Genomic DNA, 144,179 nt, shown 5'->3' with positions numbered 1-144,179 from the left:
CCCATTCCCGTATGGTAAATAGTTCAAAAGCTATTAAGCATGCCTAGTTTATTCCTTGAAATGGGTCAGTGGTCCCTTTTATGGAGAGGGGTCCCAAAATGAGGAAGTAAATGAAGTCTTACTCGTTCTGACCTTTGTACCTTTTCAATGCAAATATGACAAATGAACCCTTGGTAGAACTCCCATTCCTTGTCTTCAGTTGGTTTCAAAACAGAGGAGCCTGCAATTGTCTTATGTTCCTAAAAGCTATTTATCAGTTTCTATATTCTTCATTATAAACCCAGCTAACCAAACATTGTGCTGACAAGCAATCAATTATTAGTTAACTACTAACTCTTAACTTCATCAAGGCCTGTCACAGACAACTTTTATGAAAAATCCTTTCCTTAGAATTTTTCCTCCTGAGAAGCTGAGGGGCCTCAAGAACAAAATGTAAACAATGGTTATCTGCTGCTGTAGAATGCAGCAGGTGCATCTGTGATTTGGTGTCATAGAGTTGTTTCTAGTTAATGGCCAATCACAGTCAACTAGCTTAAACTCTGTCTGAGACAAGCTTTTGGTATCATTCCTTTCTATTCTTAGCTAGCCTTCTGATGAGAACCTTTTCTTCTGTTCTTTTATTATTCCAGTTATTCTTCTAGTTTTAATGTAATGTATATCATAAAATAATAAATCAAGCCTTCTGAAACATGGAGTCAGATGTTCGCCTCTTCCCCACTCCAAGAACCCCTGTGAACACCGTCACAAAGGCCTACCCATTTATTTTAATTAACCCCTATAAAGCTTATCTCTAATTAAAATCTTAGCTCCTCTAAAACCTCTAAATTCCTTAAACTTTATGTCTGACAGTGTCATCTTCTCTCCATGGGGTTGCAGGTCCTGCCAGGACCCTGCTCCAGGGCAGGCTCTCCACAAGCTGCAACTTCTTCTCGGCCACATCCACTTGCTCTGCCATGGAGTCCTTAGGCAGCATGGGCTTCTGCTCCACTTCCACTCCTCCATGGGCTGCCCTAGGGGCACAGCTGCCTCACCAGGGGCTTCTCCAGGGGCTGCAGGGAAATCTCTGCTGTAGAGTCTGGAGCACCTCCTGCCCCTTCTCCTGCATTGATCTGGATGTCTGCGGGGCTGCTTCTCTCACTTGTTTAGTCCTCCCTCTCACAGCTGCTGCACAATGTGTATTCCTTTTTCTCAAATGCATTCCCCAGAGGTGCCACCATCTTGGCTGCAGGGCTCAGCTGTGTTGTGTGGTGGGTCTGTTGGAGTCCTCTGGCATGGGCTGGAACTGGTCATGTCCAACACAGGACAGCCCTGACCTCTCCCCACAGAGGCTGCCCTATAGCCCTCTCTGCCAGCACCTCTGCACAACCACCAGGTACACAGAACCCAGTCCTCAGCTGGGGTTCACAACAGGTAATGACATTTAATGAATGGGTAGAACACTTTGATGGTGCTATTGAACTGCCAGGAGCTCCTTCACAGTGTCCCCTAAGCATCAACAGCTGGAGGGCACTTCTCCAGCCTCAGCTCTGCCCTCCTCCTTAGGAGGAGCAGGAATCAGAGTCCACTGAAGGGGCCTGGGGCTCCCTGACACTGCTGGAGGGCTTTAGCTTCTGGCTAGGCTGGGTCAGAGCTGCTAAATGCTTCTCCCAATGTGGTTGAGTTTGGGAGAGCCCTGGCAGGTCATGTGGTGGAGACAAAACCATAGTGTGCATTTTTGCAGTCAGAGATAATAAAGCCTTTTATGTGAGCAAGCACAGACCTTTCCACAGTTCTGTGGGAAAAAAAAAAACCCAACCTCTAGCCAACCTATTCACACAGACCTAGACTTGCTTAATGCAAAATATTTTCTCTATAATCATCCCCTTATATCCCCCATTTCCAGATTTTAAAGAAAGAAAACTAGCAATACTCCATGGAAAATCTGAGTCAGCCGTACCTGTCTAAGGCATTTTCTCTCTCAGGAAAATAAAAAAATAAAATCATTTCAGCATTGCTTGAAGGGGTAAACGTCTGCTGCTGGAGACAAGCCAAGGATTTTAGCTTTGCACAGGGCTGCCAAGCTACAAGTCTCTTCATCCACAGCTACTAATACAACTTGCTCAGTCATTGCTCCCCTGCTTTGGGAGCGGTGAGGTTTTAGGAAGCAGTTAACTGTGTGCTACTTAAGACACGTTAAAGGGATGGCAAGAAAGAAAATAAACAGGAAACTGTTCATATTGCCTCATTTCTTCCCTTCCCCTCTGCCCAATTCTGCAAAATGAAACCCAGGAACAACCCCAATTTTATTGTTTACTAGTAAATACTAGATAAAAGAAATAAAAACATTTCTAAAAATCCTTAATTATCCTCTTATTAGAACTGTGAGATTTTCTTATGGAAAACAGTGCAAGATTCACTTGGTGTCTAATAGGTTAAATGCATTTTTTTGAGGGTGGAAAAATTATTTCAGCTGAGAGGATAGTTCCAAGCTATGCTTTTGTAACTTCCCTGCAAATAAGAACAATTAAAAAAAAAAGTTTTAAAAGGCATACCAGTGATTTCTCAAATAAGCACTTAAGTTCAAAGACTTTGTTGGAAACTTAGATGGATTTTGGAAAGGAGCTTAAAGAGTTGGAAGAGAACAGGAGAGTTGAGCTGATTTGCTCAGTTATTTCAGCTCCATGATGGAGCTAGGGGGAATATAGCAAGAACATGATGAATTACCAGAAAAAGTGAAAGGTTTACAGATGTTCAGAAATTCTGCCTTAAAACCAAAGGCAGCACATTGGCCCAGCTGTAGATTTCCTGAATCAGCTCTAGCTTAAACTGAAATGCTACCAAGAGGAAAACATATCACCCTGAGCCAAGATAACTCCAGCAGACTTAGAAACTTCACGTTTTCAGGAGCAACATGGGAAGAGAAGTGGGAGAGTAAAATCTCTCTGAAGAGTACAAGGAACCTTTGGCCACATTTCAACATACCAATGCCCCCAGACACACTGACCCAAGGGAGAGAAAATGTGGTGCCAGCACATGGAGTGGGCTGCCCACGTGTTGTGGCCTGTTGTTAACAGGGATAACTAGCCTCACCTCAGCCTCCACCAGCATAGCACCTACAGGTAACTGTAGGTTAAAATCTCAAGGATATGCATTTTGATGTTTGACAACTTCCCTTGTTAACTAAAAATGTAGCATCTACCCCTACCATACTGGAACATTGGGCATACAGGATGCACAATGAGGGGTAAAATTAGACTGCATTGACTTTGCAATGTTTGACCTTCATTTGGCACAGACAGGTCTCTCTGTGCCTTCATTAGTTATCTGTCTCTGATGTTTTTTGGTGTCAACGCCCTACTTGAGAAAAAATGCATTTCTGAAGTGTTCAGAGAGAGCAGTACTGTAGCTGAAGTCACAGGACTTCTGACCTAAAACCCCCCACAATTATCCCTAAGTGGAGATGGAGATTATCCAAGCAGTGCTTTTGTTTTGTATTTCTGAACAGTCTGACCTGACATTCAGCAAAATTAAGGCTTTTGAGAAGCAATAGGGAATGTTGTAGGCAGCAAGCTGTCATATTTGAAAAGTAACATATTGCACTTCAAAGTTATAAAGTTATTGTGAACTGTCTTGATTTGTCTGAAATGCACGTATTGATATAAGAACCATAAATACCACCAAATCAGAAAAAGTCTGAAGGAAAATCACCACAATTTGCCCTTGGCTAACATAAAATCATATATTAAAAAATTAAAAATGCCTTCCAGTTTACTGAAGTATCACTTTTGCAACTGCCTTGCAAGGAAGGAAATGCATCTGGGGATCTCAGGTCTGTGCATTAAAGGAATTCCACAAGACTGTGGAGAAGGCCAATGCCCTTGACTTCCTTGGTTAGAGAACCAGGCACTACCACCCCGCTTGGCATGCATTATTTTTAGTAAATCTGGAGCTCCTTGATGACTGACAATTCAAGCAAGAAGAATTTCTCATGAGCCTTTGGGAGAACTGCTAGCTTAGCCAATATCTATTACATGCACAATCACATGGATGTTCTTGCCAGCTATATTTCTTTGAAGATGTGCCAGTACAGGCAGTACTAAATGGGCACATCAGGTTTTTAGTCTTTTAAGACTGTTAAGTCTTGCTAGCTCTGTTAATATTTTCCATGAAAATTGTTAGTCCTCATTTGTAAATCTGTGAGTCATTAGGCAAGTACATCACATTTACATCAAAATTTTGCATGCCCACCTGCTGTGTGGATGTCAATGGGAGCTGTAGCCAGCTGTATTGATTGTGTGTACTGCAGGTAGGATTGACTTTAGCATTTAAGTATGGCACTGAAAAAGGAAACAGAAAACCACAACTTCTGTCTAATTTAGGAATACTGCTGTTTTTCCAAATCTCTGTAGGGTCTGTGGCACTCACTCATGTACAGTGCATTTACACCACCCTTTGTTCAACTCTTATTCAATAATGAAATGCACACAACTGAGCGCTATCTCTTCTGTTCTGTGAGGGACCCTCTGCAATCCTGCAGATTCACCTTCAGACCTGAAAAATCAATATCTGAAGTGCTGTGGAAGTGTTGTGGAAGTCCAGAAAGTGGTCAAGCTGACCCTAACAGAGCAGTTCATATGGAAGAACCAGGTCCCTGAAAGAGCAGATGGCTTTGGTTCAAGATTGAGATGCAGATTTCCTTGCTGAGGCCCACATGTGCATATGGATGTAAAAGTGAGAAAGCAGTATCAGGATTCCTTCTCTCCGACGGCATCAATTTTGAACAATTTAATTTCCCATCTTGCAGACTGTTTGATGTGAGAATTTTTGGTAGCCTGTAAGGATTGTAGGTGGGAAGTGGGTTGTGTCAATGTCCTCTCATAACTTTTAAATTAGTTGGATGATATCAACAATTCCAAACTAAAAACACCCAACCACTTATCTTAAATAAAATTCTGAGTGCTGTCACTTTCCCATCTATGTCCCTATCTCTTGCACTCCCTGTGGTATGACAGAAGGAAAGCAAATTAGATAAAAGCTAAACATGAGCCAACTCTCTGAGTCAGCCACTGAACCACATGTTGTAAGGATTCAGAGGAAGAATTCTCTGTTGTACCAAAAAAAGAGAGGCTTTATTAGTTTCTACAGTTTTCCAAAAATGAGACAGCTTGATCTGGAACTGATCTGAAACTCATGCAAGGGCCTCAGCAAAATTACAGAAACAACCAGAAAAACAATTTAGAAAACTTGCTTTCCTAAAACTGCAGATTTATAGAAAATCACTTTCCATGCCTTTCACCAGAAATATTATTAGCTAGTGAAACTTTCAGAGCACCAGTAATTATGAGTACTGTTTGGTGAATCCAGCCATCTGGTTACAGGATAAATAAGCCATTGCAGAAATAAGATTTCTGTGGTCAAGACAACCCTAAAACAAACCTGGTTAAACAGAGGTTCATTGAATATTTCCTAATGATTCCTCTCTTTCTTAGTTTAGCTTCATTTTCCGCTGTTTCTCAAAGGTCTCATGAACAAAGAATTTCATTATAAAATTACCCAGGATCATGGCAAAACATCAGTTAAAGCCCAAATGAAGACCAAACTAAGTAAATATTATAGTTAGCCTCATAAGCACTGAGTGGCTGCCTGCCTGGGTGGTGAAATCCCATAGACATAGTAAATCTCTTGTTTATCTTACAGAAATGAAATGTAGGAGGAATAGAAGGCCCTTTGGAATTACATGCTATAAAACCCAGAAAAAATTCATTGGAATACAAATTTTTATTGGTTGCTATGTTTACATACACTAGAGGCCAGAAGAGGACAAATGCCTTCGCAATACAAATGTAGTCTGGTCTCTTGTTTTTCATACAATACTACAAAGACAACACATCACTCACTCTTCTTGAAAATAGCCCTTTTGCCTCCAAAGGTCTACTCTGAAAGCGAGAAGTTCTTCTTCCCTAGTTTTACTTCAAGTAAATGGCATACAACTACTGAATGGCCGATACAGAATGGAAGCTCTTTCTTCTGGGGTATTTCTCCCCTTGTGCTGTGACATCAAGGTTTACAATTCCCTCAAAGGTGGTAACTTCAGCATGTTCCAGAATTGGTGGGAAGGAGCAGGGTGAATCATCCTTTCAGGATTTTCCTCAGAATGGTCATGTTTAAGGAGCCATTATACCCCAACTGAAATAAGACAATTTCCCTTTCTTCTTACCAGAACAGAGCCTGATAATTCCTACTCCACTATGGAAAACTATAAATCTCCCTACTTAACTCCTTCAACACTCTAAGGAGCAGTTTAATTGTGAAATAGTAGTGTGTGGGGGGGGATTGAGTACAAGAGAGATTTTGAAAGAATAATTAGAGACATTATCTTAAAATAAGTTTGTGAATTAGTGAATAAGGGGTGAAAAAAAAAGTAATTGTCTGGTAGTATAAACTGAAATTATCATAATAGGTGAATAAAAAGTGGGAGATGATTTCTTCATACCAAATAGGAGGAAATAGAAAAGTCAGAGTTTGGAAACAAGAAGAAGCAATCACCAGTGCAGTAATCACAAAGAAAAGCCAGTTCCAGTTCAGCCTTCAAAGAGTGAAAAAAACCCTTGGGTCTGAAGGGGTAAAAATGTATTTCTGAAGCCCTGGCAAAAAAAACTTGTGCCACTCACATTCTGTTGGTTTAGTCATTTCCACAACAGCCTGGCTGCTCCTCCCAGAGGCAGTGGCAGCCTGGGCTCCAGGGGGGCTGGCACAGGCACACAGAGGTCCCCAAAGCAGTGAGCATCCTCCCGTGGGGGTCAGGACTGGAAACACATGCTGTGTGTGCCAGATCACACTGTTCAGACAGCTGAACTCACAATTATTTCTGCACATGGACACCCAGGTTTCCCAGTCACATACTGGATCACTCTAATTAACCACTCTGTGTTCTCCTAACAGAGTATCTGGTATAAAGCTCCTCACATTGCACTGTGTTCTTACCAGTGAGTGCCATCCTGGCCAGCAGTTACCCTGCCTGCTCCTCTGGGCTGCTCTTCCCCAGCTGGTCTCCAAGAGTTTTTACCAGACCCTGCATATAGTTTTGCTCTCTGGGAACTCTGGGCTGTTTCCTTGTAGTCTTCATCATGCTGAACCCTATGGGATACAGGAAGCAAAATTCTTAGGGACGTTTTAGAGTGGGCATAGTCAGACTAAGTAACTCTAGCAATATTCACCATACTGAACATCATTTATCAACATACCACTTTGAGGCTTCCTATTTAGCCTTAACTGAAGAGCCTCTCATCATGACACCTTTGGCCTAAAGGCTTAATTAATCTTAAAACCACAAACTAGGAAGTTGTTCAACACTCAAATAGAAAATAAAATAGGCATGATTTGTTATTTGTGATCAGGTTAGTGTCTGTCATTAAGTTAATTCAAAATGCCACATACAGTATGGCTTCAACTTTGTAATTATTATTTTAATTAATCCTAATATTTCTCTATAGTTGGAAATGTAACTGACTGAAGTATTGTCTTTCTAGTAATCAGACATGTGGAAGAGAATAAAAGTGATACAGCTTCAAAGGAGAGGTTGATTTTTCAAGCATGAAATGCAATTTAGAAAAGATGTCTCAGGAAGAAATGTCGCATCTGTAACAGGCAACTAGCACTATAGCTTGTCAGGATTTATGAAGAAAACAACTTTATTTGATATGTCTGAATTTTGAGCCATGCTGCTGTTGGCTTTCCTCTGAAGGACTTTAAATCAGAAAAGCAGGGGAAGGAGAGAATTTGCTACATCCTACCAGCCTTTTGCTTGAGAAGCGCTGTGAAAATCCCTCCACCCTTCATTTCTGGCATGAACCTTAGGAGACAGCAAGAAACAGCAGAGCCATTGGGACCCAGGAGCACTCAGTGTTATTTTTGCTCTCTTGTGCTGGCATGCAGCTGTGCCCACAAGAGCAATGTCACTGCTTGCTCTACAGCAACTGTATAAACTTTATTTGCTGTTTAATGTATAACTGTGTTCACTGTGTAAGCCTGTTCAAACAATATAAAAACAGCACAAAAAGCAATAAAGGTCAGATGAATGTGATGGGGTCCTTCTGAAAGTGCCATGGATACCATTAGGTTTTAGCAGCTAAGGACATTAAACTCACATTAGTGATCTGCGTCATAGATTAACTCACTCATTTAATTAATTCATGCCCAGCTGAAGCTCATTAGGGCAATGACAATCTACTCTGTACAAAGAAGCTCTTCTTTATCCAGCTAAGAAGGCAGATGACATTTTCACTACCATGAAGATGATTTTTAAGTTAAACTTTTAAAGAAAGCAATAAAGCAAATATGGATCACTGAGCACAAATTGTAGAAAGATATAGTATTTTTGGGAAGGTCTAATTCCCATCATTAGTAGATAACTAGGGTATTTACTTCTTTGGTACCCAAATGGCTTCCACAGACTTCAGCTGGTCAGAACAGAGGCATTCATGTAGCATGAAAAAGATCCAGGAAGTCTCATATCAGAAAACCTGAAGGGAGAATCAGGAAACTCAAAAGCAAATCTGCAGCTTCCAATGAATGGGCATCCTACCTCTGGCTGGTTTGGGGTCAGAGTGCAGGGGTCTGAGGTGCATGAAAGAATTTCTGCCAATGTGGAAAATTATGATAAGGGCCTTTTCTGTGAAGGTGACTGAGAAGTGGGGAGGAAAAGGAGGGGTGGAGGGAAGATGGAAATGTTTAAGGGATAAAGATGCTTTGCCACCTCTGGGCCCATTTAACCGTTCCCAGGTCTTCCCAGGAAGACCATCTGACACTACAGGGGCAGCTCAGGTAAGGGAGAAGAGAGTTTCTTCCCCTGGGACATCTTCCTAAGGTTTCTGCTGCAGCTAGACTCCTGCCACAGTGCAGCTTTCACCCTCTGCCTATCTGCCCAAAGTCACACACATAGATGATCCCACTGCTCTTCTTTTTAATTCCTTTTCAATTGGGTTCAGATCCACCAGCTAAATCAATCTTCCTTCTGACCACATCTCCCAGCTCCCTTCTTATACCCAGCTCAGAAGTGTCCATCCTAAAGCCCCATCCTCTTCAAGATGAAAAAGAAAAGCTGCTTAGCAATAATTGCATTTTTCTGGAAGAATGATGTACACAAATATCCACTTTCCACTCTCAATTTCTTTCATCATATATCATCTGAATTTCAGATCACAAGCTGAGAAGAATTGAAAGCATATGGCATTCCTGGCTTTATATAAACTCATGATGCATACAGGGCACTACCAAGACAAAATAGTGTTTGTAGTCAGTGGAATCTGACAAAATCAGATTCCATGATTATTGCATGGGGACACTACTGGTAGCTGCTTCCTCTACTGCTGCTATCTGAACACCTGTAGGTAGCTTCCCATTTTGTGCAACTCCACAAAACCCTTCTCCTGCAGGAATAGCTATCTGCATTTGACCCAGAGTCCTTTACAATCACCTTTGCCTAAAGAAGCTCCTATTCCCAACACCTGTGGAGTAGTGTGCTGACTGGTCAAAACATGGAATATCTAGGTAGCTGATCTGCAAATATTAAAGAAAAGAGAGGAAATAGAAAAGAACAGAGGGAACCCTCACTGGCGTCACAACAAGCCAGAACAAACACATGGAAATTCCTGATGGAGTTCAAGGTGAAAAGGTTGACTTTGTGGTATCCTCAGTACTTGCAAATAATGCTAGAATGTTGCACTTTGCAATTATTCCTTACATCTTGTGATTCTGGTGGGGAATAGAGTCCAGGTGAGCAAACAACACCTACAGGAGAAAGAGGGGTTTGTAGCTGACAGGTCAGAAGGTTGCCAGGTAAGAAGGCTCAAGGGGTCCCACATGTTTTTACTACACTGGCAAGGCAGCACTGCATGAATTACAGTTCCACTGGTCCTTCCCTTTCTCTTTGCTCACAACCAACTGTAGGACCACTACCAGCTCGTTATTGCCAGGGAGGAGAGGGAACTATAAAAAAGTGTTATGTTTCATGTCTAAGGGTAGCAAAGGATATAAATTATGTGCTTTAGATACCTACAGGTTCTACACTGCAGTCCATCGTCTTACAGGCTATCTCTGGTTTCTTGATGGCTTTCTCCCATTTCAGTTTTACTGGAAATTTCACTTCTTGATCCTAACCAGAAACACAGGCTTCTTCCTGCACTGTTTTTTTCCAAATGTGAATTTAATTTATTGAGCAAACAACTGCACATTTCACATTAGTAGATCACCTGCCTCTGCAGGTGGATAATGGAAAAAACCCAAAATGCAAATGGGTTTCATAAGAACACTACTAAAAATCTTTCATAGCAATTGATTACTACAATATTGCATGCATCAGTTGTGTCAACTATTCCTTGTACTTCCATGGCATTCAGGAGTTTCAGTCCCCAGAAGCAGGACTCAGCTCTGCTGAAGTGAGTGTGCGTGGGATGGGAGCCTTTCCCCTTGGAGGCAGGCTGGTGCCTGTACACAGTCCTCCACACCCTTCCCTAATTCCCACTGGTCTCATCCCCAGATCTGCTCCTGAGAGAATGAAACACCATGCCAGAGCAGTTCTAACAACTAGTTTCAGATTTGCCCTTTGGATGAAAAATATTGTCAGAAAACCACTTTTCATTTTGTGAGCTGAAAGTTTCTCCAAGAGATCAGCAGGTTTTGTCTGACCCCAGCTGAAAAGCAGCAAATTACTGAGCTGAGGGAGGTATTGTAAGAGTCAGACAACATTTTAAAGAAGCTTCTAAAATACTGTTCCAGTTCAGAAACTATCAAAATTAAATGCTTTAGTTTTCATCTAAAAAGTATTTGGGAAGAAACTATTCAGCAGATTCAGCAAAAGCTTCAGAAGTTGCTCTGGGCAGCCTGACACAACATGTCTGGATGAAGATGAGTTTTGACAGGAGTATTTCACCCTGTCAGAGCCTCTTCCCTCTTCACCATGCAGCTGACCTTCCTCCAACTAGAAATTCTCTCGGATTTTGTGAAAAAAGAAACACAGGCAATATCTGCATTATTTGCTGTTCCTCAGGAATGATTACCTGTCCCTGATCTGGTTAATGTTTATGATAGAGTCTGGGTTTATAACACTGTTCAACAGCTGAAAGAATATGAAGACAGGACACACTCTGTGCTTTGGAGATAATTGACTAGAGCAGGAATAAATATCTCCAAAAACCAGCCATATTTTGAAACAGTTACTGAGCATCAGATCTTTCACAAACTAAAAATTCAGAGCCCCAAACCCTGGCTTCTCCTTTTAGCTTGCCATCTCCAGCCACCTCCATGACCACCATCTCCCAAAAGCCATGTTAGTTTCTGAGGAGGAATAAAGAAGGTAGAAGTAAAAATAAAACCATACAAGTCTTCTCATTATAAGCAAAACAAGACTAGCAATGAAACTTGGCATGAAAATGCATTTTTACTGTGTAAGAGCTATTTCAAGTCATTTTTCTTCATCAAAAGACACAGGGTAACTCCTGTCTGCTAATATCAGTGCACTATTTGGCCAGATTGGGTTGGATGTATCTGGGTATGCCCAGGTTACTTGTGGTGATGGTCAAGAATTGCTGGGTGTGTTTGCCACATGTCCATGATCACCATCATGTAAATTGCAAAGTATACTCAATGTCAGCTAAAAACTGAGCTAAATCAGTGCTGAATTTGCACAGCTGTCTGTTTAAGTGTTAGGAAATGCAGAAATTCATGTGGCACTGCAAATGCATCTCAAGATGCTCTGCACAGATATCTTTATATTTTCCTTTGGGAAAAGCCTTTTTTGTTGAAAAAAACGCTGAATATTGCTTCTTTCAAGTATATGAATATCTGTGCTTGGAAGTAACACCGAGGCCTCAGAGTTTTACCTCTGGAGAAATATCATGCCAAATCACTGTCAGTGGAGCAGGACTCCACCAGTCCCATCCTTCACCAAAAAGCACAGCACTGCCATCTTCATCCTGGCATTTCCTAACAGCAGGAGTTTGCAGTTAATGTGTCCCCCTGAGGGGTCTGGCATGTGACAGCCCTTTCAAGAGTTCCAGGTTTTATCACCTGCAGTGTCCCATTTCTGAGGTGTCTAAGTGCCTAATAATCACTAGATATGGAAGATGTACATGTACAGAAGTTGATAACCCCTGAGCAGCTTCCAGAGTTTAAATCTCTTACAGACCACATCTCACAGCTCAGGGCATGAGGTGTGCAGACATTTTAAACCTGCAGAAGCCCAGGACCTTCCTTTGGTGAAAGAAGCAACCATTACTAAAATAAAGATCTAACACTAAGTATGTTCAGACCACATAATTTTAGAACATAGAAACAACAGGATCACTGAATCTTCCTCTTTCCTGTGGTTCTCCATAGGGAGCAATTGCAAACAGACACAGAGGGGAAGGAGATTTGTCCCCGTGAAAGGTAAAGAACTGTCAACAATTGTTCTCAAACCCACTCACATATATTTTCTATTCATTGCTCAAGAAAGAACATAAATCTACTCAATAATAAATGTATATGTGCAAGACAAACGAGTGTGTACTTGAACATTTTCCAAACCATGTTCTCCTGCGCTAAAGGATTTTATCAGAGATAGCTCTCCCCACTGCAATCACACAACTTCATCTTGGGAGATGCTTTAGCTTGTCCTAAGAGAAGACAGCAAACAATCAGACTTGTTGAGACACTTGCAGTTAAGCTTTTTGCACCCTTAGAAAGTAAATGGAATTAAATCCCAACTTCTTGAGCCCCGCCACTAAGAACACATCTGAAAACTTACCATCTTAACAGACATATGTGAAAGAAAATGGCCATATCAAATATTTCTTTCATATCAACTTTTTAAAGTAGCCCATTCAAGCTCACCTGCTCCAAGGCTCACCAGTTTCCATCTGTCCACTTCGTAGGCTACAGAAAGTGTATCATTAGCAGGCTTGAAATACAGGCAGGACTAGGGAAATCAAGGCAGCTACATGGATTCCTACTGAGATTCAGTCAGTACTGGGAAGTGTCAAGGTCTCTGAGGAGAAGAGCACAGTCCTGTGCAGTGCTGCAAGTCTGAGCACAGGCAGCACCATGGAGGGGTGTGAGCCACCTGCCATGGCTGTGGCGTGCTGGAGCACGGCAGATGGCCCAGCAGATTTGTTTGTTCTCAGTGTGCATTTTGTGTGCTGAGCTCTGGCAGAGCCTGTGTCTGGGCAGCCAGGAGGGAGCCTGCCTGCTTCCCTTGTGCTGGCTCTGCTGGGGCATGCCTGAGGACCAGGGAGATGACACCTTCCCAGGAGCTGAGTGTTTCAGGGAAAAGCCTCTGGACTCGTGGTGAGAAGCAGAGAGGAGTTTCCCTGCAGGATGAAATGAAAACCTGAAGTGTATGTGGAGACAGGGACTCCTGAGATCATGGCTTCAGAGTAATTTCTTGTTAGAAAAGTAGAATGATTTATGTTGGAAGGTATCTCCAATGTTGGAAGGTCATCCAATCCCACCACCTGCTCACAGCAGCACCAGCCTGGAATCTAGCTCAGGTTGCTCAGGGCCATGTCCAGCAGGTTTTGGATGTCTTCAAGGACAGCAGTTTCATGGCCTCACACAGAGATGTGTCCTTGTATTTCACCTCCCTGTAAACACTCCTTTTCATAGATCTCATTGGTGTTTCGCTTGCTACAGCCTGCATCCCACAACTTGCTTCTACCACTGAGCACCTCTGGCTCCATCTGCTCTCTAGCATAGTCCATTATGTAGGAGAGGACAGCAAGTGCAGTCTCTCCCTTAGCCTTCTCTTCTCCAGGCTGGAAAAGATCTGTTCCTCCAGCCTCTCCCCACTTGTCCTGGGCTCCCAGAGACCATCAGCCATCCTGGAGAGATGGCATGGATGCAGGGGGATGACACATCTCTGGCAGCAGCATCCTGTACTTTGGTCAGGGTAGAGCAACTGTGCACCCCAGCCTAAGAGAAGGAATCAGACTCCAAGCTGGATTTTGGAAGTGATAGAACATAACTCTCCTCAGGACCCAGAATGTCTTGACTGCATTGCAGAAAGGAACTGATGCTGGACTGGCAATAAGGGAAGGGACTCACTGCAGGGGCTCAGGGGACAGTACCACATGTGCCTTCCCTCATTGGAGCTGGAATTCTTGTCTGAGCAAGACATTCCCCCTTGGAGTGAGCCCAGACCTACTCTGCGGGGCTGGCAGGGGGCAAGACCAATGCCCAACATGAAAGCAAAGAAGAAGGAATTTGAAGGTGAAGGTCTGCTGTATTCTCACTTGGAAGCACTGGAGAAGGCACTTGGCACAATTGCACCTGATCTGTATTAGCACCTGCTCCAGCAGGTCACTACTGACCTGTTTCATGTAACCACTCAGATTGCCTTTCCTCCTGAAACACAGAGCTCCACAAATTAAATCTAGCCTGGAAGGGGAGAGTGGGATGCAGCTTTCACCAGCTCCACGCTGACATTTACTCTCAGAACTCTCGTAGGAGGGACTCTGTGCTCTCTGTACTCCAGAGGGCATCAGCAGAACAGCAACAACCCATTGTGTTTTAAAATAGCTTTTAGGGAAATTAGTCAAATATTTTAAAAATATGAAAGTGTTTCTCTACTAGAGAAGCAAGCATACAGTTCTTCTAATTTACATAATTAATTCTTTTTGGACTACAGTCAACCTGATTTCAAGGGAATTCATACTGGATGACTCCTGTTAATGTTGTTAATTCACTAAAAAATGATACAGTATTATTAAGATCTTTCAATAATAATAATACTTTAAAAACTCCAGAGTAACTTAGGGTTCAAAGTAATGACACCTAATATTGCAGACCAAGAGGACCAAACTGAAGGATTGCTGTCTTTCAGAATGCCACAGCAGTGCCTATCTAATCCTACTGCCTGCATAAAAAGAGAGCTACAAGTTCCTATGCAACATATTCTGATATAAAATATTGAAAAAGAGTCTCAGCAGATTTCAGGATGGCTTACATGATTGGATGAAACTGTTATATAGATGAGGAAAAAGAAAATAGCTATCACATTGGATATAACATTGGGGATTGATATAGATTAGATTTTATTTACTTCATTTTCCCTCTTGCACTCCCACACAAATTTCAGCAGGTGAATGGTACTTCCAATTGCAAGAATAAATTGCTCTTAAATAAAGTCATATTAAGTTGATTTGGTTTTCCTCCATTTTTTTTTTTTTTTTCCCTTTGGTAGCTTTACTCATAGCTGAACTTTTGTTACTCATCTTCAGTCTGAATATGTTTTAGGTAGCTTCTGTAAGCTGAGAAGCTATTGTTCATTTGTTTACAGAAAAACGGGCTGCATGTGCCTTGCTGCTTTTTTCAGTCTGTAAACAATTCAAACATTTGCTAGCAGTCTGGATCAAAACTTCTACTGAACTATTGTGCTTACCTTTGCACAGGTAAGAGGCAGAAGCCACGAGGGAAAGGATTTGCAGAAGCTCCAACAGCCCTAAATGCACAGAACCTTCCATGCTGTACCTACTGGTAGTTTCACATGTGCAGGCATACAGGCTGGAAAAGAGAGGAGAAGAAATGCTTCCATCCATTGCTAACCCCTGAGGAATGGCCCAGAGAAAAATTCTTCCAAAACATTTATCCTGTAATTGTAAAGCTTTTCTTTCTGAAAGATTCCTTCTTTAACATGCACTACAAGAAAATGCATTTTCTTTACAAGAAGGACATTGAGGTGCTTCAGCGTGTCCAGAGAAAGGCAACAGAGCTGGTGAAGGGTCTGGAGCACAAGTTTTAGGAGGAGCAGCTGGAGGAGTTAGGGTTGTTTATGCTGGGGAAAAGGAGGCTCAGGGAAGACCTAATCACTCTCCAGAACTACCTGAAAGGAAGTTGCATCAAGGTGGGTGTTGGTCTCTTCTCTCAAGTAACAAGTGACAGAAAAAGAGGAAATGGCCTCAAGTTGTGCTAGGACACATTCAGATTGGATATTCAAAAAAATTTCTTCACCAAAAGGATTATGAACACTGGAACAGGCTGCCCAGGGAAGTGGTGGCATTACCATCCTTGGAGGTATTTAACAGATGTGTAGATCTGGTCCTTAACTACAAGGTTTAGTATGGAGTTCTCAGTGCTGGATTAATGGTTGGACTGGATGGTGTTGGATTTATTTACCAACCTAAATGATTCTATGATGTATAGCATCTTTCCTCCTTGAATCCCCTGCCTCCTAAGGGGATGATCCTCCAGGATGGAAGGTGTTCACTGGGGCCTGTGAGTTTTCCAGGCCCTCAGTCATACCCACATTAGCACAGCCCCTGTGGCTGCTGCAGGGGCACACCCTCACAGGGGGTCATGTATAACACAGGTGGCCTGGCCATAGGGTCCAGCTCTGTGTGAGAGCAGGCTCTGGTGTGCTGCCTGCCCTTCCCTGTCTGCCTTTTGGCAGTGCTTGCACTTTGTGCCAGCCCACACTGTGAGTACAACAGTTTGTCCTTCAATCCATTGCTGCATGAGGCATCCAGTGACACCACTCTGGCTGAGGTGTGCTGAGTGCCACGGGGTCCTGGATGCACATCTCATCCCTACAGCAACCCCCAGCCACTACAAACAACAGTGCTGCAGCCTTAACTTTAAAGGGATGTCCCCAGAAATTGGCCCCTATTAATGGCAATGTAGGTAATTAAGTAATAGTGTATCATTTAAAACAAATATGCCAAATAAAAACTATTAAAAGTCCAGTATAGAGGAAGCAAAATACCTCACTGAAAAATACTAAATTGAGATCTGGCAGCAGCATGCATCCACAGCTGTCTTTTCCTTAGGTTCATGTCTAGTATTATGTATATGTTTCATTTCACTCACTTCAGTTACTTCTTCTGTATGAACTCATGCAGTTTACAGAAGTTAATGATGCACATGAAGCATTTCCCAGAGTGAGTAGCTAGATTCCCATTAGGAGGATGTGTAGAAATGCAGGCAACTCTTAGGACTGTTGTAAGAAAAGGCCAGGTCTGGCCATGCATATACAGCAAAAATCAAGTGCCTGCCCAGAAAAATTGTCTTCACTGTTTACTCTGCACCATTCCTAAAGTAATAACACTTGTCTGTCCTGGTTAATGTTTTCTAGAGGACGTTTTGCTTTCATAATGCTATTCAACTGTATAAATAAGGGAGGGAGCTGCAGAGTAGTCCTGGTGAAGAAAGCAGGATCCTAGGGAGCTGCTGTAAGTAGTGATTTTTTTGCTTCCTATAGAGACTTTAAAAGTGTCTCCTCTTGTTGAAGGCAATCAATTTTAAATCTGTTCTAGGGTTGTATCTTATACTGACATCTGTCCTATATAATGAGGTTTTTATTGTGGCACCTGGATATAAAGGACATAGGCATCACAACCGAGGGAATGAGTTGCCCACACATTGTCAGGTCACTGGAGGAAGGATTGAGAATCTAAAAGCAGAGCAAAGTGTCTTGTCAGAAAGCAAGCAATTCCTGGAGCCAAGGAATCCTAAAAGGGGGACTTTCCTTGATGTACCTCCTGCTAGAAATAGGCCCTGATTCATTAAAAGTCTGAAGATGGGTGCTTAGAACTTTTTTAAATATATTGATGCTTATTTTTAAGTAATTCTGGTGATTTTTATACTGAAGGTCTACAAGAAATACCATTGCTTAGGGAATGGTGCATCTATTGTCTACTTCTGTTTTAGATGAGACATCATTGAGGTAATCATCAGGCCCATTGAGAGGGAAGTGGAGAAACTGGTGATTTTTCACATGTTCAGAAGATCACAGGGAGGTCAACATTTTTAATGAGCCAGAAACCAGTCTGTGGTTAGGTGTACACTGGAATGTAGAAACTGAGAACCTGGTCTGATCTGTTCTTGCAGAGAGAAGAAAATCCCCTCTATCCTAACCACTGCACTTTTTTGTCTACTTTTTTATTCTCTTGGAGTCAGTGATGCTTCATCCCTGAGTGTGTGCAGTGACTCTGGTTCAACAGCAAACACTCATGGTGGCCTGGTAGAAGAGTGAGAGCTTATGTTCACCTGTTTCCAGGTAAAAGGAGTCTTGGAGGTGAGTGATGCCACTTTCTGGGTGAGTTCTCCAATGCTAAGCTGGCTCACAGAAGATAGAAAAAACACAAAACAGCCCAGGGAATGAACAGTCACATGCATTTCTAAAGGATAATGTAAACTAGGCAACTAGGTTTCCACATTTCTGCTGCAAAAGGAATTACTTTTAATGAAATATTCACAGTGGTTGGATTCTTTGAACAGTGCAATAGCCTTGGCTTGTGTTTGCAATCTCCTCAGGGGCTCAGGCATAGAGGTATCAAAACTCTGAATGACAAGAGAAGTGATTGTCTAGATGATCATTTGGAACAGGCCCTGAACCTGTTCAGGTGCATATGATTAAATAAGCAGAGCTTTCTGGCCAGCCAGGAAGGCACAGGTGAGTTTGTGGTGCTCCTTTGAATAGGTGGCCCTGGACCTATAAAGCCTGGACCTATGAAGCTTCATCACCTCAAAAGCCTAGCCAGGCTTCTGAGGTCATGGTCTCAGACCCAGGTATGGCTAGTCAAGTCTTTCTTTTGTGATTTTTGTGTGCTTAGGTGATTCTTTTTACAAGTCTCTAAATAGCTGATATTTAGTTCAGCAGACACCACTGGTGGTTGTGGTGCTGTAACTTGATGTGCCTGGTGCCCCCACAGTGCTTTCAGGAAACAAATTTCTCAGATTTCCTTCTTCAGAAACAATCAGGAGGGAAGCAGCACCATCTGGTGAGCAAACAGCTTTTCTAGTTATGCCTTCATATGTTTTTGAGTAGTGCAAATTTTCATGTTGCCTAAAATGAGATTATCAGTGAGGACCCCCTATGGGAGTAGTATGGGATGAATATTCATTTCCTGGAATATTACATGGGACTCTAAAGGCAGAAAGTTGTCTCCAGAATCTCTTCAATCATAGAGAAAGAAATCAGCCCTAAAATGGACAAAATACCTATATCCATAAAGAAGCAAGTTCTGTCAGTCAGAAAACTGAGTCCAGCCCACTCCCAGGTTTTCTGGTAGAATTATTCTAAGGCAACTTTAGCTATTCCCAGTGTTCTCCGTTTTCTTTCTGAGTTGCACAGTAGGGCATATTGTGCTAGGGAAGAGGTAATATATTCAGCAAATGTTATCACCAAGTCTATTACAGATAAATTGCTGCAAACACTGTCTTCCAAGTGCTGGCATGCTCTTGTATCATTGTCTGGTTTGATTGAAAGCTCTTCTTTGAAGACACCTATTCTTGAACACCACAAATAAACTGTCCTTGTGTAACACACACAAAGAAAAGAGGCAGAAGTTAATGTGTTTCCTTCCAGGCTATTCAACAAGTCAGACTAGATTTGGAACTAGAATTGAAGTGCTTTTCACTCCTACTGCCATGTTGATGGATAAACTGTTTTGTGGTTTGTTTTTTTTTTTTTTGGAAATTATAGAAGTAAAGGTCTTAAAGAGCTTTCTGCAAACTTAACTCCTCCTGTCTGGAAATTTCCTAAAGGCTTTACCGCACAGGTTCTCAGCCCTTTGCTTTTTAATAAATCATTAGCAACTATGCTCCATAGGAAAATCCATCAGTCTTTAAGACCATATGAGAATCTGCATCTTCAGTTTCCTCCTGAAATGGTGTCTGTTGTCAATTTGTCAGTGGTTGATCACTTGCTAACCCAGAAGCCACAATAACATGCAATGAAATAGTAAGTATCAAATATGAAATAACAAGCCACAATCATATTCTGAAGGTTGAGAAAGTGCAAATCTTATTATAAAAGTACCTTTAGGTTTCAAAACAGGGACTAATGAAGAGGACCATTTGTATCTTGAAAGCTTAAACAACAAAACAAGACCTCTACAAATCACAGCTGCTAAGTCTTTTATAATCTTATGCCTTTAAAACTAACCATTATCAAGATTTTTGTGAGGTCTGACTCATGAGTCTTGACTGTTTGTGATTGGCCAGTACTGAGTAACAGATGGATGATTCAGATTGTATTTAATTATCTGTGAATTCAGAACTGTAATAAAATGAAATTAATTCCATGAAAGTACATAAATTAACTACAAAATGTGAACATGTTGTAACTACATAGAGAAAAATATATCAGGATAAGGAAAATTGCCTTCAGAAACTGTAATTAATATTTTACAGAATCCTTACAGCAAAACTATTATGTATCCTTTCACCATAATTTTGAGGTCAAGCCAGTTAAAATCCCTTTCTGCTTTGCATTCCAAATAAATAGAATTGGCATTTTGAGGCAAATAGAAAAGCCAAACTATCAGGTGTCATATTTTGTAATAAATATTAAATGTGATGAGATAGAGAACAGGTGGCAACTTATGTTTAAAATGAAATGTTTCTCTTTTTTGGTATTCATGTTCTTCTTAACAAATTATGACTGCAGCTGAGTAAATAGTACATAGTAAATAATTTATCCACAGGCAGCTTCTGAATCAGCCTGCTGGGTATGTGGAAATAGATTAGGCTTAGTTCTGATGCTTTTGTTTGGGAGTTGATTTGTCTTCACAGTCTGACTAATACACTGGCTCACTGATAATAGTTCTTAAAACTCAGAACTGGAGCTCTTGTGTTGAGTTACAAGTATCTAGATACATCAAGAATTATTTCAATGTCAAAATCAGAAGAGACCAAACTATAACTTAAAACTACTGTGTACAGTAATTGAAAATGTTGCTACCAAGAACCCAACCATTACAGTTCTTACACTTGTCAGTAATGCTGTTATTGCAAATAGGCCTTCTTTTTAAAATTACTTATAACAAACATATAAATGTTTGATTATAGCTTGAAAATGTTTTGTTTTTCTCATGAGTCTATCTGTAAGTGGATATTCAACTACTAATACAAATTGCACCCTCTGATGATGTAGAGAAAGCAGGACCATAAGCATAGCACTTTTTGACGAGGCTCTCAAGTTGAGTCATGCCAGAGATGAAAGGTGCAATTGGTGTAATATGTCTCTCTGTGCACAATTTTAGCAAATCTGGCTCATTATCTCCTCAAACCCTGTGCAACTCTTGCACCATTTCTTTGCCCTAGATTCCTCCTCAGAAATGAGGCCTATTGGGACATTCATACCCCATTTCCAAGGTCTCTTTTTAAGAGCTTATGGAGTACAGAGTGTCAGCTCTGCAATGAAACGTGGCTACCACAGCCAAGTGTAACACATTGATAATCCCTTCACCCTTTCACCAGTGGAACAGCTGATAAAAATAAAGCCTTGTTCTTTGTAAATGGCATTGATTACTTCTGCTGTGCTGAAAATGAACCCACTCCAACAGTTTTGTGTAAGAGACAGCATGTTATTTCAGGTTCTTATTTAAAACATTACATTATTTCTATTCAGAAAAAAACCCACCTATTCCTTAGAGAGGTAGGTGCTTATATCTGGTTTGCTACTGAAGAACAGCCCCCATTATTTGTCCTTTTTTTAAATAGGACACCTTATCAGCCTGACCAAAAGTTTATTTAAAGATCTCCTGCCTGCCTGTTTGCTCAGATTCTGTTTCCAGGTAGCTACTGATTGCTGCTCACTTGCATGAATTTCCTCTTTCTCCCCTAACTCACAAGACACCAGACCTCTTCTAAGATGAAATTTTAATAAATTATTCAGACCATTAATGTCAAAAGCAGAGTTGCACCACAGCCTTTCAGCAATTAGCCAAGAGGTGTTTTGTGATGGGATATGCTCCATTCTCCAGCCTGCTGAGGGTGCTGTGTATTCAACTAATCCATGCTGAATTTTGTCTTTGCAGGTATTTAGGGTGGGGGTGGCAGAAAGAGTTGGCAGAGACTTGCCAGGAGGCCTGGGAAAATTTTAAAAAAAAAAATCTGGCAAGAATTGGAGATCATGGAAACTGAGGACAAAAGAAAGAGATAAGACTTTTTGATTCAGTGGTAATGAGAGAATAACTCTTTCTACTTAATTAATTACTTACCTCAGTAACATCATGTCCTTTTTTTTTTTTTCTGTAGGATTTTAATACAAGAACATGAAGACCACATTCTACCTAAGTTTGCTGCTGGCTGGGTTTCACACTGCTGCCCACAGTCAGCTCCCACCCAGTGACCACAATGGACATGACCCAAATGACCCTAAACACCACATACATCATGGAGGTGAAGCGATGGCTTGCCTCAGACTTGTGCCAAACAATGCTGACTTTGCATTCCAGTTTTTTAGGGAGGTTGCACAGGAGGCACCAAATAAGAACATTTTCTTCTCTCCTGTGAGCATCTCCACTGCATTTGCAATGCTGGCCCTTGGGGCTAGATCAGCCACAAAGTCTCAGATCCTGGAAGGACTCGCCTTCAACCTTACAGAGATTCAGGAGAAGGAGATACATGAAGGCTTCCACAACCTAATCCACATGCTGAACCATCCTGAGGGTGGAGTCCAGCTCAACATGGGGAATGCCATCTTTGTAACAGAGAAGCTGAAACTCCTAAAAAAGTTTTCAGATGATGCCAAGGCTCTGTATCAGCTGGATGCCTTTACAACTGACTTTACCAAACCCACAGAAGCTGAAAAGCAGATCAATGATTATATAGAGAAGAAAACACATGGGAAAATTGCTAATTTGGTCAAGGACATGGACCCACAAACTGTAATGCTTCTGGCTAGCTTTGTTTTCTTTAAAGGTAAGTCTCCTCTAGGGTTCACATTCTCCCTATTCATTCTTATCAACAACCCTAATGTCGCCTACCTCAACTAAAAACTGGTCTGGGGAAAATTTCCAATGCTCCTTGCTGAAGGCCAGAAGATCCCCTAATGGCACAGTGGAGGTGGTGGAGGGGTAACAGGAGGCAGGTAATGGGCAGGCAACTGGAGGCCACACAGTCTTGTTTCTCTCTGTGACAGCTCCAGGAGCTCTGTTCCAAGCCACAGCCTTCCAAGCTGGGTTTAACTGTAACTCCAATTGTCCCATATTCTTCTCATTTTCAGTGAAGGCACTGAGACTTATATAGGACCTCATGCCTCTTTTTAAATTATGCATGATTCAATAGCCTAATTTACTACATACTCCTTTTTTTCTCCCTATCAGAGTCCTTTATACAGGCACATTAACATTTATATATGGGAGAAGCTAGTGACGAATAGGGGGGAACATTTTAAGGAACAAAGCAGAAACAATGTGCATTTCTGATGTGGGTTAGATGTGCCCTTAAGCCCAACATAACACCAGTCAGATATGAGATCCTACAATATTTTATCTACAAATATGATTAAAGTCAGTAGAAATTATTGCATGCAGTATATGAGTACACAGATGATATTTACAGAAAGCCCACAAAGATCTCCTGAACAGAAAAGCTGTGGTAGGTACAAAAAACCCCATCTAATTATTTCATTACTGGCATCTGAATTATAAATTGAAAGTGGAATACAATGCACTTTTTTGAACAGGTAAAAGATCCTTGCATTACTGTGATACACATTCTAAAGTGTCACATTTGAAAATTCAGTATTTAATGCATGGAGAAACAGGTAAATATTACTAGCTATAAAAAACTTAGACTATGATGAGATAAAACATTGGATATTCAGTTAAATTCTCCTTCTCTGTATCAGGCAGCTGGGAAAAGCCTTTCAAACCAGAGCATACTGAAGAAAGGGAGTTCTTTGTGGATGCTGAAACAACTGTGAAAGTCCCCATGATGAACCAGATGGGCAGATTTGACTTCTACTTTGATGAGGAGCTGTCATGCACTGTGGTACGGCTGCATTATAATGGCAGTGCTACTGCATTTCTGGTTCTGCCTGCAAAAGGGGAAATGAAGAGTTTAGAGCAAACTCTGGACAAGGAAACCATCCAGAAATGGTCAGACCATCTCTTCCAGAGGTAATCTTCTGCCAGTCAGCTGCAGTGGCACCTAATTTGTAGTATTTCTTCTTTTTGGGGAATGCAAACACTGTGATTGTGGTGATTCTGGGAACTGAGTGGGTTATTTTTGGCTCATATGCCCTAGTTGTAAAAATCTTCCATCTGGTTGGTATTTAACTATTCTTTTGTCGGTGGATGAGTGACTTGCTGCTCTCCCAACCAAAGCAGAGACCATCCTATTCCTACCTAAGGAATAGCAAGCCTAGACTAGTGTTTCTAAAATACTCCATGGACTGAAAGGAATGGTTGCAATTTTAAGTCAAATCTTCTATACTGAGATTTCAGCTAGTGTGTTTTTCCTCTCTTATGTCACTGATACACTGTGACTCAGGCATAAGTATGAACCTTAAATAAACCATAACTTACACAGTTTGTAGTAGTGCTTACAGGCATGATATGTCCTATACAATTATCTTGCAGCATTCAGTTGTTGTTAGAACAGGCAAGTGATTAATTGTGGATGTCCTGATTTTCTGGCATTTTGTTTTGAAACTATAAATATCTAATGAGTTTCTGTTAGCTTCAACCATTGACACCAACATCAGCTAATGCATTTTACAGCCTTGTTTGTCTGGGAGAGATCTTAGCAACAGTAGATGAGTAATATCAAGTTAATATATGCTTAATTTACCAAGCTCTGCCCTAATTCACAATTAATAAGGCTGTGCAGTTCACACCCATCTATCTCAGTGCATCATCACAGAAATACCAGCAGTTAGTAAAAACATAATGGATAGCAAACTGAATATGAGCTAATAATGTGATACCTCAAATATCAAAATTAGAATGTATCATTCTCAGCTGCAATATCAGAAAAACCCTTATCTAAATGAATTTGTCGTGCAAGGTCATTGAGGATGAATATAGGAATAAGTTCTCCATGGGAGAAACTGTGAGAACCAAATGGCAATTTCTGTTTTGCTGTTTTGTTGCAAAGCAGCAAAAGACTTGAGCTACCTAAAGGGTAATCACTGCTGTGGGTGACTGAGGACCCCTGGACAGGGTGTGAAAAGAAACCCAAGATAAATCATACTGAGCAGGAGCTGCCTGCAGACAGCTCACACTCAAAGGCAAACTTGATCATGGCCAGCCCACAGGAGGAAGACAATTAGAGGACATGGAATCCAAATGTGCAGGCAGCAGACCTTTCCCTGGGGCCATGCCAAATGCCCCAGTTATGCCAAAAATACTGATTTGATTTGAAATGCTGGGATTTGCCACACTTCTCCCCAGGCAGACTTTGTCAGGACTTCCCTTCAGCTGTCCACCTTCCTGAGCATCATGGGCTATCCTTTGTCTCTGCCTGTAAAGAGGGGCTCTTGCTACTGTTCTACTTGGCAGAGTGCTCTCAGATTTCCTGAAAAAAACACCAGATAAATACTATTATGATTGCTATTTTTATTATTAAGTATGATAGTGCTTCTATCACCATGAGAAGCACCAGCAATTGAATTGGTGCTCACTGTACATTCAGGGTCCAAACCCCTGGGATTTGATGCTCATGGGAATTAAACAGATTTCTCACCATCCTTTATATTGCTGAGAAATCCTTCTCACCACACTTTGTGTTTCTCCTCTATCTAACAGATCTATGAACTTGTATTTCCCCAAATTTTCTATTTCTGGGAGCTATGAAATAAGTAACACCCTTAGGAAGATGGGAATTGTGGATGTGTTCACCAACCAGGCAGATCTCTCTGGCATCACTGGCACCCCAGATCTGAAGGTTTCCAAAGTAAGTATTTTCCATTCATGCAGGAAAATCCATAAGTGGTAGCAGCATCCAGCAACACCAGGTATCTACAGCTCCCAGCTTCCCACCTTGCCTGCAGCTGGGTCACCCAGGCCTCAGCCTGCAAGCTTAGAAAAGGAGATTGGCTCTTGGTGACACTGGAGATCAGATTGGATTCCTGCATGTCTGTTTTTTACCAAGAATAGTATTGGCCAAAATTTTTTGGGCAGTATCTGAAACATGGGAGGAGCATCAACCCCTGACTCCTCAAGGAAAACCACTAATGCTCCCAGGCACAGCACAACCTGTCCTTCTCACCCTGGAGACCCAGTTTTGGAGGCACAGACACAGAATTACAGGTGGAGCCTCTATCCTTCATCCAGTACTTTGGACTTTTTTTAGGAGATCTCCATAGCTCCATTCTAACCCTCATTTAAGCAGCCATGACCACAACAATAGAGCTCTTCTGCCTCTACTCAGTTCTCAATGGATCCCCCAAAGCAAGGCTGCTTTAAAAGGACTCTGATTAATTTCTCAAGAGGCTGTTGACTGCCCAGAGTGACTCTATTTTCCTTTTTCCTAGGTTGTCCACAAGGCTTCTCTGGATGTTGATGAGAAAGGCACTGAGGCAGCAGCAGCAACTGCTGTTGAAATAATGCCAATGTCTCTTCCTCCAATCATTGAATTCAGCCATCCCTTCCTCATGCTGATTTTTGACAGAGATACAAACAGTACACTCTTCATAGGAAAAATAGTTAACCCAACTAGTTGAAGTGACATGTGAATTTTGTTTGCTACTACTAATTAAAGATGTGAAAATGCATTACATGATTTATTTCCATTTGTACCAGCTCATATATGGTTCTTTGTTAGTAACAGTTTTTATTTTATGTCATCATCAAAAACTGTTGGTATTGACACTTGCTGAAGAGGAAGGAAGAAATTGTTTTAAATTCAGCTAGAAAATAATGCCTTTTTTACCTGACTGAAAGACCTAAGCTTTGCCAGCATTTGGAAAGAAATGTTTATATTATAATGGAAGACTCCTGCTTAATACGAGGTAGTCACAGGTAAAATTATGAACATCCTTGCAAACAAAGCAGAAGTGGTTGCAATTTACCATAAGTAAATCTGAGATGGGAAAAGTTGGATCAACATTGCAGGGTCACAGAAAGCTGAAGCTCCTAATAGATTCAGCACTGGGAATGTGAAAAGCGGCCTTCAACAGCCTTCTGTACCAGAAACCTTTTATCTTTCTTAGTATCAATCTAGCAGCAAATCTTCCTGAGTTTCTTGCAGCTTACAAGAGAGCAGGAGGATCAAATCTGCCTTGAATCTGATTTTCCCCACATGTTACCAATTTGACAGATTTAGATGGAGTTACTGGCTCCTCACATATGTATCCATCAGTGGTGAGGAGGAGGGTGTAGCTGAATGGGAAGGTGAGGTATTTGGATGGCAATTACTCAAGCATACTGTCGGCAGAGATTTGTGGAAAACCTAAAAGGAGACTCTGGGAAATTAGAGATCTTTCAAATGCTTTTGTCCTTTAACAGACAAAGATGTAAGTCAGGAGCATGCAATAAGCAAATCATCTGACCCAGGTGGGGGTGCCAGGCACGTAGGTAGAACATAGGGCAGCTTGAAGGCTGGCTGGGAACCACCTTCAATGGACTTGCCTTGGCACCTGGTATCAGAGGGAGTACAATCGGCTCTGTTTTCCCTAAAGTTGTGGGGTTTGGGAAGAAATGAAATGGTGTCATGTCATTGCCAATGATGCTGGGAGCAGTCAAAGGTTTGGGAAGCCAACACAACTTCAGCAAGTTCTTGTGTGCTTGCTGTGAAATTAAGAGCAAGTGTGATTTTATTAATGCGGTGCAAAGCATTGTCTCCCCTGTTGCAGTCTAAAGGAAAGCTCCCTTTCTGCTCTGTGTTTCTAGTAAATACCCTCTGTTAACAGGATGCTTGAAGGTGTTTTTTGACTAAATATAGTCTCAGTATAGGTGAACACACATATCAACAACTCACAGTATTGAAGGCAGGACTCACAGTGACAGAAATCCAGGTACTTTTCCAGCACATTCCTGCATGTTCCTCTGTTTGGGTGCCTTTGTAGCCCACTGCCCAAGCAGCAGTAATTAATGAGACCTCTTAAATACAGCTGGAGGGTGCAGCCCCAGTGGGGTCAGTTTCAGCTGTTCTCACTCCTGCTAAACAACGGGCATCCAGTAAAGCCACAGTAAAACCTTTAGGGGGTAGAGAGCTCAGAGGCGATATCCTTACTTATGAATTTAATTCCCTAGAGTTGCAGTTAAAAAATGGAAATAATTGATTTCAGTAGGGTGATTCTCAGTTGACATCAAGAAGTGTGGAAGAAGCAGAGGCCACAGATGAATTAAATATTCCTTGCTCCCTTGTAAACCACTTTGAAATGGATGAAGACATAAACATAGAAATTTAGCATAGTAGGAGGAAAGTTGTCCCCATGTGGTTCTGGGAGAAAATTGAAGAGAATTTCTCACCTAAGCTCAATCAGCTTTTGCAGGCTGTTAATCCTTATTTTTGGAAGGAGATTCCTACCTCTTCTACTGTTAGTGCCTTGGTGCCCTGACAGACGTGCCCCCTTGGCAAGCAGGATGCTGGAATTGCGTCTCCCTCACGTATTCCAGGGAGCAGAGCCCGCTGGGCAGCAGGAGGGAGGCACAGGAGCAGCTGCGCTCCTGCCAAGAGCCGGCACTTCTCAGTTTGTGCTTCTCCTCTCACTGCATCTCCTTCTTACCCGATCTCTGCGTGTCTGTAAATGCGTGGGGAGGTTACGGGGACACCGAGCGGTGCCAGCCGTGGGAGGACAAGGTGGCAGCGGTGCGGAGGGGCGCCTGCCGCTCCCACAGGGGATTCCTGTCCATCAGTCGGCGTCCAGGAGCTGTTTGCTAGACTTGCTTCATCAGGCAATAGCTCCTGCTGTACTGACATCATGCTGTGATTTTCCACTGCGGGATTTGCCAGAGACAGTGCTGAGAAGAGGCAGGCACCACACTTAGCACAAAAGAGCAGCAGACAGCTTGCTCCCTGCCTACAGCCGAACTGTGCTGCTGGTTATGTGGCCCCTTCTCATCTCTGCCCCCATCCGCCAAGTCCTACTCTCTTAATCCTGCTCTCGTCGCTGCAAGCAACAAAACAGGCTTTCCTCATTATTCTCCCTCTTCCCATTTCCTCTCCGGACGGGCTCCTTTTCGCAGCCTCCCACTCTCCCTCCTGCAGGCTAACATTTCGTCCCTCCCACTCGCCGGCGCCGTTTGTTCACGCAGGAGGGGAATGCTGCCGCCTCAGCTGTGGCGGCGGCCCCGCCAGCAGGCCCTCCTCCTGTCTTCTGCCCAAAAAATGGAGGGCAGGAGGAAACAGGGTCCTCTGCCTTCCACAAAACACCTCCAGGGCACTAGGAAGGCAGGGCTTCAGGTCACTAGGCTATTGCCATTTGCTGTGATGGGCAGTGTGGGAATGTAAATGAGCCACAGACACATCTCAGGGACAATTAGCGACCAGGTTCATTAGCCATTGAAACAGCTGATACAGCTATAGAGTGCAGGGATGGAGCTGACGGCTGTGCTTGTGGTCATCCCAGGTTTGGGTGGCCTGCCTGTCGCTGGGCTGGGTGCCAGCCCTGTTTCTGTGACTGCACCCGGCAATGCCATGGGCAGCAGCCTCCAGGTGGTCCGAATGGCCCATCCCGAGGCTGCCACAGCCTCCTGGGCTCACACACTGCTTGTTGAAGCAGACACTGAGGGATTTGCTCTTCCCTCACCATCACTGAGGCTGTACCTCCAGGAAGGGAGCCAAAAATCCCCTCACTTCCCACCCCACACCGTTCAGCCTCCCTCCAAAGAGGAGTCAAGGGAAAGACGCCCTATTCATGCTTCAGGCAGGTGTGAGCTGATAGCTCTTGCTCAGCAGGAGGAAAGACACAGGTCAGCAAAACCTCTAACTTTACAAATACAGCAGTGTTGTTGTTTCTTGTAGCCCAGTGGCCTCCTTTTTGTTAAACTAACAGTACAGGCCTTGATTCTTTGCACTTGCCAGGCTGTGCTTGGACCTGGCTGGCTGTGCTTGGACCTGCCCAGGCCTGCCTGGGGTTGTGTTTTAGCTACTTTTTGTGTAACAGTAACTATGCAGCAATTAGGTGCTATAACCCACTTTGTTTAAATTTTCCCTTAGCTTTGGATGATTGTATACAGATATTTGTGTAACCAGGAGATATTAAGAACAAGGAGTTCTGCATGAATGAAGTGCCTGTGGCCCTAGAATGAAAAATGAAGGTATGCAGACATGGTAGAATGATAGCAGGGGACTGGAGAGTACAAGCAGAGGATGATGCTGGACACCACAGAGCTGAAATAATCTTGCCAGTGGTCAGTCACTGGTCATCAAAGCTTTACAGACCTGGGAGCTGGGTGAAAACAGTTTGGGGCTGTTTACCTAGGAATAACTAGGAACTATGAGAACAGAGATTGAGTACGCAGTGTATGTGAAACACAGCCCAGGTACTGTATCCAAGAGTACTGTGGACTTGTGAAACATTGAAGAAAATCAAGGGGAAGAACAGGTGAGCAAACGTGTAACAGTGATCCCAAGCAGACCCCAGAGCACATTTGCCCCTTGTACTCCTCCTGGCAAGGATGTAGCCATCCCTTTCCTGAGGTTGATGGTAGGTGAAAAACTGATGTTTTGGAAAGAAAGCATCCCCCCAAAACACCCCTTTATAGTCAGTCGGTGAGCTCTGCCAAGTGCTTCAAACCTTGTGGATCAATGTTGGACAAAAGGCAAAATTTGGTGCAATAGGGGGAAGAGGAATCAGAGGCAAGGAGCCAGCCCTGGGTGGCAGTCCCGATCCTCTCCCAAAGACCCTCCCCTGGCCTGCCCTCCCACCAAGCCTGCTGCTGAGTGTGGGGCCACAGGATGCTCAGCTCTTGCCCACAGCTGGGCAGCAAGACCGTGAGGAGGGCTGGCAGAGGGGCAAGAGGGCAAGGCCCCAGGCAAGGAGCTGTGATCTGCAGCCCAAGGACCTCCTGGGTGACCACTCTGGGGCTAACAGGCACAGAGCTCTGTTGAGGAGATCTGTCCCACAGACAGAATTTCACACTGCTTTCTTTGTTAGTCCAGAAACTGAAGAGAGCAGTACAACAGGCATCAGCAGGACTCCTTTTTCTGTGCCTCCTTATCTTATCTATTATGCTGATACTCTGTTATTCAGTCACTAGATGTTTAGCAACTTGACCAAAGCACTTTTTTTTTTCCCCTGGATAGCTAATGATGTCATCATTATTTATTCTGTCTTATCTTCAGGAGCTGAGCTAGTCAGCTACAGATTACTGGAAGGCATGAGCATGACTCTACTCATTGACAAAGGAGAGGAGCTCACTAAAAAGAGGTGAAATCAAAGCTTAAAACTCTAGTTTGTTGCTTTCTTCATGGTTACAGAGAAAAACTATTTTAAAACAAATCTTCACATCTGTAAATGACTGTCAGTCCTGTGACAGCAACAGACAAGCTTCTGTGGCAAAACCCCTGTGTGCTCATTCACATGTCAGAGCTCCCAGCCTCTGACCAGAACTGAAACATCCAGTGTTGTTGGTGTTGGGGCACTGAAAACAGCCAGCATTTTTAAGGGCACCTTGTTGCAGGCCACATGTGAATGTGGTTGTGCAGGTTATTGGTTGTAGGAGACAAGCATGAGAGTCTGGTTTTGTTTGTCATCGCTCCCTAGGATATCTGGGTATAATTTGAAGCACTTAGATTACAGCTTGATCTAGTTCTATCCATTATTTTATATCCCTGGGTTGGCTATGTTAATTTACACAGAGAAATTATTTGCCTGGTAAATGGTGCAGCTGAGAGATTATCAGACTACCTGCTGTGTTGAAATAGATGGCTTCAAAGCACAGGAAATAACTGTTTAATCAATTTAACATGTTTGGCCACAGGTAGAAGTCTAGCATGACTTAATAATTGTATAACATTTAAAACTTTAACAAAAGCTTGGGGGATTTATTTTGTTTTATTTTATTTTATCTTATTTCTTGGTCAATTTAACTTTCAATATTCTCAAAATATATCCTCAATCCCTTATACAGTCATATGGAAAAGACCTACTACTGGAGTGGCTCTGCAGTGGAAATGAGCTCAGCCTGTCATGCTGGCCAGTGAGGGTGATGCCATCCCACAGAGCCCAGCAGCATCAGCCAAGAAAACCTGTCTGAATCAGCAGTGTTCCCAAACAGGCAGATTTTGTGTGCATGTTTCTTTGTCAAGCTTGCATCCTTTGAAGAAAACAGAAGAAAAACTTCCTAATGATTCCAGACTTCAGTAAAATACAAATGCAAAGTTCAAGGATGTGTTTAAGCTGGTATCTGCAGAAAAGCTCAGCCTCTTTGGATAGCACACGAGGCCATCTCACTCTGCTTCTGCCCATGGCCACCAGAACTGGCAGTGCTGGGGCTCAGCCTGGCCATGTGTGAGGCCACTTGGGCAGAGAAAATGGGGGTATCCCTCCAGGGGGGCTGATGATAAGCAGGAGTTGAGGTGAAAGGAGCCTTGGGTTTGTAGCTCTCAGCCTCACTGCCAGGCAGAGAGCCACTGATCATGATACAGAATCCCAGTGCCATCCGTGGGGTGTCCCTGAGTGTGCTGTCCTTCCTTGGGTAGCACACACAAGCACATGAGGGGAAAGGAAAGATTTCCATAAAGCTGGAAGTCTGAAGTCAGGAATGTGTTTTTGCTGCCATATTTGTAGGCATGATCTCCCCTGCAGAAAAAGCACCAATTTCCAAATGTGCCCTTTAAAATGATACAAGCAAACCCCACAATTTTTAGGATATGACAGCTGAGATCACCTTATCACTGCAGAATCAAGAATTGACACTTGAAGACAGCCAGTGCATTTTGTTTCAGCTCAGCTCTGCTTACCATGTATATCATATTGTAACCCATGCAGGTCACATTTACCAACACAGGGCATATCTCCACACCTCCCAAAGTGTATCAAGAAGAGATGAGTCTCAGACCTCCTGCAGCTGGGGAAGTGAACAAAACCACACATCAAGATGGCACAAAATCTGGACATTTTTGAAATTACTGGGAGACTGTGATGACAGCACTTTATAATACAGATTTCTCCCCAGCTCAAAGGCATCACTGTTGAGATGACAAAAGCAACAATGGAGTTTAGGTGTCTGCTCCCTCCTGGCTGTTTCCCCACACCACTGAGCAGTGCTGGGGCTGCTTGACATGTCAGCAGGGCTCCCCATGTGGGCTGTGCTCCAGCAAGGCATATTATCTTCTCATATTCCTTCCCAAGATCTGCACAGAGGGTGACTTCAATTTGCCGTCATTCTTAAGCAAACCCTGGCTAATGGACAGAGAGACACAGCCCAGGTCCTCCCAGCTCTGCATCTGTTTGCTAAAGTCCTGGCACTCAGGCTCAGTGTCCTATTTCTTTCCTACAGATGCACCCACACACAGATACACTTGCACACACTGGCACACACTGATCTTTACTGTATGGTTTGGAGACATCAAAGTGTTAAATTACACTGTTAGTGTAATTGAACCAAATTATTCTAAAGGAGATGGTGGGTAAGGCCCTCAGTGCACAGAGGAGGTTCCATGAGAAAATGCTTTGCTAGCTTATACCTTTGTTTTCTGCTCTCTCAGGGCAAATTTAAGATAAGGCTCATGTTTGCTTTGCAGTGAGCATGCTGACGTTGCATTGTTCTTCCACCCCGACTCCCTATTGCTTGATTTTAAACTAGGAGATAAAACTCTGGGCAAAGACTCCATTGCACAGCTCATTTTTCTTTTCAGCAGAGCTGAAAAGAGATGAGGCATTTGCATTTCATATGTGCTTAGGACAAAATTTCTAGCCAGGCTTCAGCTTTTGCTTTTGCAGCCTCATCTGTTAGAGCTTGTTTGCTGGCAGGCTTTCAGTGTCACGCTGGGGACTGGCCTCAGCAGCTGAATCTATCACAACTTCTTGAACTAGACATGCTGTTACCAACATAAACTGTAGCATGTGCATAATTAATTACTGAAATGGTCCTTGCCTGAGCAAGGGCATTAAACCCACAGCCTGCTCAGTGGAGTGATGGAGTTATGTCATTGTACCACTGCCTCGTAGGGAGACTGTTTATGTCACCTCCCTGAGCTGCTGAGCTGCACTGCTACAGGCACAGCTGTAGTGGTGTAATTGCTCCTACAGGGAGTCTCCCCCTGGCTCAGCTCTCAGAACTCAAAACACCATGGCAGGTCTGGGCATGCCAAGAGTAAGAGCTGCTGTGCAAGTCAGCTGAGTATGCAAGTACACAGCCACAGAGGGACAACAGACCCAATCCTGTGGTGCTAACTAGCAGTGGAAGCTGTGAGTTTTACAAGGCTTCATGTGTTGAATTTTGGTCAAAAAGGCAGAAAGAGTTAAATCAATTTCCCAAAATTATATTCAGTGATGTGCTGAATCATTCCATCTTCCATTAAACTTGATGCACACAGAACCAATGTTCTGCTATGATCTAAAGGATTGGTTTAAAATAATATAGTTCTAGATTGAAAAATTTCTGTACAAAAACTTTTGTTCTGACATAAGAAATCTTTTTTTGTCATCTGTTGAAGAGTTTGCGAGTTTAAGCTCACCGAAGAAGTCAGCCATGCTAGAACAGAAATTCACATAAGGATTTAGGATAGTAACACTTTCCCATCACAATTCCACTGCATTATTTCCTCAGGTAAAAAGCCCTATGTCAGTTAAAATTTACTGCTATAACAATGAAACATCCACAGAGAAGGCACTGGTAGTTTTTGTCCCCTTACTATTGGAACTGTCTGTATCTTGTATGTTTCTTTTTCATATGAAGAACAGTTCTCTAGTTTTGATGTTCTGTTTCATGCTCCTGATCTGCTGCAGCCCATGGTGTCACACTTACCTGGGAGGAGCAATTTGATCTGGTCACATCAGCAGGAGAATGAGCATCTGAGCACATTGTCACACATGATCCACATTGCTGGCACACAAACCCAAGGAGCTGAGACAGGATGCCTGCAGCAGGTTAAAAGCAAAGATGTTTGCCAGACCAATCTATATGGAGTGGTAGGGTGGATTATCATTGGGTCTGACCTCCCACAAGCATCACAGTACAATGCAATGACTGTATTCTGCCTTTAGAATGGGAGCATCTTTGTGTCTAAGCTTAGATCTTCCAATGCCTACCATGGCTACCTTGTGCTTAAGTTGTAAGATAGCTACAGTCAAGCAAAAGATACAGGTTTGGGTGGCAAGTGTATGAACCATGATTTTAAAAAGTCTTTTCTCTTACAGTCTCTTGATAGAGTCCTCAATTCTTCGCTATTACTGCACTGTGTGTTCACATGAGCACTTGTTTGCTTTTTGGTCAGAGAGAGCAAAGTCTTGTTAAATATAGCCACTTGCTCAATAAAATGTAGCTGAAATATCATATTCACCCCACGCTTATCTTCTACTGAACAGAAATGTTGGCTGACAAGAAGTCTGACCACAGGACTGGCTGTCCTTTAGAAGGACAGTGACTGGAACTTGAAGACACCACTGCTCACTGAAGAAGAATGGGTGGTGGCTTGTAATTTAAGCCTCCTGTCAATGCAAATGCTTCCATGCTCATTACAATGCCAAAAAGAAAAATGAATACCTCCATCAAAAGCAAATTATATGATGCAGAAATCTTGCATTCATTCTATAATCACATGCTGACCAAGGTTACTATCATTTACTATAGAGCGACTTCAGTGGGATCCAAAAATTGTTTCATTATATAGGGAGCAAAATAGGTGCTTTCAATCAAAAATGCCTAAGAAGGAACAAGTAAAGATGCTAAATGAGGCCTTCTGGGAGGTAAGAAGGATGGCTTGGATGTGTTCAGGCACTTATTCTGATCTGGCCACAGCCCCAGGAAGTGTCTGAAGTAAGACTGCTCCCACACTAGAGATACCATTCTCTTTAAAGGAATATATAATACAGTGTATTATAGGCTTTTAAATGCTTCAGTTTGGCACAAAATCCTGACTGTAGGAGGCTAGGAATCTTTCCAAGAAAAGGCATAAAGAACAGTGCTGATACTGTAGTTATGACCGTAGCACAGAAAAGCAAGACTAACCTGCAGCTGAATTGCCCCCGGGGTCCTGACAGTGCAGGTGCTTTGAGCTGACCCATGGTCCACATCCTGTGGGAACACAACTCTCTACTCCAAGTGACCCAGAGAGTTCCCTGAGAGACTGCATTGTCCATGCCAACCTCTTGGGAATGTGCTAGTACTAGCCAAGAAACAGACCTTGAACAGCCACGTTTCATGGATTGATGGAATCTTGGGCCATGCTTTGAGTGCCTACAAGGTTCCTTTTTCTGAGCTCTGTTTGATAAAGTCTCAGCTTTCTGCAGCCTTGATTGTCATCCTTTTCTTCTCCTTTCAGCTGTCCTATCACCCTATGGGAATGGATACTTATACAAAAACTGTTAATCATGAACATGTCTCACTACTCTTTGTTATCCTGGAAGTGAGTATTAAGATTTTATCTGCCTCTGACACATTGATGGGATTAATTTACCAGCATAAAAATAAGTATCTGAAAGCAAATGTATTTGCACTTTTTTGGTACATACAAAGAGTTATCTGGCCTGCAGATTCAGTGAAACCTGGCTTCCATAACTTCTCTGGTGTGGATTATCTGATGTCTGACAAGGATGAGCTCACCACTTCCTCCCACAGTACAGGCTGTAAAAATATCTGCCCTGGATCAGGTCATTCAGCTTCATGAGCTTGGTATATTTCAGACCTTTATCATTTTGTCATGATGGATGCAAAAAGAATACTTTCAAAATACATAAAATGCAATTGAGAGAAGGCAAGAGAGAGAGAATGAGATAAAGAAAATATAACCTAAATCTCAAAAAACCCAAGCAGAAAATGTATTGACTCAAAGTTCAGAGTTGGATGGCATTTTAACCAGAAAAGATCAGGAACTGGGAAGAGCAGTTCTGGGAGGAGTAGCAGGCTAAAAGAAACCTCTCAAAAGAACTTTAAACTTAGCACCTGGTTTCCATCAGGACTGAAAGTGGTTCATGCATTTTCTCCATTTGCCAAATTTTTTTCCAATACAAATTATCCTCTCACTAGCAATGTATGTGCATCCTTAAGAAGTTCCATTTCAAAGATGAGTAAGGTTGCTAAGTGACATGAGCGCCTAAATCAAGGAAGTGAAAAATTAACACCTCACATCTGGCACTGCCCACATATTAAATGGAATATTTTTATGAAACATCAAGAAAGCCACATTTGAGTACCTATACAGCTCACAGAGGTTGCTGTCCACTTAATTATTTTGCTGTCTAAATAATTTTCCTTATGAGAAAGAAAATGGAAATGTAGATACTGTAGATACAGTCTTCAAAATATAGATACATAGATCACAACATCGATACTGTCTTTAAAAACCTCAGGAAGAGCCTGGTCACAGACCAGCATGTATAATGAGTAGAATCAGAGAGGCATGGACATGTCTCATGGAAGAACAGGTAGTGTAAAGTGCTGGAGCAGCTTAAACAAAGTCACCAAGTCCTGTATGAAAACTGATTCCTGCTTAGATACTTCATGAGAGCAGAGCCAAGTAGATACAAACTTTCTTGAGGAAGAAGTGTTGCTTTTGAATATCCAATCCATGCATCCTCCAACAGGAAGAGCACACACAGTGCCAGGCCTGCACTGGTTACTGCATTGCTAATTCTGTTCAAATGGAAAAACCCCTGAGAAGCACAAATACCCAACCCCACAATGCAGAGCTCTGCCAGTCGCTCTGGACAATGCAGGTAGCACTAATTTGCACTCATTTGGTGCTTAGTAACCCTCAGCACATTTCACAGGTGCCAGAGGGCACCTTTTGCATGTCTGCTACAGAGGCCACAGTGCAGAGATTTCATCATTGCATCAGATAATTGCTTCAGGCCAGACAGTCAAACACTGCAAGTCCCAGGAACTTAGATTGATTATCACAGCAGTAAGGAGATGTATGTGCAGTGCATGCAAATATAGAATTTGGATAAGAAATAGTGGGCAAATATATAACTTTTCAAGTTCAGGTCATCAGAGATTATTGACTGTAAAATTTTCTGCCATTCTGAAGGTGCAAAAATAAGGTTTTTTTTCCCCTTAGACATGCCAGTCTCTTACACACTTTGTCATTCCAGCCTTTTGAATTGGATTTTTTCCAGGAATTTAAAATAGAAATGCACTTGCATTTCACATCTCCTGGAGAAACTTTGAAATGCCCTCCCTGGAGAACAGAAATATCCACCAGTACCATTTTCTTAAGTTTGTGTCTCCTGCCTGCTCAGGTCCAGTCTCGTGACAAAAACTTAGTAAGGCACAGAGAAGGGCAGCTGTCCAAACACACAAAATTATCCTTCTTCCCATCTGAGAACTAAAGGTTGTGATGACACCTGCTGGCTCCATGGGGACTCAGCAAACACCAGCCAGCCCCTTCTAGAGCTTTGCAATACTTGCAGGTAAAAATGGAGGATAAATAAATATTAAAATTTTTCATTGCTGCAAGCCAGAAAATCACAGGAAACAAGGCTAGGCTAACTTTAAAAGGTCATTTACTCAATTTCCTGGAAAAAAACAGGGTTTGTGCTACTTCCATCATACATCATGAATGATTGCCTCTTTTTACCTCTTACTGAAAATTGATAGTACCTCTCTGGACACAGTGTTAGTGTTTCATCATTTTTGCATTTCCTATAAAAGATTCCACAATAAGATGTGTTATTAACATACAATTATACTTTCATTTGTGTGTTCAAGGACAGTTAGACAGCCCTTGACTGTGAAGTTGAAAGCATCATGGAGATACTTCTGCCCTATTTATGAGCTACTGCAGCTTTGCTGCTTTGTCCAGCTTGTACAGTAGTACACCCATCCCACCCCAGGTGACAGGCAGCAATAGGTGCCTTCCAAAGAGGCTTTCACTACAGCAATCCTGTCACATGAACAGTGGCACAGTTGTACAAAAGGGCTCAAGCTTATGAACAGCGTAGGCCTGGAGCCACGGTTGCATCCTGATGATTTCAATTATTATTGTGCGTTCTTGGAGTGGGAGAAGCAGCAGTCACCTTGATGAATCAGCTCGTTGACAAACTAAGTGTGTTCAGAAGACTGTATAAGGAGCTGTTTCATAACTGCTGGAGCATGTTAGTTTATGTGTTATGAGTAATTTCACAGTGAGACTTCAGAAGAAGTCCCTGCAAATCATCCCTGAAAGTCATCCATCCCCTGCACCATTCCTGGGATTTTGTTTAGTCTAAGAAATGTGGAAGAGGTTAGATCACATTCAGCCTAAATATCTTCCTGAACTGACACTTTTTACTTTCTCATCACCCTCCAGTATGGTCGGTATTTCTGACTGATTTCACCTACATCCCTCAAGACAGTTGTAAATGCCCTGTGTCTGCCCTTGAGAACCAAATGTGTAGCCATTAGCTGGGGACAGAAATTTGCAGGGTCTTGACAGAAATGTATCTGTTTAGTTACTACCTTGTTTGAGCAAGGCAAGAAATTCAGTTCCAAAAATCTCTCACTGGGAAGCTGGTACAGATACAAGTAATTAAACCACCCATCTCCTTCCTGGAACCTGCTCTCAGTAGTGCAATCATGCCCACCATATTTCATAGCCCACTTTGAATCTCAGCTGTGGTCGAGTTACAAACTGCTAAAATGGGCCATGGAGTGTGGAACAGAGGCATTACTTAGTCAAGAACTATTGCTGCTCCAAGGAGATCATAACTGGGAGGAATCAGACTCAGCACAGGGAACCTAAGCCCCCAAACCCCCAATATTAGGATGACTGGTTTCTTCATGGTCACAGAAGGTTTCCTAAAACAGACTGAGGAAATTAAGAGGAAAAGCAGCCATTGAAATAGAGGTGTTGCCAGTCCCACAAAAACTGAAAAAGGAAGAATTCTGTCTTATAACAGAAACTCTCTGACTATTTGGAACAAGCAGCTGAATCTGCCTCTGCAGTATCTACTCCCAGGTACGCAGGAGTCACAGGGCTATGTCAAACAGATTGGTGAGAACCTGGACTACATCATCACTGCCAAGTTTTTCAGAGCTGCATATGCATCCAAAAACAGTTGTCTATTACAGAACAGACTGTCTTTACCTCAACTGCTGCCCAGCCTCAGCACTGGCACAAGCTCCCAGCAGAGACACAAATGGGCAGCAGTGCACCTCTATTGGTCTTGCTTGTTCTGGTTTTAGAGGTGGTTCTGTCCTGATGAACTGTGGAAAAGTGCAATTCTGCCAGAGTCACACACAGGCAATCCTCTCCCAGTAAATCACTCTGAACATGTATAGCTTGGCAGAGTGTTACCCATATGTTGTGTGGAGTTTAACTGCTCAGAATGCTCTGTTGAATCCAAAGGGCAACTGACAGTATAAATAGGAGTTGGTGGGAGGAATACGTTACTCCTGATAGTGCATGGTGGATACACTCAGCAAGGTGTTACCTGGCATAAAAAACTAGCTAGGGCTTTGTGAGTAACTAGAGAGGAAGACAGTTTTCTCAGATCTCTGTACACAGCCAATACATCTCATAACAGCCTCCTTTTTCCTCTGGGTAAAACAGGATTGATATGGGCTTTGTGGTCCAGCAAACATTTAGCCTAGAGATTCAAAAAATTTAAGATTTCTTCAAGCCCCTCTTTTCAGTACCACCTATAAACAATCTTAATCTTTAGAATATTAAACATCAATATTGAGTCTCTTAGCTTCCAGCAGTGACCACATGTGTCAGCATCCTGGTGCAAGGAGGAAGAGCTACTCTCATTGCAAATAACTGCTGATTTTGCTGAGCACAAAAGCCAGGACCTCTATCCATCAGGTTTTCCTTGTATTTTATTTTGGGCCACAACCACAGCACCACAGTCTCCAGAAGAGACACAGATTCAGAGGCACACCACAGTAATGCAGCTTTGTTCAACCATATCAGATGCAAATTTCTTCCATGCGATGAGAGGACATTTGAATTTCAAATCCAACTGAATTAACACAAATACATATAGACTAGGAAGTAGGAAAAAAAAGTCCAGTCACATGGACAGAGAACAGAAGTTCTGAAGTCACTGGGGCATCCACAGTAGAGCTTTTTCATGTTTCGGGACTAGACTGCCTGACATTACAGGGCCTTCAGTTTGTAACCCCATCTTATTTTCCCATATTCTGTAATACAATTCCTACACTGGGGGCCTATTATGACTGGGATTGCTTCTAAAAGGAAGAATATTTTAAATTAATTTTTAAAAAATGGAATTTAAGAAGCTAGAGCCTGTGACCTCTCTGTTGAACTCCTTAAGAGCATAAACCCCACAACTGCCCTCCAGTATGGTATCCTTGCAACAAGGATACAAATCTGCTTAAACAACAGAGGGGCTACATTCAGTTCTTAAGCCCTTCCTAATGAAATCTTGCATCTTGTAAGCAAACACTCTTATAGAATCAATACTCATCAGCAATAAACAAAAGCCTTTTTAAAATTGAGTCCTGGATGCCCTAATTCTTAATGGGCTTTCTAAAATGTCTAATACATCCATTTAGACTGCATATAATATTTTTTTTTTCAGTTCAGTGGAAAATCAGAGACTAGTACCCTTATCTCACATTCTAAAGCCAAATTATTTTTCTTTTACAATCCAAATCAAAATTAAGTGTTCTATTTCATTTGGGAATATTTTTGAAAACTATTTAGGACCATGAGGAGATGATAGGGAATTCCATGTGTATGTTTTATCTGGAATTAGGCCAACGATCAAAACAGTGAAGAGTTTGGACCATCCCACTCTAGAGAAATTGTTGAATGAACTATCTGTCTTAAAGAATGTGCCTTGCCCAACTAATGAGGCTCAAGACCCAAATCTGTTCAAGCAAGACCAACTGAAAATTAAAAAAAATTATTAATGCCTACCATAGCTCTGCATAACTTTTGCAGGGATATCGGCTTGGCCCACTTTGTATTTTATGGGAGAACATCCCTCAGTGGTTATCAGGCATTGATGTTGGTAGACTGATACATCACCGAATACCTGGCATGCTCTTCAAAGAGGGACTGGAGCCCTGGCCTCTCCTCTCAAAGCACAGCCAGATTGCAGGGCAAGGATGCTGGTAACACCCCTACTAACGTTCTTGACCTTCTCCCTCTCTCCCTCCCTCATGCTCCCCCTGCCTTGGTGAATATTGATATATTCTTCTATGTAAGGGGATAATTTAAACAGGATTGGATACTCTACTGAGTAGCTCAGAGCCTGCCTGAAAAATAATTCTCATGGGCTACTGGATGTGGGGGGGCCACATCCTGATAGGGTGCTGAAGGGCTAAATGCAAAGAATTTATTGTTCTCTTGTTTCTCATGAAAAACAGAACATATTTACTGGAATATAACCCTCCCTTATTATGCCATTTATAGGAAACACACATTCAGTGTTTATAAAGCAGTTAATTTATAACAGACAAAACCAGATTATCTCTCTTTGGAAGAGCAAATATTTGTTCAAAAACTTCTAAATGCAACAGACATCTTCATCTCATTTTTAAACATAACTGATTGAGAAACGTAACAGAAGAGCCACCTAATAGGTAAGATAAGATTTATATGAAACATTTAGATTTTAAAGGAAAGATTATTATATCTTTTATATATATATAATGCAATTTTATATATTTATCAATGATTGTCTAGATGTGATGTTTTAAATGGTTGTAGACCTTAATTAGCTCCTAATGGATTTTTCTCTTGCTCTAATGCCTTCAGAAGAAAAAGGCATTTGCACAAGAAGCTTCTTTCTTTGATATTGATATTACTAGAAATAAATAATTCTTTAAATGGAAATAATGTTCACTTTTCTCTAACACACATTTATTAATGAACTGTCTGGTCTACAAATAAAGTGAGTTGTCTAAAATTAGTAATAAGCTTCACTCAGGTCTAAAAATACGAGTCTATAATGTACATAAATTCTACTTTATTGTTCCCAGAACTGTTTTTCCTAGTTCTGGAGGACATGCTCTATTTGTAACCAGTAAAGGTGAATGATGCAGCTGCTTTAATGTTCACTTTAAATGTTTGCAATCTCAGATTTGCAGTGATTACTTAGTGCAACTGCAAGGTTTTTATTCCCGTGCTCATTGCGCCCAAATCAGTAGCAGATGTGTATGTGTTTGCCTGAGGATTCAGGAATCTTGAGTGTTGTATAGTTTGGGAGAAACCTGTAAACAAGAGCTTTTGCGTTTGTCCCGCCCTTTCTGTCCAAAACCTCTCTGTGGTGGGAAGGCAGAGCCCTCTGGAAGGCAGCAGCACTTTGCCCAGCCGGTCCCTTCACATCTCCTGGGGGAAGCTGGTGGCCACTTGAGCCAAGCCCTGTCCCAGACCTCCCAGAGAGAAGCAACAGTGATGTCTGCCAGATGCAACACTGTGTGCAGGAATTGCACCCTGCCTAGAAAAGATGAGGAAAGGCTTGTGCTCTGCAATGCTTGGTGAGCAGTTAGGCCTGATGCTAACTGCATTTAGAGGGACAAATTGCTGCTGCAGTGATTGAATATGATCAAAAGCAAAATTTTCCAGTCCCTGCCTCTTTGCTAGAGCTGACTCTGCAGTGTCCAAGGATGCTTCTTCAAAGTAGGGATGATTCTCAGAGGAAAGAACCTCCTTCTTTGCTGCCAGGGCAGATGCAGCACTGCAGCAGGAACAGGACCCCTGTGCCTGTGCTACTTGCCACAGAAGTGGGTCACTACACAAGCAGAAGGAATGCTCAGCAGTTACTGCACTAGCTCTGAACTGCACTGCTTCAGCCTGCCAGGGGACAGTGAGTGTCCCAGCACTCCAGATGTCGCAGGCACCACTTGACCACCAAGGCAGGAGCTGAAGACAAGTCATCCCCTTCCCTATTCCAGTCCTGAAAATCCAGACACTGGGAATCTCATTAAAAATAAATCAAGGGTTAAAAGGAAAGAAAAATAAATTTAAAAATATTCACAACATATTTGCTGCATATTTTGCTCTGTTCTCTGTCTGCCATGCACTCGAGAGCAGGCATAACATTCATCGAATTCGCTGCCTCCCGATTAAGTCATAACAGCCCATCTGTGCTGCAGCAAGTACAGAACGTGACCTATTATCTCCAAAGAAAATAGCACACCACCTGACTGCCAAAAGCACCTCGTGACTTGGCACCCAAATGTCTCAGTACTCACATCAACATACCTTTTCAGGACTAACTCCCACAGCCTGAATCAGCCAACTGTGAAATTCAGCTGAACTCTGAATAAACCGGGTAAAACCAGCTTTCCCATATGCCAAATCACAAATTATACAGTGACCGTAATTTGCTGTTACAGATCCTTAGCTTAAAAAGAGTAGTTAACAATTGCCACGTGATTCTAGACTGTTGAATCACTTACTACTTTAATGATGGGCCATATAATCCATCTTTTAATCTCATTTATCCCTTTGCCCACTGCTATACAAAAGGAATCTGTGCAGGTTTGGTGGTCTTGAACATCCCGTTTAATTTATAATGGGAAAATGCATCTCCAAAGATTGTAGCCATTCAAAATTTTTCCATGAAGTGCAATTCATCACTGCTGTATGGGAGAGAATTAATATATTGCTTTATGGAAAGATGGATGATAATCATATTTGCACTATATGCAAAGTGCATTTCATTTGCAAATTTACACAATGTTTGATGCTAAGGTTTGCCTTAGGTGTCCTGTAAGATCTGCCTGGTCTTCTCTGAACATTTTGTTAGACAGGTTTGGAGTATATACCCTGAAGGTGAAGAAAGACCACTACATCTTTAACCTTTTGCATTGTGAATGGAAGAACAAACTAAAAAGTCATTTTGTTGCCTTTCTTTTTTCTAGGAAAAAAAACAACTCTAAATAGTTCATTATTGGATGTCAACATGAAAGCAGGAATCTACATACTTCTCTTAAGTGAAATATGTTTTGAATTCATCCAGGCTGATATCAAACCTAAATTTCCAACGGAGGAAAAAGAGAGTAATTTCTTGGAAAGAAATAACATCAGTATTTCCAAAGAGTGGTATCATCACAAAAATATCTCTAAGTCTTTTGAACACCAAGGTTTTGAAGACCAAGGTCTTGAAGACTTCACTCTTCACAACTTCACTGAAAAGACCACAAATTTTGGATTTAACCTCTACAGAAAAATTGCAATGACACATGATAACAATGTAATCATCTCTCCATTTTCTGTGTCAGCTCTCATGAGTGTCTATATGATGGCAACCAAAGGAGAAACGCACAGACAAATTGTAAAAGGTCTAAACCTCCATGATGTGAAGGACAGAGTGGATCGCCAACATTTACCAGCTTTGTTTAAACAACTGACAGGTAACATCACAATGAATGAAGAATTTCTCCTCATGCAAGGTGTTCTTTCTTTTATTCAAAAGGACTTCAAACTCAAGGAGTCTTTCCTGAATTTATCTAAGCAGTACTTTGATATGGAATTCCTGAAAGTAGACTTTGAAAACTTAACACAGGCAAAACTTTTCATCAATCAAAAAATTAACAAAATGACAAAAGGAAAAATCCCAAGACTTTTTGAAGAGCTGGATCGCCATAATAAACTGGTGCTTGTGGACTACATTTTCTTTAAAGGTAATTGCTGGTTTTATTATGCAGAATAATTATTTATTAGGAGAATCAAGATTCTAACGTCAGCTACATTAGGGGGAGTTTAAATGAATTTAGATGTCCTGTTTTCTCTATGTCTTTATCTAAGATTACTTTTTTCTATTAAGCTCATATAATAGGAAATTATTTTTCATTACAGGAAACCACAATTCTTCTATGCTATCTTCCATAAAATAGAGTCTCAAAGAGAACAAAAAGCCCTGTATCAAACTATCTCAGTCCATCTCCGAATTATCCCTCTTTATGACAGGAAACAATATTTTATTTTAATTCACCCATTAAAATGAAACAGTCTTTATCATAATAGTCTTAAATGCTGAATACTGGGCATAAAATCATGTACTGATTTAACATAGTACACAAAATCATTGAAACAAAAATAATTTCTCTATTTCCATCAAGAATCATCTGCCCCAGAGGAACCCAAGAATCCCATTATATCACCTTACAGGGGGAGGGAAAGAAATACCAGGGATGGTCAGAAACCATTCCATGGGGAAGTCAGTGAATCCCCATCCAAAATATTGGATAATTAAATTAAATACAGGATACTGAACAGCTGGTAGACAATTTCAGAGAAGGTTACATGTTACAAAAGGTCAACTGATACTGAACAGCTGGTAGAAAATTTCAGAGAAGGTTACATGTTACAAAAGGTCAGATGCTCACCAGGCATTGATAAAACAAAGATAACATAAATTCTGAACTTGACTGGCAACTAACCAACCTTAGAAAAATATTTCCCTTCTTTCTGTGCAATGAAGCAGTTTATTTTGTGGATTACTTGGGGTTTTTTCTGTAAAAAAATTTTATATGCAATAAACATAAAATATACTGAAATTGTCATCCACTTATCCCAGACACAACTGACAGCCACTTCAACTAGATGCAAAAAATATCCTACAGGTTTTTTAACTTTTAAGAACATTTTTCTGAACAAATCTAAATACACATAATGATTTAATTTCTTTCTTTCTTTCCTCAGGCAAGTGGGTCTATCCCTTTAATTCCAAGTTCACAGAAATTGAGACTTTCCACATAAACAAATACAGAAGCGTACAGGTACCCATGATGTTCAAGTCAGATAAAATTAATTCCACTTTTGATGAGAACTTAAGATGCACTGTGATAAAGATACCTTACAAAGGGAATGCCCACATGCTGGTTGTTATCCCAGAAAAAGAGGGTGACTACATTTCAATTGAAGACCATTTGACTGCAGAGCTTGTGGAATCCTGGCTTGGGAACATGAAAAGCAGGTATTGCTTTGACACCCATGGGGCCCTAATGTCTTTGATGTTCACTGCAGAAAAGCAACAAAGCCCAGTAAAGATTAGCTGGTCTTCCTAAGCCTTTTCCCATGGTAGCATCTCTGTGGCAAGAGCTATGTACAGAGTAGAGGTCCTTTAATGCCTATCCACAGCCCAAGTGGCATGTGAAAGTTGTGACTTAGAGGCAACAAAACTTCAGCTCATCTCAGTTAAAAATGTCTCTCTCTGTGAGAGAAGGCATGAGTCTTTCCATATTCTTCCTTAGGTCTCCCCTCTCCTTAAATTTAGTACTGCCAAGCAAAAACCACTATAAATCTAGACATTTATTAAACATTTCTTACTAGGGGAAACCCAGAGGAATTGATAAATTTGAATATAAAAATGTAAACCCAAATGATTCCTGTGAAACATAGTTCCTGAAGTGAAAATTCTTTTCACCAGTCAATAAATTAGTGTGTTGCCCTGGTATCAGGGCACCGTGACTGCTGGTGGAAGTATTTATACAGAGAAGGAAATAATTTGTAGCATCACTGGCAGCCAACAGGTTAGAAATTATTTTCTGCAACCTAAATGCCAGCAGAGACTATCCAGTTTTTGTCCCTTCTTTTTCTGTGTAAAGCTTAATTCCTGAGTAGTGTGCATTTCAGCAGTCAAGTGACTGTTTGCATTAATTTATTTTTTTTTAACAGAAAAGTGGATATTTCATTTCCAAAGTTTAAACTAGAGCAAAAATACAAAATGAAGAAACTGCTTCAAAGTCTTGGAATTAAAAAGCTTTTTACACGTTCAGCAGATCTTAGTCATCTGACAGATCATGAATATGTAGCGGTTTCACAGGTAAGCCCACTAAAATTATTTGTTGTTTGGATTATAATAGTTTACTATTATTATTATTATTATTATTATTATTATTATTATTATTATTATTATTATTATTATTATTATTATTATATTGTTGTTATTGTTATTAACAGCCCAGCCAAGATGGTCATATAAATTTATAGGGACACTGATAGAAAAGTACCTCATCAGCCAGGTATGTGCAATCTACACATCTTAATCAGGATGGATCCCACTTCAAGTATGAGTTATGTAAGGGAAAGAGGCAGTGACATCTCATAGGTGCTCAACACCTCCAGAGCTAACCCATCACAGGAGAAAAGCTCTGCCTCAAGAGGAATATGGTTGGCAGAGAATGAGCACAATTTCACAAAAATTGTGAACAAGAAAGACAATGTAAATGAGAATCAAATGGTAAAATCCAGGGCAAGTAAGGAAATTCAAGGAAAGAACTCCTCATACACATTCCAGAGACAGTTATACGTTATACTTCTCAAAAAATAAAGAACCTTAGCAAGTTTAAATAATAAAATCTCAAAAAGGTAACAGTGAGAAAGAGAAGTCAAAGCACTCCTGTTTTTCCCTCTATATACCATGGAAGAGAGAAAACACAATCTTACAGGAAAGGATTCGCACGATATAGTTGCACTCCAACCCATACAGATGTTCCACCTTGTATGCTGAAACTTTCAAAGAACCTTTAAACAGGTAAAGGCAAGGGCAGTGAATGGCCAAGAAGGCAGGAACACAGCCCCATGGAAAAAGAGGAGCAGGAAGAGATACTTTGTACCACTGTTTAAGGGAGAGCACAGATGAAATTCAAAAGACTGATGGAAAACAGAGGCAGAATGAGAAGCAGAAGAGAATGGAAGACAAAGGACTTGTCAATCACGTCAATATCAAGAGGGAACAGGTCTATGTGACCAGAGATATCTTATGAAAAACAAACAGCTAGTCTATAAAAAGGACAATTTGCTGGTAATAGAAAATTAAAATGAATGGTCAAAGAAAGGAGATGAAAGACAAAACACACAGAGATACTTGTGCCCACAAGAATGGAGTGTGTGGAACAAGATGAAAAGCAATGAATTCTAGATACAAATTCATACATTACAGTAAAAGTTAAAAAAATTTCTGAAACAAGATGAATTTATAAACAAGATCCAAATAAAATTACTCTGGCACAGGATTTAAAAATGTAGCTTTATAAACTTATGTAAGGAAATTGTAGCATGCAACTGCTTGTGGTTGTGGAGGGTTGTATGGCAGAGACGATCCAGGACCAGAACTCCAGGAGAGGCTTCCCAGAATTACAGAATGTTTAAGGTTGGAAGGGACCTCTGGAGGTCACCTGGTCCAACTCCTCTGCTCAAGCAAGGTCATCTTGAGCAAGTTGCTGAGGTCCATGTCCAGACAGATTTTGAATATCTCCAAAGAGGAAGAACCCACAGTGTGCCAATGCTCAGTCAGCCTCACATGAAAAGCATTTCCCAGTGTTGAGAGGGAACCTCCTCTGTTCAAACTTCCTGTGTTTCACTTGGTGCCCACTGCCTCTGGTCCTGTCACTGGGCACCACTGATGAGCCTGACTCTACCTTCTTTGCACCCTCCCTTTGGGTATTTGTACCCTATGAGAAGGAATCCTTCAGGTGCTGCTCTTACAAGTCTCCCTACACCATATCCTTATAGAAGCCTTTGTGCTTAGCCAATTAACAGGGTGGGATAATAAACACTTCTATACAAGTTTTAAAAACTCTCATGCTTGATCTAAAGGTTTTCAAAATTGCAGTGGCTTGAAAAAAAAACCTTTCTGGGAAGATCTAATATCCTAAGAATAAATATTTAATGGATAAAATTGCAGAGATTTTCAGTTTAGTATGAACTATTTCACCGTTGGGAAATATAAAGGCAATCTGCAGCACTTTTCTCCCTTCCTCTTGATCATGTAACTTTCATGCTGATTCTCAGCAGTTAACTATTGTGTTATCAAAAAATCACACTTTAACAGGAACTGCTAACTGATATTAGAAGCAATATGTGCATCAGCTACAGAGTGCCAGAGGAGCATCCTGTCCCTGGGAATTGTGAAAGACAGAAGTATTATTTAAAAATATGTAGCAGAAACCTCAACACTGGTGAAGTCCTTCAACTGTTTTCACATAAGTAATTCGTAGAATTAGGAGTTTAGGAGCTTTAAATCCACTAGATGACTAGGCAGTTCACCAGTACAGACACTAACATAGCAGAAGCACTCATAGGTATAAGCAGGCTGAAAGAACAAAATGGAAAATATGAAAAAATGAAAAATCAGATTCTGCCAGGCTGCAATTTCAGTGGGAGTGGAAAATATTCAAACCAATCCAGGATTGTACCTCACTGTTCTACATATTTAGTCTGTGCTACCAAATGTACAAATTAGAAATATGCAGGGGAAAAAACAAAGATTGGTGCAATTCCCTAAGCTCTCACAAAATCAGCTGTGAATGACATATCCAGCCAGTCAGTGTTTGTGACTGGTGAAAACACATTTCCTACAACTGAGAAACTCCTTTGCACAGTTAGGTGTCAAAGAGGAGCACTCTACACAAAAAAAAAAATGCAATGGCTTTTTCATGCAAAACCCCCGATTTCTAAGTGAGGTCTGTGCTCAGAAATGTGGAAAAGTGCAATGACTCCTGAACTGGCATCCACACTGTGAGCATTGTGGGCATAGTGGCTGTGCTGACTCCTCTACCAGTCTGACAGAGGTAGATTGCACTGAACTGCTCATTTTAATCCTTAACAGAAGCCTACTTCAACTGAATGCCTGCAGCTGGAAAAATACTCTTCAGGTTAGTATTTACTTCTGTCACATACTTATTTCTGCCTTGCACTTCAGGTTATCCAAAATGCAGTTATTGAAGTGGATGAAGAAGGAACTGAGGCTGCAGCAGCAAGTGGCTCAGAAATAATTGCATTCACATTGCCTCGGGTCATCAAAGTGGACCGACCATTCCTGTTCATGATTTTTGAAGAAACTTTTAAAACATTACTGTTCATTGGCAGGGTGGTTGATCCAACAGAAATGTGAATAAAGGTAATAGCTACTATTCTTTGGTATGTAAGAGGCTTTATTTTTAATAATTTATTTTATAATAAAAAGACACTAAAATATGATATGTGAAAACCTGTTCTGTCTCTCCTAGCTAGCACTAGGTCATCCTAGCAGTATTTTATTAATGCCACACAACAAGCTAACTTCATTAAGGCTCAAAGCAATAAAAATGTGACTTGTAAAATCTACCTTTGGTAAAAGAAAACTCAACAACCACAGAAGTGAAATTTTTAAAATCAGTATTTTAGTGATAAATCTGAATAAAAAGCCCCATTCAAATACCAAAATATTCAGGAAGCTCATTCCCAAACACTGCAGATTCCTCAATGTTATCTTCTGTTACAAAGAGACGAAGAGCCCAGTGACGTCAATGTTAGCAGAATTTTGCCAGTTATAAAAACAGAAGCAGTATCAAGCCCTAAAAGAGAATTTACAAACTTTGTCTAGAGATCTTTATTTTATTACTGTAGAAAATAAGTCTATCATGAAGTCTACCTTGTGACCTCTTTCAAAGCATTTATGCAGACTAGCAAATCACCTCATTTTCTCAGAGTACATGATGTGCCTTGAAAATATTCTTTGAATTTAAAAAAATTAGTTCTGAAGAATAACTTAGGTATTCTGATTTTGGAAAATATGGCCTGTACGATTTCATAGCACAAAGCTAGCCCTCTCCTAACCCCAGAATTTCTACCTGTAATATCATCTAGACACCAGGGTGAACTTTGTATCAGGACTCTATAACTGAAATAGGCAGACTTTGGTAGGAAAAAACATACCTCCATTAAAGTGTAATAAATCTATTCACAGAGTTGAGCCTAAAATCCAAAGGTATTGCCATGATGTTTCAGAAAAATATTTCAGAAATATTTTCAGAAAAATATTTCCATGATCTAACAACAATTTCCTTTATTCGAGTAGAGCAGTGCATCCAAGAGAATGACAAGATCTTAACATTTAATAGATTTTAATTAGCAGAGTTCTATCTATAAAGTACAAAACAATGCAAAAAGCCACTTCTAGGTTTATGTAACTAACAGATGTCAGCATTATTCTGCTTGCTCATACAACCTTCACAAAATATCTGCCCAAAAAGTAGCAAGAGGACTTTTTAAAATCATTTGGCAAGGAACTTCACAGGTGTCTATCAATTAACACAAGATAACTCTGCTAGAGAAGATACAAAAGATACATTATAGGATAAAGCTGGTAAATCTCAAAAAATCACCTCAGTCACTATTTGGTGTCTGCTCACAAGAGCCCAGACACTGATGTACCCCACTCACCAAAGGACTGAGGAGGCAGGCTCTGCTATCTGACTGGACTATGAAGGTGCATCTAACCTAGCTCCAGACTGCATTACAAACATACCCAGAAAGAGAATCACTCCTTCCTGCCACTGGTCTATATGAAAACCAACAAATGGCACTGCACAGTCGACCTTCAGCTCTTGTTCCAGAGCTACAGCTGACCAGCAGGTATAAACAGAGCTTTGAAGGGTTCAAATGCAGTGGTGCTGTTTAACAGAACTAACCCAGAAGTAAGTGGCCCCTAAAAAGACTGCTTGGATGGAGGCCTGTAGTGCAAAGGAGTGATGAAAGTATGCACAAGACACCAGAGGTACTGCACAAGGAAAATGACCAGTCCAAAAATGTCTAAACACAGCATTTCAAGATTACATTGAAGGAATTTTAGGTTATTGAGTAGAGCACGTTATCAGCATTAAATAAATTAATCAGTTTAAAATGACAGACAGTGACAGCCAAGAAGGAACAAAAGACAGACTGTTTACAGAACTCATTACCTGCTTATTAAGGGGAGAAAGAACTTCAATTTTCTGAACTTACTGGTTCTTCTGCATTGCTCTGCAAGGCATCAAAAGAGCAAACACAGTTTTGAGTCCTGTTCTACAGCTGGCTACTGATGATCTGAGTTTGGTCCTGCCAAAGGTCAGACTGAGAACAGCCTGGGCAGTCTCCTGTGGCCCACGGGGGAGCAGCTGTAGCTGGCACCTGAGTCAGCTGTGCCTGGGGAACTGGAGGTATCTGCCTGCATCAGTGCAGAACCCAGGAGGAGCCAGCCCAGGTCATCGGTACACCTCTGTCAATACTGAATGTTAAACGTCATAAAACTCAAAGAAGCTTTTAAAGAAATCTGTGATGTACAAGATCCTATGCCAGGCTGCAGAGCAAACTGAAAAATTAAGTATTTCCAGAGAACCCAAATAATGCCTGTGACTTAAGACAGAGAATACTGCTAAATCTAACTGAGGTGTAGGAAGCTTTAGCATTCAGACAGTGCTTAATCCAAAGAAACATTTTGTACTTCACACAAGACAGCACACACCCAGCATTATTAGTATTTTAAATAAATACCCTCCATGGGTAAGTGCTTTTATTCATTTTAATTATAAAAGATGCCCTGAGATTTTTCTTTCAAGAACATGCATGTACAGCATTGTCCTAGATTTTATTTTGAGTAAATCACCATTCATGTTTTTACATTATAAAAAGTAACCACACTCACATTTGCATACACAGACCAGATCATCTTTATCATACACCAATAAATTTTAAAAACCATGTATTTCTGATATCAATATATTTATGCTGCCTCCATTTTGAAAGAGAAGCTGACAATAGCTTCATAATCTCTCTCAACTATTGGCATAAATAGAACTTTTCAAAATATGATTGCATGTTTTTCCACATTAATTTTGATAGAAACATTAGCATTAATACAAACAAATGCAGATGACATCACTGAACCATGACAGCTTGCAATAGCAGCTGATTAAAAACTAGATTCATTATTATAAATTATTAAAGTGAAAATACAATTTGAAATACTAAAATTAAAACAAGTATTTATACAACAAAACTTATGAAATACAACTTTTTTTTACATCATCTGGAGACATTTGCTTTTAGATTGCTTTGAAACTTACACAGGATTTTTATGAACTTAGTACTTGTAAAAACATTAATTCCAAATTCACAGCACAATGCTTCAAAAGTCTATGTTTTTTTAATAATGGTTCTGGACTTTGGTCTTAAATTAGGTTTGCAGATTCTTGAAAATGTGGGATTCCTTTTTCATAGTCATAACAATTCCTTCTATTTCTTCCTTAAAATATGGGAGCTTAGGGTTGCTAAGATTGTAAAGAAGCCAATTAAATAATGGGTATGTGCATTCTAAATCCAAGACTTCAAACTATAAAGGCCTAACTGAAGAAAACAAAATCTCCTTAGCTGCAGCAGTTAAGAGCACATAGCTGAAGTTATAGTTCAAATCATTTCACTATGATGTTAAAATTCTGCAACCATTACATTGTTTATCAGAACATATTTTACAGCTTGGAATTTTATGTAAAAGATTTATTTTAAATTTTTAACATTGCAGGATGCGTTTTATTCAGTTCAGGCATCAGAGAGTCCCATCTGCTGCTCCCACCTTATCCCACCAGAACGTTGCTTCCTCCAGTCTCTGGTTCCCTCATTTTTCTTTCAGGTGATTTAGGAGTTTGATTTTCTGTTTTTTCTTCATACAAAAGAAGAAACACACATAACATGTTGTTACTATATCATTAAATTGCATAACATATTAAACTGTTATTGTGTAGAACATTTTAATATAGCTCTTAGCTGCTGTACTTTAAAAGTTATGAGCTGTTCTATTGCACCCAGTGAAAAAGCCAAATGGATATATTCTGAGGGCATTCTTCTCAAGAAGGGTGAAGTTCTCCATTCAGGTGTCTACAGAAGTTCTTGTAGAGATCCATCTGAGTGAGATGATTAAGGTGGCACAAACAGTCTCTTCATGGCTCCAAAAAGTGCCAAAAGTCTGGCACATTGCACTGTGATTTCTAGCTGTTCTGTTGACCACAAGGTCATTTAGGTAATTTCTGGACTTTTCACGGCTTAATTTTTTAATCTTTAGATATACTGGTTTTCAGTTTCAAAGAGTAGTAGATGTCAATTAAAAACAATTTGTATCAGACAGAAATATTTCCAAGATGGGTGTAACTTTTAGAACTCTTGGAAAAACTAATTTGCATCAATATTTTACACTATCATTTACAAATAGCACAATATATTGTTCTGTTTCAGTGCTTTAAAACTGCTGAATATTTAAAAATGGAATATATTATATGATAATATATCAGTGTCAGGATACCTACTAGTTTCATCATAGAAATGGGACACAAAACACATGCCAGTCCCACTGGAACTTGGAACTTCCAGCATCTTAAATGTGATGATGAAAACATTAATAACATCCGTAAGCAACCAACTCCAAATGTAGTAGATCAGTGGCAGAACTATTTCATCTTGTCCTTAACTTTCTAAGCAATTATAGGACTGGATGAAAGACATTACTTTAAAATACTTATCTTAAACATATAACTGGTACATGCACCAAACTAGATGTCTTATAGGTCAGTTGTGGAATCTGATATTTATTTAGATTTATTGTTGCATAAAAATTAATTTACTAATAATAAATTGGAAAATTAATTTTTACGCAACAATAAATCTACTCCCTCTTTTTACAAGACGGAAAACCTGTACCACACATCCTTGAAGAAAGTTTTGATTAAAAGTGAAATAAAATCAACCAATATTTGTATGTCTCTAGGCAAGATGCAAAATACTTAAATGCTATCTATGAAGTGGATGTATTCATTGACAAATCTATAAAGTTCCTAAATAGTTTTAAACAATTGCATGTTGAACATTTGCAGTCATATTACAGCAATATAAACTCACGCAAAACATCTTATATCTAACAATCTCATAAAGCTGAAAACATTCAAAAGAACATAATAAAGCTACATGGCCTAATGATAGAAGATCAGACTGCTTGATAGAACACAGTGTTCATGATTTATGTCAATGTCTGCGCTAGGATGATTCATGATCTAACTGGCAACTCTTCAACAGGAAGTCAGAAAAACTTCTCTGCTCTGCATACTAAGCAAGATTTCTTGTGGGACAAAGTACTCAACCAGTGCTTTTTCTGATTCTTTCCTATCCATCAGGTACTGGAAGCAGGTAGCCTTCTCTTTTGTGAGTCCCTCATTAAGTTATAGGGGTGCTGCTTTAGCATAATTCTGGCATTTTCTATGGCCTAAGTATTACCTAAGACCTAGCAACTGACACCTACACTTAAACAATACTTCCTTGTCACCTGCTTGTGAGTACTGGATCATTATTTACTATTTTTTTTGCAGCTGTGTTATTTTCAAAAAGAGATAAAACTTTAATTGGCACATACTTATGAACAAGTTCAGACTGAATGTTTGAATGCATGAGTGTGATAAGAAAATATTTCAGGTCTCCCCCAAAGTAACTCTGAGTTTTGAAAGATTCCTGGAGCACTATCATATATGAAATCAGAAATTCTTCATCCCTACAAACTGCGCTATATTGTCAAAAGTGAACACTTACCAATAATCTGCAGAGAAATTTTATGGGAAATATTAGGCTTAAGCAATTAAACAATATTTTATCCAAACATATACCACTTCAAACTAAGAATCAATAATTTTATCTGCTTATAATTTAATTATTGTGTTACTGCCCACATATTTACTTAGAAACAGAAACATATTAGAAGTTACTCTACTCAAGTTGCAGAGCCAGGAAACTAAAAGTTAGGTCTTGCCAGAATTAAGATGGTCAGTGCAAATTTTAACCAGCACATACATGAATCTGCACAATGATACAGTCTAAAAAAACACCCAAATATTATTTTCTCACCTTAGTGAGTTTTCTCCCTTATTCAGTCCACCAAAGGTGGTGCTCATTGTTGAGCATCAATTCAATTGTACTTCTCACTGTACAATTGTCAAATTCTTCTCACAGAGTGATTTCTGTCAGCTGCTTATATATTTGGATATCAATTTTTTCCATCATTAAACTTAGAAAATAATGCTTCCTTGAGACTGACATTTTTTCTGGTTTGTTGTTGTTTATTTTTAATTTAAGTGTGCAAATATTTAGCACCAGGCCTGATTTCCTGAGTAAAAGATAAAAAAGTACAGCTAAACATGTCTGTGATTGAATGCATTTACCACCAGACATTCCTGTATCTGTATCTCTTAATATCTCCTCATAGAGCTGCTTCATTTTCTTATGAAAACAGTTAAGTATTGGGTCAGTTTACAAACAAGAAGTTGAATCTACAGCACAGCAGACATCAGAACAACTTGAGAGATGTCTTTTCCTAAAAGAACACAGAATAATAAAACTCTTATTCAGAACTAAATGTAGAACATCCTAAGCTTCCTCTTCTTTTCCCAAAAATGTTTTTCTTCCCCTGATACATCCTCTTAGCTTCTGACCCTATGCAGTTCAGGGACTTTCTGAACCTGACAAAGCACCCAGATCACTGTGTTTGATCAGATACCTACTTTCAAATACTCTGCTCTTAGGGTATTTGTTTGGGAATGGTACACAGAGACTTGAAGCTGTGTTTCTTACATTCCACTCTCCTGCCTGAAGACAAAAGTGCAAACTGCTCTGTGTGAGCCTTTTCCTATCCCTCTGTATTTAAACAAAAGATATCAGTTTTATTTTAAATGAAAGATAGAAAAACCTTTGAAATTTGGGAATGTTTTATGTGATAAAAAATATGTCTAACTAATCTTTGCACCTCATTGCTTCATGAATATTAATTCGTTCATTTTTCCCCAAATCCTTGTGGGACAGCAAGTAATTGGAATTTCAACAGATTGCTAAAAATATTTACAACATTTGAACTAATTTTCTAGTTTTAAAGCAAGGAAAAGAGGCATACAGTGATTAGGGTGAAAGAAAATGAGGTTTTGAGCACACCTGATTTTTTAAACTATGTAGCACTCCACTACATTTTATTCTCAAGATAAATGCCCCATTTACTTTAGAGATAGCTGAAAATGTCAGCATGTCTACTAATCTAACTGCTGACTTTGAAATGGTGCACTTTGAAATAAGTGACCCCCTAATGATCACCTATAAAAAGCCTGAAGTGCTGTGGGTAGTGTTAAGAGAAGCCATTAGACACTGGCAAAGACAAGGACAGAGGGCAAAGTGATTTGGCACCTTTAAGTACTACTCCTGTGAAGCCACTTACTCAACAGAGGCCATCTGCATTCACAACTTAGCTTCCAACCTTCTCTACAAAATAAAAGCAGTTTTAAAAACTACAGGTCACTATGCAAGCTTGAGTTCATTCTAGAAAACAATTTATCTTGTACAGTGAAGATGGTAGAATTCCAGCAGGAAAAAAATCAAGTACACAAGGAGCTAAACGAATATTGTCCTGAGAATTTCTCTTTTTGTTTGTAAAAGCTTTTAGTGCTTTATTTTGCAATTTAGTAATTTTATTAACTTAAAATCCTGACTAAAGCTGGGAAGATATTTTGGTTTTTTTTTAAAGGAAACTGAAAATACAGAAGTGGACAAATATATTCATCCAGATATTTAATTCACCAAAACAGACCATCACTATTGTTTCCTCTCTCTACCTAGCAAACCAGTATAAGATGTTTTCTCTTTCCTATCTTAGCTTCCAGTTGTAATTTCATTGTACATTGTACATTGAAGTCTGCTTTCCCAGACTCCTTTTCTTGCTGTAGCAGGCTCCTTCCCGTTCTCCATTCTGCCTTGACTAAGAATGCAAATCTCTGCTAGCAAAGAAAAGTCTCAGTTTGAGCCCACAAAATTACAGCTAGTCCAATGACAGTAATTTAGTTATAGTGTAAAAGGAATCTGCAGGGAATTTGCTGCTAGAGTCTACAGGGATCTGGGTGAGTGTGTGTCACAGTGATTTTCTATGATTTACAGTTTTAGCACAGGAGAAAAAAATACATCTTTGATTTTGTTCTTGCAAAATGCTGAACAGCACTGGCTGATGTTTAAAGGAAAGCAGCCTGAGGGAGATGCCTAGCATTGATTTTTTGGTTTTTTGTAAATGGTAAGGCAAAGAAGTCAGCATTAATAACAAATACCAGTACCAGTTCATTGTAAGGCTCAAGATTCATGATGGAATTGTTACATAATGATAAAACATATATAAGTCCACAAAAAGAAGGAAAATTAGAAACGAAGTAGTCTAAAAATACTTCTCTTTCTCCAACTACAGGCAGCTAAATCACTGTGACTGTAGTTATTACATATCAAAGGCACTAACCTTCACTTTTTCCCATTCCACCCTCTCAATTATATACCAGCTGAATGCAAATATGTGCAGGAGAAACAATGTGAAAGACTAATTAGAAGGTAATGCCATCTTAGAAACAGTTACAATTGCATACACCACATTTCTACCCTGCTATTTTAGTATCTCAAATTCTGTGTGCAGAAGTATAATAAATACAGGCCTAATTTTTTTTACATGGATCTTTTGAGTTCCCTTTGAAAACGTTACCCCTAGGCTCAGATTAACATCTTGTCAACAACTTACATGCTCATCTTTCTGAGGGTCTGACTCTCCTTATTCCCATTGCTCTTGTGGTCAGCTGAGTTGAATAAGTTGCGAGAAGAGCTGGAATGGAAGGCAGCATTCCCACTATTGCCAGCAGCATGAGTCCTGAAGGAGTCATCTGAAACACAGAGGGGCAGCTTAGACAAAGAACTTTGGTTGAAAACACTGCACAGAAAGTAAACAGAATGGGCTGTTGTTCCTGTGACAATAGTGGCTTGTTTCCTATGGCACTAATCCGAAATTTTAATGCAATGGTTTCTACTTAATATTTCTTCAAGTATTTTTATTAAACAGCCCCACTAAATAACTGGAATACACATTTTCAAAGAAAATATTCATATATTTTATGTATGTAAAAAGTGTGATTTCTTAGGCCAAACTTTAGCTGCTTAAAATTTAGCTCTTTAATGTAATTTAACTGCCTAGTGGCTAATGGTAGTGAATTGAAAGAAAGGTTTCTCTAGGAAGCCATTCATCTCAATCTTATCTTTAATCATCCAAACTCTTTAAAATTTAGTGGACAGAACCGCAAACAGTAGTTTCTCTCTCTTAATTCAGTAGAATTTTTACATAATATGCATTCTCCTCATGTAAAATAGGTCGAGAAAAACTCCAAAATCAACCTTTTTATGATACCTGAAATTCCAACCAGGACATGACAAACTCAGTTTACTTTTACTGTTTTTAAATGTAAATTAAAACAAATGTGTAGGAAAAAAAAAAAGAATCTGAAAAATACTTACTAGATAGCACTTAAATGCCCAAATCTATTGGATATCTATTATTCTGTTTTCTTTAGGAGAATGATACCTTAGAGTATGCCTGCCTAATTGGGCCCATATGTTCAATAACCAAGCAAAAAAACTGAAGTAAAACACATTATAGTGACCTACTTACCACTAAAGGATAACATACAACTCTTTCCCATCCCTGGTACTGAAGATGTATATCCTGTAGCAGAACTTTTACTTTAAAAAATCAAACAGAACAAAACCAAATTGGTTATTTCCAAAAGTGTTCCTCTCAATTATATCATCCTGCAGTTTAATAGTATTGGAGGTTATTTCTGAGTTTATATGAAGAAATTAAATGAGAAAGTTGTGCTGAAATGTATTTAAGAAATGTATAAAATTAGATTTAGCAATTCATATTGAAAATTACTTTTAATATATGATAAAAGGTGACATTTATTAAATTAAAAGGAATTCATAACCATTTCTAGGCTTCAGCATGCCTTAGATGTTTCTTCCTTCAGTTAATCAATTAAACAGAAAGCTGAAAATATAAGTCACAATTCAGTGAGCACATCACTGCTTTCAGAGATCCATGAGCACTAATTTCATAAGAGCTGTCCATTAGCAAACATTTGCCTATGAGGTAAGCAATGAAGATTATAAAGATACTTAGGGCACTTGTCTATGTTGCTGTATTTTGGATGCAGTACTTGAGTACTGAAAGATTGGCTTCGAACCAGCTTGGATTTTTTTTCTTCTTTGCCTAAAATTATAAAGAACATTTTTTAATATGAATATTGCATTTCCTCAATAATTAAGAACACTTTTAAATATATTTTTCTGTCAATCTATGATAAATGAAGGAACGAGATGATTTAAGTACTTCAATAAAAAAAAAATAATCCTTAAGTCACTATTTATATATTACAGAATGAAACAAAACTAAAAACCAGAGAAAATACATTCAGTTCTAGGAGATGTATCTTTTCCTCTGTGCAGTAGGTGTAACTTGGGTCCACAGATGTCAGCAGCAGCTTTGCTGGGGTTTAATCTGATGATGTGAAATCAAAGTGTTTCAGTGAGTTTTTGAACTCTTCTTACCTGCTGATGTACTAGAAGAGCTTCCAGAAATAGAGAGATTGATACTTTTTGCCAACACTGATGATGTTTTACTGTCTCTACCTACAAAAAAAAAAAAAAAAACAGTCCGGTAAAATCCCTTCCCTCTTAAAACTTAATTTTTTATAAAAGAGAGGACATAACATATCAGTCCTGGAGCAAAGAGTAATACTATCTAATCCAGTGCTACTAGCACTTCAGAAATACCACAGACAAGTACTTACACTATATCCCAAAATGAAAAATAACAGAGAACTAAAACTGTAATGTATTTTATTAATAAAGCCAAAATAAAATATATATGTTATTATATATTATACATAATATGAGGCCATTTTTCATAAACAACTTCATTAATACATAGAAAGAATTTTTATATCCAATTTCTAAATCTCTGTTCATTGTATAAAGTGTGTCTTTCCTGCTCCTTTCTCTACTACCTTTGTAGAAGAGTAAAGCATGCATAAACATGTACACAAATAAACAAACTTACGTTTCTTTTCGAACATTTTATCATTAATATTTGTAGATCTTCCTTCATTTTTCTGCTTCTCTTTTTCTAATTGTTCCTAAAAGAATGAATAATTTTCTTAGATATTACTCAGGTAAAAGTAAATAAATGTGTTTCCAAGTAACAGTTCATTTCTACTCTCCTGCTCTACAATCCTTGATGAATATCCGGAGAACCAATTAAGTAATACAGAAAGAAATCAGGGTACATATCTCATTTTAAAACCACAATCTGAAGAAAGCTCAGAGTTGAAGTTCACATCTAGAACTTATAATTAAAATTATGCCCAGCTTTTGGCATTTTTTATATTCAAAAAGATACAGACATTGGCAGCTGGCAATGTAAAAATGTTCTGTAACACAGACACCCTGAAAACAGAACAGGCAACACTTTTATTTCATACAATTCAATGAAAATGTTTTTCTTAAATTTTAAGCTGTGTCACATATATTCAAACTTTATAAAGAACTAAAATCTACAGTTGATAAATCTTTATGACAAAATCAACTATGTAAAATTGTTCAGGTTCATGGAATTTATTTGCCCTTCTGTAATACTACCCAGCCTAAAAATATATTCCATTTGATGAGTAGATATCACACCAGCTTCAAAAAATTACACAATATTAGCTAATTTTCTATACCATTTTCACAATAAAAGTTAAGTGAACCATAATTGCTCTAATCTATATTTTTCATGCCATTCTAATTAATACCCAGTCAAGAAAAGAAAGAGGTAATTAATTCAGGTCAGGGTTGCTGGAAAATAGTTCCTACAAAATCAGCTACTAAAATGAAGGAAACTTACTAACATATTCAGTACTAAAATCTCTGGCAGTCAGATACATTTAAGTGGGTTGAATGGCTCTGCATCTGTTTGGGACTGCAACATGTCCCAATTCACTGTGTGCCTCTCAGGTTCCCCAAAAGCATGGCTCTCACAGACAGTCAGGCCTTTGTGATACAAAAGGGTAGCACAGATCGGTGGCCTAAACCATAAAAATTCAGGTGCTTTTCTAAACTGCAGCTGTAGAAACAGGGTAAAAATTAATGTCATCATACAACACACAGTAGCACTGGAGGCTCTTTTGCACCAGGCAAACCCTTTCAGTATAAAAGCATTAAGTGTATCTACCTGCAGACTGCCTGAGCCAAGTTCAAGACTTTGAGTTGAGTGTGTGTGCAGGTCTGAGAATCCAGCTGGCCCAGGACACTGGAAGTGGCAGGAAATCTGTGGCTCAGGTATATTTGTTCATACTGACCTGCAATACCCATTGACAGCAAAGAGGACCACAAGGAGGAAACAAGGACATTTTTGGGACCCTCCTGAATCTCTTCTGGTTCACTTACTAGTTCATTTACTACAAGTCAGATGAACCATGCTAACAATTTTAGGATCTTCTGAATCCTGTCAGCTGCTCAGCTTCTCCCACCTCAGGCTGGAGGTGGAGGGGAGGCAGCAGACAGGAGGACTGCTGTGGTCTAATTTAGGCTTTGTGGAGATGTGGTGAAGATACAAGTTGTGTGCTGAAGTGCCTACTGCACCTTCTGCTTTTCTCTCTTTCCTGGCTAATTGGAAAGCCTGTAACACAGAGCATTCTTTGGCTTCCTTGGGACAAAAGAAGTTATGAGGTTAATTTCTTTGCCTAGGGAAGCTGGATGTGAATTCCAATTCCATTGGTCAGTTTATCATGTTATACATGGTATTCCTCAAGAAACTCAAGTTTGCCTTTCTAATTGACACAGCACAATTTAGGTAGTAAAGAAAAATGTTACATGTTACTTTGAAGGACTTAACCCTATTATAAAGTGAAACCACACACAGATAATGAACCTATCAGGTCTCTCCAAAATACGCATTTCCCCTACCTTAAAATTACTGCCTCATTAATATAGAGCTAGAAACTATTTTAAAATAATGACAGTGTACTGATAAAATATACCATTTCCAAAAGTAGATGTTCTTGTCTCTGTTTTTCTTGATCCAATAAATCATTTTTGTAAAATCTTTTCTGAAACTTCAAAGTAAAATCAATAAAAATAAAAAATCACTACATGAAACTGGAAACTAAGAGGAGTTTATAAGTATTAACGTTAGTAAGTACTTACAGCATCCACAGAGATCTCCATTCTGTCCAATTCTAACACCGTCTACAAAGAAAATTAAACCATTATTTATTATTACTCTACAGCATGCCACACTATGAAGTAAAGAACTGCCTTTTCTTCCTACATATTTGAAGCCTATGCTTTTATTTTTGTGGCACAAATGCAGTTTAAAAGCTGCATAAAAATTTATCAGAGAGTATTCTCAGAGCCCTGCTGAGACTCACAATGAATAGATTCACAGAATATCTGTATGGAAATCAAAATACACTCAAGGAAGCACCACAGCAAGAATAGCTATAGCACAGGCATAGGAACCAGGACTGAAAAAAGCAACTCAGGAACCTGTGTCTAACTCAGAAGGTTCCACACAGGTTTTCACCCAGTCTCTCTCCTGCAGACTGGCCCTGTAAGGAAGCCATCTACTTGAGCTATTTCACTTCATGGTTTCTAAATTTGAGTCTAAGCATGGACATTCCTTAAAGATGTACTTTTTTGAATAGTCACATTAAAAAGACATTTGTAACATTTTAAAATCCTGCAAATGCTTTGTCTGTATATTGAAAAATATCTAGTCTAACAAGATATCTCTGTCTCACAAACCTGATGAGTTTTACTAGAATCAATATTCAATCTTTCTCTAGTCTTTTTTTTCATAAATGGTCATTGAGTCAAAATCCTGAATTTGAATCACTACAAAATAACTGCAATATAAGTAACCAAGGAAACAATTAACACTTCTAAATTTCACAGAACATACTATACTACATCATCTTTTAATTGTTCAAAATTACATAATAGAGAATGGAATTTTTTAATCTCCTGTTCTTACATTGAGAAAATCCACAGAAAGCATAACTTTAGTCATCTTAACTGTCAGTGATAAACCCAAGATTAAACGCTGCTTAAAAAGAAAAATGCTTACTCTTTTCACAATAGTCAAGACATCTTTGTCTTTCTCTTGACACAGAAGTTTCCTTATACATAATTCCAACTGCTGAAGTAAATGTTTATCAGTGGGAATCTTCAGAGTAGATTTGACTTTTGGCAACAAACAGCATAGCTTCATTCTACAAAAAAAAACCCAAACAAACAACCCAAATATTCACCTTTTGATGCAGATGCTTAACATAAATCATTAATTCTCAATGCATTGCATGCTAGCATTTGACACAAAATAATTAAGTGGTCTTATTTTTCAGAAGTGATTGTTGCTTATGTGTTGATTCCAGACATTCAAAAAGTCTCTACAGATCATGAATACAGTCCATAAACATATTTGGTTTGTCTGAGTTTCTTTTGAAAATCTAGAGAAATAAGGAGACCTCTGGATTTTCCAAGCGATATGCACACCTAACTTTATCAGTTACCTACTGACCTGCTTCTGGGATTTTCTAGTACCATTCCCACACTCCCCTGCATCTTTAGTACTGGTCATTCTGAAAGCTCTTTATGTTTTCATTCAATTCCATTATTTAAGCAAAACATAAAACTTTTAACAGTATTTCTAATATATTATTTATAGCTCTTTTTCCTGTACACTGCTACATAGTCTACATACCTGACATTTGCCACTGGGTCATGGGTAAGTTCAAGCACAGGTAAAAAGAAGTATTTACAGAAGAATGATTTTGAAAACAGTTCCATAATGAATTCACAAGTATCTAAAAAACGAAGTCTGTTCCAGTAACTTTTTCCTTGGCCCAGTTCTGGAAAATAAAAATTTGCAGATATTATCTGTCAAGTTTTCAATGTCAGATAGAAAACATTTCACAGGCTGACCTTTGACTTCAAAGATGATAATCAAGGGCATCAAAAGACATATTCTCAGCCTATCTCAATTCTTTCTTTTAGTAAAAAACTAACATTCTGAATTCAATTAATTCTGTCTGTGAGCACTCGAAAAAGCAACAGAGTGAACTACCTACAGTGTTAAACAAAGTCCTGTATGCCTTTCAAACCATGTCACAGAAGTATCAAAATTACTGTGTTAACATCAAGGAATGTTAATGAGAACTGTTAAAACTTCTAAGCTATCTTTAAAACACATAGCATACACCAAAACATCAAATTTAGGTGACTGATTAATAAATTAATTTCTGAGATTTATTATGCTGAAGTGTCTAGAGAATTTTACTTCTACAGCGGAACTCTGTTTTTTATATTGCTGCACCCACAACTTAGTAATTTTGGCTAATGGAAGTAGGGTTGAGGGGTCTTGGCATATTATCAGTTTCTGCATTGCCTCTTCCCCAAGCCTTTATATAAACCTATATAGCTCCAGCTCTATTCCTTGCATATGCACAGTACATTTTGCTGGTGATAATATGAGCAACTGAATGTCTTCGAAGCGTAGTCCTTCTGATGATGGAAGGAAATTACACTGAATAAATGTAACTGTAAATAGATCTTCAGCCAAAACTAACTTTCATTTCTCAGTAATGGAGGAAAGATCATCTCTTACGTTCGATCAGTTTCTGAATAACCTCGTGTCTCTGCTCCTGTTTGCGATTGTAGCGCAAATAAACGCACAGAGTCCGAGCAGCTGCTTTCTGCACTGGCAGGACATTCTTGAAAGAAATAAAAGGAACACAGTTAAATGTATCTGCAAGAGTATGACTAAAAACATTTATAGAATTAGAAGAAAAATAGCTAAAATGTAGCCTAACTTTATGAATTTTTAAATAAATGCCATAACATAAGGGAGAATTAGGAAGTTTGGCCAATTCATGAGACACCTGCTTCTTTATTCCTTCTGCCCAACTTGTAGATTTAACTATTCCATAAGCACCTTAAAATATTCCATGTTTGGCAAGGCACCTTCTGTATTGCAGGTGTTAGAAATAAAATTTACATCATCTTCTTTTACAACAGTTTTATTCTTGAATTAACTCAGAAAAATTTCAGACTAGTAGCTCTAAATGAAAATTTATTTTAGAAATGCAGAGTTCTTTCATAAAGAACAAACACTAATGTATGGAATCAGGAAAAAGAAGGCATATTTCAGAGGAAAAGGTTTTGATTTATCTAGAAACAAACTGATGATGAGCACAAGAAAAGGAAGAAGTCTCAGGTAGGAGGAAAACTGTCAATCCAAATTTTGCAGCTCAAATGGGGGCAAGTTTTCAGGAAAAAATCTCATAGAAATAATGACAGGGCTTGATATACCATATGAAAAGGATAGGAATTTAATACAACACAGGAAGTACTACACAGAGCAAATACCCAGTGGTCTAACTTGAATTAACAAACCAAAACAAATGAGAAAGCAACAGGTGGGCTCACATTTGTCAAAATGATTGTCAACATCCTGTGAAGAAAACGGTAATAGATCTGATCACTTGATATGATATGAGGGAGACAAGCATATTTTTGCAGTAACTTCTCATGTGTTCTCCATTTTAAAGAAGTCGCTGCTCTCTGTTCTGCTGTCGTTAATGCAGGAATCAAGTCAGGAATAGAGAGTAACTAGAAACAGAAAGATAAACAATAATTTTACATTCTCAAGCTGTGTGTCTTGTCACTATACTTAAAAAGAAAATCACAACAATAGAAGAAGGGAAGACTAATACAAAAGGTATTTTAGTACCTAGCTAAATACACTTTCATCTCTAATCCCTTCTCCTGACAAACACCGTTCTCTTTGGAACACCCTTTTACAGATATTAAAACCATTACACCAACTCTCCTCAGCACTCTCTTTCTCAAACCAAATGAATACCAATTCTCTTTTATCCTCTTAATCTTTGCAGTTATTGTTCCCAATCCCCTAATTAGTTCTAGTAGGAATTAATTTTAGTAGGAATTGTACACCTTTTCTCAGTAGAAGGTAAAGAATTTTTAGTAGCCAAGCTAAATTCCCTTTAATATTAAGAAAAATTAAACAAACTGCTACACCTGGCATTGCATTTTCTATATGTTATATATATTTACAGCTGTAAACAACTGACAAATTCAAATTTTTGAATTACACTGTCAACTTCTTCATGTACAAGAAAATAAATTTCTTCAGTTCTTATACTACTGCAATATCTCAATTTATCATACATTTAGGAAGTATGCTCAAAACCAGCAACCTTTCTGTTCCATCTTAGAGGTGAGGAGTCAGGGAATAAACCATCATCCAGAGCCACATACAATTAAATTAGAAAAGATGTGAGCTGAGTACAGATCTCTTAATTCAGTGTCTTCACTTCAGGAAATAGATTTTCTTCTAGCAGAAGCCTGAAAATGGCACCCATGAGCAATTGATACATCCATATGAAAAAATTTAAATTAGGTATTAGCTATTAATCCCTTAACACAAAACCAAGTTTTGTTTTCACTTACCTGTGGTTAATTAGAAAAAGAACATGTATAAACTGTAAATTTTCATATTAACTCTAATCTTTCCAAATTTTTTTAATGTTAAAGCTTATAATGTCAACAATAAAAAAAAAAAAGAAATGGAAACTTTGCATCTCTTCAAAGCAGAAACTAATCATGAAAGCCTCTTCCTACAAAATTTGTCTGAAATTTCTTACTACCCTCATTTAGAAAGAAAATTTGAAAAACCCCATGAGAATACCTACCTTGCTTTCTGATCCATTGTTTTCTCCTCGATTAGTCATTAGTTCAAGGATTTCAGGAAGGTGACCCACTAGGGCATCTAACACCTATTTAAAGAAAGGCTGTATGAAAGAGGCCTGTAAATTAACTCCATTTTTAACTCTCACCAACATATCCCTGCTGACACCTTTTTCTACTGCTCTCTCATATTGAAAGGAAAATGGAGATTAGTTGCATTGATTAGTTGCATTGATGACTGATATTTTAATGCAGTAAGTAATATAAGCATTACAGGTCTCAGTTTTTATTTATGTGATCAGACAAGTTTTCTAACTGGAGTAGCCTAACTTACTACCAGAAAAACCACTATCAGAGGAAATGGTCATTTTTTTCTTGAACATGTCTGTTTTTTACATCCTAAAAAGTCTCACTGTGCTAACTGCAATATAACTGATTCATGTTCTATGCAAGTTACCATGGACCAAAACTCTTTCTGGAAATCTTGATCTTCAAACCATACACAACTTCTTTATCTCCTCCTCAAATGGACAATAAAAATGAAACAAAGCAAAAGACCTTGAATCCTATCAACTATTACTTTAATATAGTACCAAACCCAAAGCTTTTTAGAGTTTGCAAGGTAATAAATAATACAACAATTAAAACTATTTAGAATTAGTATTTTTAAAAGCTAATAAATTTAGTGTGGGTTTACTAAATTCAAACACCTTCCTATTTTCCTCCTTTTTATTCACAGAAGGCTGGCATCTTTATGCAGAGTCTGTGCAATAGATAAAAAGCTGTTAATCATTTCAAATTGTTACTCTACTATGGTAGTGAAGAGTTATTAAACATGAAGATTATCTGCCTCGATGTAACAAGCAAAAAAAGCTCCAATAAAAGTGTATTACCTCCAGTGACTCATCCTGTAACAGTGTAACCAGTTCTTTATGTATTGTATACACATCAGAATTTAAAAGCTTAGCAACCTAGAAAATGACAGTAAGATAGCAAGGTGAAACATTCTTTAGTTCTATGGCACAACACTGCTTTCTTACTTTACAGCAAGCATGAAGAGACACAGAAAAAAGTGTTTAATATCAGCTTCCTAAAGTTGTGTACTTTCCCCCGATCACACTAAAAACAAGCTTATATAAAGAACATGAGACAAGAAACAGGTCTATTATCTAACTATGAAACATTCTTTTGGAATTAACTCTATTCACATTTAACAAGAATTTTTTACACTGCACTGCAAGGCTAGAAATTTCCTTGAGGAATATTCAAATGCTGTAAATTAGGAGAGTTAAGAGTCAGCCTGCTGTATAATTTACAGAAGATTAAATGCAAAATTTTCTTATCCTGTGCTGGATTTTAAGTTTCCCAAACCTTCCACCTGAAGTTTCCACTCCTTACTCCTTTTGGTTTTTGACTGTGACTGACTCATGTGATTCATAAGTCTTATGTAGATTTTTAAAAAACACCAGCAGTTCATCTCCATGCTATTAAAAAGCTTTTATAGCAAGCATAACACAAACTTGAGGAATGAGATTTTTTTTTGCCACAAGAAATATTTAGATTATTTTTTTTAATGTTCCTTTAAGGCAAGTGAAAATAAGAGCTTACTTTCAATCAAGATGAAGCTTTAAGGAAATGGCTACAAGGACTTACATTTTTTGGAAAGTAATCCAGCTAGCAGGGAATGCCATAAATTACTCATTTTTGCCTGTCAGGTGGTTGCCTAGTTAAACTGTTAAAATTAAATCAACAAGAACTAAATGTACATTTAGATTAAGGTAAAATTTTACAGGTTTTTTTTTTAATGAGCTAAAATACTTTCCTTATATTCAGGCAGTACTTTAATAGTGCTATGCAGCTAAAACAAAATATTATGTAGAATTGATGCTAATTTTACAATTTCAACAATTATGTTGGACTATCATTCATTAAAACAAGATATCAATAGCTAATGAGAACTGGAAATCCATACATCTTTCTTACAATGGTGGAAGTAAAGCCATTTTCCCCTCTACTATTCATTTAAAAGTTTTCAGCAAACTGCTTAATTTACCAATTTCCCCAGAAAAAAAATGGGATCAAAGCTAAGCTCAAAGACTGAAACACAAGTGTTATGAAACACATTTTAATTTCTGGAATTCACTCCATAGAGTTAGTAATACCTATGCATTTGTACATTTTTTTCATTGCTCCTTACAATCTGACCTAGCAGTAATCTCTTGTAGACAAATGTCACACAACTTAAATAAAATAATGTGTGTAAATGGGCTATATACCGAGGTTAGAAGGAACCAAACACCCTTGAAAAACTAAATCATTTCAATACCTTTTCTCATGTCTATTTTGGTTGAACAGCCACAAATGTAAGCTTAAAGATGAAAACAAAATAAAATAAAACTATGTGAACAGTAAGAAAGAACCATTGTAGACTTACTTCAAAGAAACTAATGGCCATGGTATATCTGACAGGAACTTCAGGGTCATGACAAAGGCAGAAGAATACAGAATAAAGTTCTAAATGGAAGTTCTTTGGATCCACAAAAACAATCATGGCCTGTGGAAGGATAAAGTCCTTTTTAAATTACACAGCTAAAGGATGACACTAGCAGATATTATCAGATGAACTTGGGAGGTAACAGAGGAAGTTATTTTACAGAGGAAGTGTGGAGGTTTTGCTGGCCTTGTTAAAACACAGGCACCAGGCAAAATCCAGAGTTGAGAACTAAACTGAATTAACTTATCTTCCAGACATGCTGCAGGCTGTTTTTTTGAAGATAAAGACTAAAACCATGAGATATAAAACTTCAAATTTATAAATATTGCTAATGTTTCTGCACTCTAGCAAAAACTGCAAATGGATACTTCAAAGACAAAGAATGTTTTAGCAAGCAGCAAAGGAAGAATCTGAATTTCAATATGATTGTGTTTGTACATACCTTGGTTTTGCTCAAATAAACCAACAGATGTCTACCTACATTTTTGCTTCTGTGTTTGCCTTTAAAAGGCAGAAGAAAAAATAGCTGTCTACTGGCTCTTGGTGCAAACATCTTTTCATTGAATACAAATGCAGAATGTCAAAATACAAAGTAGATTTACAGAAATATGACTGGTGTATTTAAAGACCTCACATAAAATTGAAAAGTCTTTCTGTACTCAGGCAGGAACATGACTAAAACATCAACCTGAGCATTCAGTTTCAATCTCCAACTCCCTAGAATGATGTGACACACAATGAATGTGGAAGTGTAGATTCAAGTGGTTTGAAACTGGGGGCTCTGTTTCACAGACCTTTTCCCAAATCCTTTGTGCTAAGTTTCTGGAAAAAATGTGTAAGAAAGAATAAGACCAGTAAACTCTTAGAATACCATTTCCTCAGTCTGAATTTGCCAATAATTTTCTGAGGCTCTGCAAAAAGTAGTATTTCCTAACTCTTTTGCACAAGCTTACTAACTGAAAGTTTGCAGGAAAGAGCTAAATCTAGCTAATAACTTGGGAATAACTCCTCTATCACTTGTAAAGTCCTATATAGGGAACTATATGTACAACACAAATTAATATTAAATATTAAATTAATATTACTTACTGGAAAATTGTAAGCACAGTTCTTCCTCACTGAAATATACTTCTTTTCCTGTTCCAGAGTTTGCAGATGTAGTTGATTATCATTATGCCCATTTTCCTGCTGTAAACCCAGTGTGGAAAGCTTCTTGTAAAATTCCAAAAACCGCAAGTGCTGTTCAGGAGTAAAAATGCCTCAAAAAAAGAAAAAAAAAAAAAAACCAAACAAAACAACAAACTTTCCTCATTACAAATGCTATTAATAATGTACCCAAACAAATCTCACTTTAAAATCTATCAAATAACTTGATTTTATCCCTCCTCTTCCTCCTATCCCCCTTGAATCTACTACACACAAGTACTCAGAACAAACTGGAATGTAATTAGCAAGAAGAATTAAAAAACTACAAGTACATTAGTAATAAGAGAATAACCAAGAAAAGGCTCAATTTTCTATTCCAGAAGGCAAGGAAAAGATATCATTGATTGGTATCAAGAAGGCTGAAATTCTCAAGAATTTTTCTTTTCAAATTCCACTAATATCATCAGGCTGAGTATAATTAATAACTCTGACAAAAATTCAAGCTTTAAGTAGAGAAACAACAGGTCAGTGGATCTTAAACAAGAGGTTTTCAAAATGTGCAGTCAGATGTGCTTCATTCCAGTACTCAAAGTACTAGTTGTTGAAATCTTAAATAATAGAATAGAAAAGGGCTAAAGTGGTACTTATATTTAATAGCTAGAGAGGGAAAGGACAAGCCATATAATTATGTAAAGCAGGCTACTTTCACACCTTTGAAAAAATTGAAACAAAAAAAAATCTACTACTAAATACCAACATACACATACACCCACATATATCCTCTCACAAAAAATAACAGTGGCCAACATGGTAAAAGAAAAACTTGTCAAACTGATTCAATTTCCTTCTAGTATGGGATAACAGGACTAGTGAAACAAAAGAGGCAATAAGGCTCATGACTTTCACAAGGGAACAGGAATGATAGATTAAAAACTATAAAAGTGCTCCAAAACTGCTTGGAAAAACAACTAAGAGAAAACTACCCAATACTAGTGACAAGATAGGCAATGGTATAAAGTAAGTTCTATCCGAGTTGTGGTACTATTTGGTATTTTCACTGACATTCTAGATGCTAGACAAGAGACTTTGCCTATTCAGAATTCTGAAAGCATCAACCAAGGACAGAGACTGCTTATTCTTCAGGAAGACAGAGTTAAAATGATCTTCAGTAACTGGACATATGGTCTTAATACTATTATTCCATTAGAACAGCAGTAAGGTACCATGCTTGGCCTGATCTGCATCACCTGCACAAGGACAGGAAAGAGAAAGACTAGCTGCTAGATTTTTTTTTAAAGGCAATTTTTCATACTAGAAAATGTGAACAGCAATGTATTTGGCAAGATGTGTGAAGAAATCCTTTCATTCAACTGTCCTAAGGCGTAATGCTCTGAGCAAAATATGAACTTGTCAGATGGAGTTCAGAGGTGAAGAAAGATCATGAGTTAGTCATTCGACCTAGAGAAAAGAAGACTGGAAAAACATGATAAACACAGGATGGACTGTTCTAGCTCTCTGTCTCTGAAAATAACATTTTGACACTGTGAAACAGCCATTTCAAATAATCTATAGTGAAGCAATGGTCACTTTGATCATCTCTAGAATAATCATGAAGGTTCATTTTAAAGACCTGTAGGAAAGATCAAAGGTTTTAAGAGTCTAGAGGAAAATTATAATGTAAAGCCATGATTCTGTGCTCTTCCTCCAAAGGTAATATATGTGGGCAGAATTATCAAGGAAAATTGTGCTGTGCTCAAGTGAAAATTCAAGCACAGATTATGGATATAAAAGTAATGAGTACAGATTTGGCCTCAGCTGCAGCTGGGGAATCCACATGGCATCTCCTTTCTCCCCTGAAATTCTTTATGGGGCACACTCTGCCTGTGCCTTAAAAAGGAGATCAAGCCAACATCATAATGTTTTCAGAGGTTTCTAGTTTCAAAAATTCAATCATCCAAATAACAAGCTCCAGAATACCCCAAAAAATCAGTCAAACCAATAAAGATGAAACACCATGTTTCCATCTTTGACCAAGTCTAAACAACACAAAAACAATAATAAACAATATGCAGATAGTCACCCGAAGAAGAAATTTCCAAAATCTAACTAACTACCATTTCCTTTTTCTCCCCATTCCAAGGGGTTCAAATTCTCCAATCTTCCCTCATGTTTCAGATTTTTAAAAAGAGATTAAATCATACCATATAATCCATTACACAGTTTCCCTAAATGGAAAGATAAAGAAACTAGGATAGATTCATCTGTTTTGAAGGATTTTTCACAGAACGATTTCACTAATGGGAGAACAGTTTGACTCCGATCATCTGAAAAACAAAAGAAATTTTTAGAGTTAGCCATTTGTCAATATTTTAAAAAGAGTACAGAGACTGAACTTCTGCAATAAATTGAGAAAAATTTCTTTTGACATTCTCAGGATTACTTCTGGCAGGCACTCACTGAAGGTACAAAACAAGAGGTAGAGAGAAAGATCCTAAATTTAGTACTTTCCTGTTATGTTCATTTTTTGTTTGTTGTTAGTGAAAAGGCATCCCCCAGCAAAGGATGAGGCAGAAAATAAATAAACAGTGACTACCTTCTCCATTCACCAAGAATATATAGAGAAAGACTACTGCAGTACTCCTACAACAAGATTTCCCACAATAGTAAGAATACAGGGTGATCAAGACTGAACAGGCTGTGACAGTAAATAGAAAAATCAGGATATTCTCTATGTTAATTTTTTAAACCTACTGAGAAGTGTTTCAAAATCTTTTGGTATACAATCAATTCACAGAGAAACAAAATAATTAAGGACACAGGAAATAAATTACATAATTTGGAAATTAAAGCCAAATCCAAACACACGCTGTCCTTATAAAATAAATGAGCAAATGTTTGAAGAAATTTTTATCTTTGGACTTATTTTAAATAAAATCATTGTATTAAAATGTTTGAGTTTTAAAGGGATAATGACTTTTTAATGGTAGATCAACTGCAAAATTCAGCAAATAATTGTGTCTGAACCAAGTTAGATTGGCCTGAAGAAATATTTTAATATTGTGGGAGAGACACTCTAGGATGTAATATTGGGTCATCTGTCTTCAAAAGTGTTCATTTTCTATTTCAGCCATGAAAGCAAAACCCACACAAACCCAACTTCTAGAAACATTCCTTAAAAACCTGTAAATAACCCCTGATTGCCATCTCTAAGTTTCTCACAGTAACTCAAAGCAGTAGTTACAGCAGGGAGTGCAGGAGGAGGAGTGAAGGGTGTGAGGTGCAAAGAGAAGCACAAACTTAACAGCACCAATACAGAGGCTCAAGAACTAGAAAGTTAACCTACTATCATACTTACTGGTATAAACACTCACTGCTAAAAAGAATAATTTACAGTATTCTCCCCAAAGCTATACTATATTTTTCTTTTCCTTATCCACTCCTCTAAATAAATGGCTTAAATACATATATTGTAGTAATTCATCACCAAGTTGCTGTACAGTACATTTTTGTTGAGCTAACACTTTGTATTCTGTGTACTGATAGCACTACATTAATTAGTTAAATGCTAGCAACACAATATTCCCATAATTTATGCAGTAATTTTACTCATTCTATTTAGGTGTACTATATTAGAAACTTGGAATATGATAATTGATTTCATGGACAACTAGCTCACCTCCCTTAAAACTTTCTGCATATAAAGCACTGCAAGACATGAAATATAAGGAAATACAAAGGACAAAGCAATGAATAAAATAAAATCAGAAATGTCTGAATAATGCAGTTGGAACAAAAAGCATTTAAATACCATTATAAGATGCACTAGAGCACTAAGAATTGGGCTAGGAAGCCTAAATTAGGTTCTTACCTGCATCAAACATATCAAGCAGGTTCACCAAGGTCTCAAAAGCTGCCAGGCGTACGCTGCTGCCCTCATCTCTTGCCAGCTCCACTAACTCAGGAAGCACCACAGTTTTTGTTAGTTCTGTCCTGCAACGTGAAGCAAGCAGTCAAAAGAAAACTTACAATGAAACAATACTGCCACTGAAAAACAGAATTCTGCCTTGAAATATTCATTTAGATATTTTTTGGGTAGCCAAGAAGAAAAAACGGACCGAGGTCTAAGGAAATTAAAGTTAAATAAAAAACCCCCAGCAAATCTCAGGACTTTTCTTCTTTGTCAACCAAGGAAACATGCAAACTTTAAATGCAGAACTTCATCATTAAAAAAGCATTCAAATTAGCTCAAAATCAATTAGAGAAAATGTAGTCTGAAAAAAAAATCAAAGGACTCCAGCTATTTCACTGTATCACTAAGAAAATTCCTATGATCAAATATGCTCAATATGATGGTCCAAAGTCAAAATTTAATAAATATGAGCCATGTTGGATTGAAGTGTCTGGAAATTTTATAAATCAAAGATGAGCCTTCTTTACAGAGAACATCTACTGCTCAGAAAAAATGCCATTTCCCAACTAGTCTAAACACTGACTTTTGGCCTTCATTTAAAGTAGTAAAAAAAGGGTTCTGTTTGTCCTTTTTTTGCCTTAGTACATAGTGACATACTGCTGATACTTAACTCCAGGATGCTGAAATAAAAATGCTCAAAATATCCCTTCCAATCAGACTAAAGCAGTAACAGCTGCCCCTTTTGTAAGTCAATATAAACAATAATCCTTTCAAATGTTTATAATCAGCAACAAAGTGATTTGTATCTTACAGAGTTTATTTACCTATCAGCAAATCAAGAGGTGTTAACAGTATTCTTCCAAGAAAATTATTAAATATTCAAATAAAATTATGAGAAAATAACAGATCATTTAAGTGGCAATAACCCTAACTAGTAAAAATAAGTATTTGGACTGCTGTCACATTATACCTTCAACATTTACCTGAAAATTTGCTCATGTCTGTTTAGTTACTTTTTTATTTACCTACTACTTATTCATCCTCAACATGACACATTGGAATACCTTCCATAATGAAAGCACTCAATGTCCACCATTTCTCATGAGATGATTAAATCACCTAAAGCACTGAGAAGGAATTAAGCAAAAACTTCAGAGTTAGAACAGTCTATATGAATACATTAATGCTAAAAATAAAAGTTGGTGAGGAAAGAATCAAAGAAAAAATACACAGGAAAGATCAGTAATTGGTAACAAAGTATTTAGCCCTATGAAACCTACTGTTCTAAGGTGGGGTAAATTACCAGTAATGCTGTCATTTGCCACTGCATAATACATATGATTTTTTTAAACTTTCAACTCCCAGAATAAGTGAAATTTAGAATAAATGAAATTTAGTTCATTTTAAAGACACTAAACAGAATTTAGAAAATTTCTTTTCCAGTATGGTTACTTATTAGTATAAGATCTAATCTATATCTCTGCTGTCTAGCACTGGGTAAGGAATGTTACTTGATAAATTTTCAATCTCTAAAAGAAGTTACTGGTTTTTTCCTCCCTGACAAAATAACAGGTAGAGAGACCTCGAATTTTAAAATATTTGTTTATTCAGAAACCAATCCTGTATGTAATTAACATTTTCTTTTATTAAAATTCCAGACTTTTTTGAATCCTATGTGTGAATATTGAAGGCCCTCAAGGTTTGAGTAAAAGTTGATACTGAACTGAAATTTGCTTACAAAAGCCATTTAGCATTTTTTCTCAAAACACTGCACAATAATTATTAAAGCTGCTAATACTTGTCAGAATTTTTAAATAGGACAAATACTACCAATGGATAATTGAGATCATTTCAAGAAGCTATAGATGAAGTCATTATTTAAAAAATCTGTTGGGTTTATGGTTCAGCAATTTTACTATAAAAGAGAAAGAAAAATCTAAAAGTGGAATAGAGACAACTGCCAACAGCCAATTACTAAGAACATCTGTACCTTCCAAATTCATTATTGAGTATGCATTAATTCAGCAATTTTAAAAGGAGTTGTTAGGTTGACATTTTAGAGAAATATTTTGCATTTTAGATCAGTCAGGCAAATTGCACTCACCCTATTCCTCGAGCTACATGTTCCAGCTGCCGACACATGCAAGCTCTAACTTCATATTCCACATCCTGGCACAGTGATTTTACCAATGGAAGCACCTCTCTTTTAACACTAAAAATGTGAATATTTTTTATTAATATATAGAAAAAGAATATATAAAATCTATTGAATATATATAAAATCTATTGAATAGTACTGAAATTATACTCACATATTATTTGTTTATCCCATATAAAAAGTTACTAATTTATCACACACAGTAAAGGATTTTTCTGATAATCAGCAATTAGAAAAGAATATTGTACATTGGATGCAAATATGTGTTACAAAGAAACAGGAAAAGGAATATTTACTGTCATTATAATTTGCTCATATTCATCTATCATTTCTTATAAATAAATAATTTCTCTACAAAAACAGTAGGTAGGCTACTTTAGGAGGATGCTGTCCTCATTTAATAAATTCTAATCTTCAGTACAATTTCTGAACAGCCACTGAAACAATAAAAAGATTATATAAATGGAAATGCAAATCCCAATTAAATGTCTGTAATACCTCATCTTTGATATGCAGGTATCACCCAAGACATAATTAGGAAGAAAGGAGAAAAAGAATTTAAGATTAAAAGCTTGAATATTGCAATGCCTTCAGGCAAGTAGATCAAGTATTCATGTAAATCAATGGCAGATACAAAATAAAAATTTTCATTCTTATTTCAGTAAAAACATATATTACAACTTGGCAGAATCAGTTATTGTGTTTCCTTTCAATGCTCAAGGTTCTGTCATAAGTATTCATAAAATATCCCTATAAAAATCCTTATGTTATTGCAAAACTCAAGATAAATAATATGGAGACACTGACAAGCAAATTTTCAAGCCAGCTTGCACAGCCTCTATTCATTTCAGTGGAAATTAATTTACTTCTTACAGAAAAAAATTAGCCTCAAGTTTCAAAAATTGTACAGTCTTGGAAGTTTGGCATTTTAGAATACACTAAATTAGGGGCTACATAAAAAGAAAAAAATACTTTTTAACTTGGAACACTGGAGGGTACAAAAACTAGTGCTCCGTGACAAGGACAGGTTATAGAAAAAAACTAGGAATAACATCAAATATGAAGTTTTTAATTATAGCATAAATTTTATGAGAAAAAACTGTGCCATTCTGCAGAAGAAAGTGAAGATATGCTTATATATTGCCTACTCCTGAGGATAGATATGTCTTCTGGGCCTGTACCAAGAGCCGTTCTGAAAGGGGAATGAGAGTGTGCCCTGAATTTCACTCAGTCTGCCACATTCTAAACCTGAGGACCCAGCTCTGAACTGCACTCAAGAGCTCTCTACCAGAAAAACAACATATCCCAGAAAATTCTGAGTTATCTTCCTAAAATGTAGTGGCTGTGCAGAAAAGGTGCTAAGACCTGTTTACTGAAATGTGGGGATTCCTGCTTCTGAAGAGCAAGGAATCATGTTGAAGAAACATCACAAAAGATGTGATTGTTATGGCTACGAATTAACACTACTATATTTCACAGAAGATTCCAAGTAATCCATAAAGTCACTTATTTCCATGAGATTGTAGCATCAAATAAATAAATGCAGCTACTATTCTGACAGAGTCCTAGATATTTGGAACATAAAGATTTGGTAACATTCTCAAAAATACTACTCTACCATTTTCATTAAATTTTGCATGTTCAACAAGTATATATATATGTATATATGTGTATATATATATATACACACATATATATATATACAGCAAATTATGATTTAGACAGTTTCCTTTTGGGTGCTTCTAGCTCTTTTTTATTAAAGAAAAAAACCCCATAATCTAAAGAAATTTATTCCTAAGTGTCTTGTCATATTGTTCTGTTCTTTTCTGTTATGCTGAATCCTTACATTTTCAGGCAGATCAAAATCATTGTTAGAATGAGCTTCCTCAGCTAGGTAGTTTCTGAGCATTTGGTGGCCCACTGTGGATTTCTGTTGAAATTCAAAGTCATGTTGTGCTGGATTATCCAAAGTAATGTTGTGCTGGATTGCCCAGATACCAAACACATCTGGGGAAGTGGTCCTGCTATCACAGGCCTGGGTAAACTGACCAAGGAATTTACCACACCAACTGCTTTGAGCAGATGAGTGACTCAGATTTGCTTTCATCACTGCACTCTCTCCTGTCCAGGCTCACAGACACTGAATCTAAGGGCTGGAAAATATCAGGGAATAATAGTAGTTCCTCATATATCTACATTTTAGTTAGGGATAGAAAAAAAAAAAACCAGATCTACATGCTAGATTTGTTTACATAATAAAAAGTTAGGAATGGAATTCCTCTTCCTATGACAAGAAACTTAAAGGAGATGAAGTTGTGTTTTGTGCCTGTAAGTTTGCAGAGAAATCCACAGTGTGACTTATTTTCTAGTAAGAAAAACAATATGGAAAAATGGCCTGGAAATGGTATCCATTCAAATCTGTGAAAGAACATACAAACTCAAGTTATAAAATGATGAACATCAGCAAATCTAAACATGCTAGTTAAATAATGAAAAGGATCTGTGAAAAAAAAAAAGTATTTCATTTTTGCAATGAAGTCTACTTTTCTTGTAGTAATTTGTGTCCACTAACAGAGAAATACTGGTTTACACTGTAGAATGAAAATATATTGACAGTCTACTTACATATGAGCTTCAAATTTGTTAGCTACTTTTCCCATGATTTTACAACTAACTAAGCGGGACTGAAGTGTTGGAGAAAGCTGTGCTTTGGAAACAAGTGGATTCAGAATCTACATGGAAAAAAAAAGAAGACATATGAGTGGAAAAAATTGTGAGCATCAAATAAAGTATTCCTCTTCTTAAAAAAAAAATCTACAAAAACATATCCCAAATGTCATTAACCTTTTCACTGAATTAATCAGTACTAGCAATAATGGCACTTATGCATATCAATAGTCAATTCTGTTTAAATTACATATTTTAAATTACATTGCAATTAGATTTTGAAGATGACTAGAATAATTTCTCTGTGTTTGTTCCAACCTTATGTTTTACCCTTTATAAGCTGAATTTTTAAACAGTTCTGAATTTTACTCTTATTTTAATGAGGATTTCTATACTACACAAACAATCGTTTATTTAAACCTCCATACTGTTTTAAATTATAAAAACAGTCAATATGTCTGTTGCAAAGCTTTTGAACTTAACAAAATATGAACACTTAAAAGTGAATAAATTAGCTGACTAAAGGGGACTGGCATTATAGCTTAGTGACAGATTTTCTTCATTCTTTCTTGAGCTACACAGGGAAAAATGAAGAGTGTTAGCAGTGCATTAGAGTTTTGGTACACCAAGAACTACTGAAATACACTAAACAATGGATCTCCAGCATTCAGTTCCATTTAGCAGATATTGGAATTTTAGTCCAATAATAAAAAAAATGTAGTTTCTTCATGAAGACATAGATTGAGATACTAACCTGTAAACCAAAACAGGGTGCAGGAAAACATGTTACTGAGAATACAAAGTGCAGTGGAAATGTTACAGTGGAGTGTAAATAAGTGTTGACTTTATTTGCTGAAGAACACTACGTTTTTTAAGGTGACCTCCCTGTCTCGCTATTTCACCCATTCATCTCTTACAGTGTGTTCCACAATCATTACCATTTTCACAGGTATGGAACTGCCACAAATCTGACTGAGGTGAATAAAACTTGCAAGGACATACAATCTTACAATCTTAATATTTTTTTGTGATCATAAGAAATTAGTATTACCTCATGTCTGACAGTTTCTTTTGGTAAAGCTTCTATTACAGCAAGAAGAGTTTCTAACCATGCATTGCTGACACCTGTTTAAAAGATATGAATTATATGTGATGTCTTATATTGTACATATAACAACTAAACAAAAACATGTACCAGTTTTACAAAATTTGTTCTAACTTTTTGCATGCATCTTCAAGGAGCTATGAATCTGAAAGCCACCATATTAACATTCAAGGCTTCAGAGTATGAAATAGGATAGGTAAGAAGCAAGGTCTGCCCCCATTTCTTTTCCCTTTCCAATTCCTACATAAAATTATTAACTACTCTAATTGCTTTATAAAGCTAATTTCCCTCATTTCATTCTTTTCTTACACCCACTGAAACTTTCTAGTTGCACAACAGTCCTTTTCTTTCCTTTGTATTCTAAAATTAGTGTCAAAGAAATTAAGAAAAGATAATCAACACAGAAGAAATGTCAACCATCCTCCCTCCATTTTCTCAGCCGCAAAATGTTGGTACTTCAGGAGAAGCTCAGACTCAGAAACAAGTATGGGATTTAATCCTTCAGACAAAGTGAGAGGGGTTTTTCTGCTTCAATCAGAATTACATTAAAATATCAGTATGAAAGTGGTCATCATGCAAAAATCTTTCCATTCATGCAAGTCCAGATACAAAGTCACAGTGATTGCACTCACTGTTGACACAGTATTGTAGGGTCACTAAGGAAACAAAACATGTAGAGGTCATCAGCCATCAGAGTGGCTGTGCAGCCCTGACCTGCATCTCTGTGTTCCAGGTTCTGGAGAATGATGTGTAGGAAGGAGTGGGAGTATGTATGAATGGACACCGACTCCTCTTGCAGAACAGTCAAAAAAGAAACAGCAGCTGTTAACTGCATTTCCACTCCTGCAACATGTAGAACCTCCTGTATAATTACAAATTATAACAATTTAGAGAGTGAGGCAGAAATGTACTGAAAGAACATCCAAATTTTTACATTCGCTTTTAGAATTAATATGCAACAACCAGGATAAACTACAAAAATTGCTGTAAAATTATTTTCTCTTAATAGCAATTTATTGCAAAGATTAAATTTTCTTATGATATATCATGAATCTTCTAAGAAAAAAAAGTTACTTATTCCTTGTGACTTTAAGTTTCATCAATGCAATGCATGGATTTTTCTACTTTACAAAACAAGAGGTAGAAACAGACCAGCCAACAATTGCACTCCTCTTGTTTATGCACATGAATTAAAAATAAGTATTTCATTCATTCATTCAGTAGGACATACTAAAATAGCAGAAGGCAATTTAAATTTCATCCCTTGACTAACATGGAATGCAAATAAAAAGTACATATATATAGTCTTAAGAATAAAGCAAGATACACTAGAATATTTATCGAGCTAACTAAACATTTGTATTTCTGAGCTCTGACACACAAGAATGTCATGAATTATGCTGTTTTTAAAATCATCCACTCAGAAGTTAAACAAAGTTAATATGTTGAAGTGAAATGAAATATCACTATTTTTTAAAATTTAAAAACAGGCAATTTAAATTTTAAATTTCAGATTTATGCACAGACCTTGCAGGATGCAATCTTTGACACAGCATTCATTGTAAGTTTTAGTAACTGTAAATACCTGTCAACTAAGTGAACATTCTATTTGTTTACTTTTCTAAGTGTGTCTTTCTATTTCCTGAGAAAATAAAAAGTTCATTATTCTAATACTAAAGCATTACACTCATTTTACAAATTACTCCAAATTCAGTAGGAGTCTAAAGTCCATACTTCCTAATTAGCATTTTATATATGTGGTTTTTTAAACTGCTTGATATGAACAGTGTTTTCTCAGATCACTCACCAAAAATCAAAAATAAGCCAAAATTAACTGAAAATAAAAATAAGCCTGGATCAGATTAAAAATATATATTCATTTTGCAGCTAAGTGCATAGTTGCTAATGGATTGTACTCTTCACTGGGTTACAAACTGTCTGCATGGCTGGGTCCCGAGTGTTGGTGAATGAATTACATCCAGTTGGCAGCCAGTCACAAGTGGGGATCCCCAGGGCTCAGTGCTGGGGCCAGTCCTGGTTAATCTCTTAATTAATATCAAGGCCAAGGCCAATGGTTTGAGGTTCAACAAAGGCAAGCACTGGGTCCCACACCTGGATCACACAAACCCCTGAGTGCTACAGGCTGGGGACAGAGTGGCTGGAGAGTGGCTTTCCTCACTCAAAGGCTGGTCAGGCACTGGAACTGGCTGCCAGGGACGTGGTGGAACCACTTCCACCACTCCTGGAAATGTTCAAAAGACACCTGGATAGGGAACTCAGAGACATGGTGAAAATGGTGCTGATGGGTAAACAACTGGACTTGATAATCTTAGTGTTTTTCCAGATTTAATGATTCTATGACTCTAAACATTGCATATCAGAGGAATTTTGCTGAGAAAATCGTTTGTAGAGAACATCTGAGAAATTACTATTTGACTTGGTATAAAACAAGTTCTCATTCTACAAATGTCGAACCATTTGTACATACAACTGTACAATTATTAGCTATTTCAAGGAGAACAATAACTTATCTTTCAAAACCCATCCCAGTTTACAACGATGTTTCTTTCTCAAAGGATTCTGTGTGTCCTTGCTCCCACAAATGAAAAAAAGAAACAGCACTGTGCTGCTTTCCAACAAAGTATTTGCATTCAACACCCATGGAAACTGCCTTCTTATTTCCACAGACTCTGACCTTGTTCCACCACTGCTCTTACAGCCACAGCCAAAAAAGAATAAGAACACCTACCAGTTTTGTATTTTGAATATTTTTGGGATCAGAATACATGTCCATACTTTTCTGGGATTCTGGCTTAAAATTTGTTCAAAAAAACATCACCAAGAGAACCAAGAGAACTATCCACACACTGTAGATGCCAACACAGCAGTGCAGACCAGAAAATTATGGAGCATTGCCAGGTTAATAGTTGGACTTAATGAACTTAAAGGTCTTTTCCAACCTAAATAATTCTGTGATTCTATGAATTCAGTTTTCCGTACATATTTACTTTGTACGCAATACAAACAGGGTTACTTACCAACAAACAAAGTTTCCAAATAGTCTCCTCCACTGATCCACATAACTCTGGATAGTCATGTGTGAGAACACATTCTCTGGATGTGCCTCCTCATGGACCTCGGGAGACATTGAAATATAAATTTCTGCTTACACACCTGCCTGCACTGATGTTTACACTCAGAACTATACAGTTCTGTATTTGGAAAAGCATGGGTCTCCTCTTTCCATTTTCATACAACCCAAGCTGAGTAACTTAAATTTACTTAATATAAATTTATTTATTTAGAAAGTAATGTATTTTTCTATACATGAATAGTCCAAAAATTTTCACTCCAAACTAAAAAAGTTCTCCCTGTCTATCTTATTCAGACAAGCATTAAGTATTTAATGGAATTTAAGGGTATTAACATGTTCTTAACTATTCTAATGTCTACAAGTTAAACTCAGGCCTCAAAACGTAAAATTTAGAAAGCCTAGTTTATTCCATTAATTGGAAAAAGGAAAATTCATCTCTAGTTTAAATGCAGATTTTCTCCTGCAACAACAGAATTCTCTTGAAAGAATGCTGCAAGCAGAGACATAGTCAAATCATTTTAGTAATTGCATTGGTATGATAGAAATTTTAGACTAAAAGACTAAGAGACACAGAAATAATGGAGATTACAGAAGTTGAAGGATATAATGAGAATGGACCTTGAAATTAATGTACAGTATAAGGAAGGATAAAAATCACCCCACCTTTTCTTAAACCATAAAATCAGCTACAGAAAAAAAAAGCTTTCAAGAGGAGGCTGATATATTAGGAAAATAAGTAACTCTGAGAATTAATTTGGAATTAATGAGACAACACTGAATAAAGCTTGATATATACACAACAACAAGAATAATCATAGTTTGCTGCAATCACAGCATTTGGAAAAATCTTATTAGTTATTCGGATAGACACCTGCAATCTCCCTCCATCACTTTCGGTTGCAGAGCTCAAAGATGGAAAGCAGGAAAAATACTATTAACATCATTTGAAAAGAGCCATTTTGTGCACAAAGAGAAATGCTTTTAAGAATGTCTAAGCTTTGCCTAAATCTGCATTTCAATGACTTCGAAGGTTCATGAGGAGGTGCATGCAGAAATCCAGAGTGGGCTTCTCTATGCAGAAGAACACATACAAGGATGCAACTTCATTTAAACAGCAGAATTTTAAAAGAAAACTTCCTAATCTCATTCCTACATTAACATCTAAATTATATACTGTATGTTTGTTTAAATAGCATAACCAAAATACTGACACTTAATTCAATAATTACTTATGTATGTCACATTTATTGGTGTATTGATTTTACTCATCTCAAATCTAAAATATGTTAATCATATAGTGTCTTTGACACAATTTTAATTTAACTAGATTTCACAAAATGATAAGCAATTTGCATACACCCATTTCTATATTTCTAGAAGTAACCATTTTTATCAATTTTTCACAAATGAAATACAAATTTGCAATGTATTCAGACTGAATATTCCTTGTATTTATTTCTTTCTTCATCTGCCTTACCCTCAGCTCTAATAAAAACATTAATTTTGCTTTGGGTGTCTGCAAGTATGCTAAATAAGTACACTGGTTTCCTTATGCAATTATATGGTAACAATACCTTCAAAGAAACAGCCCTCTGAAACTATTACACAATTCATTTTTCATGTGCCAATTTGATTTCACAAATGATTACTCCCAAGCTAAAGAAGTAAAACCAAGTGCAGTAATTTAAATCAGTTTATTTCCCTGCAATGGCAGATTACATTTGCAAGACTCTAAGTGCAGTGGAGTTCAATTATCCTTTTACAGACTATAAAAGTTTCCATTTAATGGTCAGAATGATTCCTCCAATAAAAAACAAGGTTAAGAAAAAAATAATAGGTCAAATTAATGATGTCAAACTCTGTTTTGCAATTAAAAGTGCAATGCACATGGTTACAACATCACTTCTACTACAGATAAATTATATTAGATAACAGAACACCATTGAAGGACTGGCTTTATAAGAGCAATGGCACAGACAGGAACTTAATTCATACACATTCCACAACATTTCAGTTTATAAAGCTTAAACTTTAAAGGAACTATTGGATTTAGACTGACCTCATTATATTTTACTTTTTTACCTCTGTCTGGAGCCCATTAGCTTAGGTTTCATTTAATTTATCATCTAGGAAGACATCCAGTTTGGGTTTAAATTATACTGTAAGATGAAATCCACACTACGTTTCTCAGTAATTTGCTCAAAGATTGATTGCATTAATTATTAAAGTTGTCTGCTTCATTTCAAATATTTCTATCTTCAGTTCCTACTGCTTCTTTCTTCCTATACTGTTTTCAGTTGAATGTCTTCAATATTATACAGGAAGACACTTTTACAAAGTAACTAAGTACAGCCTGATAAATATCACACTGAGATCCAACTTCCACTGTACAAATACTTTCCTATTCATGCAAATGATTATACTTCCAAATATTTTCTTCATCCCTAAATAAAAAACTTAAAACTAGAATCAAAAACTGTATTCCCATACTAGACTTTTTATTGAAGGCAGGCCAAGACCAGCATTTCTCTACAGCCTGAAAAAATAAAGGTAGAAAATCCCTAGTGTTTCTTATTACTCCTTAATTTTAGGAAGAATTCTACTCTCAAAGTAGAAAACTAGAGGAAAAAAAATGGATTCGGTATGGTAAAATGCAGCATAAAAAAACCAAACTAACTTTTCTTGAAGCCAGTAGGTTGGTTTAGAAAGACTGCATTACATATGTCAGGTTAATTGGTGGTTGTAACTGCAGATATTTGGTGCAAGTTGAAGGGTTACCAATTACTTTGCAACTTCAAGTCATTCTTCTCAAAGCACTTTTACACTCATACATATTCAGCAAATGCCTATTGACCTGCATCTCATAGTGCAGAATGTAGCCAGAAGCACTTTAATGTTTTCTAAATCATCGGTCAGTCTGTACCAATCCTTAGTCCTGAGAAGAGCTATTTCTTGACCATTTGCTAAATCTAAATAATTAGATAAAAGTTGAAACAGCTCCTTTTAAGAAACAAAATTCTCCTGAGATCAGGACAGGCAATTTCAGGACATAATATGAAGTTGAGAGGTGATGTCTGATATTCACAGAATGCTTGAAGGCTGGAAGGCTCTTCTGGAGGGCATTTTGTCCAATCCCCCTGCTCAAGCAGGGCCAGTTACAGCTGAGACATGCCCAGATTGCCTTTGAATACCTCCAAGGAAGAAGACAACAACATCTCTAAGCAACTTGTGCCACTGCTCTGTCACCCTCACAGTGAAAAAGTGATTCCTGATGTTCAGATGAAGGCTCCTGTGTTTCTGTTTGTGCACATCGCAACAGTTGCAGTTTTGTCACTGGGTACCATTGCAAAGAGCCTCTCTCTGTCTTTGCTTTGTCAGGTATTTGTATACATTGATAAGGCCTTCTCCAACCCTCTTCTTCTGCAGGGGTCCTAGGGGTCATTAGCATTATTAAGTTTTACATTTGCATTTGTGATTTAGCTTGTTCTTATTTGGCCAAGGCGCTCCTAAAACCACACCTTAAACGAACTTGTACATTTCTTCTGGGTACATATCTGGGATGGAGTGGAAATATGGAGACAGGTATCTTCTTCACAATCACATAATCATAGAATAGGTTGGATTGGAAGGGACCTTTAAAATTCAGCTAGTCCACCCCCCTAGCAATGAGCAGGGACACCTTTCACTAGACCAGGCTACTCAGAGTCCCATCCAGTCTGACCTTGAACATTTCCAGGGATGGGGCATCCATAACTTCTCTGAGCAATCTGTTCCAGTGCTTTACCATCCTCATGTCAAAAGAATGTATTCCTTACATCTAGTCTGAATCTATCCTTCTTTAATTTAACCCCATTGTCCCTTGTCATATCTCAAAAGGCACTGCCAAAAAGTTTGTCCTCATCCTTTTATAAGCCCCTTTTGAAGAACTGAAAAGTCAAAATAAGATGTACCCAGAGCCTTCCCTTCTCCAGGTTAAACAACCCGAATCTCCCTTATGAAAACATATCTCTATATAAAATTACTGTACAACATTACATGGTCAGCATGTATTTATCACAACTAGCAGTGACTTGCTAAAAATGTGGAGGGTAGAACATGAAATTGCACAGACAGCTAAAAGCAAACTATACTCTTCTGGACAGCACCATGAAGATCTTAATGTTTGGATGAAAGGGGTTTCAGAACATCAGAATCAACCATTATGACTGGATAGTTCTCAAAAAGAATTCTCAAAAAAGCTGTCAAAACACTGGCAAATCTTTTAGAACATTTAAATAGTACTAATTCTGCTTTTTTTTTCCCCTGTCATAACAATTTTTAAAAAACTATAATGCCTGTAATACTTCGTAAGTTCAGTGAATTAATGCGGAAGACCTACTGGACATACACCTCCTAGAAACTGAGTTTGCAATAAAAGTGGATTTTTTTTTCTTTTTTAAAATAATTAAACTGGCAGAAAAAGATACATTCAAACCTCAACACACAAAACTTACTCTGATTTTTGGTAAAACCCGACGAAGTGTTTCTGCAGGATTCTGTCGCATAAGGACTGGAAGATTTGCCACCACACTTGTTCCTTGGATATCCTGACCAGAACTTACAAAAACATAAACATACAATACATTACTCACTATGATGATTACAAGCTCATGGCTTTCATTAGAAAACAAAACAAAACCAAGAAGAACAAACCTACACTACTCAGGTTTTTCACGCAAGCAATGAGGCTTTTTTTTTTTTTTTAATATGTGGTAGAAGACCACATTTAAAAAATCAACCTATCAAGCTATTATATATCATTTCCTACATGGAATGTTTTAAATTTTAGTGTAGCTCTGCATAAAAATGTGAAACTTTTGAAAGATCTTTTCAAACCAGATGATCAAGGCAGTGGTTTCATGGAATCTTTTGCCTTATGGCAATACAAAGGAAGGGGGCAAATAGAAGATATACATGAAAATAACACACAGGGTACAGCATTTTACCAGAAACCTACCATTATATCCTTTTTGTAGGGAAAGCAGTCAGATGTATAGTCATATGCACACAAACATGATTTTAAAAGGATGTAAAAAACTTGGTTAAATTACAGACCTTGTACCATTCTCCTCATTCTGTCTCACTCAATGGCATCCCACAATTGAAAAAGGAAACAAACAAACAAAAAAAAAAAAGCAGGATGGGAAGGAAATGGTAGGCAGCAATGAAAAAAAGTATGAGGTGAAAAGAAAAATTACTCAAGTAGATCAACTCCGAGAATAGAATCAGAAAGCAAGAGGGTCTGGATGCCAAAATTAAAACTAAACATCAACACATCCTTTTCCTTTGGCAAGGCATGCATATCTTTGTGTTATCCAGTAGTAATGCAAAAAGCCAAAGTAACTTGGAGAAGCTTTTTAATTTAAATTTTATTCATTTTGTATCAACATGGAAGAAACCCTAACTGCTAAAAAATGCAAACAAAATGCTACCCTTATCCTTCAAAATGTAAAGAAAAGGGAAGCATTTCCCTTTAAATCAGAAATTCTTAGTATCTGGCCTACTGCCAATTAAGAAAGTGAAGCAGGAGGCATTTCAACACCTACACAGTCTGTAATTTTCCAACTGCAGAAGATTTCTATTTCTACCAAATGAGCTGCACCATAGATTTTCTTTAAATATCAAAAACTCCAGAATTATAGTGAATTATTGCTAAATGCTCAGCCGTACACATTTTTGTACTAATAAACAAATTAAAATAAATCCTGTATCTTTTCTTCAGAGTCACAATAAGCTCAGTGTTTTGAAGGCACTATTCCTTTATTAACAGTGCTAACTATAGAAGAACACAACAGAGCCCTATACTTAAAAGCAATTCAGCTCAGCCTCTTTTGTGCTAGCAAAATCACACACCATTTAAATATAAAACTTCAGGACTCATCTTCTGAGTTCATCCTACAGGAGATCCCAGTGACTTAGCAATGATGGGAATCCTCATGCAGGGAGGGAAGCTCTCAGGCCCCAGTGCTGCTGCCCAAATACTTCCTTCCTCTGCAAAAGCAGCTGCTTCCTGCTGGCCAGTGGTACCAGACCTGGCCTAACTGTAAGACCCCTTGTAAAGCAGTTTTCAAACACTTCTCAAGCACAAGCATAGCACTAAGCCTTCTCCTTCTAGCCCCAGCATTTGCTTTTACTTATTTCTTTTACCATCATAAAATGAAGTCCACATAACCATTGTGGTTTCTTGCAACTGAAGTAAATCCTCCTAGAAACCATTTACAAACATTTGAAGGACAGAAACGTGCCTGCAAGCTGTCAGCCTGGATTTGTGAAGGGGAAGTCAATCCTGACCAGCCAAGTTGACAACATGTGACTGGCTGAGAAGGTGGAAGTTGTTTAACTTCTTTTAGCAAGGCTGCTGACATTGTCTCCCATCATATCCCCATAGATAAACTGATGAAGTACAAGCTGGACAAATGGAAAGTGATGTGGACTGAAAACTGAGTGAACTATTGAGCCCAAAGGGCTGTGATTAGTGGCAAGGGAGCCATCCACGGGTGGTTTACCTCATAGTTTACCTTACTGGGGGCAATAAAGTTTTCATTAATGACCTGGACGATGGGACAGTGGGCACCCTCAGGATGCAGATGACACAAAACCAGGAGGAGGTGTTCACAGACCAGAAGACTCTGGTGACTCAACAAACTGGAGAAACAAACCAACAGGGATCTTATGTTCCAGCAGCAGGAAACTCAAGTTCTGTAGCTGTGGCAGAACAGCCCCATGCACCAGTAGAGACTGGGGGCCAGCCAACTGGGAAACAGCCTGGCAGGAAAGGACCTGCAGGTCTCAGTGGACACGAAACTGAGCTGGAGGGAAAGGCAGCTGGCAGCATCCTGGGCTGCACTCAAGAGCATCACCAGCAGCTCAGGGAACATGATTATTCTTCTCTATTCAACAAAAGAATCTCAGACAGGTGGCAGTGAGTTCGTCGCAATATTTGTGCAGAAGCTTAGACAAAAGGGATTTTTAATCTTGAGAAGAGAAAGCTTGGGGGCCTTATTTGACATGTATAAATTCTGATGTGAGACAGTAAAGAAGACAGAGGCAGATTCTTCCCAGCAGTGCCCAGTGATAGGATGCAAAACAATGGGAACAAATTCAATACACAGGAAATTCCACTTAAACTTTAAAAAACCCACAAATTCTTCTGTGTCAGAGTATTCAAATATTGGAAAGAGTTGCCCACACAGGTGGTGCAGTCTCTATGCATAGGACTCAAAATCCTGCATTCAAGACAAGACTCTGAATACATTGCCACTAATTGACACTACTTTGAGCAGGAAGATGATCTCCAGAGATCCCTTCCCACTATACTATGATTTTATTCAGGGTATGTGTTGCCAATTTTGCAAATTTTCATGAAGCTCAAGGAAGACAATAAGATTTCTTATATTAATTTTTAAAGCATTTTTAAAAACAGATTCTACAAGGTAAGAACAAAGAAAATTTTACAAGTCCCAGGGTACTGAATTAGAAACATTTCTATTTGGAAATGGATGGAAGGACTACTCCTTCTGCAGCATGAAGAATTGAAGATCAGTCACTGAAAGTACTGCAAGACAATATTATCACAAAGGATTTTGAAAAAGAAAAGACAGATTTACATTTCTCTCTCCTTCATTCACACTAGCCTACAAAACACAATGGCAGGAGCAGAATACAGTCCTGTAAAGAAGACTGAGGTACAATGTTTACCCAAGCTCTAACTGAAGCTCTGTTTGTGTAGAGGCTTTTCTTTCACACTGTGGCTAACTGCACCAGTTTGGCAAAAGTGGTTTGTTAAATAGCCATTGTTGAATCAACCACTCAAGTCTGTGTTCTGTGTAAACAGAAGTTCTGATGAGTGGCTGCAGGGAATTACAGTGTTAACTCAACACCCCTTAAGTGACATTATTCTCAGTGCAAGATTCTATAACATTCTGTGTTGGTCCAAATCTGAATTTGTTGAAGACAGAAGGAAAAATTTAGCAACTTCAATGAGTGAGGGATTAGAACACCACAATTAAAAAAAAAAAAATATTAAAGCATTCGGTAACTAACTGGGTATTAGGAAAATGAAATTTACAAACACTCAAACCTGAAAAAGGGTGTCCACAGTTGTGGGAATCTTTGGACACATTCCTAACTCATCTGTACAATGTCTTGAGCAATGTGAGCTAACATCAAATGGCATCAGACTTGGAAGCTGGCTCTGCTTTAACCAGGGCATTGGACCAAATGACTTCCAGGGGTCCTCAACCACCTGAACTATTCTGTGACTGGGATTCATAAATCCTAGACTTAATTTCCTATTTGTATAAAAGCTCAGTATCTGACAGGATTTAGCCTTTTCAGAATTATTCCATTTCAATTCTCCCCCCAGGATTTCTGTTTTCCTGTGCAATCTACAGTTGCCAAGGCAAACTAGAAATCCAGATAAATATTTCTGTCAATAACATAAAAGTGTGTGGCTCATAAGACTTCCTTTGAGAATCATCTTCAGTTTATTGTGAAAAATCTACATGGTCTATATATTAAATAAGAAAAAACTAATCTGATTTTAGTACATATCTAAACTTACACCACTACATGTGAAACTTCTGTTGTAATTAAAGTAAGAATCGAAACCCAAGATTTAGCTGTACAGTAGTTCTGTATTCATAGCAACCTTGTTTACCAGGATAGGTTTGGTCAACTGAAGTCTCCTATTTTTGTTTCCTTGCTGAATATCTGTCAAAGAGAGAAATTAGAATTTCTAACTCATACAGATACCCTCTTCTGTTTCTGAACCAAACCAAATACATTATAATGACACAATACTTTCATTCTTCTTAATATCATCAGATCCATGAGTTTATACATTAATTATTATGAGTAAAAATTGAGCTTTTCTGCCTTGAATTTTAAGAAAAGTTTCAAGAATGTAAGTGCCTCGAAGGAACACATTTTTCCTCTCAAACATTACCTCAATATCAACATTACAATCTCCTAGAAGATAAATGTTTCTTCTTCCTTAGAGGACTTATAACACATATTGCATTTTATATGGTTTCTAGGTAGAATTCATTTTGGCATTTTTTATTTTGAGTCTGAATGTAAAAAGTAAAGCTGGTCTTTTTACTTCAAGATCAAGATAATGCCATTTCCCATTCCTAGGTGATACAGCAAAAATGAGCTATGAGCTGGTATTATCTTTCATTCTGCCAGTCTTCGTTCACTGACCCAGAATTTATGATTTTCACATTCAACCAGATTTGTCATGTTCACAGCATGCATTATGTGTTATAAGAAGTCTTCTGAAAAAGTACAAGGCCTGTAATTTTTCTAAACTGAAAGTGAAAAAAAATCACAGATGCTAACAGAATTCCAGAAGGGTAAATTACTTCTGTTGACCTAAATTTGTCTTATAGTCTAATTTAGACACAGGATATCTTTTCATTCTCCAGTCTTATTTTTTCTATCAGTATACTTCATTCACACAGAAAGGAAAACTTTAAATGACTTAAGAAGCGCTAAAATCTACTTAGAGTCTTCTTCAGTTTGTGGGTCTTACCTGTGTGGAGAATTATAAACACCAGATCCCAAAGCTTGCCCTTTATTACTGTGTGTATTTCTATCATGCCTTCTCAGCCTTTCTGACTATAGCATATTCCATCTTGAATCAATTCCATACTTCTTTTTTCATAGCAACTCTAATCTAACAGTCCTAGAAGCTGATGAGAATTTTTTTTAAAAAAGAAAGCTGTAATTGTACATTTCAACCTCTCCTTTCTAAACTGACTCACAGGTCTAAAAAAATTGTTTATTTCTTCAAGATTTATTGACAGCTCTAACAGAAGCTGCCACTTCACCTCAACCCTTGCTATGAGTCTCTTCAATCATTTAAAAACAAATTATGCTATGCTAAATCCACTTGCAATTCCTCTGCATGCTATTAAGAAAAGCACATTAAAGGTTAGGAAAGCAACTGTTAACTGGTTTCTGCCTGTATCTGCTTGGCTTCATAAAAAAGTGCTTGCAAGAGTTGAAGACAATGGTAAAAGCCTGAATAAGCCTAGCCTTTTAGAATCAAAGTACAAGTAGAACTTCTTACTAATCTTTCAAAAAATTCAAACTTTTTACAATAGGCTTATAATCCCCATAACAAAATCCTACTAACAGTAGAACACAGACAAATGGTAAACAAAACATACTTTGTAAATGAGTTGATCAGCCTTTTTCAAAATCACAGGGACTGGGTCAAAAGAAAATGCAAATATAAAAGAATCATAAAGACACTAAAAAAAAACCTGAGTACAGAATGAAACTACAGGGTATTAGTACAGTGATTGAGTGAAAATCCACAAGAAAATAAAAATAAAAAACGCTAAAGAGAGGGTTTGAAGCTTTTGATCACAGCATTTTCCTCATATACAAGAAAACCATAACTAGATATCTTAGATATACTTTATGTAGATATCTATATATTGTAAGTAGATAGGCATTATATCTAGTAATACAAGCTAAGCTTATGTTCTAAATTGATAAATATAGGAGTCAAATTGTGAGCACTGAAAAATATATCTAAAATTTTAGAAACAATTTGAAGTTTTAGCTGTAGAAGCAGCTTTATTCCCAGCCAAGGAAATTAACTGTGAGCTCAGAATGACTTTCAACAGTTCATATTAAATTTCTATCAAATTACTGCTGTAAGGGCCTGATGACTCAAAAGCAAAAAATAATTAGGAAATGAAGATGAGCAGTGAACTTACTCCATATAAGAGCTAGATTTTAGACAAGTTAGAAGTGGAAAGCTTTGCTGGTTCACATTCTATTCATTATTCAAGGAGTATACATAGCTTCAATACTCATACTTTCAAGTAATTTGGACTCCTATTTTCAAGTATACTCATATTTTCAAGTATATTGGACAGCTCCTTCAGACTGATGCAGTTCCAGGCATCAGCAATACAGCCTCAAACAGCTGACTCTAGTGCTGCTTTCTCATGTATCAAAAGCAACCATAGATCGAAGGCAGCTTTCTGAGGCAAATACACAAATAACTAAAAACTGCTTCAATTTCAAGCTGTTCCTGATTCATGTTATGTCAAAAATGTGTTTTATGTGTTTTACTTGCTTTATGTTCACTTTGGAAAGTAGGATAAAATTCGGCTACTTAATTAAATAGAAGAGTTAGAGTCATGTCTCTCAAACAAACATAACATTTGTTCTATGTTGGAGTGGACAATCAAACCAGGTAATATATTTAACATAATAAATTGAAGTAGTGACACAAATCTTTCAAATTTCCAGCTCTCTGACAGAATAATTTCAGACAGTAGATAAAAACGAGCATTACATATACAGATAATTAATCCATATCTGCATTCTTTATAAAACCATTATCAGCACACCATCAGAATCCTCCTGCCTACCTGTGCTGGTTTGGCCTGGGGTACAGTTAATTTTCTCCCCAGTGGCTGGTACAGGGCTGTGGTTTGGATTTGTGCTGAAGACAGGGTAGATTATAAAGAGATGTTTTTGTTATTGCTGAGCAGGGCTTACACAGAGCCAAGGCTTTTTCTGCTCCATGTTAGGGAGGAGACTGGAGGTGCATGGGAGATTGGGGGGAGACACAGCCAGGACAGGTGATCCAAACTGACCAAAGGGATATTCCAGACCATATGGCATCATGCTCAGTATATAAAGTGGGGGGGAAAAGGAGGAAGGAGGGGACATTTAAAATGATGGTGTTTCACTTTCCAAGTCACCATTACACACGATGGGGCCATGCTCTTCTGGGGCTGGCTGAACACCTGCCTGTGGGAAGCAGTGAATTTGCTTTGCTTTGCTTGTGTGCATGGCTTTTGCTTTCCCTAATAAATTGTTTTTATCTCAGCCCACAAGCTTTCCAGCTTTTACCCTTCTGATTCTCCCCCAGTGAGTGAGTGGCTGCGTGGGGGCTTGGCAGCTGCCTGGGGTTAATCCAAGTCACTACTCAATTATGTTTAGGTAACTGTAGTAGTCCTAGTAACATTCCCTATCTTCAAAATCACTAAAATAATCTTAAATAGCCTTTTGCTACACTATTTTTTCCTCACATATTAGCTTATTTTTTTAGTGATATAGTTATCCCAGAAAGAGTTTGACGTTCTGCAATGGAAAGAATAAACAAAAACATTTACCAGTAATTCCACCCACATTTACTAAAATTAGTCCAGAACCATCTCTGAAGAAAAGAATATCTCTTTCCTTTGAATACATATCAAATATGCTCAGCTGCAGAGATCCTTCACAGCATATATTCAGTGTTAAGCATCAGAATTTCTGGCTTATGTATTTACTATGTTGATATCAATATCATTCTATGGAAGAAAAAGTAACACAGAAGAAGAAAAATTATTTTAAAAAGCATCCATTGGTACAATACTACTTGCATGCCATTCCCCTGGCCTCCTCCCCATGGTTTGTTTGTTACTGAAGAAGAACTTTAACTGATCACTGAAAGGTTTGGGACAATCAATCTTTAGTCTAAGCTCATGGTGTAGTATTAACACAATATATTATTTTCATGAACAATACTTTTGTTAGCTATGTGAAGAGGCATCCATGCAAATGGATATTGACTGGCAGAATTTGCCATACACACAGCCCACAGTGCTGAAGCTATCAATATTATTCTAGTGCATAAAGAACTCCAAAGTTCTATACAACTTCCATTGGGCTAACATAGTCTTTACAGATGTCACAAAACCCATCTCAGTTGGTATTCACTGTGCAGTCCCCTGAAAATAATGAGTTTAAGGCAAACTCCCAGTCACAGCAATGAAGGCAAAGAAAATGAAAGTGAGAAAGGGAAAGGAATAACACTTGGGGGAAAATACTCCCAACATCCTTTACCAAAAGGCAGGTAAAGTGAGTCATGAACATCTCAAATGACCTATCAAGTACTAAACTCTAGTTAGAATCTTTTTCAACTTGTGGGTTTTACGGGTGGGGGACATTATACCCAACAGATCAAAAAGCTGCCACATTCCAACTGTTCATTTAAAAAGACCAAAACCACCTTCTTCATTTAATAAGGGAGATACTGAAGAAATTTTTACTTAATGCCCTCAGAATTTTCAATGAATATGTAAGATATAAAGATCTGTATATCAATTTTATTGATCTATCTACCCTCTAACACATCATTCTCAAACAGATGGGAAAGTTTAAGTGATCAAAGCACAAGTGTATTTATCCACAATAAGAGTTGATTTTTACATACCAGTATGCATCTAATGATTTATTACAAACTTATGGTGCAAGTATTTTCTTGCAATACAACAAGCATGCACAGTTCAAAAGAATTTACAAGTAACCCTTAAAATACACTTAAGTTTGCTTTACATGGTGATAAAAACAAGAAGAAATAGATATACTCTTGGGTTAAAACCTGTAGTAAATAAGCAGGTTAATTTAAAGTATCATTCTTTTCTGCATTGATTTAGGGACTATCAATTGCTGCAGTTGGAAAAAAACAAAAATAAAATTGAATCTTGCCCTGAATGTAACTAACTATAGTCTAACTAACTTCTAGTTCCCAAAATGGCAGAGAAATAGGTGTCCTAGTCCTGAGCTTTGAAATGAAAGTACATAAAAGAGATTAACTGTTTATAACAGAAAAAGTTTGGTGCAAGCAGCAATCAGGCAATGACTCATGTTTTCCTATTTAATATGGACATAAATCCTCCCCCTCAAAAAGCTCAGTTACAATTTCAGCAGTGAAAATGGGATCTTTTCTGTTTCTCCATTTAAAGATAGGATTTTTATCTCCAAGCCTGCCCAAGAATGTAAGCAATATTATCATACAAAAAAGTGTATTAAAGCAGACGCCTTTCACATTTCTCTTTTACATATGTTTATTCTGCTAGAAACAATACAATCAACCCTTATTTACAACAAAAATACAATTAGCATGTTTAAAGCATTTTCCTTCTGTTCCTAGTTGAGCCTTCTCAATATATGCTTGGTAACAGAAGTTACCAAGCAATTTCACTAAGGAGGAAGAAAAAAAAGCCAGTATATACACTTCAGGAAATCTGACCACAAGCTGGTCAGCTGCACTTCTCATGCAGCACAGACAAACAGTAAATCATCCTATTTTGTAGGCATAAACTACTGCAAGCAAAATGCAATGGTTTTATTGAGTGCAACATCACTTCTGCTGTGCAGTTCATATCAATTGTGCTATCAAATGCTTTGATCCACCTGGAATCCAACTTTCCTTGTCTATTCCAACTGATAAAGAGAAATGCTTTGGAATTAAACAAGCAGCTTTGAACAGCCTTTATTTAATTGTAGCATAAACTGGTGGCTCCAGTGCTTAATGTTGTTCTTTGTTGTTCAACAATAGCCATGGGGAGGCAGCAGGGGTGGGGAGAGAAAGAAGCAAATTAATACCTACCCAAATTAATTTACTGCTTTTACTTCAAAAAATGTTGCATTTTTACTAGAGGCATAATTGAAAATTTGGACACAAAGCTACTTGGATAAACAAAAGTCCTCCAAGATTTTCTGTTTATACCTTTTCTCTTAGACTATCACATAAAACCCCGTGGAAACTTATGCAATTTTATTTAAAGTTGCATTGCTTTGCCATTTAAAAAACTAAAAAAAAATTATAACATTCTGATTTAAGATAGATTTCGGAAAGAAAAAAAAAATATTTTTTCCCCCCAACAATCAAACAGGAGATTTAACTCTAAAAACTTAAGAGAAAAATGCCCTAGGAAAAAATCCTATATTGGTCCATTTCCAAAGTTAGAAGTATTCTCTTCGGATGATTCTTGAAAAATGGATAAGGACAAGAAGAATGCATAAATTGCTTTTTCTCCCTATTTGAAAGAATGTAGGACCATGCTCTTTGAGACTGCAGCCTTTCTTCACCACTACACATCATATTGACTTAGCAATGTGGGTCACCTTCATTTATAGAATCTTACAAACATTGTCTTTTAAAAAAAAAATATCTGAAGTCTTATAACAAACCTCTGTTACTATACTCAGCTTGGACTCACACACATTTAAAATAATGCAATTCCATTCATGCCAGTTCATCTATCCCTGCTTGCACACTGCCTACACCTGACTTTCTTATAGTAAATTCAAGAACAAGTAGAAGAACGTGAAAGTAGGCATTACATAGAAACACTGAGGCTAAATTCACACTGTAGCATATTTCTGTAAACAAAGCAACTGCAATTTTGGAATTATGCAATGACTAAGAAGGTCTATATGTAGCCTGTTAGGAAAGGTAATATATAAGGGATAGATGGGCAAGACGTTTCCAACAACAGTTAATGAGTTCAGCAAAGCAGAGCAATTACCCTTGGTCCTGCTCTGAATTGATACAATTGACAAGGAATGACTCAGCTACACTGTACATGAGAGTTGTACACATTCTCACAGCCCACAGTCACGTAACATGGAATAAACAAAACTGCTGCTAGAACAACTGCTACCAAGATACAGGGACATATCCCAAGCCTGATATTTTTATTTCTTAACATTAACTCCTCACAGGGTAATGTTTTGCAAAGAGAAACATGCAGAAACATTTATCTGAATGTAAAAGAGGCTAACTAGAATAATTTAAATAAGAATACCTGCATCACCAAGAGTCCATTCAAATAATAACACCGATGTGAAACATCTGGTACTTTCTGCTTGTGTAAAAGTATCAGGCAGCAGCAAAAAAGCCTCAGACAGATGTATCCAGGAGATCTAGCAAAAGTTTTCAAGTGGTTCTTTGTCCCTTTCTTCATTCTGTTTAATTATCACTCTTTACACCAGAAAGACATTTTTCTTCCAGATACAAGGGTGGATAGGCCATAGGGAATTAGCATTCAAAGGCAAAGATTCCATCTTGTCAAAGTTTGGTTTTCAAAACCTGCAAAGGATACTGTTACTGTTCAGACTGCAAAGACACATCCACAACCTGATCTAGGAAGGTAAAGATTTACTGGGGTAAAGGAGAGAATCAAGATCTAAGAATGCCAGTGACACATTAATTCTCAAAGGGTAAATTACAAGAAAAACTCAGTTATGAACAATTCCCATCAATGTGCTTTTGTATTACTGGTGTTTTTTAAAAAAACCTTGCCTGAGGACATAACTGTCTTTGGCTAGAGATGCCAGTTCTGGCATCAGTTTTTGAATCTGAAGTGACCTTATTCAGGTATAGAGTCCTATAATTGTGTATCATGAAAACAGTTCATTCTTTAGCTGTAATACGGGTTTTGCCAGACTATGTCAATAGAAGCCCTTGCTATAGAAATCACTTCAATTTCCTGTTCTGTTTGTCCTCAAGAACTAAAGAGAACTTCTCTTACACAAAAAACTGCCCCTAAAAGATTAAATAAGATGTTCCTACCAATGTTGAAGATCTTCTCAATGAATAATGTAGACCTCTTTGAGTTGCTTAGTCTCAAGCCCAGTCTACATTCACATTCTGTTTCCACTGTGAAAAAATTTCTCTCTAAGTGATTAAATGATCCTGGTTTTGTTTCCTGTGACATAAAGCTTTGGGCTCCAAGGCTTGACAAAATCCAGGATAACTCAGTGCTGGCACTTAGAGTACCAGCTGGTGGAACAAGGAAAAAAACATTAATATTACTAAAGTTAACTCTAAAAATAGCTAAATGAACCATTATACAAGTTTACCCCAGAGAGCAGGATTAATTTTAAATCTCAACAAAGCTATTTCTTGTCTTGTTCCAAATTCTTCTGTCACAGCATATCTGCAAAGGCACAGATACAGGCCCAAGACTGCAGTCCTAGTTCCTGAAGTCCTAAAATTATAATCAGAATTTCCCCTTAGTAAAACAACTTCACATAAAGTGTACAGTGTAGCAATATGAACCAATATATAGTGGAGTTCTATCTACCTTGCTTTGCAGAGATTCAGAAAAGATTTAAACAGCCCTGAATGCAAAAATAGAGGGTGTATCAGCACATCAGCACTGAGTCACTCTTCTGAAGAGTCTCAAGAGTACTCAGATGTTTTGGGACAGGTAGTGGTGCATAGTACTAACCTGCTTTTAGGGAAAGAGTAGCTGAATCAGTACTAACTCCTGTCTCTTCTTTGTGCTAGCAACATATGGAGTCAGGGTGCAGGGCCACGGAAGCATCACATCGTGACATGTGAAGGGCTTCCAATGCCTACAACAAGGTAGTCCCCAAAACACCATAAGGAATTTGCAAGAAAGACATGTTCAGTAAATAAGGAATCAGTGGGATGTTCACATTTAGAGGATAGTGGTCATTGTTCCAGAGTCTCAATGGGCATCAGTGATGAGTGGTGTCCCTGAGAGGTCCATACTGGGACCAGTGTCATTCAGTATCTTCGTTAATGGTACAGACAAAAGGACTGAGTGCTGCCTCAGCAAATCTGCCACCAACACCAAGCTGAGCTTTGCTAGAACATCATGAGGTTTGACAAGACCAAGTGTAAGGCGCTACACCTGGGTCAGGGCAAACCCTGGTGTCAACACAGGCCAGGGGATGAACAGATCAGAGCAGCCCTGCTGGGAAAGATTTGGGGGTGTTTGTGGGAGAGAGTCTGGATGTGAGCTGGCTACTACTGCACTGTGCAGAAGCCAGAAAGCCAATTGTCTCCTGGGCTGCATCCAAAGCAATGTGACCAGCAATGCAATGTGACTCTGTACCCTGCTCTCATGAGAGCCAACCTGGAGTGCTGGGTCAGGTCTCCTCAGCAGAGAAAGGACATCAACATGTTTGAAGAAGGGTAACAAAGACCCTGTTCAGAGGAGGGTCACAAAGACAACTAAAGGGATGGAGCATCTCTCCTGTGAGGAAAGGCATAGAGAATTGGAGTTGTTCAGCCTGGAGAAGAGAGCAGCCTCTTACAGAAGCCTTACAGTACCTAAAGGAGTCCTACAGGAAAGCTGAAAAAAGACTTCTTACAAGGGCATGTAGCAATAGGACAAAGAGAGATAGCTTCAAACTGGCAGTAGGTTTAAATTGAGTATTAGAAAGAAATTTTTTACTGTGAGGGTGGAGAGGCACTGGAAGAGATTGCCCAGAGCTCCCAACCCTGGAAGCACCATCCACAGCCATGTTGGATGGGGCCTTGAGCAAAGAGGCCTAGCTGAAGGTGTCTCTGCCCATGGCAGGGGGTTGGAATTAGATGACCTTTGATCCTTTCTGACCCCAGCCATTCTATAAAAATTGACTAGAGATTTGTGTTTCAGTCACTAGCATACAACAGTCATTATTTTACAGGGTACTATCATGTGAAAGCATATTCAAACTAGCCAAAACTGGACAGCTCGATCTACTCTTTGAAGAGTCTGTACCTTTGATGTATTCTAACACAAAATATTATATTTTCCCATCTACATAGATGCATTTCCAGGACTTGACAAAAACCAGTCCAATATTATCATCTCTTGCCAAAGCAGGCAAATGATAAAATTTAAATTAGTATTATTGAACAAGGATTAATATTATTGAGGAAGCTCCTTATGCGCACAAAATGTTTTTTATAAACACTTGGAACTTACTAAGGAAGGTGATATAAAGAAGAATTATGTTATTTATACATTAATTATGTGACATCTAAAATGAATTGTGCAACTGTTTAACCTATTTATTAAATGCCAGTGCTCATCCAAACAAAAACAAAAGAAACTCACTCTCCTGCTGGGCGACGGGCTATTTATGTATGGGATACATCATGTAGGAAGAAAGAAATATGGGAAATATTTTGCTGGATATTCCTATGTCAAACATTTCTAGGAGAGGATGATAAGGTTTTCCTAGGACAACAGAACAATTTTTAGAAGTTAAGAAAACCCACAGATTTTTCAACTGTGTTTGATATTCAAAAATATCAAGCTAGATAGTTTCTCCTTATTATGTCATGAGCAAAGATGCTCTGAAACACAAATAAAATTGGCATCTCCAGAGAAGAATCTGACAACACATAAGGAAGAGCTACCTGGTCTCACACATCACAGCTCAGGCAGACTTCCAAATTTCACACAGAGCTGATCTCCCTTTCATGACCAGATGAACCATGTAGGAATGGTGTAGGGTGTGGGTCTTTGACACTGTTTCCCACATCTTTCTTCTGGAGAAGCTGACAGCTTACCACTCAGATGGGTGTGCTGTTGGCTGGCTTAAAAACTAGCTGGAAGGCTGGATGCAGAGAGGGGTGGTGAATGCTGCTGCATTCATTTGGCAGATGGTCACTAGTGGTGCTCCCCAGGGCTCAGTGCTGGTGACAGCCCTGTTTGATAACTTGATCAATGATCTGGACAGGGGATCAAGGGCACCCTGGGTCAGTTTGCAGATGACACCAAGTTTGGTGGGAATGTCACTGTGCTGGAGGGTAGGAAGGTTCTGCAGGGAGATCTGGAGAAGCTGGATCCATGGGCTGAGACTAGTGGTATGCGGTTCAACAAGTCCAAGGGTCAGGTGACCCACTGTGCACTGGGGTCACACAGTGCCACAGGCTGGGGCAGAGTGGCTGCAAAGCTGCCTGGTGGAAAAGGACCTGGGGGTGCCCTCTGACAGCAGCTGAACATGAGCCAGCTGTGCCCAGGTGGCCAAGAAGGCCAATGGCATCCTGGCCTGTGTCAGCAATGGTGTGGCCAGCAGGACCAGGGCAGGGATTGTCCCCCTGTACCCAGCACTGGTGAGGCCACACCTCAAATGCTGTGTTCAGTTCTGGGCCCCTCATGACAAGAAAGAGATTGAGGGGCTGGAGCATTGAGGGCAACAGAGCTGGAGAAGGGTCTGGAGCACAAGTCTTGTGAGGAGCAGCTGAGGGAGCTGGGGTTCTTTAGCCAGAAGAGGATTACTCTTCTGTATTACTTTCCACAGCCACCTGAAAGGGGTTTGGAGCCAGGTGGGGATCAGACTCTTCTCTCAGGCAACAAGTGGCAGGATGAAAGGAAATGGCCTCAAGCTGTGTTAGGGAATGTTCAAGTTGAAGATCAGGAAGAATTTTCATTAGTTAAGGCTGTTCAGAGCAGTGGTAGATTCTCCATTCCTGGAAGCGTTCAAAAATTGACTGGACATGGCACTTAGTGCTATATTTTATTTGACATGGTGGTGTTTATTCAAAGGTTGGACTCAGCGACCTTAAAGGTCTTTTCCAACTTTGTGATTCTTTAAGTCCATTTAATGTCAAAGGCCTTGTTATACAACAGCTGATACTTTCTATCCTCTGCTCATTTCAGCCAGTACTTAACTTCACAGATTCAAAGTACATTCAGAATCAGAGTAACAAGAACCACATCTGGTTTGCTATTGACAGCAGAGTCATCTACCAGCTGTGACTTCTTGTTTACACTCCCATTTATAGCAGCACGAGCAGTTGCATTTTGTTCCACACTTTGCTGGAACCAAGCACCTGAAAATTTTGTTAGACTAAGAATGTATTCCCTTATCTGACTGTGAGATTGTGTGGCTGCAACAGCATCAGTGCTGGAACACAAAACTTATGAGTACCATGCAGTCACATAATGAAAGGAGAGTTGAGCTTCTCTCTGATATCAGGAAAGCTTCTTTCAGCTTAACTTGAGTGTGAAACCAGACACCAGGAAACCATAACTTCATAAATACCATAAGCCAGTCAAAGTTTCAGGCATTTCACCCCCTCCCAAGCACTGTTCCCATGCTGCTATTCAATTCCTTTGTGCTGGCACAGGTCTTCTTTAAAGTATACAAAGTCCTGGACCACACAGTTGATCAGTTTTAAAACTAACCATCATTTTCAGGGTTTGCCTCAGGTGAAGTCCCCAGCGTGCTGTGCAGACAAAAGGGCAAACATAGTTCAAACACTAGAACAGGGAGAGGACTGGCACTGCCATCTTCCTTCACTGTAGCCTGAGAAAGAAACCTGAAATTTTTCTCTCTCCTTTTTTTTAATGCTTCTCAATGCACTACAGTAACTCTGCTCTGTATATTCACAGCTGGCTCAGCTGCAGTTTCAACTCAGCAAACATGATTAACAGAAGTATTTGCACCAATCTAAATTTAAATAAAGGTATGTGACTTAGCAGCACTTTAGGAATCTACAGGTACACCTTTTACTTTAGGGTGAAAGAATCAATATTATACTCATTAGTTTATTTGCATAACACATTTAAGGTCAAACAAATTGTTCATCTGTCCAAGTAAGTGAATCAGAATGAAACTTTTATAAAACTTAAAGTTGCAATTTGAAAAATAAAGGATGGGAAAAATGAAGAAATACTTTTTAGGTTGATATTTACAGCTTGACAGGACAGATGGAAGAACTATTTTCCAATATGCTGAGCATTACAGCTGGATCATTAGGACCATAAACTGTATAACTGGAATAGAATAGCCAGTTCTCATGATTATGTAACACACCAAAAAAATCGATACAATGCAGAAAATCAGCTCCTAAAGTTACATGTAAATGAAAGCTTTCATTTAAAATCAAATTATTTTAAAGTGATTTGCCTGAACCTACAGAAAAGTTAAATTTTCCAAAATTAACACCTTCACTAAAAACCAGACCAAAAAAAAAACCCACAAGCTTTTAAATAGTAGTGGTTTTGACATTCACAATCAACAACATATAATGCATTAAAAGATGTTTAGAATTTGAGAATGCTCTAGCTAATCAAGGATAGCTTGTACAATACAGTACAATTTTTCTTCTTGTTGCTGTGGCCTTTTTAAGACATCATAACTTTAGAGGCATTGAATTCTTTCCAGTCTAGACAGAGTATCTATTGTGTCTTCAAGAACTGTGTTAAATGTTTTAGAAAGGGATTGGATTGTTTTCTACACTGATAGATAGGATCTCTCCAAAAACAATAGTTTTGTTCCTAAAAGGGTGAATAATTCAATCTTCCACCTTGATAACTCATTATTACTGTGTTATTTTGAGTAAGACACAAATGTCAAGGTCTGGAAGCTTTAACACTAGCAGGCACAAATGAAAAAAACATAGCTGTACACAAAATCATACACTACACACAACAATGCAAAAGCCCTAGGGAAATCTATCAGAAAAGTCCTCAGAAAACAAACCACCCTGCAGTGGTTATGCCAATAAGCATCCAGAACCAGATTCTCATCAGGCAAAGAATACTTTGGGCTGTATACCCAAGAGTGAGCTACGGTAAGACAAAATAATATAAGTAGTAACACCAATCAAGCATCAGAAAACATGGAAAAACTAATTACAGGCAAAAATTCACAGCAGGAATAAAAATTATTGTCCCCAAGCTGCTTATTGCCACTGTCCTGGTAGAGGTCATGATGCCCTGTGGTGGAATGCAAACTATTCAGTTGCTTCAGTGTGTTCCAGCAGCTCCTCTTAATCTGCTGATGGTTTTATGATCAGCCATCAATCTTGACACTGACTCGGTTGAGAGTCAGTGCTGTTTTGCTGTCTTTGTTCTTCTCTTGGGCCAGCATCATCAAGTACAGACAGAATACAACTCTTCAGTGATTCCTGTTAGAGGCTCCAGAAACCACCAAACACCCAAGTTGAAGCTCTAATATATAGTTCTGAAACAATCAAATGCCTCTCCCTCCCTAAGTCCCTAAACCCATTTGGTTTCAATGAGAAGTTCATAAACATCCCTGACAGTCTGGTCTAAGGAAGCCCAGTTCCTCTACCAGAATCAAGGTTAAAATAAATTACAGTCCACTTTGTTACCACATTCTTATTAAATTAGAATTTGCTCAGTCTAACTGCAGAATGTTACCTAATTAAAACCGAGTATTCTGGGCGTCAGCAGTTTAAAGCAGAAGTTCATTTATACTCAGGTCATATTAAAGTGATCCTAGCCACCAGGAGAACTGCTACATCCTCTCCTTTTGCTTGCAGAACTGTTTCTATATCCACATGATGTAGCAAATCGAAGAGTTGGATTTATCTGACAATTAATGCGACTAGAAATTATCAGCTTTTACCTAGATCTTCTTATCAATCCACCTCATTACACAGTTATCTGAAAAACAGTACTAGCAGAAAAGGGGAGACTGAAAACAAAGACATTCACTAGCAATAATAATGAGAGAGAGATTAACTTTCCGGGATTATCAATATTACAATTATCACTTTAGAATGTGAAACCAAATTATGATAGGCAACAACAAAAAAACAATTGCAATGAAATCATGTCTCTATGGAACTGAGATCTCACATAAGATCAATCTATCAATGTACTCACTACACATTAAAAACATTTGTAGGTATATAATTACATCACACTTAAAAGAGCACAATGAACTGAAATTTACAAAATCTGTGACCATACATCATGGCTAGACACAGACAAGACATTGTGGAAATATAAAATAATCATTAGATGGTTACAAATACATACAGGATGAGCAAAGCAATTAACTTCACAATGTCAAGTAAAAGTCCACACCAGAAGCTGTATGGTACTACTGGCAAATAAGAAGCAAAGAACCCAAGAAGTGAAAAGAGAAGAATAACTGATGAAACTCTGAGAGCTGGAAAATTAATACCTTCTCATATATACAGTAAGCAAGAATCAGTCACTGGGGAAAAAAAAGAAAATCTATCTCCAACCTGGATCTCAGTGCACCCATTTTCAGACTACTATAGTAAAAGACTTCAGGAGCAGAAATCTTCTAAAAACAAGTATCTAACAAACATACAACAACTCTGCATATAAGCAAATATAAGCAAATCCAAGTTCAAGGGTGGGGAGGAGAAGTTTGGGGGCAGGTTTTAGAAGTGAAGGATGTGAAAAGAGAAGAAAGTGGTTGAGTTTTTGTTCAGAATGAAAGCCTTTAAAATGTGAAGACTCTTTCTGAACTTTCCCAGAAAATCACTAGTAAACATTAGCTTTGCTGTAGCATACAAAGCTTCTACCCATTATTAATCAGCTCCATTGTACTGTAAAAGCAACCTGAAAGATACTCACCTCAGTAAATTTAAAATCTTCAACTTGCAGATTAGGGTGCAATAAGTAAATGACAATACAAAAACCATTGTGACAAAAGTAGTATTCTGATGCTACCTGTAGATATTTAAGATGAGAGATCCGCTTTCCGTTACTGTTCTTGTATATTTTTAATGTATATGGAGATAACACCATCCTTTTCAAATGGGATACAACAGATACAAATTGTCCTTAAGAATTTGTTTCAACCTCAGCAAAGCTATTTCTATAGATAGACTTTCAGAAAAGGAAGTGGCTTTTTGGATAAGATCAAGGTTAGTCCCACATAAGGAGCAACGTGAAGGACAGTGAATAATGCATCTATGTGAGAAAATGAGGCAAAGAAAGACTGGACTGATATTACTATCAAACAGCAATAGGCAGGTATATTGTATTAAAACAGAGGAAAAATTCCTGACAAGCCAGAAGTACATACTCTTGTACATTATATAAAAGGTACTACTAGGTTACAGGCAGCTTTTCAACTCTGCTTTTACTCCATTCAGTACAAGGACAGCAACATGCTATTCAACAGCAACAGCTTCCACTGGATGACTGTATTAACATACATGCACAGCAAGACTAGCTTACAAAAACCATATCAAGCAGATTGAAGGTTCCTTTCAGCAATGAGAACAATGCAGAGGGAAAAATGAACGCTTCATTAAAAGAAAAAGAATGTTATGTGTCGAACAGCTGCTGGAGTAGAGAAAATCACATAAAGATGTCAGGAGAAGGTCAAGGCCAGGTTGAAAAGCAATTGATAAGATGAAAGCTATGAATGCCATTTAAAAAGGCAATTATCTAGTTAAGACATATATGCTGGAAACATGGATTTTTAAGTGGAAAAGAAGCAAAGAAATTTGCTACACATTGGAAAAGAAAAAAATCATCTATGCTGGTTGTTGTAAGGTAAAACCCAGAACGGATATACGTCCTTTCGGTGATATGTACCACATGCAAACAGTTTACTCTGAATTTCCCTGCAGTCAACAGACTGCTTTGATTACAGCAACTAAGAGCAAAGCAAGTTTTAAAAGCCTCTATTTAATAAATTCCAGTAGTCAGTATCAAAAGCAGTATCAGCAGTCAAAAATTATTACTTACAAATACTGCCATGCACCCCAAAAAGAGAAAACTATATCACCAAGAATATCCATTCTAAATACTGAGCACAGGCTTAAGACTAGAAAAGCACTTAAAATAGCAGAATAAGCAAACTGAGAGGGAGCTGCAGCTGGTTCTCCAATTACTAGGTATTGTTTAAAAATGCATATTCAACTCAAAATCCCCCAGAACATTTGTACTCTCAAAGATGAATTACACAGTAGTTGAAAGATCCATACTTTAAACTACCAAATTTAAGTCATTCAAATAGCTGCAAATAAATATTTTCAACAAGAAGGAGGAGGTAAGATGATGAAAACCAGAACAGAGGGAAGTATTAACACAATATTTTCTACAGTAATTTCTAAGGACTATAGAACTAATGTCTCAAGTTTTTTCTTCTGAAAGTCCAAACACACAGGATGCTAGAACAGCTCTGTTACCAGCTTGTGTTAACTGCCTATGAGTGAATATTTGCTTGGAGTGAGTATGAACTCCCTGAATTATTGGTATTAATAACATTGACACTCAGGGAATCTTGCAAAATCAACTACAGGGGAAAAGACGATTAAGTACAACTCTGTGATGGTGAGGAACATATTAAAAGATCAGAAATTCTTATAAATGTACACAGACATCCCATTATAGGGTGATTTTTTTGGAAATTACAATACCTATTTTCATCTTGCCTAAATGCTTAACATAGTTGAAGGCAAAAGAACTACTAATAGACTGAAAATTAAAGGAGTGAAGAGTAAAACACTAAAAAAGCTGTATGTAAACACAATGGTCAGCAATGTTTCACAGCAACATTTTAGGAAATACCTGAGTAGATAAACAGCTCTTTCAATATCACTGAGCTCTTCATCAACTGTCAATCTTTCTATTTCTTCTGGTGTCTGTCAAGTGTGAAATAGAGATTATGAGTTTACAATGCTTGACTACTTCACTGTTTTAATCGTAAAACAACCCGCTTCTCCCCACACATACAGGGATAGCTTCATGAGTAATCTGAATTTATTCATGAAACCTCCAGCCAACATTTCAAATTCAATCACATAAATCTTTTACCAGGAAAAGATGGAACGTCAGAGAAGTACAGTTTCAAGTCAGACACTATCACTATTAAACAAGTGGCATATAATTTAATCTAAAGACCCAAGCTAGTCTATTTGTTCCCATCTTAATATTCTTATACTGAAAACATCAAATCCCTGCTATATGGAATTCGAGATTGTTTATTATAAAATGACTGAGAACGAGGTTTCATATCCTGGTGCTGTTCAAACAAACAAACAAACAAACAAACCAAAACAAACGCTAGAAAAACGGTCTTTTCACTTATTTGTGCATAATTAAAACAGACCCAATTTAAAATAGATTTTAAAGCACCGTTCTTTTTCGAGGTATATATACCTTCAGGCTCCTGCGTACTGGCCTCTCTATAATAGTTAGTTCCTGCAGGTCTTCTATGTATCCAAAAAGACTGCTATGACTAAAATCCATTTTGGAGAAGATTACTGGGCGCATGTAACAACTAGAGCCTTCGGCAGCCGTCGCTGTCCCCGAGCCTCACATCGCAGCGCGGGCGGCAGGAGCGAAGCCCCGGGGCGCTCCGGCGGCCGGCAGCGGCCCCGGCTCGGCGCACACACTGCGGCAGCGCCGCCGGCCGCCACCCCCGCCCGGCCTCCTGCCGGCAAACTTTCCGCTCCGCCCGGGCGGCCGGGCGGCGGGGCCGGCGCCCGCAGCCCCGAGAGCCGCTGCGGCCGCTGCTGCCTCGGCGGGCGGGAGTTTCGAGCCAAGTTTGCCCTCGTCGCTGGCCACCCCGTCCGCAGCGAGGGCGCGGGGACCGCGGTGCCCCCGGGTGCCAGAGGGGCCGGGCGGACCCCTCGGCCTCAGCTCGTTCCTCAGCAGCGGGGCAGGAGGGCAGGGCAGGGCGCGGAGCGGAGCGCAACAGCCCCGCTGCGGTGCCCGGGTGCCGCCTCCCCGCCCGCCCCGGGAGGAGGGACGGTCGCTGTGGTGCAGTGACGCTCCCCGCCCCCGTCCCGCGGCGCAGCCCCTCGCCTCCGTCCCCGGTGAACGCCGCAGCCCCCGGCCGGGGCAGCCCCAGCCCCGCCGAGCCGGTCTCCGCGGCAACGCGGCGCTACCGCGGCCTCCGCGGGCAGGGCAGGGCAGGGCAACGCCGGGCGCGGCAGCGCCGGAACGCGCGGAGGCGCGGCCCCCTCGGCGCCCGGCCCCGCGGGGCTGCCCGGCCCCCTCAGCGCCCGGCCCCGCGGGGCTGCCCGGCCCCCTCGGCGCCCGGCCCCGCGGGGCTGCCCGGCCCCCTCGGCGCCCGGCCCCGCGGGGCTGCCCGGCCGCCGTGGTGCGGTCCCGGGGGCTTCCCCTCGCACGGCGGCAGCGCCGCGGCCGCTGCTCCTCCACCCCTCCCCTGGGGGGCGCCAGCGGCACTGGGACCCCCACCAGTGTCGCCCGTCTCACCGCTGTGTCAAAGCAGAATTACACCGGGGAAAGTGTAAAACAAATGCTGTTTTTAATGAAAAGTCCAAACCAGTTTCCTCCCCAATGAACACTTTTATATTAATGCTTAAAAAAAAAAAGTACTTCTTTGGCAGTAAACTAAAACTCTGACGAAGACATCATTTGCACTCTTCATAAATTCTTACTCTTCACCTTTTGCATTCTAGACCCAGGTTACACACCAGTCACACTCACAGCAGCAGCACAGATTCCAACAGGAATAGTTTTCCTGATATGTGCAGTTAGGCCTTGGATGCCTTAACCATTTCGGCTCACAAATGTGGAATGCCTTGGGGGCTAAAAGGAGAGTGCTTTTTTCAAAATAAAAGTATCCTAATTATCTCTGATTCATATACAAATAAGCATGGATAATCTTTAAAAACTTAGTAAGAGAGCTTCTTTTGGGGTGGGTAAGTGATGCAAAATGCATGCAGGACAAGAATCATCATACAGAGTTAGACTCAGCATTTACTGACATAAGAAATTCACCAGACCTCTAGACAGTTGACTTTGCAATGGTTATATGAACACATCAGTCACACTCAAACCAGAAATTAGAAAACCTGTTGTCGTGGTTTGAGAAGAAGTAAGTTTTCTGGGATGCTGTGGTCACACCAATGGGTGCTCAGATTTGAATATTGGCACCTTGTGTGGCCACTGGGAACATGGATATGCCTCTGAGAACACAGGGGTTAAAAGCAGAGCACGGCGGGGGAAGCTCTCTTGGGTTCCAGTGAGGAAAGAGTTCGGATCTCTTCCCTGTCCAGCTGCTGCTGCTGGGCGGGGGAGGGGAGCCATGCGGCCGGGTGAGGTAGGCCGAGGCTTGGACAGAGATGGGAGGTGAAGAGGCCCCCAAGCATGGAAGGGTGGGAGAAGCACCAGAGGGGCAGCCCCCCGAGGAGAGAGAGAGTGTACAGCCTGTGTTTGGGACTGTGCTACCTGGAAACTTGATAACACGTGCCGGCAGCACAGCCGAGAAGGAGAAGAAAGGGGGGGTAGCGAGGTGTCCGAGTTCCTGAGCAGGCAGAGCCCGAGTTTTTAACCCTTTTTTGGACAATGAAAACTTTTGCAGAACATTAACCTTTTCTAGAGATGAAATGGAAGAAGGAAATGTGCAAGTGTGAAGGTCTGGGCAAGTGAAAGATGTCGGAAGAGTAGAGAAGAATCTTAGGTGGGAAGAGATGATGGAGTGGCCTTAACTAGACTCTTCTTGTTATAGCCATGGACAGAACCATGTTTCCTGTGACACAGAGACTGCATCCAGGTGGAGGCAATAGCTCAGAGCCAAGAGGGTTCAGTGTTGAGACCCCTCGGCCCCAGGGGGTGAAATTTGAAGGGGACAGGTGTCCCAAAGGTGAGACTGTGCTCTTTTTGGAACGGGACAAAGCATCCTTAAAAGGACGACCCTAGAAGCAGCTCCATGTTCAGTGGTGAGAGCACTGGACATGGAAGGAAGATGTCACGATGGCAGATGTTCTCCAGGCAGTGCCATGAGTGACACGGAAACACATGAGGCTTCAGCTGTGTTTCCAGGGGAAGCCCATGGCACAAGAAGGACTCCTCTCCTCTTGATGAACTGAGGATTGATTGTCTGAAGGGTGGTGATGGACTGAGAGTTGGTGATTTGGAGGATAGATGTATTGGAAATTTGGTGGGGGGAGGAGGAAACATTTTTGGAAAGTTTTCATTTTCCCTGTGTGTTTCTTGTTAATTAGAGTTGTAGTTTAGTTAATAAAGTTTTCTTTTCTTTATTTCTAAGGGGAGGCCTGCTTTGCTTATTCCTGGTCACAAATCACAGCAGACACCAGAGAGCATATATTTTCATGGGGGCACTGGCATTGTGCCAGCACCAAACCATGACACCTGTAAATATTTCACAAGGGCTTGTTTGAGGGGGTGCGATGTTTTTTTATCCTTGGAAAATGCCCATGTGACCAAGTCAGTTTTGTTGATAAAAGATTAAAATTCCAGCAGTCATAAAGATTATATGATACTCTGTGGTATTTTACCCAGAATTTTATTAATTTTTATTCTGTGACTGGAAAGCACCTCAGCTTTTATCTAGCAAAAAAATAAACATTGTCCCCTATGTGTTACTTCTCTGTCTACCAGTTAGGCCAAATCCTGTGCTTGGACAAACCAGTAAAACATTAAAAATTAGAGGATCTCCATTAATTTCAAATGTACAACAGAATTATTAGCAGAAAAATCTAATCCAATACACATATACATAATTAAAGTGTTATGTAATAGAAAACTAAAACCATTTGGAATTTTTCAAGGTATGATGATGAATTAAAATAACAAACACTTTTTTGAACACCTCCTTTGCAAAATCTTTTTAACCAGGGAGCATCATTAACCAGAAAATACAATAAATAGCTGTAACTGAACCTAAGTCCTCTCGGAGTTGGTAAGGAACTAGCTCTACAAGAGGAAATAAAAAAAGAGTTTTAGACAATGTTCCTTCCTCAAATATAAAATCCTGGCATGCAGGCTTCTGCCAGTGATAAGTATTAGGAAAACATATTGAAATCCCAAACACAGTTAGTTAGGAAAATCCTTTTGCAAGTTCTTTCACAGCCAATCTGTGGTTATTTCACCTTGCAAGTAGTTCTCATGAATCATAGATATCTTCTGAAATCAAAGGTATTTTCTTCTGAATGCCTTGAACCAGGAACTCAATGCAGTTTTAAAACAAGGAATTCCAGAATTCAGTTTTATAGACTGAATAATACAGAGTTTAAATATGCAATTAGGCTGATTACTCATGTTGTATTTTATAACATTTATTATAAACTTTGTAAGCCACTAAGGAAGAGAGTTTTTTATAAATGTGTAAACATTTAGAAAAACATCTCTTCCTTACTGCCTTTAAAAAACTGTCCTTCTAACTCAGTCCAGGAAACACTGAGCAGAAATGATTTCCATTAAATTTAAAATCTGTAGATATGTCAAAGATATCTACAAATATCCTGGAAATATGAAAAACAGAATTAAGAAAAAAGATTTTTTTTTTCCACTAAATATAGTACTGGACTAGAATAAAGAACACAGAAGGAATTAGATTAAATATAAACATATCTCATTTTGACCCATACATTTGACAGAAAACATAAAGCTTACATATTTTGTTCCAAAACCACATAAATAAAAATGAATCCCCTCTGATAGTAAACCTGCAGGCAAGTGGTCTCTCATTCTCATCTGTGACTAAAGTCACGTATGACTTCCCTTCCACTGCTGCTGCTTTCAGCTCCTCCCTTTTCCACTCCTCTCTTCTCTTAAATAAACTCTACTCTCAGCTTCATTCCAACCTTGTCATAGCTATTGTATTAGAATCAAGAGCTATTACATGCTGCTTTAATGAAATCCAGAGTGAATTGGAGCCTTCATTTTAACACAGGGGCTGTGTAACCTTGGAAAGACAGTACCAGGCTTTTTATTTGAATAATCCTTTCTTGAGGAAGACAACTGCAGAGCACCTGGGGAAGTGGTACCCATACCTAGTGGAAGAAGAGAGAGAGTGTTATTCCTGCCTTCTAAAGCAATGAGCTCTAAATTCAATGCAGGTGAAGATAAAAAAAAAAAAAAAAAAGACAACATACGTAGAAGGACTTTGTATCTGAAGGATTCTTTAGGTACCCTGACTCTACCTCAGGATTCTGGGGTGAAGTGATTTGTCAGGTTGGACAGATGCAGAATTCTTCTTTGCTACCCAGCAGTGAGGTGTCTGCCTTTTGGAAACTGCTCTGAAAAAGCTGTTTTTCTTACCATATCTGTTACATGTACCAAAAGAATCTACCAGTAAATCAAACTATTCACAGAAAAATTGAAAACTTGTGAGGTCTCAGAATGCACTGCAATGCCTGAATCAGCTGAAATATGAAGGCACTGAGGAACTGGTTTGGGGGATACAGAAAGACATGCCAAGAAATGCTTTCAGGCAAAATGTGTGTGCTCCTGATTAAGAGTCAGAATTTCTCATGCAATAGCCAAACCAAAAAAGAAGGAAAAATTCAGCAAAGTATTTTTTAATTATGTTGGGAAAAAAACCAAAAAACCCAAAAAAAAGGAAATCATTCTTCATTTCTCATTTTCCCTAATTTAACAGTCCAAAGAAAAAATAAATACCACTTCATAATGCACACAATGTAAGTTATGCACTGTGTAATTACAATTCTGCTCAGGACTCAGCACCTGAACTGTGCAGAAGTTCAATTCAGAATTTTGTCTGTTTGCCACCACTGAGAGACAGCCAAAGCTGCAGCAGCTGTTGCTCACCATTTCCAAATGAGTGACCTCTGACTGAAATTGGTTTTTACAGTCCACCAGACTCTTAAAAAATGCAATTTTGAAGTTCAATCTAATCCCTTAGCCTTACAAAACAAGGTTGTTTTTATTCTATTTGTACTCCAAGTAAAAATGTAGCCATGAACAGTGGCTTTTCAGGAAATCTCTGTGTCAAGGCAAACCTGTAACAAGAATAATATAAAAGAAACATGGTCAAAAATATTAATCTACTTCAGAACACTGCTTGGAATGTAGCACACACAAACCTCTGTAGGAAAAAGATATTATTTAGTGTATTTTCCCGTTGTTGCTAAGAAACTGTTGCTTCATTTCACTATTGTCATTTGCAGAAAAATTTTGATTGTTCTTTTGCCATTTTGGTCATCACATTGTAACAGCTATATAAATAAATGGGTTATAAAGGGAAAAGCACTGAATTGTGTTCCATGTGCTTTCATCTGTAGCCTGGTCTCCCATATTCTTTCCTGTAACTTAGTTCCCACCAAAAAGATCTAAAAAATTAAATAGATTATTTTACGAGAACACATAAAAGATCCTTAAATTTATTTTTATGTAACATATAAAGTCTGCAAGATCACAGTCATTGCGCTCATCCTTTCTTTGAGAACTAGGAATGTGTTCCTACAGTGTCTAATCTGCTGCCTTCTGTCCAAAAGTAGTTAAAACAAAAGTAGTTAAAAGCACATGCAAAAAGATAGAATAACAACAGAGAAAACAGAAAGTGTTGTTTTTCTTCAAATCTTCCAGCTATTTGTATGACTTTTTGACCTGGCAGTAGGACCTAATACCCAACTACTTTACAAAGTTTAAATGAATGATTTTCTATTGTAAAAACTGGCTCTGCCATGTTCATAAGAGGAAGCTGATGAGTCCAGTTCCTTGCTATGACAACCATGAACACTGTCACACTCATGTCAAATATTATATTAAAACTAACAACTTTTTGTCTTCAAGTATTCTTTACTCATTAGTTGTCATAGAAACTTAAGATTTCCTACATAAAATTACTGTTGGTGAGTTTACCAAGTTTTTTCATATGTTAGTGTCCTTTATTCTTCCTTTCCTGGTATGTAAAGACTGCAGTCATATCTGCTCTCATCCTGGATTAAATAAGCTAAACTCAGAATTTAGTTTTCAGTCCTAAAACAAGCTCTTCATTCTCCTGCCCACCCTAGCAGTTCCCTTGGCATCTGCTGCAGTTTGACTTCACCTCTCTTGAATTAAGGTGATCAGAATACAGTATTGAAAATAAAAAATATCTGGGAAATAATGCCTCTTGCAAAGAATGAATATGTTTACCAAATACACTACGTTGGCAGCTCACAGTTAATCTTGTAGTCAATTACTACTGGCATCCACAGTGACCTAAAATTAATTAAGTCCCATCTTAATGGTATACATTCTCAGGATTAACTTTAGCTGAATAGTGCTGTACTTTGGATAATACAATTCATCCAATTATACTGGTCCTCAAGGTCCTTTCAATCGGCCTTGATATCATAATTCCCCTCTGTATTAATAACTGTGTCATCAGCAAATTTAATACTGTATCACAGTTATTCATTAAATAAGATTAGTCCACAAGACTTTAAGAAACTCAAGCAAACTCCATATAGCTGATAGGTTAATCTATCAATATGCACACCAATGTGCTACCCCAAAGGAAACATACATTTCCCTTCCTCTTTAGCCAACTTCATTCCCCTTGAAGTTCTGTCCTATTCCTTTTTCCCCTATGAAGAATATTTTGAGGTTGTCCAAGATTACATGCACTTTATTTCTCTGCCCAGAAAACCAGTTACCCTCTTAAGGGACATGGCCTGATTTTCCATTTCCCCTTGGTTAACCAATACTGACTTTTATTTAAATTCCTGTTATCTTCATAACTTCCTTTAGGATTCTTCCCTTGAAGATACATTATGAAGTATCTACTGCATCTGACTGCATTTGCAACCATTCCAAATGTTTCTCTCATATTAAATGGAGTTGTCTTTGCTATTCTTCAATCACACAGAAAAATCTTCACCTTTATAAATCTGTACTTGAAAAAGTCTTTGCTACTAGAACTAGAGTTAAGCATGCCAGTACTCTTAAATCTCATACTTGTTCTCCTGGCTTTATGAACACATTCTCTGAAGGAGAGCATGATGCTTGACAAAAGTAAGAAGTTGGAAGAACAAACAGAGAAAAAGTAAAAAAAGGCAGCACAGGCAAAGGGGTATATATTTTCAAATGAGGTTTAGCAATAGAGAGTTATTTTTTCCATGGTGCTATGCCATAAGATCTTGTCAGTCCTAGAACAATATTCCAGAACTTCTGAAAATGACAACAAAGGCCTTAAGCCCAAGAACCAAGGCTTTACCTTGCCACTTCAGGACCAGGACAACAAGCCTCATCTGGCTGCATGACAGAAAAGAGAGAAGAGCAAATTTTACAGTCTGAAAAGCACAGGAGGCATCAGGTCCCCCACTGGCCAGCAGCTGCATGTTCTTCAGGTGTACAGTGCACTGTGAGTATTAATATAAGTCACAGTACAGTGACACTCCTTTGTTAGCAGAAGCAGCTACCAAAATCAGTAATTAAGCACATACTGACATTCCTGCAAGAGACAAAAAAAAAAGAGAGAGAAACCAAAGAATTTGATTACTAAGTGAAAGCCTACATCAGTTGCTGACATGCACATTCAACTGCTCCTGGTGCTGAATTCAGCTACACGAATCCCAAAATTAAAGGTACTGGTCACAACATTCTCTGGGTTACACTTCTTTAGGATAATTCTTCCATATTTTATAAAAAACTAAAATATTAATTGAAAAAATATATAATATCCATTATGTAATACTGCGCAGTAGGGACCAAACCACCATCCCTGGGCTACTGATCTGCAGGAATGTAAATTTACAGCTGGGAAGAACAGGATCTGTTACCAGGTAAAGTTCTGTAATGAGGACATCAAACCCTTCAAGTTCTCTTGGGCTCTCAGACATACCGGCTTAAATACCTTGGAAACTATTGATAAAATAACAAAATATGCATGTACTGACATGAGTTATGCAAACAAATGACTTCTTCATTTGGTTATCTTCAATTCACAATTTCCTGGTATTTAAAGAACAGTTGATCTAAAGAAGCCCTAGGGGGGTAAAGCAGACCTGTGTCATTTGCCATTTATAGTTTTACTAAGAACTCACTCTGCACTGTTGATAATGGAATTGTATTTACCAGGAGTTTAACAGCTGTTAGACATGAAGGTGAACTTCTCATTGACAAAGCCTTGTCACAACATACCAAAGCTGGGCCTCTTTCAGGTCACAAAGGCTCAGAAAGATTAATGCTACAAAGGCTTAGCAAGATTATTGTTACTGTAATACTGAGCAAATGTTTAGTTCCCTTGGTTATCCCATTTCAAAGCAACTCAAATAACCAAACAGAGAAAGTTACCATGTCTGTGCAGGCTGTTCTGAAGCTATTGCTCATTACAAACAGGCATGTCCCTTCTTTCAAACTGAGATTTAGGGCCTGCAATTCAGTCCCTCAGTCCAGAATATAGAGCTCAGTACTGCTCTAGAAGAAAATCAGCTGCACCCCTCACATGAGTTCTTACAGAAAAAATCAGAGTACCCCTTTCTGCTGTAAAAACATGTCCACAACTACACTAGAAAGCATAATTCAACATAATATGGCAAATCATTTCCATATTAAATCTTTCTTTCAGGACAAAGCTGGAAATTCTACAACTACAAAAGGACATCTAATTATACCTAGGAATAACAGGTAAGAACTCTTCTGTCCAAGTTTTCTCATTATTTTTATTCAGTGTCAGTGTTAAGTCAACCACACCAGAATTTCAGGGTAATCTACTTCTTTTGCTTCTGCAAATTTACTTTTGCTTACATGCAGTAAAAAAGATGAGAGAAAATGAAAAATATTGTCAAGAAGCTTTTTTGTCACTTCTTTTGATTCTAAACAACCTTTAAGGAAAGGTACTTTTAATGAAGGAATGCATGAAGAGTGCTGGGAGCCTTCCTTAAGGCTGGCACGAGGATGCAGTCCCAGCTCCTGTCAGTGAGACAGTCCTGTTGGCCATTGCTGCCTCCAGGTCAGCACTACATCAATAAGGTTTGATGCCTGTATAAGGTACCATGTACAACATGTAAACCATGCACACCAAGAAGGGGGAGTCTTCTGAAAAAACTGAATTCTCCAAGTGCCCCAGAGCTGAGCCTGGGGGTTTTTGCCACGTGCCAAAGTCACTGCCTCAGCTCACAGGGCAGCAATGCTCGCTGTGGTGGCACAAGTGACCCTGCTCCCTCCTGACTGGCAGCCTGACCTTCCCCTCTCTGCCAAACTCCCCTCACCAGGAAAACTCCTGCAACGCGTCCTCTCTGCCACAGAAAGAGCAATTTACTCACTGGCGTCTGTTCTACACACAAAACCCAGCAGCACTGTCTCCATCTCCACAGGCACCTTGCTCTGGCATTTCTGTGTGGGAAGAGTATTATTTTACACATTTTTGAGGGAATTTCTAAGTATTTGAGACATGTTTACTGTGCACATCACAAGACATGTTTACAAGCAAGTAAACTCAAGGGTGTGTACATATTTTTGTCCAGACAAGCCCAGGAAAAATTCTAACAAGACTAAGTAGTGCCAAAAAATAAACTTAATACAGCTGTAATAATTAGATTATTAATAAACTACACTGACATATCTTACATGAACTACACCATAAACAAATTACAGGGGAGTCCCTGCTCCCTGAACTCACTTCCTGACTGTCACTGATTTAAACTCATCTCATACAGAACATCAGGACCAAGCATCAAAAGCTCTTTAGCCTGGCTCACGAAATATGAATTGGGAGAAACTCCTCATATTGTGCATTGCTAAGTCATTAATGATGACTACCTGGAACTGAAAATGTCATTAAAAATATTTAATATGCTTATTTCTGCCCTTGGCCTTAAAACATTTAAAAGAAAAAAAAAAAAGTAGAAAAAGCAATCCTCTGGTTTCCCATCTTCTCACAGACCCAGGAAAGACCTGCAAATACCAATCAGAAAAAATAATTATAACTGTTGTAATTGTACTTGAACCAGTCTCTATCACCTACAAAGCTCCTGGTTTTTAACTCACTCTCCCCGTCTCATAGCAAGACGCTCTTCTGAACATCAGCCGACCTTTTAGAAGAAAAAAACCCTTCCATTCTATTTATGCTGAATTCTTCCTACAACAGGATCCGGCTGCCAAGAGCATGGATGACACAAGAGGAAAGAAGACCCTTGCTGTGACCTCGGTGGCGTTCGCTCCTTCCCTGCAGCTATTTACAACACGTAACTCTGCCTGTAGAAGGCATTAAAACAGCACCACACGCACACCCAAGCAAGCGTGAGTAACAAATCCCGGTGTTGCGGCAGTGTCGGTGACCCCGAGCGGGATTCCCGGGCCCCTCACGCCCCCTCTGGACCGCACCCGGCCGGCGCCGCGCACTGACGTCACGCACCTGGTGACGTCACGCGGCAATGGCGGCGCCCAGGGGCGCACGCGGGGCGCAGCGGCGGTAGCGGAACGCCGGGCCTGGATAGGGCCTACTCTGTGTCCCTGTGTCCCTCTCCGTCCCTCTCCGTCCCGGGGCTCCTGAGCGCGGTAAGCGCTGGGCGGGGCGGGGGGAGCGGCAGCAGGCGCCCGGAGCTGCCGCGTGTGGCGGCGGAGGCCGTGCCGGGCCCCGCCGCGGCTCCGGTGCTTCCCGGGGCGGGCAGGGCTGGGAGCGCTGTGCGGCCTGGTGAGGGGATTTATCCAGCGGTCCTGCTTTTATCTCCGGAGGTGTTCCAGGAGGGACGCAGTAGGCCTGGCCTGCCTGTAGTATTTAGTTATATTATAGTTTAAGTTATATTTTAGCTATATATATATTAGCTCGAAGTTATATTTACGTTGTGTTATTGATATATCTAAAAAAGAAGTAATATAATTATTCCATGGATTCCCGTTTGCGTGAATATCAATGTGGTCTCCATTCTTTGTATTTGAAGGCCTTTTTTTTTTCTCCCTCGGTTTCATTTTTAGGTAAAAAATGAAGGCCAGAAAAGGAGGGAGATTTAGATCTTCCTTTAAATTGAAGCGAAAAGGCATTGAAGTAGTAGGAGAATGGAAAACCGTGCCGATCGACCCCAATCTGTTTGCTGAGGAGGAGTTTCGAGATATAGTGTGCTTGGAGGAACTCACAGACTACAAGCTAGTCAGTTCTTCCGAAGTGGGGAAAGTAAAAGAGAAGAAGAGAAAAGCTGAGAGTGCTTCTGAAGAAGGCAGTGAGGAGGTGGAAGAACCTGTTGTTCCTCCAAAAAAGAAAAAGAAAAACAAAGATTTGAGAAGCCAAACAGATAAAGGCAATACTCCTAATGCAGCAGAAACTGATGTGCTGGTTGATAAAGAGGCAAAGTGTAATGAAATAATCAAAGAAGAAGCTAATTGTGAAGACCGTGGTCATGTGACTGAGAGTATGTCAAGCAGAAGAGACACTCCAAGGAAGAAGAAAAAGAAGGTGCCTAAAAACAAGGCTTTTCAAGCACAGGAAGCCCTTCCATCAGTAGCTACTTCTAAAAAAGTCAAAAACTGGACAACAGAAGTTTTATCTGCCTCAACTGATCAAAAAGCTGATGTGTCTGCATGGAAAGACCTGTTTGTACCTGAGCCAGTGCTGCAGGCCTTGAGCTCCCTGGGGTTTAGTGCTCCAACTCCTATCCAAGCCTTAGCCTTGCCTTCTGCCATCCGGGATAATATGGATGTTCTTGGTGCTGCAGAAACAGGTACAAGTCTGTTCAGCTGATCCTGTGTGCTGGAGCATCCCTTTCTCTCCTTAAAATGTAGCCCATGGCTGCAAGGTTTTATATGCAGAAGAAGCAGCTTTTCTGTATTATAAAAGAGCTTTTGTCTTTTACATATCCAGAGTATTAATAGAGTGTTAAAACTTTGAAACTTACATGTTTGTAAGCATGGGAACTTACATGCTTGTGAACTTACATGTTTGTAAACATGTGAACATTCCCATCTTTACAAAGCATGCAAAGCTTTGAAGCCTCAATGAGTTTCTGTGCTTTTGGCAGAAGTCTCTTTTCCTGTTTCTGAAACTGCTTCCTGTTTTGGGAATGGTAAGGTGATACTCTGCAAAAGGCAGAATTAATGAAGCAAGCAGGGTCATTTCTGCAGCAGCCAAACACAATCTGTGGAGATAATTCATGCTAGTGTGGAGCAGTGAATGAACCCTGGGCACAGTTAAGTGTGAATATGACCCAGGTCCTACTCAGAGCAAAACGTGCCCACCCTGTGCTCTGTCCCCGGCTTTGCCCGTTTGTTGTCAGCAGCCCTTCTCCCTGCTTAAAATGAGTTATTGCATTAATGGTTTGAGAGGTAGATTCACATCCATCTTGTGCTCAGCTCATGCTTTCAGTGTTGCTAGCCTTCATGAAATTTGTAATAGCTTCTTGTTTACTTAATGCTGTGAAGTCTCAGAACACTGTGTTCCCTCAAACTTTGCGGTTCATACCTTTGAAGTTTTGTCTTTAGCAACATTTTTTCCCTAAAACACCTAGAGATAGGAAGTACAATTGGAAGCTGCCTTGGTTTAAAAGCTTCCTTTAGACTGTCTTCATTTGTTCCAGTTGCTTTATCTCACTGCTTCTCTGTAAAGTCATTTACTGCTCTCCAGCAAGAAGGTATAGTAACTAATAAGATATGCAGTCATTTGCATTTTTATTTTAATTAGAAGCTGCGTTGATGCTATTAGGTTTAGTAAGATTAGAAAGCCCCACAGGGAGTGTTTTTAAAAATGGAACTGAAAATTTAAATGATGTTTTGTACTGCAAAAAAGTGCCATTTTGCTGGTAAGCAAATTCCTCTCTAGCTGCAGAATGGCATGCATGGTTGTTGGCAGGCTATGTTGTTGCTTTATAATTTTGTATAACCCTGAGGTAGTAGGAATGTGTTTTGCTCATTTATTCTTTCATGAGTAAAATCCAGATTCTCCCCAGAGAGTCCATCGGATCATCATGTTCCTGTAGAAACTTGGGAGATCTGGACAACTGCCTGTAAGGAGGTGCTGCAGGGGAGAGGTTGAAACTCTAGTTCTTTTCTTCTGCATCCTGCAGCACCTCTTAACATTGGGCCTGAGGGAGGAATATGCAGAGTTAAAGAACTAATAAAGAACTAAATAACTAATATTTTCTAGTAGCAACATTGGGAAGACTGGGAAGATTTTGATACGGCAGTAGATCCATGTGCAGATCAGACAAAGGGAATGTCAAGACTTGGTTTTGCACTGGGTCTAACCCTTGCTGTTCATTACTGTGTAGAACCAGTGAAGTTTCTGGTTAAGGACCCAAATCTACGTGAAATTATACAATATGAAACTGCTTAAAAGAGCACAAATTGGCTTGAACTGTAGTACCAATATATTCCTTCCTTGTAGTTTTGCATGCCTGTCTGTTTATAAAGATAACATGTCCTGTGAGGTGATAATTTGTTTAATTTGTGGGTGAATCTATTGCCTGTAGAATAGCCCTGATTATCACAGCCATAATCTGTCTGGGTGCAGTACTGACATTTGCACCAGCAAACTGCATTACATTTAATTCAAAATCAGCAGTGCTTTTCACCTTAAAAACAGATATTCTGTATTACCAGAACCTTATTGTATAAGTGCTCTAAATACAGGTTATAAACATTTTCCACTTCAAGTGCAGGCAGAAGTCATAAAATACCTCCCAGCCATGCAGAAAGGTGAGTAAGTGGATACCAGACTTTGCAGCAACACTGGTCAGGATGATGACACTGGGCTTATCTGTATTAACTCATATTAAGGTTCTCCCCTTAAACAGGCAAAATTCTGTGTTGCTGAATTGGCAAACCTTTACAGCTTTTTGATATGGAAGGAATTGAGATGAGATTTCCAGAGGACTGTTTTCCAGCAGTGGCCTATTACAGGCATGGTGTAATAGTGTCTGGTACTCTGGATGCTGCTTTCATGTTTAGTGAACTGCTACATCTGAAAAGCTTAACTGGGGTGGATGTGCTACCAGGCTTTTCCTAAAGTCTTTATTACTGACAGATAGTTCAGAAGGGAATATGTGGCAGGGATGTAACTTGCAGTTAGTACAGTGAACTCTTGCAATTAAACTTGCTTTTGACAAGCCCTGTCTCTCCAAAGTGGATTCTCTCTTTTAAATTAGATGCATGTATTCTGATTATAAAAATGTGACCCAGTGCTAGATCAGGAAATTAGACAATGGAGTGTTTCAAAATACAGTATCTTAGCAAGTTGTAAATACAGGACTATAAATTGAAGATGGAAGCTAATAATCCTTCAAGTGAATTCCAGTTTGTCCTTGGCCTCATTTGCTATTGCTTTATTTGGAGAATGTTGATTAGAACTTTCAATTAGGGCATGGTATTCTCCTTATGGGCATACAATTCTTTAAAAATATCTTGACTGCAACTGCAGCTTTTTAAAAACACTTTTAGAACAAATAAATATGCCTGACCTGCTAGAGAAAAATACCTGTTCCCCAGGAACAGGGGAATGGAGATGTATAAAGGGAACAGGAGAAAAGATGCTACTGCTGCAAGTTTCTGGTCTTCTAAAGATCATGAGTTTGCATCTGTTACAATGCTGTGTTTTAAGAACAGTGTGTGATTGGCTGTTGCTTTTCTCATCTTTTCAAATAAATGACTTGTCAGTCTGTGTTATTATTCTTGTTTGTTTTTTTTTAGGAAGCGGCAAAACGCTTGCATTTGCAATTCCTATGATTCACTCTGTGCTGCAGTGGCAAAAATCAAATAACTCAACAATCAGAAATGACAGTGTTTCTAAAGAGTCCCATCAGCATCATGATGAACCAAGATGGGAAAATGAGGATGAAGCAGAAAAACTAACCCATCAGCAGGTTGAAGATAGCGGAGATGAAGATGATGCATCTTTCACAACAGGCTGTGTGAAGGTGCTGGAAAATGTTGAATTTGATTCCAATGACGAGACACTCACTGTTGGCTCCGATAAAAACAGACCTCTTTTAGGACTGGTCCTTACTCCCACAAGAGAATTAGCTGTACAAGTAAAGCACCACATTGATGCAGTTGCAAAGTTTACAGGTATGTAAATCCCAGAGGCCATGATCCCCAGCCAGATTAGACTGTGTTCGGATCTTGGCATTGGTGTTGAGCCAGCATGTGTGCTGCACTTCCTTCCATAAAATCATAAAATTAGTATAACTTTTGAGGGGTTAGAGTTTTTACCACTGATGTGTGAGAAATGCATGGAGATTCTTCAGTGAGATGCTCATCGAGGTAAGCAGTTAATGTGAGCTATTTTGCTTTAAAATGTGTCTTCCTTCAAAGAGGTATTGATTAATGCTCTCACAACACAGAATCAGTAATAGATACCTGGCGACAGATAACCTTCTTCTAGTTTTGGGTAATGTAGACTCTATATAATTAATTATTTCATTATATATAAAATTTTATATATATATATATATAAATAAAATAATAATAATTTCATTTTTAACAAGTATTTTAATCTTTGTATATGCTGTATGTGTATAACTTTGTTTTGTCTAATAAAAAAAAAGTTATGGCCATAAATATTTAGGGTAGATAGCATTGCTGGATTGTCTGGCTTATCTCCTGCAGCAGTCAAGCCACAGAAGTGTTACTAAATAACATGACTGACAAAAGCAGTTCTCCCCTCTTCCTTTCCTTTCCAAACCAGAAGTCAGTATATCTGTTAAGTGAATGAGTGAGGACATGTTGAAGACAGAAAGTTTTTCCCAATTCTCTCTACTTCTCCAGTACCAGTAATTGTTTATTTATTAAAGAGGTTATGTAGTGCAACACACTACTTTTAAGCCCATCTTTATTTGATGTCTGTATGTCCTGCTGTGCTCCTCAGTCTGATTACAAGGCTTATTTTAACTGCTAGGCTGAAATAATCAATTTATGTCATACAGTTCTGATAGGAGCAGTACTATTTATGTATAAAAATCTGCTGCCCAAGTGATAATATAGTTGCTGCAGCAGGAGAGGCAATATTTTGATGTGGACTTTTCATTGCCTCAAACTCACTTTGGGGAAAAAAACTGCTGAAGTGTTTCACAAGTAGTCCAGAAGAGAGATCAGTGGAAGCTGGAATATTGTAAGGGTCTTGCACAGTAGCATTGAATTTATCAGGGGCCAGTGTGTTCTTTGAAGAAATAGGGTGAAATAAGCCATGTGTGGAGTCTGCTTCCAAAGATAAACTCCTTTCAGTACCTCTGCAATCTACTTAAAGCTAACGAGGTCTCTGCTACTGTGCAAGAATCAGTAATCGGGTGAGAGCATACTTCGTAGGATTATTCCATAGCAAATGAGCAGCTATTTAGCAAGACAAGCATTTCTCAGTCTTATTCTTGAAAGGATCTTCTGGTTATTCTTAACAGGAATATGTTTGTTCATGCAAATATAATTGAGAAAACAGAAGACTCAGAAATTTGTGTAAACAAAACTAACAGCTATGGATGTGATTCTTCATGCTGTTGAAACACCGGTGCACTAATTCTTGGCATCTAACTATAATGAGAATTCTTCTGTAAAATTGAGTGCATTTCTGTATGCTCAGTGTTACATAAAACCCCTGAAGTTTCCTGGCCAAAATGCTTGTTGAAACTTGTGATGTAGACTGTTCAAAACACTTCATGAAGCAGATATATATAAAAACATTCACTGGTAAATGAGTGGAATAAAATCTGTTATTTATATGTTCTAGGCATTAAGACTGCAATCCTAGTAGGAGGCATGGCTGCACAGAAGCAAGAACGTGTGCTGAATCGAAAGCCAGAAATTGTAATTGCAACCCCAGGCCGTCTGTGGGAGTTGGTTAAAGAGAGACACCCACATCTTTCAAATCTTCGTCAGCTCAGGTAAAAGGGCCTTTTCAGATGACTGCTGGATACTGAAGTGGGCAGCCCTGCATACTGGTTAGGTTTACTGACAGATTAAATAATTTAGACTACACAAGCTCGCCTATTTCTGTGTCAGTGTTTTATTGAAATGCACATTGGTTATTTTGATGGAGGGATATGTCAGTTAAAGGCAGTAGTAAAAAACTGATTCTTCACAAAAATGCAGAAGGCTACTGTAGCTGCTCCAGCATACCTGGTGTTCCTTTTGGTTTTATATGCATAACATCCTTTATATGTTTAGCAGGAAAAGTTGTTCTTAAATGTATCAGGTTTGTATTTAGCTGCACAAGTGTATTTTTACTGTGTGTTTTCTACTTGACAGGTGCCTTGTGATTGATGAAGCAGACCGAATGGTTGAGAAAGGTCACTTCTTAGAGCTGTCTCAGTTGCTGGAAATCTTAAATGATTCACAGTATAACCCTCGACGACAGACTTTTGTTTTTTCTGCTACTTTGACTTTAGTCCATCAGACCCCTGCAAGAGTTTTACAAAAAAAGAATGCTAAAAAGATGGACAAGAAGACCAAACTAGAATTGTTAATGGAAAAAGTAGGAATAAAGGGCAAACCCAAAGTAATAGACTTAACAAGGAAAGAGGCTACTGTTGAGACACTGACAGAAACCAGAATCCACTGTAACACAAATGAGAAGGACTATTATCTCTATTACTTTCTTCTCCAGTATCCAGGAAGAACCATGGTCTTTGCAAACAGCATAGACTGTGTAAAACGCCTCAGTTCTCTCCTCACAATCTTAAATTGTGATCCTCTTCCTTTGCATGCCAACATGCACCAAAAGCAAAGGCTGAAAAACCTGGAAAGGTTTGCTGAGCGAGAGAGGTGAGTTGATTTTCAACTTCCTAGTAGAGAAAAAAAGAAATTTCATGAAGGATGGTGGTGAGGGGAAACAACTCTGTTAGAGTAGAAGCAGGTTGGGGAAGTTCACTGAGGACAGGAGTCCCCTGTTCATGAGCCCAAGACATTAATGATTAAGGATGAGGTTTCACAGTTAAGGTGATGAACTGGAGCAAGTTCAGTGGAAGGCCACCAAGATACTCAAGAAGCACTGGCTCTGCAAGAGAAGAGGCTGAAGGGATTGGGTGTTTGTATTATCTAGGAAAAGTATTTTGTGGGGAGCTAGTGGCAGCCCTCTGCACCATAAGAGAAGGTTATCCAGAAGATGGAGCCAGGCTTTTCAGAGTGGTACTTGATGGGAGGATGAGGGGTAATGGGTGCAAGTTGAAATAAGAGATTCAGGCTGGATATGAGAGAGTTTTTTCTCTGTGAGGACAGTTGAATATGGGAACAGGCTGCTTGTCTTGGAGTTTTTTGAGGCTCAGTTGGATAAAAGCCCTGAGCAACCTGGTCCAGTCTTGCAGCTCACCCTGTTTTGAAGAGATTTTTCTAGAGATCTCCTGAGGTCCACTAGAGCCTGTGGTCTGGGAGCTTGTTCATGCTGAAGGAGCTGTCACTTGCTTTGTTTTCCGACATTATTTTAGAACTGTCCTGCACAGCTCTGCCCAGCTCTTGGCCCTGGAGCTCATTTGATCCTCTGTAGGTTATTGAATCTCCCTAAACCATCAGAAAACTACTTATTGCTTATTGCTTATTTGCAGGTTTAATTATATAAATCAGTATATTGAGGGTTGAAGAATCTTTGAGCAATGCAGAAGAATGGCAGTTGTGCCTTTCAGCAGTAGTGGGCAGCCAGGGCTTACCCAAGCAGACCCATCCTACCATTGTAGGAAACATTGTTTGGGGTGTCTTTGGCATGGCCTTTGGGAGGAGATTTTTAGTGTCATTACTTCCTTAGTGCAGAAGCCTCACAGTTGAGTCCTGCTGTGAACTGCTGCGTGCTGTCTGGGAGTTTGTACCTTGTTAATAGATCCAGGCACGGAGAACAAGGTAGAATTGCTGTGATGGAGCTGCAACATCCCTTGGCAAATGTATTGATAGCATTTGCATAGGTCAGGTGAAGTGTTTTCAGAGACTGCAGATTTTCAAGGCAGGAAAGAAATTTATGAGACCATCCCTCGTGGCCTTGTGCAGATTGCAAGCTGTAGAATTTTTGTTGTTATTTCTGCTTTGAACCTTGTAGCAATAGAGTATGCAGTCAGATGCTATAAAATCTTAACAAATTTCTGTTACCTGAAAGCTACTCATTTCAGTTGGTGGGAGATGTTTTTAAAACAAACTGTTCCATATCCATATCCATATCTCTGTAGAGACTGCTTATATAAAAGAACAACTTCTTTGAGTAGTTCATTTTGTCTAACAATAAAGAGAAATAGTAATTGTTAGAACAGAACTCCCCCTTTATTTCTAGGTTTTAATTTACTGAGAGTATATTTGAGTACAAGTTGGTAAAAGATACTTCACCCCCAAAAACCTGTTATTTATATAGATAATGTTAATAATGTGATTTTTCTCAACTGGTGAAACTTTTAATAACATGTACTGCCAGAGGATCAATTGTGTTGTTGATGGTGGGGTTGTAGCAAGCTAAAGAAATTCTTTAGAACCTAGACAGTGCACTGAAAAGTGTAATGCAGGGGCACATATCTCCCCTTCCTCATTGAATAGCAATTTTTTCTAGCATTCTTGTGAACTTAGAGAGAAGAAAAACATAGGAAAACGGGATCCAGCAAGGTAGTGCATTTATTTATTGAAAACAGAATAGACCTGCTGAAGGCAACACTTGCATTTTAAATTTTACTTTAAGAATTATTGTTTCAAGACCACCCTTGTAAGGGCAAACAGAATGCATATGTCCTACAGATAGTACAGTATAAACTTGTTTCTTACTGCTGTGGTAGAATTCTTGGTTGCTGTGTTTTATGTTCCTTGGCAAATTTTTTGCTCTTCAGTTTTACATTCATTAAATTTTGTCACTTTCTCAGCTGTGTCCTCCTGACAACAGATGTTGCAGCTCGTGGTCTTGATATTCCTAATGTCCAGCATGTCATCCACTACCAGGTTAAGCATTTTTAATATTTTTCCTTTTACTATTCTGGTTTGATAGAAGTTTTTGCTAATCCAAATCCTGAACACAGTAAAGCTGTAATTCTTGGACCCATATATAGTATAGTCCCAAGTACAGAGATTAAATCATTCAACTGTCCTTAGTGCTTTGTACTTAAAGATCTCATTTCTGCAGTGACTGTAGGTAGCATTTTATGAATGTGTGATTATGTATCAGAAATGACATAATAGATACGATCCTCCTTGCTTTTTGCTTACCTTTGATATCCAAAGGTGTCAGATTACTCAGCGTTATAACTCTTCTCTGAAGACACATAAAAAATTGGGTTCTCTGGCTTCCCGCAGGTGCCTCGCACCTCGGAGCTCTACGTGCACAGGAGCGGCCGCACGGCCCGAGCGGCCCACGAGGGGCTCAGCCTGCTGCTGATTGGCCCCGAGGACTTGATCAACTTTCGGAAAATCTATAAAACACTGGAGAAGAGTGAAGAGCTGCCATTTTTCCCAGTTGATGCCAAGTGCATGACTTCTATTAAGGTAAAGAAATAACATTTTTTTTTGCAGCCTGAGTAGTTGCTTCCTTATTTATATTATTGATATAAATTTGCCTGTTATATTATAGCAATAAATTATATCAATAATTATTTATATCAATGTTATATTTATAGCACTTAATTATATTTTTGATATAATATTGCCTGTCGCGCTTTTTCCAGGTTTCAGATGAAATTTACTCCTGAGGATCTGGATTAGAAAATTAAGTTAATTGCACTTCATATTTTTTTAGCAATATCTATGATTTCTCATCAATAAATGGCCCAAGAAAGTTGTTCAAACATAAACATCACTTATGTTTTTCCAGAAACAGTACAGGGAAGTGGATATGTTTTGTGGCTGTGCAGCTGGGATGTCTCTGCTAAGTACATTGTTTGAAGCCTCTTATGTTAGGAACAGACTAGAGAACAGTAGCAGGTTCAGGGATATTCAGTGGTCTTCACCTGCCTCTTCCCATCTGAAGTTGTGAGTTGTCTGCTTTTCTAAAAGTTTTTGTACTGTGAGGCCACAGCTGCCAAGGAGTCAAACTGTGTTTCCTGTCAAACTGTGTTTCCCTTTCCTAGGTTATTGCTCATTTTAAAGGTGATTCAGCCACTAACTCACAAGATACACAATGGTTAGAATTTACAAAACAGTGTGTTTAAGAAAGCATCTAGCTAGCCATTGCAGATTTTCTACTTCTTTAATAAGAGACTATTTCATGTCTCAGCATTGTCTTAGCAGTTTGGATGGTCAGTCATACACAAATGGGACATATTTAAATACTAGATTTTAAAGGAATCCAGCTGGGGTAGAAATGTCTGAATATTGCACAGTCATTGAAAACAGGGAAGAGTGCAAGCAGTCAGATAATGCAGCAGGTGTCTTCCTCATGGTATTTTGATTCAGGCTTGCCTACTTGAATTGGACTGAGCCCAGGGTCTACCCCAGTGGCAACCGCAATACTTGGGAATAATGACAGGAATTTTCAAAACCCAGGCTTGCTGGTATTCCTTTCAGGAATGCAGCTTTCTGAAAGAGGAAAGGAAATCAAATAGATGCTTCCACAGATTCTTTTTTTTTCCTCTTGGTAGTAATGAAGAGAATCTGATTCCCACCCCTATCTCCCCCATCGTCCCTTCCACCCACTAAATGTTACTAGTTACTGAGAGAAATCTGTTATTTTGAAGTGTTGCTTCAGAGGTTCCTTCTGTGTTTCTTGATGAGTAGTTGTTGGCTCTTACCATGCTCTGTCAATTAATGGGCAAATAAATGTTGTTTCTACACTTTCTTTTTCCTGTCACCATCTCTATCTGTAATAGTTCTCCTTTCCCCAGAAGAGATCTCTGTAATTGTAGTTGCTGGACTCCAGCCTCATAAGCCCTTGCAACAGTCCTATCTTGTTTATGCTTTGTCCTGGGTTTAACCACAAAGTCAATGTAGTTGGGACTAATAGTGCTGCTGGTTCTTTGTCTGTCCTGTTGGCACACTCCTTTTCTCCTTTTGCATGCCTTCATTCAAGTTCAGGAAAAGTTTGAAGGGGTTTCACTTGAGAGGAAAAGAATTGTTGAACCAGGATAGATTTAAAGAGGACTTAAATTTTACAGAGATGGAAAAGGTTGCTTTAAATTTCTTGTAATGATCTAACAAGTGACTGACTCAGTAGTCCACTGCGAGTGTTAGTCCTTCTCTCTCTGCAGTAATTACCCTGGCAGTCCTGGCTGCTGCTGTTACTGTGCAGCACTATTCTGATTCCTGCATGGTTTTGCTTTATGCAACTTCAGGCACATTCCAAAGAGCAGAACTTGCTTCTAGTTGGTTCATAATTGCTGTTAGTGCAGATTTTCTTTCCACAGAGAATTAGTTATTTGTTTGGCCCAGCTGGAAGCCTGCAGGTCAGGTTAAGTTTGCTGGACATCTTTGTTCCACCTGTGTGCAGCTGGGAAGAAGGACAGGACATTCTGTCCTGTGCCTAAACAAGATCCAGGTGCATTCCTGAAGATATGATCTGTTCCTTCCATATGGCCTGCAGGAGTTTACTTTCTTCAGAGTGGAATGAAAGTACTGGCTGCTCCTTACTGCTGAGACTAATAACTCTTAGATCAAGCTGTACTATATAAGTATGTAACTTGGAAATGATTGGTGTCTGAATCATGGTTTGTTCTTGATGTCTCTCAAGTGTTTATAATGATTCATTCATAGAAAGTTGAGCTAACATTCAGGTATGTTTAGTAGTTGAGATGTTTAAGAAGTCAGATTCTATCATGGATCTAAGGAAGGAAAACGCTAGTGAATGATGATGTGTTTATTAGGTGGGACATGAGTAGGGAACAAAAGTGTCTCTGCACCCCAGATGCATTGCAGTGCATGCTCTCAAACACTCTGCTGAAGTACCCCACATTTTAACCTGATCATAATGTCTAAATGTACTTTCATTGCAGGAACGGATGAACTTGGCAAGGCAGATTGAGAAGGCAGAATTTTTCAACAGTCGGGCAAAGCAACACAACTCCTGGCTCCAGCAAGCTGCAGAGGCTCTTGAGATGGATCTTGATGATGACATGTTGATGGGCAAGTAGAAAATGTTTTTTCCATGGATGTGCTCAGTAGGGCCCATAGTGCTGGTGTCCAGAAGAAGCCTCACCATGGCAGAGAAGCTTCAAAAGCTTCAGGGCAGAAGTTGGGGGGAATGAAAGGAGTGTTGTTGGTGCATGGTGTTAGTGCTTTTTCAGGATGGTTGTGCAGCTGGAGCTGAGGAAGCAAAGTGTGACTGTTCTGACAAGTCTGCATGTTGTAGGACCAGAATTGGTGAGCTTCTGGCAAACATTTCAGAATAATCTAAGCAGCCCAGTATGTCCTGATTTGAGTCTTGTCCCCTCTTGTCATAGAGAAGGCTATTTCCACACTTCTGCTTCTCTCTCCCACTCTCTTGTAGTCAGGCATCAGGACAGGAGCCTGACAGCTCTGTGTGGGAACAAGCAGGAAGTGCTAGGGAACACCAAATATTATGTGAGCCTTAAGTAGGTTGAGCTGTGTGGGCTAAGTGGCCGATACATATATTGAAAATGATGAGGTTTTTGGTGGTTTGTTAGAAGTAAATAATTTCTTACATTTTTAAAATTAAATATTTTTCAGGCTGTAGCTGAGAGAATTTGTAGGGTTGTACAACTGCAAGTGGCTATTAGTTCAATGCCATGAAATTTTGCAAAGCTTAGATGCACTGTAAAATGCCCCATTGTGTGTTCATATTTCAGGAGCTGTAGGTATGATTTCCCACCTGTTCTTTGAAGGCAGGCTGAATAGGGTTGCTGCAGAAGTCACTTCAGATTAGTCTGGCACTAACCTGTTAGATGCTAAGTATGCCAATGCCTTTATTTTGAAACATGTTTAGATTAATGTTTTTATTCATGCCTGGACTAGCTGCTTCTCAAGAAGCAAGCAAACATTAACCATCTCTGTCTGCATTGTTCAGGAGTGCTTTCAGATAATTAGCACTCTGCTGTCTTGTTTTGACATAATCAGAGTATGCTGTGTTTTGGAATGAGTTTCCAAATAGCACATCCAGTCCAAGTAAGTTGTAACTCTCAAGTGAAAGACTTTGTAATTGCCACCCAGAAACTTGCCAGGTTTATGCTTTAAAGTGTACTCGGTCTCTAATTCTTGTGTGCCTTGTTGGAGCCCAATTAAACTCCCAGTCATTCGTGCCATAAGTGAAGTGCCTCTTACACAGTTACAAAAGATTTAGTAATTTGCTTTCAATTTTACCTTACAGCAAGCTTGATTTCATTTTTCTCCTCAGTTCAGGCCTTAACTGTGGTTACTCAGTAGTCAGGATTCTTCTTGATCTCATTATCTGGTGAACAGCCTGGGTGATCTGAAAATGTCACAGATGACTGGGGGTTGAGTGACCTTGTTAGAGAGAGAAAGCTGGGGTCAGCATCTGCCCTTATCAGGTCTTACAAACACCTGCAATGCAAGTTTATTTCTTGTTGTAACATTCTGTATCTTTGATTTCTGCCCCAAGGAAGAAAAGCTAGTGAGCAAGAAGAAAGCCAGAAGCAAAAGATGCTGAAGGGGATGAAAAACCAACTGAAACATATGTTGTCCCAGCCACTGTTTAAAGTCCTTATGAAAACCAAGTACCCAACACAGTCTGGAAAACTACTCTTGCCTCAGACATCAGAGAGCATTTCAGCTCTAGGTGCCATGTCCAAAAAGCAAGCCAAGAAGAAGAAATCAGTAAAATAAAATTAGATAACAGCAAGATCATTCAGTGTGACAGAAGCAAGGACTATCCTCAATCAAGGCTGTCAGTGCTTGTGGAGGATCCCAGCTAGAAGACAGATTGTGTAAGGATGTTGCCTGTGTATTGGTTGTGCAGGCACAAAACAAAATGCTGATTTAAAGGGCTTAATTAACATCTGGTTAGTTACTGTTGAATATTGTCTTGGATCTTGGTTTTTTATGTTCTTATTTTTTTTCACAAATCTCTATATTAATAGAAGTTAATTAGTTTTTACATAGTTCTGATAATTACTCCACTTTGTGAGATGGGGTGAGAGTTACTGAGTGGAATTCACTGTGGGCATACTCTAATGGTAAAACTTGATTTGAATTTTAATGTTTTTAAAGGACAGGGGAAGGTCAGCTATATACAGTGCAAGTACAGACTGAGCTGGTGGTAGTGGGAGGTTTGGCTTTTACTGCCTCCAGCTCAGTGTGGAAGGCAAAAATACAGATAATGTTACCAGTAAGTCTGCAGTTCTGGTTGTGGAAATGTCCCTGTTTTCTTTCTCCTCTGATAATATTTCTGCTCTGTTCTCCACCAGCTTTAATTCTCTTAGTCCTGTGTTAATACATTTGAATGTGCAAAAAAAAAGTGAGGGTCGCAATGGGTCAGGACTGACCTTGGGAGATGTGTAGATTTCTGAGGAGTAAATGTTGCTACTCAGTGTTTTCTTGATTAATATTTGAAGTTAAGCCTGTATTTGAAAACATGTTAGAACCATGACCTTTACTGTAATAGAAAAAATGATGTTTTGAAATGTCACTTTCGAAGATTGCTCCAGGATAATTGTGCTTTTAAATAATTCTTACCTGATCTGGGCAAATATTTTTTAAACTGTTTTTTAAAATATGTCAGAAAAATATATTTTGAATTTTTGTTAAATTATAGCTGCCATAAACTTCAAAGCCTGTGTCTGTTTTCAGTTACTTGAAATTTCTAAATCCCTTATGGCTGATGCTGTTTACACTTAGCAGGCAAGGAGAGGGGAAAAGTACCCAAAAGACAAGACAGTGGAATCTGTATTGGTGGGAGGACAGGTAACCTTCACCTTCTGGCTCTGGGTGAGGCTTAGTTTCTGTGTCTCAAACTGTGGAATGAACCAGTGTCACTGCCATGACAAGAATCACCAATTTACTCAGCTACCCAGGGAAATTTGTCTGTGGAGTTGAGACTTGCTAGTTATGTGAGAATAGCAAACTCTTTATTCTTTCATGTGTGTAAATAATTGAAGCCCTCTGTCTCTGGAGGGCTTTTCTTGTTTTCATGCATTACTGAAGAAGAGACAGTGTAATCATAAGCATACAGAGCTTGTCAATGATGTATGAGACTTTCCTTGCAATGCACTGCTTGTCTCATGCTCTTGGGAGCAGAGGGGAAGGTTCTGGGGAGAAGAGATGGGAAGGTTGTATTTCCTCTCTCATGTGAGGAGATGCATCTTCGGAGTTAATGTGACATCTGAAAAATAAAAACAATTTTATGACAGTTCCTTGTAAGGAAGGCTGAAAAAAGGAACTGAACAAAGGTAAGCATGCCCTCATTTTTTTTGCATGCCATTTTAATCAGACTCTTATAGAATGATATGGAAACTTGTATTGGTTTTGCATCCTGAAGGGTTAGAAGACCAGGTAAGTCTTTTCTGAATCTTATGATGCATTTCTGTTTCCATTTCATTAACAAAATCAAGGCTGGATCCTGACAACAGAGCTCAGCATCTCCCCATCTGAATCTGCATGAGTTTTGGCAATTTCTACTTCCATGAGATCACGAGGAGAACTGAGCTGGGGACAGTGAGAGTCTTGTTATTTCATTTCTATCATTGCTATGAAGTTTTTCAGCTGCTTCTGTTTCCCTGTGTTTAACCCAGCTCTCACACTCTCAGCCCACTGTCTTGCCAAGTCTCCCCAGGATGGAGCATGGCACTTGTGCCCTCCTTGCTGCTTTCATAGAATCATCAAACCTAATTCCACCGTGCCCAATAGCAAAGTGCCACATCCACTTGTTTTTTGAACACTCTAGGGGTGCTGACTGCACCACTTCCCTGGAGAGCCTGTTCCAATGCTTAATGGTTCATGTTTGCTTGTGGGACATGCTCTGGGGCTGGTTTTCCTCTGCAGCCTCTTATGTGCTCTGCATGAACTCTCAATGCTTAAATCTACTGATGCTGCACCCCCACAGGAACTAAAGCAGAAATTGGACCCTAAAAATATCTCAGTGTCTTAAAAAGAACACTTGTCTAGAACTCTGAAAGCTCTCTTGTGGCTGCTTGTTTTGCCTTGTCATTACCTTAGCAGGATACCCTGAGTCTTCTAGCTAGAGGAAAAACCTAATATTTGCTTTAGCTAATTTTGAAGAATTGGTAAATCTATAACTGAAAGATATTACCATTTAGCAGCCCCACTCCTATGGGAATGAAGTTACTCCAGAAAGAGGACAGTAAAGTGGAATGTTTTCTCTATCTCTGATTTGTATGTGTACTACTGGTGCATATTAGACATGAAGAGTTTTACATCAAGTCCATATGGGCAGTGTCATCTTCCTGTTTGTCAAATATGTAGTAGCAAATGTTTTCTCTAATGCTGTGCTGGCACAGCAGTTACACTGAGGCCTCTAACCAGTAATCTCGTGTTTTGTGGCAGCTTATGTCTGCTGAAATACCCATAATTAAAGGACTTATTAAGTCTCTTTAAGCTGTCAAAGCAACTTCCAAGTAGTTTAATAAAAGCATGACTTCAGCAGAGTGGTGGTAGGCTTCAAGCTGATACAGAGCAACCAGTACTACCTAACAAAGAAGTGAAACAATTGCTTCTGAACCTTCTTTTTTTTTCTAAATGCATGGGGCCAGTTGATCTCATCCCTGCCACAGAGTTCCTGCTCTGTCATACTCTAAAGAAAAGGAAGAGTCCCTGCAGTTTAAGGCATCTGCTAAGGAGATAGTTTGGACAGGATCTCACATATTAGACAAGAGAGTTTCCTGACATTCCCCATGCCTTTTCTTTCCTCCCCTGTATGTTAATAAAACAGTAAATTAGCAGAGCAGAAGCTGGAGTGGTGCCTTGCCATATGCCAGCAGCCCAGGCGCAGGGCTGGCCATGTGGCACAGGGGAGGTAATTCACACCTTCCTGAGAGAGGGCTGGGTACCCCACGCTTTCTGCAATTAGTCTGTATCACTCCCTGAGGGACAGGAGATAGGAAAGGGACACTTCTTGACAGCCTCACCTCACACAGCCTGACACAAGCAGGAAAATGTGGTTTGTGGGTGCCTGAGCTATTCCAGACTTTCTGATGAATGGCTTGGTGAAAGAAGGAGCTCAGAAGACATGAATGACTGATATATAGCAAGCAACAATCTGTAAGTAATACCCAAAAGTCATTGCAGAAAAGTAGGATGTTGTCAGTGATCATAGGTTTGGGAAGTAGAAGGGAGGCACAAGACAGAAGGGGTCTCTTTAGGAAAATTATCCTGGTTCTGTAACCTCCGTAGATGCCCTCCATGTAGCCCCCTTCTGACACTCAGGAAGATGTCTGATACTCTTCTGGCCTGTGAGAGATTTTCTATTTTAGCTTCTTTTTGTTTTCAGCTTCCTCAGTGTTTTCTCAAGTCAATCATAAGCTCCTCCTGGGGTTGGCCTCCCAGAGTGAGTAAGAAAGAAGAAAATAATCTGTCACTCCTGTGGCAAGTTTATTGGCCTGGGGAAGCAAGTGAATAAGAGCTGCTGTGCTTCCTTGCACTGGAGTTCAGCAGCTCTTGCTGTGAAACTGGAAGAAATTGTAGCCAGTTTCCAGAGCAACCAACTTTAGATGGTAGAAATTGCCAAATTTCTGTAGGTGAGAGCTGCACATACAGAACATAAATACAAAACCTGGCTTGGAAAAGCAGAGCAGGCAGTACAAAGTACATGTGGGCTTTAGTACCACTGGTCTAATTAAAGGTCTGATTATTTTTTATTATTGATGTGATTATATCAGTCTAATCACTAGTGTGGATGGTTTTTTAGAAGTTTCTTTTTCTTTCCTCATGGCAATATCTATAGCAGTATGAACTGACAGGTGTTATGGAATTACACACACTGGCCATCTTAACAGGGTCCAACCCTAGGATCCCACTGATTAATGTCAACTCCAAGTGAAGGTTTCCAGTTCTCTTTTGTTAGCTCTCAGGTTACAGGTGTGTGCCTCTGGAGAAGGACCCCTTGCCTAGACCCTGCCCCTCAGTTATACCCATACCAAGCATCCCCCAGTCTACACATCACTTCATTCTGCTCAGTGGTCTCTCAATTTCATATCGTTTTCACTATTGCTGGGCTGGCCCTTCTTAAATTACCTCATTCTCTTGTAATTGTCTCCTTTGTCCTTGCATTCTAGAAAACAAAAGGAAGTAAAGCATCCATACAATGAAGAGTTTAATTCTAGTATCTTAAGGTATAGAAGACAGCCCAATAATAAAACTGGTTGAAACCATCTGTCTTGTAGATGTTTTTGTGTCCCTGGTATAAATTTGGGAATTCATTCCTCTCCATCTAAGGGGCTGATCATAGCAAGGACAGTGGTGGCAGCTACAGCTAAGTGCCTGCCAAACACTATTTCTGCTGGTGGCAGGTATTTCTAGTAGCCTAAAGGCTGTTTCAAAGCTACCTGACTACAAATTCAAGTCATTTTGTCTTAAGAGAGTCTTACTCATTTTTTCCCCTCTCCTGAGGACTGTGAATTACCTTGAATGTGTAGTTGTCACTGTGTTCCTAAAATTTTATAGATGTTGTTTAGTATTCCTGCTGGAAAGAGAACCTCTAGCAGGTTCCATGTTTTCAGGTATTCCATATCTGATAAGGATGTTTTAATCACTCCCACAATAACAGTTTTCCTGGTGGGAAAAGCTTCTACCCATTCTGAGAGCTGGTCCATGATTACCAGTGCTCATAAGAGGCATGTCAGCATAACCACTTTGAAAATGGGAAAAACAAACATGATCGTACTTCAATCTCTTGTTTGTGTTAGAACACTTTCAATACGTTGGACAAGAAATCACAATACTTTTCATTGTCATATATATTCTGGGGACTGCCCACATTTTTTCCATCTGGTTAACAATTGCTATCATCTCTCCAGGTATTTTATCATGAAACCACATAGCCAAACTCATTAAATATTTTCTTGGTAGAATAGGTTATCTCCCAATAGTCCAAATTCCAGTTTTGTCTTTCACAGTCTTCTAACTTTCCCATCAAGCCCATTCTTCCTGAGTAACCTCTGCATATATTTGGGCTGGATTACTGATCTCTAGTCAACCACCATCAGAGGGAGTTATTATGGTGGCACACTCATTATAGGTTGTTGGACAGCAGTTTTAGTTTCTTTATCGGCCAGTTCATTATTTGTTCTGCTTTTGCTGGACCCTTTGATTTGGGCTGGACAGCACACTACAGCAATTTCCCTTGGAAGCTGAATAGCTTCCAAGAGCATTCAGATTCAGTTCCATTCAAAATATACCTCCTTGCTGAGGTAAGGAACCTTCATTCTTTCCATGGCATACCCATTGCATGACACTCTCCAAAAACTTAGAACAAGAATAAACACTGCTGATGTCCCAACCAGGCTGCTCTTGCTAACGCAGTTAATTCATCAAGGCTTGTGGAGGTTCTCCTTCAAGTACCTCTGGCTTTTTCACCACTGCATAGCCTACATATCATTTTCATGTAGCATAAAGATCTGCCAGAGATAAGGGTTAGATTTGACTTCTCTAGAAGCAGATCTAGCAGATCTTCCTGTGTGCAGTTGGAGTGAAACACAGCCTTAGCACAACCATGACAGGGCCCATCATCACAAGGAGCAGGCAGTAAAGTTGCTGGATTCAAAACTACATCTCTTTAAAATAACATTACTCTCATTTAAGATAATTAAATTATTTTAAAACATAGTGCTGTGCCGTTTATGGGGACAATGCTTGCGTAGCATGTCGCTTCAAAATCAGTTTTACTTCATGGGGGGCACGCAGGGTTGAGGGGCGAGCCGGGGGCGATGCTCTGCTCTGCTGCTCTCCGTGCCGGCCGCCGCTCCCGAGGCTGCGCTCCGCTGAGTCTGCCCCGCGCAGGGCCCGGCGCTGAGCCGCGGGGCGGCCGCGCTGCGGAGGAGCTGCGCTCGCTGCTGCCTCGCTCCCACACTTCCTTCTGAGGACCTGGAATAATTCAGCAACCCCAGGGCAGGAGCAGAAGCTCCTCTTATACTTAGGAAAGCCTTTCCTCTTTCTGGATCCCACGGTATAGTATGTACAAAATATATATATACACACACATATTATATATATAATATACTTGTACATATCATCTATAATATATAATGGTTATATATATTATACCTATAAGATATATAATATATAATTTTATATATTATATATAATATAATATTATATTATATCTAATATATATTTCTATATATAAAAATATATTATATGTATATATTATTGATCCCCACTGCCTCTGCCTTTGTAGCTTCTCCCCCAATATCCAGGGTCTGCAGTATGCTGCTGTGCCTAAAAATTCACTCAATATCTTTAAGTAATCTTTAAACAAACTGAAGAATACAGTAGGAGAGCCAGTGAACTCTGGGAGCAGGAGGGTCCATGTTAGTGGTTGATTTTTACACATAAATGCAAACAGGAGCTGGCTGCTTTCTGCTGCAGGAATGGAGGAACCCCTACCCCAGAACAAGCCCCTCAGTTATACCTGTACCACCCGCTACTCAATCCATACATCCAGTCCCTTAACCCTGGTCAGTGGTGTCTTGATTTCTTATTAGTTTTCACTCTTCCTGGGCTGGCTTTCTTTTGAAGTTACCTCATTCTCTTGGAATTGTCTCCTTCCTCCTTGTCCTTACCTTCTTCATTTCACCTACATCTGCTGGATTCTGCTAGTTCTGTGTTAGGAACAATTGTTTTTCAAAAAACTTGCTCTCAGTCAGCCCTTGCAGCCTAGAGCTTCAAGTGCTTTAATTACTGGTGCTAAGCAATTAAAGCTAACTGAGTCTATTTAGAAAGAACAGTTAAATGTCTTCTACAACACATGAATAAGGTATAAGGTGCAGTCACTCCTCTTTCTTATCAAGTTACTTGTAAGCTGGCTCAAGTGAGACCATTTCCATCATTGCAGTTCCTAGATGATACCACAGTTCTCTTGCCAAATTAAAAAAATTGTGAGAATTAATTTGCTTAAATATTTCTCACTAATTTTCTTTCTTTTTCTAAGTCTCTAAATCTCCTAAATTCCAGCTGGGAAAAAAGTTTATTCTTGCACATTTATGCAGGTATAAACATGATTGGAAATAATGTCCCTTTCATCAAAAGTTTTTCAAAAGTCTATTTTTCTAGTACATCATTCAACTATATATGTGTATATACATGGACATGCTGTGACTTCTTAGCTAATTGAACTACATATTTTTATATAAGTTATCATTATCTTCCTTGCCCTAGGAGGTGTTTTTTCATTCATTAATAAAATGAAGTAGATGTTTACCAAATGATAAATGAACATAAAATGGAAAAAGTGTTGCCATCACAGATTTCAAAAGAAACAAGAAATTTTCAAAGTTCTATCTCAACTAAATCCAAGCCAAAAAAATGCAGCTTCCTTTAAGCCTGGAAATATGATTCCTCTTATTGTCTTACCTTTTTTCTTCCTATTTTCTATACAAGGACAACAAAAATTACATTGATTTATTGGCGAAAGAAACCCAGGAATGAATACCTGATATTTGACATATAAAAACCCTAGGACAGGTTTATCAAGTTG

General features: G+C 38.9%; 4 protein-coding genes across 8 annotated transcripts; 3 read left to right on the top strand and 1 right to left on the bottom strand.

Moving 5' to 3' along the window:
• The first annotated feature begins 22,010 nt into the window (after positions 1–22,010).
• LOC129121651 (alpha-1-antitrypsin-like) lies at positions 22,011–26,407 on the top strand. Its single transcript, XM_054635041.2, has 4 exons — positions 22,011–22,659; positions 23,591–23,861; positions 25,491–25,638; positions 26,219–26,407. Exons 1-4 carry the CDS (start codon positions 22,011–22,013, stop codon positions 26,405–26,407), a joined length of 1,257 nt encoding a protein of 418 aa, XP_054491016.2.
• A 17,871-nt stretch (positions 26,408–44,278) lies between these two features.
• On the top strand, positions 44,279–50,657 carry SERPINA10 (serpin family A member 10). Its single transcript, XM_054635722.2, has 4 exons — positions 44,279–45,380; positions 46,402–46,675; positions 47,377–47,524; positions 50,405–50,657. Exons 1-4 carry the CDS (start codon positions 44,660–44,662, stop codon positions 50,594–50,596), a joined length of 1,335 nt encoding a protein of 444 aa, XP_054491697.1. The 5' UTR covers positions 44,279–44,659; the 3' UTR covers positions 50,597–50,657.
• A 185-nt stretch (positions 50,658–50,842) lies between these two features.
• PPP4R4 (protein phosphatase 4 regulatory subunit 4) lies at positions 50,843–111,330 on the bottom strand. 4 transcript variants are annotated; one of them, XM_077180646.1, is made up of 25 exons: positions 111,197–111,330; positions 110,606–110,679; positions 89,192–89,294; positions 82,319–82,466; positions 81,551–81,624; positions 80,458–80,564; positions 77,779–77,886; positions 75,633–75,754; positions 73,966–74,088; positions 71,708–71,877; positions 70,559–70,678; positions 69,018–69,095; positions 68,130–68,213; positions 66,844–67,026; positions 66,023–66,128; positions 65,120–65,267; positions 64,484–64,628; positions 63,562–63,603; positions 63,396–63,470; positions 61,436–61,511; positions 60,925–61,005; positions 60,493–60,586; positions 59,987–60,057; positions 59,069–59,207; positions 50,843–54,160 (listed from the first exon to the last, which is right to left on the bottom strand). In XM_077180646.1, exons 1-25 carry the CDS (start codon positions 111,308–111,310, stop codon positions 54,136–54,138), a joined length of 2,610 nt encoding a protein of 869 aa, XP_077036761.1. In that variant the 5' UTR covers positions 111,311–111,330; the 3' UTR covers positions 50,843–54,135. The 4 variants fall into 4 exon arrangements, 3 of the variants coding, with proteins under 3 accessions (XP_077036761.1, XP_077036762.1, XP_077036763.1); XM_077180647.1 differs by lacking the exon at positions 63,396–63,470; XM_077180648.1 differs by lacking the exons at positions 89,192–89,294; positions 110,606–110,679; positions 111,197–111,330 and adding an exon at positions 84,643–84,740.
• Positions 111,331–122,098: 10,768 nt separating this feature from the next.
• On the top strand, positions 122,099–137,279 carry DDX24 (DEAD-box helicase 24). 2 transcript variants are annotated; one of them, XM_054634499.2, is made up of 9 exons: positions 122,099–122,257; positions 122,675–123,414; positions 126,374–126,751; positions 128,403–128,556; positions 128,921–129,436; positions 131,497–131,572; positions 131,924–132,112; positions 134,551–134,680; positions 136,134–137,279. In XM_054634499.2, exons 2-9 carry the CDS (start codon positions 122,682–122,684, stop codon positions 136,355–136,357), a joined length of 2,400 nt encoding a protein of 799 aa, XP_054490474.2. In that variant the 5' UTR covers positions 122,099–122,257; positions 122,675–122,681; the 3' UTR covers positions 136,358–137,279. The 2 variants fall into 2 exon arrangements, with proteins under 2 accessions (XP_054490474.2, XP_077036760.1); XM_077180645.1 differs by having other exon boundaries at positions 134,551–134,684; positions 136,138–137,279.
• Positions 137,280–144,179: the final 6,900 nt, after the last annotated feature.

The sequence above is a fragment of the Agelaius phoeniceus genome, chromosome 6, assembly GCF_051311805.1.
Source record: "Agelaius phoeniceus isolate bAgePho1 chromosome 6, bAgePho1.hap1, whole genome shotgun sequence".
NCBI lineage: Eukaryota > Metazoa > Chordata > Aves > Passeriformes > Icteridae > Agelaius > Agelaius phoeniceus.
The sequence above is the reverse complement of the archived record's forward strand: the minus strand, read 5'-3'. Positions and strand labels throughout refer to the sequence as shown.

Excerpts from the sequence above, each read along its gene's own strand:
- LOC129121651 (XM_054635041.2), top strand. The coding sequence starts at position 22,011 with ATGAAGACCACATTCTACCTAAGTTTGCTGCTGGCTGGGTTTCACACT. Across the intron at positions 22,660-23,590 it reads TAGCTTTGTTTTCTTTAAAG|GCAGCTGGGAAAAGCCTTTC; the intron begins GTAAGTCTCCTC and ends TCTCTGTATCAG. Across the intron at positions 25,639-26,218 it reads CAGATCTGAAGGTTTCCAAA|GTTGTCCACAAGGCTTCTCT; the intron begins GTAAGTATTTTC and ends CCTTTTTCCTAG.
- SERPINA10 (XM_054635722.2), top strand. The coding sequence starts at position 44,660 with ATGAAAGCAGGAATCTACATACTTCTCTTAAGTGAAATATGTTTTGAA. Across the intron at positions 46,676-47,376 it reads CTTGGGAACATGAAAAGCAG|AAAAGTGGATATTTCATTTC; the intron begins GTATTGCTTTGA and ends TTTTTTTAACAG. Across the intron at positions 47,525-50,404 it reads AATATGTAGCGGTTTCACAG|GTTATCCAAAATGCAGTTAT; the intron begins GTAAGCCCACTA and ends CTTGCACTTCAG.
- PPP4R4 (XM_077180646.1), bottom strand. The coding sequence starts at position 111,310 with ATGCGCCCAGTAATCTTCTCCAAAATGGATTTTAGTCATAGCAGTCTT. Across the intron at positions 66,129-66,843 it reads TGACAATCATTTTGACAAAT|AATGTCCTGCCAGTGCAGAA; the intron begins GTGAGCCCACCT and ends ATTTCTTTCAAG. Across the intron at positions 61,006-61,435 it reads TAAAATGTTCGAAAAGAAAC|GTAGAGACAGTAAAACATCA; the intron begins GTAAGTTTGTTT and ends TTTTTTTTGTAG.
- DDX24 (XM_054634499.2), top strand. The coding sequence starts at position 122,682 with ATGAAGGCCAGAAAAGGAGGGAGATTTAGATCTTCCTTTAAATTGAAG. Across the intron at positions 126,752-128,402 it reads TGCAGTTGCAAAGTTTACAG|GCATTAAGACTGCAATCCTA; the intron begins GTATGTAAATCC and ends TATATGTTCTAG. Across the intron at positions 134,681-136,133 it reads TGATGATGACATGTTGATGG|GAAGAAAAGCTAGTGAGCAA; the intron begins GCAAGTAGAAAA and ends TTCTGCCCCAAG.